General features: G+C 34.3%; 18 protein-coding genes, 1 long non-coding RNA gene, 2 other non-coding genes and 1 pseudogene across 24 annotated transcripts; 11 read left to right on the top strand and 11 right to left on the bottom strand.

Moving 5' to 3' along the window:
• The first annotated feature begins 4,747 nt into the window (after positions 1-4,747).
• On the top strand, positions 4,748-7,833 carry LOC107059945 (uncharacterized). Its single transcript, XR_001473041.1, has 2 exons — positions 4,748-5,316; positions 7,328-7,833. It is a non-coding gene; the product is annotated as an uncharacterized lncRNA (long non-coding RNA).
• Positions 7,834-13,639: 5,806 nt separating this feature from the next.
• On the top strand, positions 13,640-21,261 carry LOC102593838 (FACT complex subunit SSRP1-like). Its single transcript, XM_006338417.2, has 16 exons — positions 13,640-13,705; positions 14,696-14,881; positions 15,730-15,835; positions 16,599-16,735; positions 16,902-16,985; positions 17,104-17,198; positions 17,287-17,395; positions 17,544-17,630; positions 17,706-17,798; positions 17,965-18,162; positions 18,248-18,393; positions 18,479-18,623; positions 18,778-18,876; positions 18,964-19,137; positions 20,537-20,615; positions 20,802-21,261. Exons 1-16 carry the CDS (start codon positions 13,652-13,654, stop codon positions 20,927-20,929), a joined length of 1,920 nt encoding a protein of 639 aa, XP_006338479.1. The 5' UTR covers positions 13,640-13,651; the 3' UTR covers positions 20,930-21,261.
• Positions 21,262-22,190: 929 nt separating this feature from the next.
• On the top strand, positions 22,191-25,764 carry LOC107060311 (FACT complex subunit SSRP1-like; annotated as a pseudogene).
• A 311-nt stretch (positions 25,765-26,075) lies between these two features.
• LOC102594149 (probable pectate lyase P59) lies at positions 26,076-28,278 on the bottom strand. Its single transcript, XM_006338418.2, has 3 exons — positions 28,049-28,278; positions 27,082-27,494; positions 26,076-27,006 (listed from the first exon to the last, which is right to left on the bottom strand). The coding sequence occupies exons 1-3, from the start codon at positions 28,234-28,236 to the stop codon at positions 26,267-26,269; spliced, it is 1,341 nt and encodes a 446-aa protein (XP_006338480.1). The 5' UTR covers positions 28,237-28,278; the 3' UTR covers positions 26,076-26,266.
• Positions 28,279-32,341: 4,063 nt separating this feature from the next.
• On the top strand, positions 32,342-35,168 carry LOC102594484 (putative auxin efflux carrier component 5). Of its 2 annotated transcripts, none has more exons than XM_006338419.2 (6): positions 32,342-32,970; positions 33,746-33,926; positions 34,031-34,116; positions 34,213-34,370; positions 34,438-34,514; positions 34,612-35,168. In XM_006338419.2, exons 1-6 carry the CDS (start codon positions 32,427-32,429, stop codon positions 34,676-34,678), a joined length of 1,113 nt encoding a protein of 370 aa, XP_006338481.1. In that variant the 5' UTR covers positions 32,342-32,426; the 3' UTR covers positions 34,679-35,168. The 2 variants fall into 2 exon arrangements, with proteins under 2 accessions (XP_006338481.1, XP_015162554.1); XM_015307068.1 differs by having other exon boundaries at positions 32,342-32,934.
• Positions 35,169-35,363: 195 nt separating this feature from the next.
• LOC102594807 (uncharacterized) lies at positions 35,364-36,118 on the bottom strand. The gene has a single exon (XM_006338420.2). It carries the CDS (start codon positions 36,030-36,032, stop codon positions 35,562-35,564), a length of 471 nt encoding a protein of 156 aa, XP_006338482.1. The 5' UTR covers positions 36,033-36,118; the 3' UTR covers positions 35,364-35,561.
• Positions 36,119-40,297: 4,179 nt separating this feature from the next.
• Positions 40,298-40,370, bottom strand: TRNAA-AGC (transfer RNA alanine (anticodon AGC)). Its single transcript has one exon. It is a non-coding gene; the product is annotated as a tRNA-Ala (tRNA).
• Positions 40,371-40,454: 84 nt separating this feature from the next.
• On the top strand, positions 40,455-45,612 carry LOC102595143 (NADH dehydrogenase [ubiquinone] complex I, assembly factor 7). The gene is made up of 10 exons (XM_006338421.2): positions 40,455-40,764; positions 40,859-40,920; positions 41,345-41,488; positions 41,617-41,727; positions 41,851-42,055; positions 42,241-42,299; positions 42,738-42,790; positions 42,888-43,110; positions 44,574-44,682; positions 44,800-45,612. The coding sequence occupies exons 1-10, from the start codon at positions 40,545-40,547 to the stop codon at positions 45,060-45,062; spliced, it is 1,449 nt and encodes a 482-aa protein (XP_006338483.1). The 5' UTR covers positions 40,455-40,544; the 3' UTR covers positions 45,063-45,612.
• Positions 45,613-46,100: 488 nt separating this feature from the next.
• On the top strand, positions 46,101-47,071 carry LOC102595471 (thioredoxin H2). Its single transcript, XM_006338422.2, has 3 exons — positions 46,101-46,416; positions 46,506-46,628; positions 46,729-47,071. Exons 1-3 carry the CDS (start codon positions 46,261-46,263, stop codon positions 46,876-46,878), a joined length of 429 nt encoding a protein of 142 aa, XP_006338484.1. The 5' UTR covers positions 46,101-46,260; the 3' UTR covers positions 46,879-47,071.
• Positions 47,072-48,279: 1,208 nt separating this feature from the next.
• Positions 48,280-64,988, bottom strand: LOC102595799 (inositol hexakisphosphate and diphosphoinositol-pentakisphosphate kinase 2). 3 transcript variants are annotated; one of them, XM_006338423.2, is made up of 30 exons: positions 64,493-64,987; positions 64,302-64,361; positions 64,179-64,225; positions 63,937-64,020; positions 62,970-63,033; positions 61,917-62,070; positions 61,433-61,503; positions 59,621-59,725; positions 59,058-59,150; positions 58,521-58,595; positions 57,845-57,930; positions 57,396-57,602; positions 57,214-57,313; positions 57,059-57,129; positions 56,343-56,424; positions 54,778-54,936; positions 54,596-54,638; positions 54,202-54,284; positions 53,925-53,987; positions 53,764-53,838; positions 52,818-52,943; positions 52,288-52,529; positions 52,055-52,099; positions 51,831-51,897; positions 51,422-51,493; positions 50,494-50,744; positions 50,277-50,334; positions 49,544-49,711; positions 49,042-49,116; positions 48,280-48,897 (listed from the first exon to the last, which is right to left on the bottom strand). In XM_006338423.2, the coding sequence occupies exons 1-30, from the start codon at positions 64,676-64,678 to the stop codon at positions 48,634-48,636; spliced, it is 3,276 nt and encodes a 1,091-aa protein (XP_006338485.2). In that variant the 5' UTR covers positions 64,679-64,987; the 3' UTR covers positions 48,280-48,633. The 3 variants fall into 3 exon arrangements, with proteins under 3 accessions (XP_006338485.2, XP_006338486.2, XP_015162574.1); XM_006338424.2 differs by having other exon boundaries at positions 64,511-64,986; XM_015307088.1 differs by lacking the exon at positions 63,937-64,020 and having other exon boundaries at positions 64,493-64,988.
• Positions 64,989-68,664: 3,676 nt separating this feature from the next.
• Positions 68,665-70,743, bottom strand: LOC102596588 (putative pentatricopeptide repeat-containing protein At3g28640). Its single transcript, XM_006338426.2, has one exon. It carries the CDS (start codon positions 70,422-70,424, stop codon positions 68,886-68,888), a length of 1,539 nt encoding a protein of 512 aa, XP_006338488.1. The 5' UTR covers positions 70,425-70,743; the 3' UTR covers positions 68,665-68,885.
• Positions 70,744-70,847: 104 nt separating this feature from the next.
• LOC102596928 (DTW domain-containing protein 2) lies at positions 70,848-73,861 on the bottom strand. Its single transcript, XM_006338427.2, has 2 exons — positions 73,416-73,861; positions 70,848-72,211 (listed from the first exon to the last, which is right to left on the bottom strand). Exons 1-2 carry the CDS (start codon positions 73,780-73,782, stop codon positions 71,787-71,789), a joined length of 792 nt encoding a protein of 263 aa, XP_006338489.1. The 5' UTR covers positions 73,783-73,861; the 3' UTR covers positions 70,848-71,786.
• A 1,516-nt stretch (positions 73,862-75,377) lies between these two features.
• On the top strand, positions 75,378-76,301 carry LOC107060312 (serine/threonine-protein kinase WNK8-like). The gene has a single exon (XM_015308043.1). It carries the CDS (start codon positions 75,378-75,380, stop codon positions 76,299-76,301), a length of 924 nt encoding a protein of 307 aa, XP_015163529.1.
• A 1,025-nt stretch (positions 76,302-77,326) lies between these two features.
• On the bottom strand, positions 77,327-81,227 carry LOC102597578 (uncharacterized). Its single transcript, XM_006338428.2, has 4 exons — positions 80,541-81,227; positions 79,699-80,310; positions 77,896-78,438; positions 77,327-77,805 (listed from the first exon to the last, which is right to left on the bottom strand). Exons 1-4 carry the CDS (start codon positions 81,159-81,161, stop codon positions 77,509-77,511), a joined length of 2,073 nt encoding a protein of 690 aa, XP_006338490.1. The 5' UTR covers positions 81,162-81,227; the 3' UTR covers positions 77,327-77,508.
• A 3,246-nt stretch (positions 81,228-84,473) lies between these two features.
• Positions 84,474-84,845, top strand: LOC107060314 (LOB domain-containing protein 27). Its single transcript, XM_015308045.1, has one exon. It carries the CDS (start codon positions 84,474-84,476, stop codon positions 84,843-84,845), a length of 372 nt encoding a protein of 123 aa, XP_015163531.1.
• A 421-nt stretch (positions 84,846-85,266) lies between these two features.
• Positions 85,267-87,517, bottom strand: LOC102597895 (pentatricopeptide repeat-containing protein At5g39980, chloroplastic). Its single transcript, XM_006338429.2, has one exon. The coding sequence runs from the start codon at positions 87,463-87,465 to the stop codon at positions 85,459-85,461; it is 2,007 nt and encodes a 668-aa protein (XP_006338491.1). The 5' UTR covers positions 87,466-87,517; the 3' UTR covers positions 85,267-85,458.
• A 3,167-nt stretch (positions 87,518-90,684) lies between these two features.
• Positions 90,685-94,869, top strand: LOC102598209 (beta-glucuronosyltransferase GlcAT14B). The gene is made up of 4 exons (XM_006338430.1): positions 90,685-91,625; positions 91,744-91,819; positions 91,927-92,042; positions 93,913-94,869. The coding sequence occupies exons 1-4, from the start codon at positions 91,040-91,042 to the stop codon at positions 94,425-94,427; spliced, it is 1,293 nt and encodes a 430-aa protein (XP_006338492.1). The 5' UTR covers positions 90,685-91,039; the 3' UTR covers positions 94,428-94,869.
• A 1,333-nt stretch (positions 94,870-96,202) lies between these two features.
• On the bottom strand, positions 96,203-96,285 carry MIR3627 (microRNA MIR3627). The gene has a single exon (NR_127229.1). It is a non-coding gene; the product is annotated as a microRNA MIR3627 (primary transcript).
• Positions 96,286-101,557: 5,272 nt separating this feature from the next.
• LOC102598548 (AAA-ATPase At3g28600-like) lies at positions 101,558-103,161 on the top strand. The gene has a single exon (XM_006338431.1). It carries the CDS (start codon positions 101,584-101,586, stop codon positions 103,111-103,113), a length of 1,530 nt encoding a protein of 509 aa, XP_006338493.1. The 5' UTR covers positions 101,558-101,583; the 3' UTR covers positions 103,114-103,161.
• A 12,384-nt stretch (positions 103,162-115,545) lies between these two features.
• On the top strand, positions 115,546-117,340 carry LOC102605122 (AAA-ATPase At3g28510-like). The gene is made up of 2 exons (XM_006338720.2): positions 115,546-116,181; positions 116,262-117,340. Exons 1-2 carry the CDS (start codon positions 115,614-115,616, stop codon positions 117,155-117,157), a joined length of 1,464 nt encoding a protein of 487 aa, XP_006338782.1. The 5' UTR covers positions 115,546-115,613; the 3' UTR covers positions 117,158-117,340.
• A 350-nt stretch (positions 117,341-117,690) lies between these two features.
• Positions 117,691-119,208, bottom strand: LOC102605456 (AAA-ATPase At3g28610-like). Its single transcript, XM_006338721.1, has one exon. It carries the CDS (start codon positions 119,206-119,208, stop codon positions 117,691-117,693), a length of 1,518 nt encoding a protein of 505 aa, XP_006338783.1.
• A 972-nt stretch (positions 119,209-120,180) lies between these two features.
• LOC102605799 (thaumatin-like protein) lies at positions 120,181-121,504 on the bottom strand. The gene is made up of 3 exons (XM_006338722.2): positions 121,420-121,504; positions 120,668-121,131; positions 120,181-120,574 (listed from the first exon to the last, which is right to left on the bottom strand). Exons 1-3 carry the CDS (start codon positions 121,493-121,495, stop codon positions 120,314-120,316), a joined length of 801 nt encoding a protein of 266 aa, XP_006338784.1. The 5' UTR covers positions 121,496-121,504; the 3' UTR covers positions 120,181-120,313.
• Between the last annotated feature and the right edge of the window lie 1,261 nt (positions 121,505-122,765).

Here is a 122,765-nt window from a genome sequence, read left to right on the forward strand (position 1 = left end):
CTTCGGCTTCGGCTTCGGCTTCGGCTTCGGCTTCGGCTTCGGCTTCGGCTTCGGCTTCGGCTTCGGCTTCGGCTTCGGCTTCGGCTTCGGCTTCGGCTTCGGCTTCGGCTTCGGCTTCGGCTTCGGCTTCGGCTTCGGCTTCGGCTTCGGCTTCGGCTTCGGCTTCGGCTTCGGCTTCGGCTTCGGCTTCGGCTTCGGCTTCGGCTTCGGCTTCGGCTTCGGCTTCGGCTTCGGCTTCGGCTTCGGCTTCGGCTTCGGCTTCGGCTTCGGCTTCGGCTTCGGCTTCGGCTTCGGCTTCGGCTTCGGCTTCGGCTTCGGCTTCGGCTTCGGCTTCGGCTTCGGCTTCGGCTTCGGCTTCGGCTTCGGCTTCGGCTTCGGCTTCGGCTTCGGCTTCGGCTTCGGCTTCGGCTTCGGCTTCGGCTTCGGCTTCGGCTTCGGCTTCGGCTTCGGCTTCGGCTTCGGCTTCGGCTTCGGCTTCGGCTTCGGCTTCGGCTTCGGCTTCGGCTTCGGCTTCGGCTTCGGCTTCGGCCTCGGCTTCGGCTTCGGCTTCGGATTCGGATTCGAATTCGGATTTGGCTTCGGATTTGGATTTGGATGTGGATTTGGATGTGATTGATTGATAATATTTTTGGACAAAAATTTATTTAATCAATCTTGTTAAATCATTTCCTTTCTCTTATAAATTAATTCAGAATGTTAGTTAACTAACATAATTAATTTGGCGCTACTGAATTTATTTGAAATTCAGGTGTAACGGTAATCCTTCCGAAAAGTCGTTACTTTCCGAAAAGTCGTTACTCTTCCAAACGGTTTTCCTTTCGAAAAATCGTTACTTTTCCCAAAGGACACAATGTTCTGGAAAAAACGGGTCTGAACAGATTTTTCTGAACAGACGCGTTCCTTGTTGCAAATGGCTATAAATAAGAGGTCTTTTTCGTTTTTTCGAACACTGAAATTTTTTTCCTCTCTGCATACATTTTCTCTCATAAATAAAATTATCGATCGACTGAGTCTGTGTGTGCTCTTGTTGTTGTTCTTGCATTCGCTGAAGTTATTGAAGTTTGAGGTACCGCTACTTCTTTAACAGGTTAATCCGTTTTATCTTGGGAGAAATTAATCTGCAACCTCGGGTACAGTGAGGGGATTAAATTTCTTAAGGAAACACAGTGGTTTTTATGGACTCGGATTAAAATTCATTCTGTCTATTTCATCTTTTATTCTGTTTCTGTATTTTTGACTAACCTGAATACAGGAGATAACATCTTCGTTGTCATTTGTACAGAAGGATGCTGCTAGTAGAAATGTATTGTTGACATCGCTGAACTTCATTATTTCTAGTGCTCTTGAAGTTCTTGAATCCATTTCTGCACATGGCGGGGAGAGAGTTTCTTAAGCATAATCATTACTGAGTTCACGAAAAGGTGGAACTAGTTCAAGTACAAGCTAGACAAAGCAGTTTCAACACTCTCACACTTTGACTTTGAAATGACTTTGTATTACCTGAGAGCATCAAATCATGACATATATGCCATTCATTCTCATGCTTCTCAAGAGCTGGAAGCATCACTAGTCTGTTTCAAGGACCTACCATTTCCCTGGGCGTCAGTTTCTATGTCTGCTGGAGTTTTTATTTTCCTTTTGTATGTTTGGGAAAAGAGAGACAAGTTCTTTCCCAACAAGTGAAAACAATTTTGATATTTTCTAAAGCGTTATTTTGTAAGATTTGAGTTGATACAACACCTGTATATATGAGTAGCATGTTGGCTGCAAGCTCTGAAATTAGAATTCATTTGTTAAGAAAAGGTACTGCAGTTTCAACTTTCAACTAGCACAGAACATCTTGATCAAGCCCTTTGGATCATATATGAGCATTTTGGTCTAACTTCTTTTGGATGTTCGCTGAGGACTTTAATAGATTATAACCACATCAACTAACTTATTTTCCAACTTCTTCCCATGTATAATTTGTTTTCCGAGAAGTTTGTGAATTAGCTCTTTGCACAATGTGTTGGGAACACAAAAAATCTCTAAATTGAATCAAAGAAAGAGAAGAATTTTATGCTGGATTTTAGTGATCAGTGCTTATTTTTTTGCAGAGAAGTAGAACATGTCTAAGTTTTACTTATTGCTCTATCAAAAATCTGTAATGATGATTATTTTTATCTTTATGGAAGTGACAATTTCCAGATTCTTGGTATACTCTTTCTATGATGACAAGAGAAATTAGTGGAAAACATGAAGAATATGAGCTATGTAAGATGTAATGGCAATTGACACTACTCTCTTGGTCCTGTTTTGATACTTCTATTTTGCTTCTTGGTGATCTCTTTTACCAGCTTTTGGAGCAAGGCTGTGAGCAAAATTATTCATCAGTTGGGAATAAAAACTAGAATTTGAAATTACTGAGCTCTATCTACTACAAATACAAGTGTCTAACATTGGCATTTGTAAACCTTAAGCTTTTATGATAGAAGTCATGGAAGCAGTTATAGAAGGAACAGATGAATTGAAGAAGAGAGGAAAAAGGATTTTTATTTCTGATTGATTACAATAAAGGAGAATGTGCTCCTTATATAGATCACACATTGTGCATTCTCTAACAAACTAATACAGCTGGCAGAGTTAGTTACATAACAGAAACTTAACTAACTAACAAACTAACTACTTATTCTCAATATTCCCCCTCAAGCTTTAGTCTGAGTATATGTTGAAGACTCCAAGCTTGGACAGTAGCAAGTGGTGAGAAGCTGCTCCTAGACCCTTTTTCAATATGTCTGCTGGCTGTTGTTTGGTATTGACATAAGTAGGTTGTATAAGTCCACTTTTGATCCTTTCCCTTACAAAATGGCAGTCTATTTCAATGTGTTTAGTTCTCTCATTAAAAATAGGATTAGCTGCAATTTGTAGTGCTGCTTTACTATCACAATACAGTCTTATAGGAGTTGTAACCTGCACATTCAATTCTTTCAACACCCCAACCAGCCAAGTAATTTCTGCTACTGCACCAGCCATACTCCTGTACTCAGCCTCTGTAGAACTTTTACTCACTGTGTGCTGCTTTTTTGACTTCCAGGAAATCAGTGAATCCCCTAGTTTAACCATATAACCTGTCACAGACCTTCTTGTGTTTGGACATGCTGCCCAGTCTGAGTCGCAAAATGCTTCAAGTTCCAAGCCTTTTCATATGTAGGCTAAGCCTGAAGCTGTTGATTTGAGGACTAAGTCTATCAGATATTATGATAAGCTAATGATGCTATATTGATGTGAAACAAGAAGATAAAAATAAAATAGAAATAAAAAAAAGCTAGATAAAAGAGATAGACACAATTAAATTCAAACAACTAAGAGATGTAATGGTGAAACTAACCAAAAACACCACTTAATTGGGAAATAAAAGCACCTAATCTATTAGAATCCTCAAGAAAGTAATAATCTTATTTGCAAATTCTAGGACAAAATGTTGAAGTTCAACAAAAGGCTTCCAAACTCTCACAAGAGGCATAACATGTCCAAAACTACTTATGAAACCCTAATATCTACTATTTATACTAAAACTAAAATAGTGAAGAAAGACTCAATTGCCCTTCATTAAAATTACAAGGTAATTAAAATGGTAAGGTACTTAATATATTAAATATCTTCAAGTCTTCCATGTTAGTGTCTTCCAAAGGTTCCATCTTCATCCATAAAGCTTGCAATGCTTGAAGATCCTTAGCTTGACTCCTTGTGAAAGGTCTCCTTGAAGTAGTGTCACTTTGATCTACATCACTGACTATCCTCAGAGCTGCTTCCCAATGTGAGAGTTTAGGTATTTGCATAAATTGTGATAAAACCTGGACTGTAAAACTAATGTCAGGCCTGGTAATGGTAAGATATAGTAATCTACCAACCATCCTTTGATAAACTGTGACATCCTTGTACACAAGATCATTAGTAGTCCCAGTTAACTCATTGTTGACACCCAATTTTGTCCTCCCACAATTTAAATTAATCATCAAGCTTCTTAAATTTCAAACGATTTAAAATAATTAATTTTTATAAAATTTAAAATAATTTGCGAGTTAGTTTGAACAAAATTTGTCATTTATTATAATTTTAAGATAATATATGTTGTATACATTTTATGAATAGTAGAAAATCATCTCAAAATGATTTCTTTTTCTTTTATATTTATTAAAATAGCTTATTTTAAAAGTGATGGATATAACGTTGAATTAATTAGTTTTATTAAATCCAAAATATTTTCAAGTTATTTCTTTTATGTAATTTTTATCAATTTTATAATTTTTTTTAAAAATAACAAATATGTCTTTATATTTATATAATTAGTATATTTTATAAATATTTGAAAGCCACAAAAGATTTCACGTTTTAAAATATGGTTCAAATTTTGAGTCATTTAAAGTTTTATTAATTTTATTATTTTACTTCGTTGAGATTAAGAAGCTCGTTAGTTAATTATATTAATTCGTCTTATTTTAATTTTGGCCGATTTCAACCAAGTGCCTCAATTTGATCGAAATTGCAATTTTACGCGGTTATTTTCTTAATTCAAATCAACCACATTCTTGGTTATCTTTTGGACCCAATTCTTTCAACCCAAATTCCTTTACTTCCAATTCTCAATTCTTAGCAGCAGACCAATTCAATTTCCCAAGCCCAACTCTAATAAAAACCCATCAGGAAGCAACAACAATACAATAGCAATTCCAAAACATTCCCAGCCCACCCAAGTTATTTCCAGCAAAACCATACATACATACAATCACACAGCAATTCCAAAACAAATCCAGAAACCAAAATCCCATCAGCAGACGCCCAAACCAGACGACCCCACCACTGTCCATCACGCTCTTCTTCTTCACGGGAAGATCGAAATTCAACGAGCAAATCGCGCTGCAAACCTGAAAATCTCATCCAAACCCATACCTTAGCATCCCCAATGTCAAACCCTCACGTCCCATTTTCCCCCTTTAGCGGAAGTCACTATTTTTTCCCATCCCCCTTCACTGTTGATCTCGAATGGAGCAAAGGAAAATTCAAATTTTCTTTTGAAATTTTCCAACGGATTCACCACCCCCCCCAAAGTTGCTCCATTTTTTCCTATATATAGTTCTCTCCCTCAGTGATTAAGAAAACGGAAGAAAAAGATCGGATTTTGAGGGCAATATTTCACATACGAAAATAGCTTACAAAAGGTCACTTGGTTTCAATTTTATTTGTTTCCTTTGGTCTGCTCGAGTCTGAACTAGTGTGGTAGGAGAATCGTGGAAATCGCTCCCCTGCTCGTTGTCTCGGTTCTCTGCTTCTTAAAAGGTAAATAACTCGTATCCCTTTTGTTCACTTTGAATTAAGTGTGGAGAAATGATGTAGTATTCCGAAGATACCCGTATTTGATTTGTTTGAGTCTTAGCTCTGAAATTAGTGATGCATATTTCGTTTTCGAGATGAGCTAATATCATTCGAGTTTGTGGGGTCTTCTCGGACTCGTGGTTGTGATGTTTGCTTCAAGGTTTAGTCTATTTACTTATTAAGCGCCATGTTACTGCCTTATTCTCATTGTTGAAATAATGTTTGTTGTCATGTTATATGTTTGGAGGGCGCCAAACGAATTATGTTGTTACATCTTTAACTTTTTGTGGATACATGGTTTCCATTCTTTAAAGCATGTTCAAAATCTGTCCATATCCAGTTTAAAAAATTTCCGCTCACGTATTTCACATCATGTATTGATCATATATATATCTTGCATTTGGCAGAATCCTAAAGGATAATTTGGAATAAAATTAGCCCATGGCCATCTCTAGTTCATACCTATATGCAGCACATTGTTTTATTTTATTTTCGAAGTGTTGGTGTTCATATGACTCTCGTTGGGCTCGTTTGAATGTGCCAAGCAATGATTGTTAATGCTTCGTTCCATATGTATCTTATATATGAGTTGCTACGATTTTCACACTTGGAACAAACATGCCATTTTTACTTTATTTTTCTATTCCTTGGTTAGAGTTGCTAGTGTTAATTCACTTCATTATCCATGCTTAAAGGTCATACATTTTTTAGCATAAAATGTTTATGGTTTCTGTTGAAATTCTATCTTTCCTTGCTTTGGTGTGATGCATTAGATTTGTGGTTAATATTTGGTATTATTTGTCATGGCTAGATCTTGGATAATAGTCATCTTATTCAAATATCTAAGTAGTGTTTAAGCCTTTCCAAAATCAAATACCCATTGGTTTTCTCTTCATTCAATTCATAGGTGTTTTATTTTTCTTAAATCCGTGTCTTGATGTTTACCACCTTCGCTTCGAACGGTGCTGTCCCCATTCACGTTTTTTTTACAGCATACTTAGTTCACTGCATTTTGTATCATTTTCTTCAATTTGGCTAAAAGGAACAAATTATTGTCTGGGTATGTGCATTAAATAGTGTGCTACCCATTTTATTAAAATGGTCAGTAGTTTTGTTAATCCCTCTTGTGTTTAATTTGGTTGAAAATTATGTTCAAATCCATATTCCTTTAGCCATATGTTGCTTGCTTTGCTTTTGTTTTCTTTTGTATGAACTCACCCCTTCCGAGTCCATGGTGGACCTCTCTCTTACATCGTTGAGATGAGCCGTAAAGGCTCAATTTTACCCTTTTCTCGAGTCAACCCTTCTATATATTTGGTAGCCATTACTCGTTGAATATACACTACTTTTGGATTTTCTTGGAGATGTAAAAATTGTAGTGGCCCAAATTAACTTCTCGGCATCGCATTACATATATTTATCCGGGGCTTGCACTAGTAATATTCTCATGTAGATGCTGTAAAGTTTCAGGCACATATGTTGCTCATGATTGCCTAGGAAGGTTTAACGAGTGTTTATCAAATTTATGTAGCCTTATGTATGATGTTTATTACACCATTGCTTGGTTTAGTAGGTTTATTACACATTTGTAGCCTTAGGAAAGTTTAATGAGTGTTTGTTGTCGAAGTTTTGGTAAGTGATATAGTGAAGGCGTCTTGACGAAATTGTTACCTTACCCGAGTTATTATCTTCTCGACTATAAAATTGCACCTGTAGATCCTTGGTAATCCTGACCATAATGTTGTTTTTTTTGAACGATTTTATTTGGCACCTCAATTAACTTTAATTATAGATTTTTTTTTAGGAAGAAAACATCTAGTTACAGTAATAGTTTACTATTGTGAATTTATAATTTGTGCTTTGTCTTCATGTGGTGACATTTTATTTCATCTTTTTGTATTGGTTCGTTATGATCCATTCCTCCTTACTAATCGTTTTCTTCTTATTCTCTTTGCATAAATTCCCTCGGATCAAGTTCTTCAGACTCCTCTTTGCCTTGTATTTTGAGTTGGGGTTGAAACCCAATGCTTTCCCTATTTTTTTGAGGCAACCTCTATGCATTCGGAAGCTGTTACAGGTCCTGGAGGCCCATCATGTTTGCTGAAAATTAATTCAAAGCCCAAGAAATGAGTTGTATACATATTGTATACAGCAGTATACACTCGTTATACAGCGAATTACAGGTCAAAAATGCAAAAATACAGAGATGAGGCGAAATACAGGTGTTCGGAAGCAAGAGATACATGAAAAGAGCTAATATATACGCTCATATACACTGATATACGCTCAGTGTATACGCAAAAACGGGAATTGAAATAGTTCAAAATTTGCAGCGAAATTGACCCAAAAAGGGGCCCAATTTCCTGATATCTTTTACTCTTTTAATTGATTTGCTTATGCTTGACTAATTTTATTTAACTCTAACTATAATTTATTTTAATTAACTTAATTAGATCCCTCAAAAGATGAGTTATTTTCTTAGTGTTGGTTTGTTTTAAATATTCTTTTTGTGTTGTGGTCATTTATTTTACTAATCAAATACCAATCAATTTTTATATCTTTAATTAAGTTAAATCGTTGTTCTTAAAAAGATTTGTTATTTAACACTTTTCACTCAAATCACTTTTTTTTACTCATTTTAAAATGTTTTATGTTTAAGTGTTTTTTTTTCTCAAATAAACTTGGAAAATGTAAGTCTTTTTTTTTGTAATCAAATAAAAAATAATAATAATAACAAAATAAAAATAAAAATAAAAATATACATACTCGATCATTTTCTCAAAAAGGTTAGTCGAAATTTTGTTTCTTCAATTAATAAAAAATGGTTTTCATGCTTAAATTTACCAATTGAGTTTAATCATTATTTTTTAAAAATGAGTCAAGTAAATTTTAATTAAACTAGTTTTATCAAAATTCTAACCACTTGTATTTCGAGTCAAATGTTCCATTTTTGGATCCCTTTCTCTAAAAAATAAAATAATATAATGTGTCATTTATTTAATTATTTTTTTCAAGTTAATCACATTTTATAAAGTATTATTTTTTATGTTAAATCATTTTTCTAAAAATAGTCAAAATATATCTTAGTCAAATCGCAGGTCAACCGCATGTTAGCGGGCACTTCGAATGCTTAAACCCTTCTCGAAGTGTAAATTGAACCCTGAACCCTCTTTGGTATTTTCAAATGATTTTTTCTGTTTAAATCTTTGGAACTTATAAGTTTTCTTAATTTCTTTTTTAAAAAAATTAAGTTGGCGACTCTTTTCTAAGTATTTTTCTCAAATTGTTTTATACTTAGAACATTTCAAAAAGTGATTTTTCTAAATTTTAGTTAAATTACTACACAACACTCATCATATTCTACTGTTGTAAGTTTGACATTTGCTTCCAATGGTGTGCTCACTGGCTTGGCACCACTCAGACCAGTGTCTGATATAAGTTCAAGGGCATACTTCCTCTGATTGAGAAGCATGCCTGTTGTAGACCTCGTGACTTCAATGCCCAGAAAATACTTAAGATTACCAAGGTCTTTTCCATTTTTGAACCTATTGTGAAGTGAGTCCTTTAAACTCATGTATCATCTTACTGCTGTTACCTGTGATGAGTAAATCATCGACATATATGAGAATCACTGCTATCTCTTGTCCATCCTTTTTTGTAAAAGGGAATGATCATATGGACTCTGTGAGTAACCAACATCTAGGAGGACCTCAGTGAGCTTTAGATTCCATTGTCTTGAGGCCTGTTTTAGTCCATATAAAGACTTCAGCAACTTACACACTTTGTACTCCCCTTGCCTCTGAAAACCTTGTGGCATGTCCATATAAACATCCTCAAGAAGATCACCCTGCAAGAAGGCATTATGGACATCCATTTGGTGAAGAGGCCAGTTGTGTGATGCTGCTACACTAATAACAGTCCAGACTGTGACCATCTTAGCTACAGGTGAAAAAGTTTCATGATAGTCTAGACCCTCCCGTTGGCTGAACCCCTTGGCAACTAGTCTGGCTTTGTACCTTTCAACCTGACCATTAGCCTAAAGCTTAACTTTGTACACCCATTTAAATCCAATAGCCTTTTTGCCAAGTGGGAGATCCACTACAGACCAGGTGTGATTTTGCTCTAATGCACTGATCTCCTCTTGCATTGCAACAACCCATTCCTTGCATTTGGAGGCCTCTTTGAAACTAACAAGTTCAGATACATTTGAAAGAGCAGTTAGAAAAGTTTTATAGGGAGAACTGATTTTTGAATATGCTGCATAATCAGCAATAGGATAAAGGCATGCAGTGTGAGCTTGTCTTGAAGGATTGGGCATAATATAATCCTTATGCCAAATAGGGGGTTTAAGGGATCTATTTGGCCTTGCATGTTCAGAGATTTCAACAGCAGGTTCTGCAACTGGTACAATATGGCAATTTTCTGGAGATGCCATTGTGACCTCTTCCCGATCATTTTCATCAATTGACACTGTATCCATAGACTCAGTATGACCAGGTATGTTATCTTCTACTTCAATATCTGGCAAGTCCACAACTGGTGCTGGAGGATGCTTATCAGTGACAGGATCCAGAGAAAACTCAGACTGTGGTGACTAAGATGAATAAAACAATTCAGGAAGCTGAGGGTTGAAATCAGACTGAAAAGGGAACTGATTCTCTACAAATCTCACATCCCTGCTAACATGAAAAGAATGAGGCTCTAAATTCAATATTCTATACCCCTTTTGTGTTTCTGCATATCCCATGAAGACTCCTTTCTTTGCCCTTGGAGCAAACTTATCGATTCTGGGCAAAACTGATGTAAAACAAAGGCAACCAAACTCTCTCAAATGATCTAGGTCAGGAATAGAGCCATAGAGTAGTTCATGTGGAGATTTACCTTGTAGCATTGCTGATGGAATTCTATTTATCAAATAAACTGCTGCCTTAATACAATGCCCCCAGTATGAAATAGGAATAGCAGCCTGAAACCTCAAGGCCCTAGCAGTGTTTAGTATGTGTCTATGCTTTCTTTCAACCACCCCATTCTGTTGGGGTGTGTAAGAACAAGACGTTTGATGCACAATTCCAAGAGAAGAGAATAATTCTTTACATTTGGAATTCAGAAATTTAGTACCATTGTCAGTTCTTAACACTTTCACTTTCAAACCAAACTGAGTGTTTATCATTATTAAGAAGTTCTTTAGTACAGATTGAACTTCAACCTTAGATTGAATAAGACAGGCCCAAGTGAACCTGCTGTAGTCATCTACTATAGTAACAAAGTATTGCTTTCTATCATAAGTGGGGGTTCTATAGGGACCCCATACATCTACATGCAGAAGCTGAAAAATAGTACTAAACTTATGTAAACTAGGAAGGAAAACAGGTCTACATTGCTTGGCTTGAGGACATACATGACAACATTGTTGGTTAAGTATAAGTCCTTTAAGAGAAAAGATATGTTGCATAGCAGAAAGAGAAGGATGGCCAAGTCTCATATGCCACAAAGAAGCTAGTCTATCATTTTTTACTGCAGCATTGGCTACTGCTTGCACTATATCTTTCAACAAGTAAAGACCACCACGTTCTCTACCAATCCCAATCACCTTCCCATTGGAGAGCTCCTGCATCACACAGAAGTTAGGGAAAAAACTAACACTGCATAACAGATCTTTGGTCAGTGTGGCAACTGATAACAGGTTAAACTTGAAGTTAGGCACATGCAACACATTTTTCACTATATATCTCCCAAGAATTATTGAGTTGCCTGTGTGAGTAATGGGTGTCTTTTTTCCTGTTGGTAATTGCACAGTATTTGACCTATGATCAGCTATACTACTCATCTCAGCTAACAAGTCTTTAGAGGATGTAATGTGGTGAGTTGCACCTGAATTAATTATCCAGCTATATTCAGAATAATCAGATGTCAAGGACACATTACCTACTAGGTTTGCCTTGCATTCACCATCATTCCCAGTGTTTGTGAGATTATTGTTGTGTCTGAGATTCAGTACATGATTATACTTCTCTTCGGTGAGATTGAATCCATGCACTTGTTCTTCAGTGAAGGAAAAATTTGCATAGGATTTGAAGCCAGTAGACTCTGCAGCAGACCCTGCAGGAGCAGGATTATGAGACCTGTAACCATTTTCAACTCCTGGAGCAACACCTTGTCCCAATTTCCTCTTACTCTAGAAATCTGCAGGATAGCCTATGATTCTATAGCAATTCTTAGTGAGATGATTCTTATACCCACAGTGCTCACAAACAGTGTCAAATAATGGTCTCTTCCCCTTGAAACCTTGCCTTTTATTAACTAGCATAGTAAGAGGTTCTTTGTTAATGTCTACAACACCAAGTAATCTCTGACTTTCCTCCTGAATGACTATGACATATGCCTGATTAACAGTAGGCACAGTAGATTTAAGCAATATATCACTCCTTACATGACTATATGACTCATTCAGGCCCATAAGAAACATCAACAGCCTTTATTGACTGAGATGATCAATGTAAGGCCTAGCCTTATCACAACTACACAAAGGAGAAGAAACTAGCACATCTAATTCATCCCATAAATCCCTCAATTTCGAATAATAGACTGTGACAGAGTCTGTACCTTGCTTAAGAGAAGATACCTCTGCCCAAAGCTGATAAACTCGAGTAAGATTGGACTTGTCAAATCTTTTTTTAAAGTCATCCCACACTCTTTTCACATTTGAAGCATACACGATCGTAGTGATCAATTCCTGAGCCACAGTGCTACTAATCCATGAAAGCACCACAACGTTACACCTTTCCCATTGAGCAACTAATTCTCCTTTGTAGGAGTTTTTCAAGCAGGATCCATTAACAAATCCAAGCTTGTTTTTCACCAATAATGCAAGACGAAGTGATCTACTCCATAAGCTATAGTTTGTTGGACCAGTGAGTTTTACTGCAATCAATGCAGTACCTGGCATGTCTGATGCATGAAGATACAAAGGATGATTATGTTCGAGAGTTGTGACTGTTAACTCTGGCATTATTGAGAGTTATTTGAACGATTTTGAATCTGATTACAGAACTTGTACGCAGCTAGAAGGACAATCCCAGTGTCGCTGCTCTGATACCATGTAAGCAGTTATAGAAGGAACATATGAATTAAAGAAGAAAGGAAAGAGGATTTTTATTTCTGATTGATTACAATAAAGGAGAATGTGCTCCTTATATAGATCACACATAGATCACACATTGTGCATTCTCTAACAAACTAATACAACTGACAGAGTTAGTTACATAACATAAACTTAACTAACTAACAAACTAACTACTTATTCTCAATAACATTCGAAATATTTACATCATATGTTATAAATCTTGCCAAAGATGTTGTATGAGAGTAGTATGATTGTTGGAAGCAAAAGAGAATTACTTTTAGACACGGATTGAAAAATTTGCTTGCGTGAGGATTTTGAAACTACCTTTCTACCTCACAAAGGGGTAATATATGAGTCTCTTTTTATACCTTATTAAATTACACTAAATATATTATCGTTGTTTTATAGCTTTGACGATTTTGAGTTACTCAGATAATTATTTAACATGAAGTGCAAATATAATTGTTCTTCTGAAAGAAAAAAATGATCTTCGCATTAGACGACAAATCACATAATTTGCCTAACGCAGTTAAATGATTAACGAGATGTAGTTTAAGAGGATGTAAGTAGTAAAGAGCTTCATTTAGTCATCGTTGTTATGAGAATATAAATATACTCAACAGATTAGTGGATAATAGTATTAACTAAATAAGATTTTCTTGGGTGCAAATTTACTCGTTGCTCAAAATTCACTTGAGAGTAGGTTAATTTAAGATGATTTTTTAAAAATGGTTAATAGTAATGATAGAACTTGTGAAACCAAATTTCATTTAGTATAAATTGATAATTCATTCAAATTTTTAAATGCTACGGTTTGAACATAATAATTTTCACAAGCTAAGATTATTCATATGAACGAATTAAGAATAGAGGGTTGATTGTTACATTGTTCATTAACTAATTTGAAAAAAAGAACGTTCTCAAAAAAATAGGGACGACAAATTTACAACAACAACAATAATATAATTAATATAATCTCACAAATAAATCTTAAAAAACCTATTGTGCACATTACAAATAGTCGGTTTCGGGTCGGGTCGAAAAGTCCCAAACCGCGTAATATGTTTCGCGCGGGAGGAAGTTGATGCTTGCGGGGTCTATATATATAAGTGAAGTATACAACCAATTCCTCAGCCCTCTTCGCTTACAGCAGTGTGTGTTTTAACATACGGAGAAATGACGGACGGTCATCAGTTCAACAACATCTCTCTCGGCGGCCGTGGAGGCACCGTAAGTAGTTGTTCTTACTCTCTTCTTGATTCTTGTTTTCTTTTTGTTCTCTTCGTTTCTTGATTCCTACTTTCAAATGGCCTTCCGTGTGTGTTTTCTTCTTCTTCTTAGGTGCATGCTTAAAACCCTAAATCTTATTTATACTAAAATCGTTGTAACAGTTTCTTTTTAAACCCTAACTCTTTCCGTTTTGTTATAATCTCGTTGTTTTTGTTGTTTTAGATGGATTCTTGAAACCCTAGACCTAAAAATTGATGATTATCTTGAACGTGATTGAACCTTAGCACTATGAATTGATGAATTTCTTGAACGTGATTGAACCCCAGCAGTATGAATTGATGAATTTCTTGAACGTGATTGAACCCTAGCAGTACGAATTGATGAATTTCTTGAACGTGACTGAACCCTAGCAGTATGAATTGATGAATTTCTTGAACGTGACTGAACCCTAGCAATATGAATTGATGAATTTCTTGAATGTGATTGAACCTTAGCACTATGAATTGATGAATTTCTTGAACGTGACTGAACCCTAGCAATATGAATTGATGAATTTCTTGAATGTGATTGAACCTTAGCACTATGAATTGATGAATTTCTTGAACGTGATTGAACCCCAGCAGTATGAATTGATAAATTTCTTGAACGTGATTGAACCCTAGCAGTATGAATTAATGAATTTCTTGGATGTGATTGAACCCTAGCGTTATGAATGGATGATTTTATTGTAATGTGATTTAAGCCCAATTTTGTGCTCTGTTTGTTTAGTGCTTTTGTTAGTTTCTAACTCTAATTAAGTGTCTTTATGGGATATTTCCATCTGCTTTGGGCCTATTTGGACAAAAGAAAGGGAGAAAACAGAAGAATTTGTAAGATACACACAAAGGAGAGTGAATGTTACCTTGGTAGAAAGATTTTATTTTCAAGGTATATGTCTTGCATATATGTTAACGGTAATATTTTTCTTAATTTTTTTTTCTGAGAATGCAGAATACAGGGCAGCTCAAGGTTCAGTCTGGAGGTATATTATGGAAGAAACAAGGTGGTGGTAAGGCTGTGGAAGTTGACAAGGATGATATAGTGGGCCTTACTTGGATGAAAGTTCCTCGAAGTAATCAGCTGGGTGTGCGGATTAAGGATGGTCTTTACTACAAATTTACTGGTTTTCGTGACCAGGTTAGTCTCTATTTTGCTTTTAGCAAGTTTCAGTTTATCAGCTCCTTGAACTATTTCATTGCTGATGTAGTGGAATTGAAACAGCTCAATCAATGGAGAGAGACACAGACAGTTAGCCATAATAAGTTTGGAAATTTTGGTACTAGGTTACTCAGTACATGGTAATTAGAAACTTAAGAATAGTTTAATAAAAGGAAACCAGGGAATGGACATGGTTATCAATCTTACAGGTTGACTGATAATTTAATTGAATTTAGGTGTGACCAACAAGGGTGTGGTGGAGTGTTAAGTACTCCGTCATCTTTAACCAAAGGTCTCGGGTTCGAGTGATTACAAAGTTGCTTTTGTTAGGGAGTTCAATGTGGGACTTCTCAGCCCAAATCTGGGTGTTGTTGGGCCCCAATGCATGTACTGGACACTAGATGGGAAACCAAAAAAAAAAGAAAGAATTATGGGTGATTTGGATACCTAACATAGATCTACTTTGGAACTGGCTACTGGAAGTGCTTAGTGTCACAGTTCCACTACTGTAATTTCAGGCTGTGAGGAAAAGAGAAACAAGGGGAGAGCAATGTTCTAAGTTCATTGAAGCCAAAGATAAAGTTCCAAGTTTATTGAGGCCAAAAGGCAAAGTTTTGAGTTTAGTGAAGCCAAAGAAAAGTGATTTTCTTCATTAAGATACTGGTAGAAGCTGACCATCTCTAACTTCTTTGTACAAGTTTATACCTCTGAATCTGTGCAATGTATGTAATAGCTGGAGAACCTGTTGGATAGGGACACATTTATGCATTATTATCTTTTGTTATCAGTTTTTGATGTCCTTTGGTTGTGTATTTACTTATTCGCAGGATGTTGCGAGTTTGACCACCTATTTCCAGAGTTCTTGCGGGATATCTCCGGAGGAAAAGCAGCTATCAATTAGTGGAAAAAATTGGGGAGAAGTTGATCTAAATGGTTGGGATATGTGCTTTCTTCTTTAGTTCACTAGCTCCCCTGATTTTCTTATGCTTGACATACATGTTTTTTCTTTTTCTGTAAATGAGTTGTAATTGAAATAACCTTAATTGTTACAAACAATTGATTTTTTATGCCTTCAACTTAATTGGCTGAATGCAAGTGATTTAAATTTGAAGTTCACACTGCACATATTGCTTTTAATAGTCTTTCAATTGATCATATATGGAAGCAAGATTTAACACTGAAGAGATCTGTTGTCTTAGTATTTCTTCTGTCTACATGGGGATTTGTTGATGACATTATTGGTTTTATACAATCTTCAAAGGGCTTTTTTTTTTAAAAAAAATAACATACATGGGAAAGTTGCACAGGTTAGGAGGAAATATTGAAAATAAAGGCAAAAAGGAGAAGAGACCCCCCCCTCTCTTTCTTCAACTGCTCTGCCAGCATAGGATCCCATCCTTTCTACTTCTGGTGTTAGACTACTAGTAATCACCAACTTATTTATTCCATGAGTTATTTACCCTACTTTAAACAGGTTCTGTGTTCCATGAGTTTGGCAATCCATATGTGACATTTGATTGTGGGCACAATGATGCAATTTATTTGTTCCCACCTGTGTGCCCCGATATTTCTTTCTTTTTGTTTGATATTGTCTTTGCCTTTTCTTTTGGTATACACATGTGAACATGATCTTCTCACATCTATTTTATTTGGAATGCGCACACATACATGCTTGACTCTGCTCCACTTTCTGCAGCGAATATGCTCGCTTTTCTTGTTGGTAATAAGCAAGCATTTGAGATATCATTGGCAGATGTTTCTCAAACACAGCTTCAAGGAAAAAATGATGTCCTGTTGGAGTTCCATGTAGATGATACAACTGGGGCTAATGAGGTTACTTGCTGTCCTCAATGATTGCTGTAGATTTATTTTTTTCCATTCGACATGGACGTGTTTCTGATTTTGTTGGCATGCCCAATCATTACTTGAATGACACACTTCTTGACTAATTCTTGAAAGCCATTCTAATCTCAGTAAGCCACACTTTCATTGATTTCAGAAAGACTCACTGATGGAAATCAGCTTTCATATCCCTAATTCGAACACTCAATTTGTTGGTGATGAAAACCGACCTCCTGCTCAAGTAAGCAAAAGGCATATCAATTCAATTTCTTGATTTCATTAGAGGAGATCATTAATCCCTTCCATGACACGATAACTTCTCTTGGTAAAAACCGAGTAATGTGATTTGTACCTATTAGGTTTTTCGTGACAAAATTATGTCAATGGCTGATGTTGGTGCCGGAGGTGAGGAAGCTGTTGTCACATTTGACGGCATTGCCATACTTACTCCAAGGTTGGTTAACTGCTTTTCATGTCATATTCATTATTATTGTTATCTGTTTTTTGCTTCAGAGTGATTGACATGTGCCCATATGCTGCAGGGGTCGTTACAATGTGGAGCTTCATCTCTCATTCTTGCGCTTGCAAGGGCAAGCCAATGACTTTAAAATTCAGTACAGCAGCGTAGTCCGTATTTTTTTGTTGCCGAAGGTTATTTCTATGTTCCATCCCCCATTTAGCACCTACGTCAATGTTTTAGTTATGCCTACCCCTTTTAATTCCTTCATGCAGCTTTCTGAAATCGTTTTCATTGAACTTTTAAGCATTGTATAATTGACATGACTTCTCTGCTTTGCAGCATAACCAACCACACACTTTAGTAGTTATCACTCTTGATCCTCCGATTAGGAAGGGCCAAACTTTGTATCCGCACATTGTATTGCAGGTATTGATTGATGCATATTAGATAATGACGTACATTCTGTTTTGGTATCAACCTGCTGCTTCTTTGTCTTACCAGTTTGAGACGGACAATGTGGTAGACCTTTCGCTGGCTTTAAGCGAAGACCTTCTGAATACAAAATACAAGGAGAGGCTGCTAATGGGTTACAAAGTAATTTTTTTTTTTGCGTTTATAGTTGTTTGGATTTGCAGCAACTGTGAAAATAGAAATGCAAGTTCATTGTTTGTCTAAAAAAAAAAAATGCAAGTTCATTGTATTCACGTGTTTGGTGTTGTTTACTTTTTAGCATTTAATTATAATTTTACTTATGAACCAGGGTCTTATCCATGACATCTTTACTCAAATTTTACGCGGCTTGTCTGGTTCCAAAGTTACTAAACCAGGGAAGTTCCGTAGCAGTCAAGATGGGTATGCGGTGAAGTCCTCATTGAAGGCTGAAGATGGACTCCTCTATCCTCTTGAGAAGAGTTTCTTCTTTTTACCTAAACCTCCAACTCTTATACTGCATGAGGAGGTAAATTCAAATTTCTGTAAAGCTCAAAATCTTGTGAGATACATCTTCATTCTTGAAAAACTGACCTATTTCACTATGCAATTAGATTGATTATGTGGAATTTGAGAGGCACGCTGCGGGCACGGCCAACATGCATTACTTTGATCTTCTCATCAGACTGAAAACTGAACAAGAACATCTTTTCCGGAATATCCAGAGAAATGAGTACCACAATCTTTTTGATTTCATCAGGTTAGCTTTACTTTCAAGCCTTCTCTCTCAATTTGGGTTTAACAATTCTGCTTAGTCTTTCTGACACAATCATTGAGTAATGCAGTGGAAAGGGTCTGAAAATAATGAACCTTAATGAAGCTCGGGCTACAGAAGGTGTTCCTGTTTTACCCGATGATGACGATGATGCTGTTGATCCACATCTTGAGCGTATTAAGAATGAAGCGGGTGGGGATGACAGTGATGAAGAGGTAAACATGCATATTTGTAATTTCATCGTCTTCAACTCCATGGTCTTCTCTCTAAGTCATCCTCAGTGTGTCTTGTTGGATTCTAGTATCTTTGCTTACCCTTTGTGTTGTTGGAAATTCTTAAAATACTGTCTGACATTCATAACCTTTCCAGGACGAAGATTTTGTCCTCGATAAGGATGATGGAGGGTCTCCTACTGATGATTCTGGAGGTGATGAATCTGATGCCAGTGGTAGTGGTGGTGAGGAGGAGGTATAATTGCCCTTTCACGTTTATATATTTTCAAGTTCTTATCTACAAAATTGGAAAAATATGAGCATTCATGTATGGTGGCTTCAGAAACCTGCAAAGAAGAAACCAAAAAAGGAGGGTACTGTGTCAAAGCCATCTACAAGCAGGAAAAAGACAGATGATGATGGATCGAAGAAGAAAAAACAGAAAAAGAAGAAGGATCCAAATGCTCCGAAGAGGGCAATTAGTGCTTTCATGTACTTCTCGCAGAGTGAAAGGGAGGTAGGTATTCTGTGACATGATTTCCTTCTTAGTAAACCAATGACTTCTCCCGTGTTCTGTGGTCTGTATCCCAGTTTTTTATGTTAAGAGTTATTGAAACATATAATGTTCATTTTGAAGGAAACAAGTCTTCAGTCCCCATCAGATGAATAAAAATTGGCACCCAATGCAGCGTATCTAAGTCTAGCTTTCCTCACATGAATGTATTTGGAGTCTGGGCTACTCAAAACAACTGATCCATGCATCATCGTATTATTAACAACTAGAAAATCTAGTCCATCATCAAGCTGATAAAATGGTAATAGACTTAGAAGTGCCAGGGTCCATAATCCCATTTTTTTTTTAATGAAGGATCCCATAATTTCATATTAGGGTTCCTTTATTTATAATATAAATCCTGATATAATGGAGTTCCTTGACCCTTTGGGGTGGCCCAGTGGTTTGGGCTTTGGGCTTGGGACTTCCCTGGTGGAGGTCTCAAGTTCGAAACCCCTTGCCAGCGAAAGCAAGGGGTTTGCCTTCTGGGTCAAGTTCGTCGTACCGGGCTTGCCTAGTGTGGGTTACCTCTCCTATGTGGTTTGCGAGCTATTGCATAGGAGCCGTGGGTTTTACCCTGTGCGCACCCAAAGGGTAGCGGCTGCGGGTTTCCCTTGTCATCAAAAAAATAATTGAGTTCCTTGAACCGGTGCCTTTCATGGGCATTTCATCCTAATAGAGGCATTCTGGGTGGTAGATTCATTTCCTAAGTTGACAAATTTTTTGAGTCCTTGAGGACAATGACATGTCTAGACAGTCTTCTGTTCTACAAGTGTAAAGGGCTAATTCCTAGTGCAGGGTTGACTGAGAGAGACTTGGTGTCCTTACAGAGTAGAGTGCTCGGAGGTGGAAGAGAAAATAGGGACCACATTGCTTATTAATGAGATGGGAGGCTTCTTGTGATGGGCGTCACTTAGGCCCAAGATCTAAATTTAACTAAGTTTATTACTCCCTCCATCCAACAATAGTTGTCAACTATACTATTTTGGGACATCCAACAGTGCTTGTCCACTTTATGAAATTAATGGATAATTTTATACTTAGTTCCTAATTTACTCTTATCATTAATTGTAATCATTTCCTATTACATTTTTCAAGGCATTGTATTTATTATATTCAAAGGGTGATATAGTAAAATTACCCTTCTATTTATAGTTTCTTAAAGGGTGTGTTAAGTCAATAGTGGACAACTATTGTTGGGCAAAGGAAGTATAATTTTCTGGTTTGTTGGAAATTACACCCACATGCTGTTACCGTATTAGCCTGCTTCTTTTTTGAGTTGGTGTGTTTTCTTGCTTTGAGATACCTTTCAAGACTCATCATGGTTGTAACGTTTCATTCACTTCCCTTCCGTTTTTTGTAGAATGTGAAGAAAAGTAATCCTGGAATTGCCTTCACTGAAGTAGGGAGGGTTCTTGGAGAGAGATGGAATAAGCTGTCAGGTTGGTTGTTTTTGTGGCTTTCAGTATTTATCTTATTTGCTTCATTATTTTATATTTAAGGGTGGTTGATACAATGCTCGTCATGTTTGTTGCAGTCTGTTTTGTGTTTTTATTTTCTTTGTTATATTATATTTAAGGGCAGTTGATACATTTATTGGCTCACTTGCTGTATTTATGATTTTGCAGCTGAGGAGAAAGAACCCTTTGAGGCCATGGCCAAGGCAGATAAGAAACGCTACAGCGAACAGATCAGTGATTACAAGAACCCTCAGCCGACTGTCGTGGATTCAGGGAATGAATCTGGGAGTTCTTAAGTGCAAAATCATTTAGATAGAGTGTGGTAACTTAGAAGGTCGACATGCCTAATCAGCAATCGTGGTTCATAGTTGGAAGTCCTTGCTGCTAACGTTTATGTGAAGCTCAAGTTTTGGGAAAGTTGAGAAAATAGGTTTCGTGAGGCACTTTTAATCAACAGCATAATGAAATATAATTGTTTGTGATATTCCGGAGTATTCTAGATATTCCTCTATGATGTGTAGCATAATCTAGGAGCTACGTAAATTCTCCTTAACCTGCGTTTTCCGGATATAAAAGGTAACTTTATAATTTGATGTGCTTTTTATTAGAGATGTCTCTAGGAATTGAAGTTTATGTGTTCCTATTTAAAGTTATTATCAATTGAAATCATAGCCAATATAACACTGCAGATCTGTCCATCGCCTTTACTTGATTAACACAGCCAATAATTTGTTGCAACACCTTGTAGCCGAAGCCCGAATGTGAAATTTTGTGGAAGGCAGGAGGTTTGTAAAATGTCGTGGACTTGGACATCAATCTCTTCCCAAAATGATTAAAAGCCACAGTAATTTGCATCTTTTTATCAATTGAAGAACTGTCACTCGCACCAAAAAGCATCACTTGGTTATGTTCATAGCTATTCGAAATGGTAACATCAGTGGATCCCTCCACAGCATCAACAATCCCGTCATAACAACTCCACATTGGCACATGATCCACCAATATAGTCGATCAACCAAGTATCGAAATACCATCTCCATTGCTCTGTGTCCGTTGTCCAATGTGGTCCACCGCGTCTCTGATCATCCCACCATTGCCTACCACAATGTTGTGAATGCGCAGTCCGTGAACGATCACGTTTTTCACCATTGCCTATCACAATGTCGTGAATGCGCAGACCGTGGAAGTCACGTTATTCATGTAAGAATAATACCTGTCCAGACTTAAAATAATTTACGATTTCGCTTGGTATTAGCTGATTTAAGAAGGCTCTGTTTTTTTTTTAAAAATAAACAAATAGTTTAGATAGAAATGTTGAAATTGATATTTAGTTAATTGATAATAAGGCACTTTTCGATTAAAATGACCAAAATGTCCCTAAAACGGTTAAATTGATAATAAGGCACTTTGCATGAAAAAAAATAAATTTGCTTAGCAAATGCACGAGTAACATTAATCGGGTCGGGCATTCATCTGCTTCCTGGGCTTTCCTCCTCCACACCTCATCATCAATCCCTTCCATGACATGATAACTTCTCTTTGTGAAAATTGAGTAATATGATTGTTCGTGACAAAATCATGCCTATGGCTGGTGAGGAAGCTGTTGTCACATTTGGCGGCATTGCCATACTTACTTCAAGGTTGATTAAGCGCTTTTCATGTTGTTATCTGTTTTTTTGCTTCAGAGTGATTGACAATGTGGGCATATGCTGCAGGGGTCTTTACAATGTTGAGCTTCATCTCTCATTCTTGCGCTTGCATGGGCAAGCCAATGACTTTAAAATTCAGTACAGCAGCTTAGTCCATACTTTTTTGTTGCCAAGGTTGTTCCCCATTTAGCACCTTTATCTATGTTTTAGTTATGCCTACCCTTTTGAAAACGTCTTCATTGAACTTTTAAGCTATTTAAAATTGAAACTGACTTCTCTGCTTTTGCAGAATAATCAACCACACACTTTAGTAGTTATCATCCTTCGATTAGGAAAGGCCAAACTTTGTATCCCCGCATTGTATTTGCAGGTATTGATTGATGACGTACATTCTATTTTTGGTATTTACCTGCTGCTTTTTTGTCTTACCAGTTTGAGGACAACGTGATAGACCTTTTGCTGGCTTTAAGTGAAGGTCTTTTAACTATGAAATACAAGGAGAGCCTGTTAACGAGTTACAAGGTAATTAGTTTTTTTTTTGCATTTATAGTCATTTGGATTTACATCAACGGTGAAAAAAGAAATGCAAGCTTATTCACGTGTTCAGTGTTGTTTACTTATTAGCTTTTAATATGATTTGTGAACCAGGGTTTTATCCATGACATCTTTACTCAAATTTTACGTGGCTTGTCTGGTTCCGAAGTCACTAAACCAGGGATGTTCCGAAGCAGTCAATATGCGGTGGAGTCCTCACTGCAGGCTGAAAATGGACTCATGTATCCTGCTTATACTGCATGAGGAGGTATATTCACGTTGCTGTAAAGCTCAAAATCTTGTGAGTATCATCTTCATTCTTGAAAATCTGACCTATTTCATTATGCAATTAGATTGATTATGTGGAGTTTGAGAGGCACGCTGTGGGCACGGCCAACATGCATTACTTTGATCTTCTTGTCAGACTGAAAACTGAACAAGAACATTTTTTCCGGAGCATCCAGAGAAATGAGTGCCACAATTTTTTTATTTCATCAGGTTTGCTTTACTTTTAAGCCTTCTTCACTCTCAATTTGGGTTTAACAAGTCTGCTTAGTCTTTCTGACACAATCATTGAGTAATGCAGTGGAAAGGGTCTGAAAATAATGAAGCTTGGGCTACAGAAGGTGTTCCTGTTTTTCCCGATGATGACGATGATGCTGTTGATCCACATCTTGAGCGTATTAAGAATGAAGCAGGTGGGGATGACAGTGATGAAGAGGTAACCATGCCTATTTGTAATTTCATCGTCTTCAACTCCATGGTCGTCTTTCTCTAAGTCATCCTCTGAGTGTCTTGTTGGATTCTAGTATCTTTGCTTACCCTTTGTGTTGTCGGAAGTTCTTGAAATGCCATCTGACATTCATAACCTTTTCAGGATGAAGATTTTGTCCTCAATAAGGATGATGGAGGGTCTCCTACTGACGATTCTGGAGGGGATGAATCTGATGCCAGTGGTAGTGGTGGTTAGGAGGAGGTATAACTGCCCTTTCATGTTTATATATTTTCAAGCTCTAGTTTACAAATTGAAAAATTATGAGCTGCCAATCATGTATGGTGGCTTCAGAAATCTGCAAAGAAGAAGCCAAAAAAGGAGGCTACTGTGTCAAAGCCATCTACAAGCAGGAAAAAGGCCGATGGTGATGCATCGAAGAAGAAAAAACAGAAAAAGAAGAGGGATCCAAATCCTCCGAAGAAGGCAATTAGTGCTTTCATGTACTTCTTGCAGAGTAAAAGGGAGGTATGTATTCTGTTACATGATTTCCTTCTTAGTAAACCAATGACTTCTCCTGCGTTCTGTGGTCTGAATATAATGTTCATTTTGAAGGAAACAAAGTCTTCTTTCCTAATCAGAAGAATAAAACTAAGTAGCCAATGCAGCATATCTAAGTCTAGCTTTCCTCATATGAATGTATTTGGAGTCCGGGCTACCAAAAGTCCAAAACCACTAATCCATGCATCATCATGTTATTAACAAAAAGAAAATTTAGTCCATCATCAAGCTGATAAAATCGTACTCTTAACTTAAAAGTTCTAGAGCCCATAATCCCATTCTAGTATCCCTTTATTTATAAATCTAGAAATAATTGAGTTCCTTGAACCGGTACCTTTCATGGGCATTTCATCTAAACGAAGGCATTCTGGGTAGTAAATTTACAAAGACTGAAAGGCATGGATGGATAAGAACCAAGATAGACATAGCCTTCCGTTCTACAAGTGAAAGGGGATTGTTCCTAGTGCAGGGTTGACTGAGAGACTTAGTGGCCTTACAGAGTAGATTGCTTGGAGGTGGAAGAGAAAATAGGGACCACATAGGTGATTAATAAGATGGGTGGTCTCCTTGTGATGCTTGGGCAATCCCTCCTCCCTTTGAGCTTAGGTGTCAGTTTGGCCGAAGACCTAAATTTAACAAAGTTTATTATAATTAGTCTGGTTTGTTGGAAATTACAACCACATGCTGTTACTGTATTAACCAGCTTCTTTTTGAGTTGGTGTGTTTTTTTTGCTTTGAGTTACCTTTTGAGTCTCATCATGGTTGTGATGTTCCATTCACTTCCCTTCCCTTTATTTTTGTAGAATGTGAAGAAAAGTAATTCTGGAATCGCCTTCTATGAAGTTGGGAGGATTATTGGAGAGAGATGGAATAAGCTGTCAGTTTGGTTATTTTTGTGGCATTCTGTTATTTATCTTATTTGTTTCATTATTTTATATTTAAGGGTGGTTGGTACAATGCTCGTCATGTTTGTTACAGTTTATTACTCCCTCCGTCCACTTTTAATTGTCATGTTGCGTTTTTTTATAGTCAATTTGACTAATTTTCAAAGTTGGTACTATAAATTGCAATTTTTTGCATATCAATATTTCATCATAAAATGTTAGTCAAAGTTCTTATAGTTTGACTCTAAAAAAGGAAACCATGACAATTAAAAATGGACGGAGGTAATATGTGTTTTTTTTTCTTTAGTCATCTTATATCTAAGAGCAGTTGATACATTTATTGCCTCACTTGCTGGATTAATGATTTTGCAGCTGAGGAGAAAAAACCCTTTGAGGCCATGGCCAAGGCAGATAAGAAGCGCTACAGCGAACAGATCAGTGATTACAGGAACCTTCAGCCGACTGCCATGGATTCAGGGAGTGAATCTGGGTGTTTTTAAGTGCAAAATCATTCAGATGGAGTGTGGGAACTTAGAAGGTCCACGTGCCTAATCAGCAATTGTTGTTCGTAGCTGAAAGTCCTTGCTGCTAACGTTTATGTGAAGCTCAAGTTTTGGGGCAGATGAGAAAATAGGTTTCTTGAGGTACTTTTAGTCAACAGCATAACTAATATAATTGTTCCTGACATTCTGGAGTATTTCTAAATATCCCTCAGCATAGTCTAGGAGCTACGTAAATTCTCCTTAACCTGTGTTTTCACTTTTCAGGATATAAAAAGTTTAGTTTTATAATTTGGTGTGCTTTTTACCAGGGGTGTATCTAGGATTTGTGTTTCGGAAGAAATGGAGAGGCTAACAACAATTGTTTAACTGTTATAAGCCATATAACAATTAGTAAGCAATATACAATCTTTTTACATTTTTGTACCATTAGCAGGTTGATAATTGCGAATCAACAAAGTTATAGTTTTTTTTATCATTACTTTACAGATGAAGATAGTAATTGCTTTCAACTAGCTCTCCCTAGAATCCCTCCCCCCTTTTAAAGCAGATGCTAGTTTTAGGGAAAAACGAGTAATATCCATCCCAGATAGAAGAAAATATAAAATAACATTGACACAGTTGTATAGCTTGGTATGAATTTGCATCTTTTTGATTTCATTGTTCTTTTGTAGTCCTTAACAATTCAAAATTACAAAGAATTTTGATACAATAAATGCATACAAAGTTAGTTTAAGGATATATGATGAGAATGAGTTTGCTTTGGTGATAATATGTATAGGACAATAACTGTCTAACAAGCTTCTCCTGGCTTGCAATTTAGTGCCCCTGAAAATCTTGTAATCCAAGTGACTTGATCCCCTGAGGCTGATACAATCCCATCAAAAAGCTCAGTGTGTTTCTTGGTCCAATCTGGATCTCCAGATTCAACAAAGAATGCTCCATTCATGAATAGATCACCTTGTGATCTCCATGACCATTGTTTCCACACTGATTCTGGGGAATAGTCCCTCTTTGTTACCTCTTTCTTGAACATGTCAGGAGGAGCAATGAAACGATTACCTTGACTAATAATAGTGGGATGTTGGCTACCACCAATAGCATACATATTCCAATGTGTGTAGTCATTGTTAACCACATGAATAAAACCCCATCTGCACCTTGGCATTCTCTGTATCAATCTCTTCCCAAAATGATTATAAGCCACAGTAATTTGCATCCTTTGATCAATTGAAGAACTGTCACTTGCACCAAAAAGCATCACCTCATTATGATCAGTGAAATGGCTATTCGATATGGTAACAGCAGTGGATCCCTCCACAGCATCAACAAGCCCATCATAACAACTCCACATTGACACATGATCCACCCATATATTCGACGAACCAAATATAGAAATACCATCTCCGTCGCTCTGTGTCCGTTGTCCAATGTGGTCCATCGCGTCTCTGATCATTCCACCACTGCCCACCACAATATCGTGAATTCGGAGACCGTGGATAATCACGTTCTTCACGTACTGGAGCATGAAACCTGTCCAGACACAATATAAATATAAGATTTCACGTTTTTATTTTATAAATATTTAATTGCAAACTCAATAAATACCTGCTCCATTAGCAATGTGAACGTTAACTCCGCGGCCATCAATGGTCTTATCGCTTTGCACTATGAGTTCCTGGTGTAGCCTAATGGTCATGCTTTTAGCAAATATGATCCATAATGGCTCCTTTTGAATGACACCATAACGGAGGGTTCCCGGCTTAGGGTCGCTAGTGTCGTCGGAAGAATCCGTGACGACGTAGATCTCGCCGGCTTTTCCGCCGGTGGTCCCTTTTGCAAATCCCATTGCACAATCAGCTAATCTTTTCCGATTGTCGGCCCAATTAGGTTGGCATCTCCAGCACCTATCAATTGGGTTGGTGACTAAGCAAGGCCCATTGTATTTTTTCCCGCCTCCTTTTAACTCCCTCCTTGTTCCATTTATTGCCAGCTTCGCTTCCTTTATTTCCTTTAAGGCCCTGTTTTATAGTGTTTTAAATTAGAAAGGTCACCCATTAAAGTCAAGAAATTAAATTGTTAGCCAGTTTTAGTGAGCGTTTGATTGTGATTTTTTTGTAAAATATAGCTTTAAAGTTGAAGTTGTTCTTGAATTTTTCTTAGTAGTTTGAAGTGAAAATAGCTTTATGTTGTTTTTCAAATACTTTTTCAAGTTCAATTATCTAAAAAGTGACTGTATTCATGGCCAAACACCTTGGCGCTAATCCTAAGAAAATAATGAAAGCGTTTGAAGTGCGAGAAGCAAGCGTTCTCAATCTTTTAATATTAAATAAGATGATAAAATATAGATGAAAGAAAAAATGTTTTTACTCTCAATGGATAACTGAAGATATATTTGTAAAATTTAGGGGAAAGAAAGTTGTTGAAAAAAAAAACAGTAAAAAATTGAAGCACAGACCAAAAATATCTTTTATGTGTAAATGTCACCTAATTAAATACTATAATTGCGAGGCTTACAAGGATCAAAAACATTTAAAAAAGAGAAAATAGATTGGGAGGAAATTAATTAACGTACTGTCCAGTTTGCTTAGCAAATGCAAGGGTGACATTGATCGGGTCGGGCTTGTAAGCCTTTATGGCCCATTCATCTGCTTCCTGGGCTCTCCTCCTCCACACCTCATCAAACTCACCAATGTGACCATTTATTGCCAAAAATGTGGAAAATAGTAACAGAGACAAATATACCAGCTTAGTTCCTCTCATTTAAAGATTTATGATAATTTAACTAGTTTAAGTTTGTTTGTTTTTTTCTAAAAAAATGAAAGAAGGTCTTAATTGGGTCAAACCCTTTGGCTTTTTAGAGGTGAGACCCTCTTTGTTGTAGCCTAAAAAAGCAACAACGTAAAGAGATGTGTTTTTTGTTGATGGAAAAATGTAGTTTAAATACTAAATAAATGCTAATTGACAAATAGCGTAAAATGCGCATAGCCATTATCTTTCAAAGGCAAATAACTTATACAAGTGAATGGTTGGTTAATTAAAAACTTAAGGTCCAAAAATGCCCGAAGATTAATTCTTCCTCTAAATACATTAATTAGTTGGTTGATAGTCTTTATATACGTATAAATCATGCATTAGACGTAGATGAAAAACTATATATATATATAAGGTCTTAAAAATGAAGAAGGGGATAAGGATATAGTTAGGGCATTTCAAGAGTTGTAGAAATTTTGAGAATTTTATTGAAGGTGCATAAATATTGCGGAGGTTACATACTTACTATTCTAGACAATCATATTTGATTTGCTGACAACAACTTTGGAGAAATCAAACTTTCTGTATAAACAAAACCATCTTGAATGCTACTTGCATGTATATAATGATCACAATGAAGAGGCCATATTCGATTGTTTGATTCAAGTGATACATTATGCGTCCTATATACCATTCCATCCCAACAGAAGTAGCTAAGTAGAACTTCATCATCTGAAAACCTATATATTGGTATGATAACATAATCTCGAACAATCTTATAACTAATTGGTATTGTGAACCATTTTGTCCAAGATTCTTTGACACCATAGTCTTTCAGTACCCATATATCAAAATTTTCATGCTTATGATAAAGAGAAAGTTTTCCTCCCAACACTGATACACCCATTTCAATGAGTCTACCCACTTCAACAAGTCTAGGGGAGGACAGAATCCCTGGCAACGGTATCTCTCCATACATCTCATTTGAGATATTAAATGAAACCACGGAATCCCTTGGGAAATGACCGATCCAGTGAAATGCTCCATGTAGAAATGCCAAACATAATTCCCTATCAGGTATTTTAGTGAAACTCATCCTATCTGAGGTTTCTTCAATTTGTCTCCAGGAACCACTTTTAAGTGCTAGAATTTCATCGGGTACTTTGTCATGCGTGTGAATCCTAAGGATCTTATAGTCATCACTAGTAGCGTCATATCCCAATCCATAAACATATTCCTCTTGTGGTGGAATTTCTACATGGCTTGGAAGTATTATTGACTCTCTTGTGGAGGGGTTCCATAACAATAATATGGATGGCTCTACTTCTTCATCATTCCAATAAATCCAAAACCCGATAAAAAATAAACCATCACAACAACAATAGACTCTACCATCAATAGGTTTACGGCTTGACGGGTAATCAAGTCGGCGTATATCCTCAACAAGTTTAGACGACGACGATAAAGAAGAAGAATACAAGTTAAAACCATTACTGTACTTACCGTGCGGCACTTGGGTAATAAGCAGTTTTTGGGAATTTTGATTCTTGGCATGAGTATTGAGATGTTTCTTTATAAAGTAAGGTTCAGATATTAATGTATTCCAAGACTTTGAAACACACTTGAACCGAAGAAGAGACTTCACGGATTGCCTGCTAAGGATGCCTATAATTATTTCTTCGTGACTTCCCATAAGTACAAATTGATTTAGGGTACAGAAGAAGAAAAAAACGAAGATGGAAAAAGAAAGCGCAAATAGAGAACAATTTATAGATTTGAGAAGGCCAACAAATTAAAATGTTACATTCCTTGTAGATATAAAATTTGATTCCCAATAGGAGACTCGAATCGTAAGCAAACCTCACTTCCAACCTGAAGGTTATGAATTCGAGTCACCCAAAAAAATTCACAATAGGATTCCGCCTTCTACAAGGACTGCTCACCATAAACCCTTGTGCTGTTTATGATAGTAGTTTAATAGAAAAACAAATTTTATTTCAAGTTCATTGATTCGCCCCTACCCCAATGTTCTTAACCCTCACCACTTGATCGCTCCCCATCCACCCACGTCACATTATATTTTCTAAATTACATAACAATATTTTTTTTACTTAGTTTATCAAACACTAGAAAATAAAGTAAGAAAATCACTTATTTTTCAAAAAAACAAACAAACATATTTTCTTTAAACGCTTTTCTTTTTTCAAAAAAAGTTAGCATTTGATTATTAAGCGCTTTTCTTTTTTCAAACGAATCCACTAACTTTTATTTAATTCTTATTATTAAATTCATAAAAATATTTAATTGCGAGCCCAATAATTATGATGACTATAATAAATTCAAGGGAAATTTAAAATACATAATCTTCACAATTGGACTCCGTCTCCAACTAGGACGACTATTTGTGTTGCAATTTGTAAGGGTCTTGTACGGTAAGATGTGCAAGTCTTCTTTTTACACCATATCAAACACTTAATAATCAATTGTATACTAAGAAGGCTTGATTAAATCCATTGATTAAGAAAGCTTCTTTAACAAGCGAAAACCATTTCAAAAAGGAGTACTTTTTCAGAAAAAAGTGATCTGCATATTTTCCGGAGAGGAAAGAATGTGCTTAGCTCTAAGAATAGTTTACTTATTAAAAGCAAAACATACAATATAAACAGTCAAACAGAACAAGTGGATTGCAATAAATATCCAGAAATCATCATCAATAGTTTCAATGTTGAGCATAAATTTATGTGTAAAACTTTACTGAAATTAATCCATAATCTTAAAAATATAACAGATTTAATGATAAGAACCTTAAAGATTAAACCCGTAAAGCTTAAATAGTGGATCCACCCCACCCAACCCTGGAAAAATTTCAAATGTTAATCACATTGAGAATCAGGAAAAGTTCCATGAAGAACATTATATCAATCAATTCATTACACCTCAAATTCGAAACTAGTTGAATTCACTTCACTCTTATTTTCAGATCATTTGATTTCGATATTGCTAAATAATTTGTCTTTTCAAGACAAAAGCAAATCTCCCACCCTACAAATAGCCAGGGGCGGCTCAACAAATCTCGTGGCCTAAGGCAAAATTATATTAAGAGGTCCTTAAATTTATTTTATAAAATTTATACATTAACAAGAAAATCTATTTTCTACACAATAGATTAATCATTTAAGACAAAAAATATCAATTTTTACACACACAAAAAAAAAAAAAAAAAGGAAGGAAAAGAGATTATGGTTTTTAGTAGGTGTGTCTTGGCTAGATTCCCCATATTTCAAGTGGAGAAATTCTCAAAAAAAAAAATAATAATGAAGAGGCACCAGAACTTGGCCTGTGAAAATTGCATACCTATAAAAGCAAAACCCTGTAATACTTATTCCAAAACTTTGACCATAAATAGCAAAAATTCTTACTTCAGAAACGTTATTTAGTCATCAAGTCAGTTACTTCTATTGCAGTTTACTTCTTTATTCTCCTAGCTTACTTTTCCAGATAACCTGGCAGCTAAAGGCTATGCAATTTCATAAATGGAAATTTAAGCAGGATTAACTTAACAGATTTTCACCCCTGAATTCAAAGTTAAAACAAATAGTTCGAAATGTAAGGCATTTTGGTGCAGTAGAGATCACTGCATATAAAGTGCAGTGAAATACCTCTTCTTCCTACATGAAATCTTACAAGGAAATAAAGTGCATGTGGGGCACAAAACAGGAGACAGATTAAAGCTTGTATAGCTTACTATTTTCCGTCTATTGATATAGGCATAGGCCAACACCTAGGCCACATGAGAAATGAGCAAAAGACAAATAAGAAAAAGGGATTAACCTCATGATGAAAACTAAAACTAACTTTTTAACTAAACAAGATTAGATACCTGCCATTTGAGCATGGTAAACATCAGTAATATCAAATTTTCAGCCTAAAAAAGGTGTGTAATATGAGGGAAGACACACACACAGAAAAATCAGATTACTTTCTGCAATGTATGTGAACCTACAAAGCCATAGGTTAGTAAATACTTTCAAATATGAAAATCAACAGATGCTGGGATAAAACTCAAAAAGATTAGTCAGAAAGCTTCAGCAGAAAGATGTAGTGGTCACTTTCCTATCATATGCCAATAAAGCAAACCAAACAGCATAAAAGGGCCTGTTTACCAAGGTTTCGACATACGAAAATCTATAAGAAATACCATGATATCCCTACGTGATGTCTACCATGTTGTGGCAGCCACTATACCTTTATATGTTGTCATGATCTTAGCCTATATCTCTGTAAGGTGGGGGAAACTCTTTTCACCAGAGCAATGCTCTGGAATCAACAAGTTTGTAGCGAAATTTTCAATACCTTTATTGTCCTTCCAAGTGATATCAGGAAGCAACCTCTACAAAGTAAACCTGAAGCTTCTATTAGCAGATTTCATTCAAAAATTTCTTGCTGTCTTTCTACTGGCAATTTTTGCCAAACTGAAGCCCAAAGGAAACCTGACTTGGATCATAACAGGTCTTTCAGTTTCCACCCTTCCAAACACCTTAATCTTGGGGATCCCGCTAATTAAGGCCATTTTTGGTGATGCGGCAGCAGAACTACTAGCGCAACTAATTGCACTACAGAGTTTAGTCTGGTACAACCTCCTCCTACTCCTGTTCGAGCTCAATGCAACAAAAGAATCTTATATGATGTCACCATCAGAAGTAGCAGGTACGTACACAGATAACAGAATAATGGTTCCTAAACGTAGAAAATCTATTTGGATGGCATCCATGTAGCAGAACCTATTTAAAGCTCTCCAATTTTAACTGTTAAGAACCAAAAAGCAATATATTGTAAATGTGATAAGTGAAAAAAGAATCCTATTCTGGGCCCCACAAATTCCAGATTAGCCTGTATCATATGATCTTTAGATAAACTAATATGTGATATCATGAAGCATGACAAAACTCTATTTAAGAAATGTTCCGTTTCCATTTTCAAAACTAGTCAGAATTCAAAACTAGAGGAATGAACCACAACTTGCTTCATCTCTTAAACTACATTGGTCAATCCTAAAACTTATTAATGTAGTTTGGCAGCAAAAACTCAAGAACTAAGAGGTGAACAGTCTCCAATGAAATATAAGTTTGCTTTACCAAAATGAATTGATTCATCTACTTGTAAGAGACAAATACTTCCAACTCATCTAAATGAAACACACATGAAGTTTGCTGAGATAACCCCTTCAACAATGAAAAAAGTAGACAGTAGCCATAATTGGTCCCTAAAGTTCCGAATGAACCAAACTACTATAAGATGCAACCATCCAGCTTGATTTTTACTTCCCTTAAGCCCCCCTCCCCACACCCCACCCCTGCCCCAAGAACAAAAAGAAAGAACAAAAAGAAAAATAGAACAGCTCACTAGAAGTTAGCAATTGTAAGTTTTAAATAATGACCATTCCAACATGTCGACTATTTATGCAGACGTCATTATGCATGCTCTTTTGTCTTAATACATAAATTTCTGCCATTTAAAGTTGAGCTTGAGGTCCCTGGAGAACCAGAACTAGAAAAGGACGGTGAGGAGGAAGCAACAGACAGACCCCCAAGGAAGAAAACAATTATGGTAATTCTTCTAACAGTTGGAAGGAAACTCATAATAAATCCTAATACACATGCAACTCTAGCCGGTATTATTTGGTCAAGCATACACTTCAGGTAATGCCTTACTAAGCCTCTCTAGAAACACAAAACCTATCTTCTACAGAAACTCCGCATTAAAAATCAATGGACTTATTTTTTTTACACAAAATGAAGTGCAGGTGGGGAGTCAATCTGCCAAAAATTGTTGAACAATCAATATCAATACTTTCAGATGGTGGACTAGGAATGGCAATGTTTAGCATAGGTACACAACAGAAAATAAGCACTCATCACACGAAGTACTAGCGAATTACTGAAAAACGAAAAATGGCCAGCTACTCATATTGCATTAATTCAACAGGTGTTTTCATGGCATCCCAAGCTAGTATTATAGCATGCGGAACCAAAAAGGCAATATTAGCAATGGCACTGAAGTTTGTTCTTGGACCTGTTCTCATGGCAATCTCATCTATTGCTGTTGGACTAAGGGGACAATTGTTTAGATTGGCAATAGTACAGGTGAAACTAAATTGTTTTCTGTTGTCAATTAATGACAGATTACTCAATGCTGTACTTTCTACTGCAGGCAGCCCTTCCCCAAGGAATCGTTCCTTTTGTGTTTGCCAAGGAGTATAATATACATCCAACCATCTTAAGTACAGGGTACCAGATACAATTATCATCTCAAAACTTTTAATTCCTCCACTAAGAAAATTTTTAAGCAGATATGATTTCTGACGTGGTTTCATTCTGATCGCAGGGTAATCTTTGGCATGCTGATTGCAATACCAATTGCTTTGGCATATTATTTCCTGTTGGAAATATGAAACTCAGACATGGTCATCGCAGTTAGCAGTTATTCACAGATTCATCAGAGATACAGTTTGCTCTTCTCTAACAGCATTCAACTGTAGAGGGTTACGATAAAGAAAAGGCAAAAATCTTAGTGACAGTTCTTGTATAAAAGAATAAAGGATGAATGTGTGTCAATTTATCTTACCAACTCATTTATTATATTAAAACAAGAGCTAGCAATTAGCATGCATGAATAAAATCCAATTTCAGCAATGAATAGTCTCCGAGTTCAAACATTTCAGAGAGAGAAAATGACATGAACGGTATTGATGAGAGCGTGTCATTATCTGTTCTCTACACAAAATTACAGGAAACCTAAATACAAGCCAGATACGATATGAGTAAAAACGGGAACAACCATAGAAATGAAACAAGTTTTACTACAATTTAACTATTAAAGGATTACAACTGTTGACTTAAGAAAACAAAGAAATGAAATACTAGAGACTAACATAAAAGAGTTCCTATATTATCAAAGAGAACAACTAGGAGGTGATCCAGAGCAAGAAATTTTAAGATAGTCAGCAGTCAGCACATGTTTGAACCACAAAACTAAAGAATTCACAAGTATAGCATCATATCAATAGATACTACAACTGAAGTAAATACTCAAACTTAAACAACAGATGAAATCACATTCTGCAAATTAAAGTAGGATAAACAGCAAAGGTCCACCACAGCCGAGATAGCACTTGATTGAGCTAAAATAGTTAAAACCTTATTCCATAATTGCCCACATTAAACATCCAACTACAAAATGCATAATACATAGTAAATTTGCAAGGCACAAAATGCGCAATTAAGGTATAAGCATGAGAGAAGCAAATCCGATTAACAGTAATTAACTATATTCACTCACTCTACATCAAACCCTTTCTCTTGAAGCTCAGAAATGACCTCATTCCTCATCCTCGTCCACAGCTTGAAGGCTTCTTGGTCAACTTTCTTATCCTGCAATGCTTTCTGATAATTGTATGAATCTTTATCGGATTCAATTATTCCCTTGGGACCAATGGTAGTCCCAATCATCCCACCTTTGGCAACGAATTCTTCCATGGCCTTGTCGTCACCTGGATATGGAAATTTCCGGCGTTCGTAAAGATGTGCTAATTCTTTTTCTTCCTTTGGCCGTGGCTTTAAGGTCCACCAACCAAGCGGCGAAGTTTCATTCCACACCCACGCCACACCAAACAGAGTGTAAGTACAGAGCAAAGCCTTTCCCACTTGCTTCCAGAAGTGATAATCTTCTTTCCCTAATCCGACTCTCTTCAGATACATCTGGGCATCGAATGATTTTGCCATTGAAGCACCTGCTTTGGTACGCATCGTCAAACTATTTGGGCGAAAAGGCTTTGCTAATTGCTACTGTCCAGTTAAAAAAGCGTGGGATCGACAATCAATCCCCTAATGTATTAATTGACGCGGTGGTTTGTGGGATTCTTTCTCAATTTTACCCTGAAAAAAAAAAGAGAAAAAATAATTTAACTGTAAACTTAGTTCACCTCACATGAGAATTAGCATGTTTAAAAATAAAAATAAATTAGATTTTGAAAAAAAAAACTGGAATAGTTCAAACTCGTAAAAGTGTATGCTCCAGACATTAAATGGTTTATCGGTGATTAATTTAGATTTATTTATAAAATTACTTTTATTTATGTTTTAATAATAAAGTTGTAAAATTGAATATATATTTATGCCCGTAGATTCATGAGGCCTACACCAAATTTCGTTCAATATAAACGCTTTGTGAATCGTTTCACACTTCGCCTCTTAAAATATTGGCGGGGATCATAGATATAATGTCTATCATAATGAAACAGAAGTTTTATATAACAGTTATAAGTAATGACGAGCTACAGTGGGCTGAGGTGTCTAATTAAACACTATTCGATAGAAAAATTATGTTGTGTATATAGATAAAATATTATTTAATATGGTTATATATATTAAGTTTTGAACACCCTTGCAACAACTTGATGGGGTGGCTTAGTGGTAGAAAGACTCCATGAAGAACCAAGTGTCATGACTTGCCACTTTGTCATTCCAAATTTGCATAAAAAATAGTAAGAGGGTAGAATCTAGAGTTATAGAGAGGTTAGAGGAAGACTCTAGAATTCCCTATATCTTTTCTTAAAAGACTTTAAAATGCATTACAAATATCTTAGAAAGGGACTAGATGGTAAATAAGTAAGGACTTGTATAGTGATTTTTATTTAGACTTTAATCTCCTAGGAAGTACTATAAATAGAGGGCTCTCATTTGTAAATTCTGCAAGTAGTTATTTTTTTTTTTTTAAATAGCTTTAATTATGTAATATCTCACCAATTTATTACTTTTTATATCATTAATTAAGTTATTATAATAGTTAATAAATTTGTTATTTCTGATTAAAATAACAATTAATTAGTGACGTAAAATGTTAAAGAAATAAAGAATGAATAAATATATCAATTGCCAATTGAATTACAAATTAATGTGTCTTTAATTTGTTTGTAAATTTCATTAAAATTTAAATAAAACTTAAATGTTATTCTATAACTTTGCCAAAATCGAAAGCGAAAATGGTACATTGGTTGATTCTACTCTTTGTTCTTATATCTCCTTGTTATCGTTACTGTTGTCAAAAGTCGGTAACAACTCAAAACTCAAAAATACTGTTATCAAAAGTCGGTAACAACTCAAACTCAAAAATGATTTTTGTTAAAGAGTATACCATTATAATTGGTACTCATTATCAGTTGGATCAACTGAACACTGTGAAGATGAATGTAAACAATTTTGGCAAGGCAACTGCACTGCTCTTACGCAAGCGGCTTCCAAATTCTCTTTTCATCATTTCAAGTGAAATCGACACCAAAACTGGTTTTAACAAAGTGGCAAAGTATGGATTGACTGTTGCTCTTAAGCCACGTACTAGTAGGTTTGGAGATATGTGACGCTAGTCAAATTGTAATTATGTTTATTCTGTGGCGATTTATGTTTCGACTATAAAAATTACTAGGCGGTTGCCAAAATCTATTTCTTTTTCTAAGTTGATACATTCACTCTCTCTCTCGTGAAACTGGTTTGGTGTCATTTTTCTTGCTATTGGAAATAAGATAATTTGATTAAATGTTTTCTTCTATTTTATTTTAAGACTGGAGAAAGAAAGGTCACGTACTGGGCTAGCCAATATATCTGAAGATTTTGTGAGGAAAATGAAAACTATTTAATGTAACACCCCGTATTCAAAAACAGACCTCTAGGCAGATTTCCAGAAGTTACAGGTACAACCCACGGACCGTAAGGTGACCTACAGCTCGTGCTGGTGGTCCGCATCTGCAACCCTCTCCAGACTCTGCCCCAAAAATCTTGCTAAGTGTTGACACACGGCCGGACCCACGAACTGTGGTCCGTGTCTATGGATCAACACCCCCATTCGCGACTGACGGTTGACTAGTACGGACCGTCAGTGGATTGACGGTCCGTCGGTGACCCCGACATCAGTTAAGTTAGGGGTCTTTTGATATTTTCCTTATGTGTTGGACCTTTAAATTACGTCGTTTAAACCTTAAACTACTTGGTTTTGGTCAGTTTTAGCCTAGAAACATAACTAGAACTTACCTAAGTCAGATCATTCATCAAAACTTAGAAAAATTAAAGCATAAAAGGAGAAAGAGGTCAAGAACCCTAGTTCAAGAACGCAACAAGGTTCCATCAGTTCCAGCTACGAAATCGAAAAAACTCTCAGTGGAATTCGTCACTAGGTATGTGGAATTTCACTAGTGGGTTCCTTTCGCCCGTTAGGTCCCTAGATTTCAGTCAGAATCTTGATTCCTTTAATATTATCTAGACCCAAGGTTTCTTGAATGTTAGAAATTGTTGGGTTTTAGCTGTTAGAATGATCCAAGTCAGATTATCATGAATTCAGTATCTTTTGGTGTAGATTCTTTCATAAATTCAGAACCCTAGCTATGTAGTTCTTTTAGTTCATAAATTACACGTGCTAAGTCAGATATTTCAGATATGTACATGCATGCCTTAGTTTTTGAATGTGCATTATCAGTATATTAATGTTGCATTCTCAATTTGCATCCCAGTATTTTGAGCTATCCAATATTATAACATTTCAGTCATAGAATGTTAATTACTTAATCAATTGGTAGAAGCTTAATACCGAGTGGACTAGGGTCAGTCACCCTCAAGTCCTAGAACTACATCCCCCGTAGGTTGTAAGTCCCCCTCTGTGGGCATCATTTTAGTGATCACGCCAGCATGCCTCTATACCTCTGGCAAGGTATATTGGGTCCTCTCGATGGGGCGTATACATCAGACTCCACATTTAACTCATGTGGTTTTATGTCGGTTATTAATAGCTCCATTAGAGTTCAGTCAGATTCTATTGCATTGACCATGTTATCATGTTATAAACTTGGTCATTGCATTCAGTTAGTTCATGTTTAGTATTTCCAGTATCCTTATCATGTTCAGATTATATCATTACTTGATCAATTATGTTATTATTCAACTTTATTCTATCATGCATGCTCAATACCTTTCAAGTACTGACGCATACTTTACGTTACATCTTCTCGTGATGTAGGTTCAGGTCCTCAGCAGTCAGACCATGCATAGATCGGTTCCCGATCTTCAGTTCAGCAGTATCAGTGGTGAGTCCTCATTTTTCGAGGACTATTGACATGATTATCTTTTTGCTTTTAGCTTTAGTTTCAGTTTTGCTAGATCTAGCTGGGGCATGTCCCGACATTTCTAGTCAGTAGAGGCTTTATTTCAGACATAGTTAGTTTCAACTTTAGTGTTAGAGTTTGACTCTTCATTTGTATTCAAACTCTCAATTTCTTATATTCAGATTCAATATATGGGTATTTCCCATCATTTCAGATTCTTATATGATTTATCTTCTGTACAATGTTTATTTATTCAGTTTGCTTTAGTATGCCTATGATATGCCAGCAGGGTTAGCTTGGGGTCACTTGTGATCCTATGTCCCGTGTTTGCGCCCAGGAGCTAGCCTTGGGACATGACATTTAATGTAATATTTTAATTGTTTGACGTGTATAGGGACTAGTGAATTCAATGGAGTGACAGGTTCAGAAGTTATTAGAGAGACCCAAATCTTTTGAAAATTTTCAAGGCCCGAAGCCTCTGTAAAATTTTATGAATGAAAGCTCTTTTGTTTGTTTATCATGTCATATTCTTTTTATTTCTCCTAATATAACGGAAATTACATATGTACATTACTAGTTTAGCTTTTTGCCTTAAATCCTTAAATTGTTTTGAAATGACATATGAGCAAATTTTGGTACTTGAAAAAAGGTCTTTTTGTCTCAAATCGTTTTGAAATGACTTATGAGCAAAATTTGGTATATTAAAAAATTGTTTTGAAATGACATATGAGCAATGTACATGAAAAAAGGTCTTTTTGCCTCAAATAGTTTTGAAATGACTTATGAACAAATTTTGGTACATGAAAAAAAGTTCTAAATTTTGATACACGAAAAAATGGACGTTTTGAAATGACATATGAGCAAATTTTGGTACATGAAAAAAGAGCTTATTAGTTTTCATAGTAACTTTTTCATAAAAAATAATGGAGATGCGGGGTATCGATCCCCGTACCTCTCGCATGCTAAGCGAGCGCTCTACCATCTGAGCTACATCCCCATTGTGATTAGTTCTGGCTAATATCTATACTCCTCTCTTTTGTTCTTGTTTTCTTTTCAAACTCCAAGCCCCCTCGGAGTATACTAAATTTAGACTGCAATTTTCTGAAGTTCTCCTCCAAATATTCCATATCTTGTACCGGTTTGCAACAATCGAAGCTCGACCAAAATCGAAATGTTAAAAAGATTACTATTCCAGGCTTCAACTCAGCGTCGTTCGCTGTTTGGTGCTTCCGCACCACTATCACGGTGTCGTCAATATTCTTCTTCTCCTGCATCAACTTCCCAATCTTCTAACAGTACTTCTGTCGAACACTTGGAGGACAGAGAAGTTAGTACCACTCCCCCTTCTGCAGCAATCTCCATTGACCGATCTGGCTTATATAATCCTCCCGGTACATCTCCTTTCTATGTGCGTGGTATTTTCAACTCTTTATCCTGCTGAATTTTTATTTTTTGATGATTTGATGACTGCCTTGTAAACTGCAGAGCATTCCCATGAACCGTCATCGGGTACCGAGCTTGTTAAGCATCTTAAGAGCATCATCAAGGTTTTTAATCGCCACATTTCCCTACATGAGCATTTCTTGTGTATGCATTTGCTTTCTGTGTTTTATTCTGTCAATTTGGATTGAATTTAGCGAGTAGTTTAGCTGAAGATGTAGAATTTCTCTTTGTTTTGCTATACCTTAATCAATGATGTATCAATCAGGTTTAGCCCTAGTTTGGTATATATGAATCAAATCAATAAGTAGCTCCTCATTTCCTCACTAGTCTCATCAACATATTGGCCATATCCCTGACTGGTATGGGATAATTGCAGGTGAAACCATTTCTCAGTAGATAAAAAGTAAAAAACCGTTAAACAATTGGCCAAATATACATTGGTGAACTGGGAAAGTCTGCAGATATCTTCATCTTTTGTTTCCCCCCTTGCTCTTGAGATTCAATATCTTAAGCTGGTTATGTTTTCAGTTCAGAGGCGGGCCCATCTCAGTTGCCGAATATATGGAGGAAGTCTTGACTAACCCAAAGGCAGGATTCTATATTAATCGCGATGTGTTTGGCGCAGAAGGTGATTTTATTACCTCTCCTGAAGTAAGCCAGATGTTTGGAGAGGTAATTTAGATACAGTGGGGTTTTTCTGATTGATTTTCTTCCTTCATGATTGGTGGAGTTTTTAAAAAAAAGAAGAGCCAAATTTACCACCAGTGTTTTGTTTGATTTCCTGATTTTCTTTTTCTTAGATGGTTGGTGTTTGGGCCATGTGTCTTTGGGAGCAAATGGGGCAACCGAAAAAAATAAATCTTGTAGAGCTGGGACCAGGACGAGGAACTCTCTTAGCTGATCTTCTACGTGTACAGTCCCATTGATATACATCCTCTCCAGCTTGCATATTCTTAAGTTTTTTATGTCGATTCTTAAAGTACTGATCTTGTTCTGATATGCCTAAAATGTACTTGTTGATTTCTGAACCACAGGGTGCATCAAAATTTAGGAACTTCACAGATTCTTTGCACATACACATGGTTGAATGTAGTCCAACTCTAAAGAAACTCCAATATCAGAACTTGATGTGTATAAACAAGAATGATACAGATGGAGATGCAGAGGAACACAGTATAAGCAGGTTGACTGGGACCAGTGTATCATGGCATGCCACCCTGGAGCAAGTTCCGGCAGGAAGTAAGAAATTATTACCAGCTATTTTAGTAAATTACATGTTCTTTAAAGTGTAAACCAGTTCAAATGTTTCATGATCGTACAGACATACTATTGTTTTCTTCTATTTGATTTTGAAGCTTCAATGGAAAATTGTATTATCATCTACATATAGGTTTTCTTACATTTTCTTTTCTTTGACTTCTCAGTACCTACAATCATTATTGCCCATGAATTTTACGATGCCTTACCTGTTCATCAGTTTCAGGTTCGTTTGTATAACCTCTATTTTATCAGTTAATAAGATTTGTTAATCCATTTTTACCCAACAGTTTCCAGTTAAACATTTTACTGCAAATTATCCACTTTCATCTATTATTTAAACTACGAAACTACCAGAGAATATCCTGAAGATGGAAATACAATGAAATACTTGATCTTTGTAGTCTGATTTTGTGCCTAATGGAATTAACCCCGCACCCTCCACACACACTCACAGAAAAAAAGAAGAAAAAGGAAATTTAGATTAAAGATTGTGTCCATATAGTATTATTAGTATTATGAGCATCAGCTTGATAGGTGGTACTTTAGATTTTAGAATCTTGTTTTTGTGCCTGTGGAAGTTTAAATCTAGTATCTTTTCTACCTGGCTTGACATTTATTGTAGTATCGTGAGCATCAGATTGATTTCTTCATATACATGCAGAGAGCATCTCGAGGTTGGTGTGAGAAAATGGTTGATGTTGCTGAAAATTCAATGTAAGGTCTCAAGCTAGTCTATCATATCTATCTCTTCCTACATTAATTTCTTGTAATATTGCCCCTTTGTAACTTCCTTTTGTACTTTGTCGGGTAGGTTTCAGTTTGTTTTATCTAAACAGCCAACTCCTGCAACTCTGTATCTTCTGAAGCGTTTCAAATGGGCTGAGAATGAAGATATAGGCAAGCTTGAACAAGTTGAGGTTTGCCCCAAAGCAATAGAGTTGACTCAAGAAATTGCTAAAAGAATTGGCTCAGATGGTGGCGGGGCACTCATTATTGATTATGGTCTAAATGGAATAGTGTCAGACAGTCTTCAGGTCAGTTGCAATACTAAAAGTTCTTTTCCTACTTCCTTTGTTTTGGGTGGCCAAATCCATTTTCTTCTGCTTTGCTTCATTTTCATAGAAAATGGGAACAGTGGCTGGACCAAGAAACTGGTTGAAAACGTGTGATCTGTATTTTCTCGATGCTCAATCTCTGATTGCACTAGCATGAAGTCAACACTCAATATTGTTTTTTGTTCCTTTGGAATAGTAGGTGATCAAATATCAAAAAGTTCAATGGTGCATATTGTCTAACAAATGCGAGTATGTCAAAGATCAAATGATTTCTTAAATAGTTATTTTCAATGACCTTTTGTTGTTTCGGGCTTTCGGCTCAATGCCTCTGTCCACCTTTCTAAATTCAATGTTACGTTTCAGCTTAGGAGGCAAACAAATTGTTCTTTGTTAAGATTTGCATCTTTCATCCAAATTGAATTTCACTTCCCTTTTTGAGCTATCCCACAATACGCAATAACAACTACGTTTCAATCCCAAGCCTGTTGGGATCAGCTACATAAATCCTCACTGTCTAATTCGCTCCATCTGAGCTATCCTGCTATGCATCAAGGAAAATTTTGAACATGTTATGTGGAACACAATTATCCCCGTAAATGTTATGAATTCTGAACTCTTATGTTAGTAACCATGCAAAGTCTAATTATGACATACAACTAATTTATTCTATTTCATTACAAATCATATTTGGCTTGAAAATTGAGCAGTTAATTTGACTTGTATGTGATTTTGGTAATAGAGGAAGGACAACATTACATTGTTTCTTGAAAAGCTGGTTTGATGAAGTAAAAATGATTTAAAGTTCCCGAAAGTTTGTATATATCATGAGGAAGTTTTGTAAATTGTAACTACTTTGTAAGTGTGTCGATCATGTTGGGATGTTTCCAACTCCCAATTAGAAAGCATATATAGTTTAAGATGGAAATAACTTTTCTAAGTGCTCAAAATCTCACTAATGTGTAATCCCTCCGTTCCAACTTACGTGGCACTGTTTGACTGGACAAGGAATTAAGAAAAAATGGAAGACTTTTGAAACTTATGATCTGAAACAATCATTGGACATTTGTGTGGCAGTGTGGTTATAAATCATTTCATAAAGGGTAAAATGAGAATTTTAAAGTTACAATATCAACCTGAAAGTTTCTTAAATTGACTACACATGAGCACATTATTTGATTTGGTACGAAGGGAAGCTCGTTTTCGTGCTGGTAGTACAAACTAAAATTGCAATAGCTTTATATGCAATATCTAACTGATTAGGGGAGCTATACCTGTTCACAGTTACCATTTTAAATTTTGGCCTCCGAGTCGTTAATCATTTTTATTGCTAAAGACGAATTAAGAGGTTTCATTTAGGTTAAGAAAGTGATGAAGATTCTTGATGTTTTCATTCCTATCTATCAGTTGATGGTGATGGTTATTCTCCTATTTTTATCAAACAGGCTATCCGAAAACATGGATTTGTTAATATACTTGATGATCCTGGAACTGCTGATCTTAGTGCTTATGTTGACTTTGCTGCAATCAGGCACTCTGCAGAGGAAGCTTCAGGTACATTTTATTAGAATCTCCTTAGCTCCAATCTCTTAAAGTTTCTATATTCCAAGGTTAACTTTTACTAGAAGATATTCAATGTTGATTTAATTGTTCTAATGATCAACTTCACAGATGATGTGGCTGTGAATGGCCCAATGACTCAGTCTCAGTTTCTTGGATCACTTGGAATAAATTTCAGGGTTGAGGCATTGATGGAGAACTGCACAGATGAACAGGCTGATTCTTTAAGAACAGGTTACTGGCGTTTGGTGGGTGAAGGCGAGGCCCCATTCTGGGAGGGTCCTGAGGGGCAGGCACCTATTGGGATGGGGACCAGATATTTGGCAATGACAATTGTGAACAAGAAGCAAGGAGTACCTATTCCATTTCAATGAAACATCTGCAAATGGGCTTCCTGTTGTACTGGTAAAATGACCGTATCCCCTTAGGTTTGGGGGATTGTGGAATTTGCTTCATAACTTTTTCATCTGCCATGAATGTGTATAGCTGGATGAAAGGCTAGGAAGAGACAGGATGGTGATACTAGTTTTGTCCTGTTTCAATGCAATCAGTCTTTTCCTTTTGTTCTGAAGGAGAGAATATCTAGTCTTTTCATACGTCTTTGTTTCTTCAGTTCTCTGGTGTCTCAACTGTGGTGCAACAAGAGAATGTAGATCCTACATCAAGTTGTTAAGCTATATTGTTCCTGAAAGTTCAGCGGAAGCTAAAAGACTGAACCATTGGTCTATTTATTTAAAGCTTCCACTTGAAGAGAAACTCGAGCAAACTGTATGCAGTGGGAATAAGTTCACAAGGGATCATATTTGTGTGTTTAGCAATATAAATATAAACAATGTCTCCCTGTGGTTTTGCTAGTATACAGTCGATTTTTCTCAGGCAAAGCTTCCTGAAATAATTATATGGGAATGCTTCCTTCTTAGAATATTTTACTGTATATTGTTTTAATGCTTTGTAGAAGAAGAGTGGTTGATATCTGTTGGATGTAGCATTTGCATTTTGGGTGGGAGAGAATGTACTGTTACATAGGCTGTCAAAAGGATTAAGCTCCATCAGACAACTTTGTAGCACGAAAACTTCCCCTTTGACAATGACCTGATATTTTATTAAGAAAAAACTGCATTTTAAAAGTTCTTGTGTTATTTACTTCTACTTTTTTAAAGTAATAAAATCGAATCAAGACCACAATGTGAATCAAACTGGTGTGATACCGTTTTAGTTCTTCCGTCGTATAAGAAATGGTGCTGTAATTATTTGACAAATTAAATAATTGTTTCTTCGATTACCATTTTCTTTTTTTAAAAAAAAATTAAATATATCTTATCTTAAAAATGAGTGGTTTTAAATATTTATGTTCTTTCTGAATAAGTAAATCATACTGGAGAACAAATATATTAATGTTTGAATACATATTTTAATTATACTGCCGCAAAATGACAACCAAGCTAAAACAAAATTCCAATTTGACATTAGGAATTCGCGTAAGATAAAATAAAAGCAGCGCTATTACTACCTTCGTATTTCTTCTCTATTTTGACTACTTTGCGTAAGAAGTGAGCGAAAGAGAGAAGTCGAATGGGGTCGTATGTTTCAAGTTTTCTCGGTGGAGGTGAAGCGCAGGCAGCGACGGAAGTGTCAGGATCGCCGTCAGAGCCGTCGCGTGTGATTGCTTTTCATTCCTCCAATCGGTGGCAACTTCACTTCAACTCCTCCAAGCAATTGAATAAACTGGTATCTCAACGTTATCTATTCGCTTTTGCAAAAATTTAGGGTTTAATTTTTTGAGAGATCTGACTTTGATCAATGAATCTAATTGCCAGATAGTTGTGGATTTTGCGGCTGCATGGTGCGGGCCTTGCAAGTTCATGGAGCCGGCTATTAACGCCATGGCTTCCAAGTATACCGACGTTGACTTCGTCAAAATTGACGTCGATGAGCTCTCGGTCAGTGACGTGAAAATTTCAATTTGGAATTAGTCATAAATTTATCATTGATCGACCTGTAGTGATACTGATTGATTTTGTTTCTTTGGTTCTATAATAGGATGTAGCGAAAGAGTTCGGAGTTCAAGCTATGCCGACATTTTTGCTGCTGAAGCAAGGCAAGGAAGTAGAGAGAGTTGTTGGGGCTAAGAAAGATGAGCTCGAGAAAAAGATTCTCAAGCACAGGGAAGCCCCTAAATATGCTGCTTAGTTCTTCTAACAACCTCTTGATAATATTGGAGCTGAATTTCATATCCAATAAGTTAAAAAAGCATATTACTGCCTTATTCTGATGTGATTTGACGGACCTTCTGAAGTCTTTCATTTTTTCCCTGCTTAAGTTTCTAATTGTGTTATTGTACTCTTTGAAACTTTGAATTCATGATTTGCCTGTTACTGCTTCAGAATATGAGAAAATGGGAGTTCAGAGTGGTCTTGTTAACTCAAATAGGGCTTTCAGTCCCATCAATTATGATGATGTTAGCCTTTATTTGGGGAAAAAAGAAACGAACAAGCATTTGAGAAAATTGGGTAGAACATAGAACGAAGTCGTCAAAATCAATTCTACTAATGAAATATAAGAAAGGGTGGATATACTGTGGCATGATTGTACTTGCAATAAAGAACAGTAAGCAGATCTAACTCTGAAATCTCATGCGTACTCACTCAGTAGTCAGAACTCTATCGGCAAGCAAAAGCCTTACCCATTTGGGATTTTATTTTATGAGCCAAGTTTTTTGAATTACAGAAAGTTCATCATTATTATAGCAGTAGAGGCTGAAGTATATATGCCATGTAAAAGTAGTTTTTAACCATTGATCTCAGAAAATGTATGCTAGCTGTGTTGTATCCGTATCTATGTCAATAATCTTCAATTTAGGAATCGATTTGAACACGCCTTTCACAATCTTAGTCTGCACGGAGAAAGAGGAAATTGCATATTTCCCACACAAAAAGGAAGAATAAAAGAAAGAAATGGTTTAAGTCTGATGATATACCTTAGTTTGATTGCATGATTATCTTTTGTAATCCAAACATAACTTTCCTTTCCGTCTTGAAGTTAGAGAATCTTCTAACTTTCCTTTTCTTTTAAAAAAAAACACTTATCCACACAGATGTGCAGTAGGGGTTTCCCTATGCCTTACAGGCTACTTCTGCAAGTCCCATGTATACAAGGTCTTTTCAAATCACAGTCCCCATTTGATACAAGTACGTGGAATAATGCTACATTTTGAAATTAGTAGTCACTTTCTGGATTTCAGCTAGAGTCACATTTGCGTAAATGTTCAAAACAATCAAATTTAATACTACCAAATATATCTTTGAAAGCACGTTCCAAACAGCTCAGCTAGAACTTTGAGTAAAAAATGAGAAAATTAATGGTTATCTTGTTTTTTTTTTCCCTTCAGCTCTTATTCACATGCTTCTAACATATAGTATAATGGCACTCCTGCTTCCTATCCACTTTTACGGTTACTAATGTCATTAGAAGTACGAATTATTTTCTCAGCTTTTTCACTCCGCCTCTTGTGATTTGAAATATGCCATGACATTTCTATGAATATAGGAGCACGTCATTGGGAATTTCTTGCTTCTAATCAGACATTTCACGAATAGCAGTACTAAGTCAATATATAAGCAAGATGCAAAAGAATTAAAAGATTAAACAGCAAATAAGAATTCAAAGTAGAGCTCATTTACATTATAGGCCGACTCTATTATATATGTAGGTTTGTGAGCCCAGGCTGGCGCTAAACGTTACTGCAAAAAATTCCCTTTATCTATGTGAACGAATAATGGAAGAGAAAAGGATGTCTAAATGGACGGTAATTGACCGTGTAGCTCCTCTTCCAGAATTCTTCAGCTGTTGCTGATTCTTGATTTGAATGTAAAATACCTCCAGAGGAAACAATCTCCACAACTCAGTTTGATAGCAGAAACATCCACAACAGGGGAAAATAGTGTACTACTTCCCATTGTTGTTCACATGCTTGTGGAAGGGCCAAATCTTTGCCAGGCGCTCTAAAACCGATGCACTTTTCGAGAAATATCCAGAAAACCCTTGAGGAGTTGACGGTGGTGGGAAATCTTCAGCTGGCATGGCAAATGGACGCACCAGTTTTTCCATGTTTGCCAACGTAAGATATGACCCAACTTCTTGAAGCCTTTCAGGACCCATTATTGGCAGTGTGTGCTCTTGATGCAATGAAGCAGCTATCTCATCATTTACCTGCAAATTAACCATGGTACGAAAACAAGCTGTAGTCTCTTTCATCTTCAATGTCATAATTCAAAACAATTCTTGTACGGACTACTCATTTCTAAACACAACTTGGCATAGACAATAACAAAAAAGAGGTGACATGACTAATACCTCAAGTGGTGATAGATCGGCACCACGACTAAAAGTTAGCTCTATGCGGAACCTTTTAAGGTCTTCCAGAGCCACCTGCATCAAATTTCAATATAATATGAATCCGACAGATATCTATCAGGAGTTTCACATCAGACAAAAACATTATTACATCACATGTTGCTACAATGCTAATCAAGGGTAAATCCCAGACAGTCTTTGGCAAAGTTTAGCAGTGCGCTAAAATATTTGAAAATAACACATCTCTTTTTACTTACCAAGAAAAAATGAGGAGATCACTATATAGTTTCAGTTCTTCAAAACATTATGACATTCAAGATAGCCTCTTTGCTTGTAAAGCCTTAATAGAAAGATGCAGAGTTACCCGCAGACACCCAAGAAAAGCAGCAAATAGCTTCCATATAATAATTAAGGTACACCAAAATACTTGTTCACATGAGCAACTACTTATCCCGTCCTTTTCATTTTCTTGTTCTTCAGAAGGAAAAAAAGATGTACGAACCTCTGTGTTCTCGAACATCCTCAATACAATATAACTCATGTAATCTAGCTCCTTGGTTTTGTACAAGCGATCCAAAGCATTATCGCACACAAGGCTGTCCTCTCCTTGAAGAGACTCATCCAGGTTGCAATAACGAAGAACATTCATCAAGGAATGGATATGTGACTCCTGTCGAGTCAAACAATCAATAAACTAAAATTGGAGAAAGGAATAGGAGGGGATTAGGGGAAAATCTAAATAGAGAAAGTAACAGTAAGCAATATGTTAATAGCACTAAAGTGTCTTAACAAGAATCTAATCATATCAAACAAGCAGGGTTAATATATGTTCAAACAGAGAAATACCACATTGCATACATATTATATTGTTACATATGACAGAATTGAGTCAGCTGAAGAAAAATGAGAATTATTTTTAGGTGATGGATTATTCTCCTTCACGCATCAACTGTTTATAAACTCCAAAGTCTGAATTAATCATCCATATTTGATATTATAGAAGTTGATTTAGAGTTTGGCTCTTTGTTAATTAGTTTTTACAATAATTAAGTTATGTGAACCAACTCAACTAAAATGTCAAGCTAAAATAGGACATTTCTATTTATTTATTTATTTTGATCTTCAAGATGCTGCTCCTATGCGAGCCAAAAAAGTTCCCTTGGGCCAAAAACACGTACATCAGCTAGAAAATATAGTAGAATAACAAGAAAATTCAATTGCAAGTTTCCACTTACTGATGTGAAGTACAGGCGTGTTCGCACATGTCTTTCAGGTGTTCTGACATTTGCATACCTGAAAAAGGTAAATCACAAAATAATCAAATACAATACAACAAAGCACTTCACATTCTTATCTTAATTTACAGACACATTTCTAGATAAACACAAAAGTAGCACTACGAAATACAAGTTCACCGAACATCTAACTAAGTGAATAAAAGGGACCACATACTTTGGATCTAAGCGGTACTTAGGCTCTTTGTCGTCATCATCATCTTGATCCATGGATCTCTCACTATTGAAGCTAGTTCTTCGAGACTCTTCATTACGAGTGTGAGGCTTGGTATGATACTCTGTATCTTCCTTTGTTGTCTTATTCACTGCTAAATTGTCTTGACTACCTTTCAATTCGGCCACACTTAGAGCTTCTTCACGGGTATTCCTTAGATCAATCATAATTTTACCCAACAAGCGGCGAGCAACCTGAATGAACAACTCATAGATTATGCATTGATGTCTATATGAGCCTTCACCACCATACAAGAAGCCAAATAAATGCAAACTAATTGCACCACCCTTGTTTTATTACATTCTCGTAGGAAAAGTGAGTAACAAAATAGTGGCGGACCCAAGATAAGTTAGCTGGGGAGGAGAAGAATTATTGTTAATTATTTCCCGATTTTTGAAAACCTTAAACAGTAAAATTTAGTTCAGGAAACTTAGTGGACAGTAGGCACAGCCAAAGTAGCATGTAAAGCGGCGATAACTAGTAGTCTCAAATCCTTATTGCAGACCAGTGATAAGAGACGAGAAACTCTGAAAGCTGGTGAACCAATTGATTTAGTAGTTGTGGACATTATTATTTGACGAGATGTGGAGGGAGAACTGACAAACTACAAAAAGATACCTAATACATCTACCAGGAACTCTCAAGCAAAACACAACTTAGGCAGACTTCTTCAATGACTACACACTCCTTCATTCAGATTAAGATATGAAATATAAGGGTGCCAATAGTGAATAGGGTGGTACAAAATGATATTAGGTTACTTCCCTCTATCCAACAATAGGTAGACAAGAAAGAACACATGAAATCGGTCTACTTCAGACAAAGGAAAACACTGAGAAATGGACCTGGATCTGAATGTAAGAAGTTTTACCTTTGATCCAATCTTTAATTTCTGCTTTGGATTTATCCCATATTCATTTGGAATAACACCATCTGCAAGTAGCTGAAACTCAAAAACAATCACACTTTCTTTTAGAAGTCGGTCATAATAACTCTATAGATAACATTGCAAAACCCTCATATATTTGAAAAAATAGAATTTCAGGAATACTGGAGACAACAGACTCATAGCCTACGGAGCTGGAAAAGTAGCAATGTCATATGGAAGTGTTGCTACAGAGAAAACTAAGATAAGGTAATATGATACCAGACTAAAACCTTGTTTTGGATTCTGTTTTTTTTTTCCTTTCTTGGGGGTAGGGGTGGGGTGGGGGGTTGTGGAGGAATCCGTTCTTTTTTCATAAGAAACTACTCATATTTGTAGTTGATCATCATTGTACCTGAGCAACCTTAAAAAGTTCATTCAAGCCCCCTAGATTCAGATGTGAATTGTGCAAGAGGTCGTACCTGTAAAAAAATAATCAAAAAGTTCAAAAGAACATAAAGACGAGGACATAAGAGACAAAATAGAAGCTTGAACAAGCTCTTTCACTGCCATATTGCTATAGAAGAAGGTAAAAGTGCATTAACCAAATATGCTATGAATGTTATTGAGTTCACTTACTTGCACGAGTCATAAACATCTGGAATTTGCGTGATATCAAAACGGCTGTAATTAAATATAGAGTGTTAGGGGAAACACCAACAAGGAACCAGTTAAATCCACAATGAGCAGATCAGTGAAGACCGGAAGGAGGACAATCCCAACAAACTAGCATCTGGGCAGCAAAGGTCCAAGAAGCAACAAGCATATGTTCAAGCTCAGAATAAGTAAGGTTAAGTTAACAAAAATCTTACTCTTTCCGTTCGTTATATAAATCCCTCTCTAGTTTTCTCCATCTTGCATACATGAGTAGAAATCCCTCGCTACCACAAGGTAAACCCGCAGCAATACGATCAACATCAATATTTGTTTTACCAAGCGCTTTAGCTTGATCATAAGGTGGAATTACATCATATGGACTAGCCTCTGCAAGTTCTTCATCCTCATCCTTAGCAAGAAGCCTCACTTGCTCTGTCACCTTCTTAGTAAATTTCACCTGATTGCAAGAGACAGATTAACACAGAATGAAACTATAGAAAGATACAAAGCAACATAAAAGAAGGAAATGGTGCCAAAGAAACAAATGCAAATGCTTGCAGTATTAGTCCACTAAAATCAGTGATTCAGGACAAAGGATTCCACGGAGAAGGGAAAAAAGTACAGTAAGGGGGGTAAAAGATGAATATTCAACGAGAATCAGAAGGAATTACAAGACGAATCATGAATTTTAAACTGATTTTGGCTGGAAGATTGATCAAATGGGAGATACACATTAAGACTTTACCAATTTGGGCAGAAGTTCAGATGCATTGGGAGGGAGTCCTGCTCCATCAACCATCCAAGGTTTCTCTGCTGATCCATTTTTATGAAGTGTCCTTGTTCCAGAAGTAATTATGTCATTCAACCTTGCCTAAAGAGAACAACGGGACAGGTATTTTAACAGCAGGAAGTAAAAGCATTTCGTAAATAGAAAGATCCTGAGTTTGTAAACAAGATTATACTTCTGGTTCAATGCTAATTTCAGTATCCTTGTTTCTGTCTAAAAATATATTAAAAAACATAAGACAATATGTTGCATTGAATATTCACAAAAGTTCTACCCCTAGGCCTAACTTGCCCTGCTCAAACTATTTTCACTCCTAAGGCTAAGGCAAATGGGAGGAAACCAAAGCACTACCCCTTGTACCACAATATCGGAGACACTGTTAGGTCATGGTCATTACAGCAGCATTTGCAACATGATTTTTATCTAAATTTCCTTCCCCAGACGCAACAAGGTCAGTGAGGATTCATATAGCGGATGGGAGCGGTAATTGCTTGTATCCTGCCTCAGGCAGTAAATATGAAACATTAGGTCTTGAAAGATGATTAAATTGGCAACTTTCATCCACTTAATCCTTGATTTCTGAAAAAGAGACTTCCTTGAAAGATGATTAAATTCTTTAGGCAAATGAATTCAAGTTTCCTGAAAAAATTTGGATTCCATCCTTAGAATTTACCTTTGGCAAAGTTAAATCAGAAAAACATGGAACCAATGAAACAAACTTCTACCAAGGTAATGATCATATCACTGACACTTGCACCAATAGCATCAGATTTGAAATGGATACTTATCACTGTTTAGAATCAAACAAACACTATGGATGAAACAACCACAAAGTTGAATCACTACTAGCTAGAGATTTTCCAATGAGCTTGTAAATTTGAACGAAGTGTAAGGAAAAGAAAACCTTAGCATCTTCCATTTCGATACTGGCATTGTCAAGTCCATCAAGCATTGAAGAATCTTTGCTAACCAGCGATACCTTCAAACAAAGAAGAAAGCACATGGTTCAATCATCTGCGCTGTAGAATCCAACTCTAGAAGTATGCCCTATCACACCATACAAACCAGGATAGGTGTCAATTGTCCTTCCAAGTCAAGTAGACCTTTAGCAAATGCAGCTGCAGACATCTGCCGAAATATCATCCATCATACAAACTAAACATTAGAGGACAATGCAATTGGCCAAGGACATGAGTAAAAATTTAAGATCGTTGAACAAAACTAGAGTACTTGTATGAGAAAATTTGAAATATCAACCAGGAGAAAAAAATTAGAAAACAAACAGATAAAGCTTGATTCTTAAGACTACTAAGTATTTCTTGAGCAAAAGCAAGGAACTAACCTGCACACGGCCCTCATCAGAGCTGTATATTTTTAGGTCATGGCGATATGTACTATGGAGGCGAAGGAGGCCTGTACCTTCACCTGTGTTACAAAGCAGATGGAAATTAAGCATCAGATTGACTGAGCATACCACTAGCCCCCCAACACCCAGTTTGATCAAATAGGAAAAAGGGGATATCCATCAAAGCATTAAGTCGCGTAGCTGCAAATTTTTGATACACCATTTAAAAGATGATCCAAAATAAACTTTTTCAGTACTGTTAAATTAGAAGTGCTTCAGCTGGAAGTAGTTTATCTGAAACTTTCTTAAACCACATTTTGCAGAAGGAAGATGTAATTTTGGAGAAAATTTTGGGAAGTAAAATGAAAGATGGCAAAGGGCACCAGCCAACCTGGATACATGTTATTACGGAAGTATCTTCCAAGTTCTTCAGCCTGCAAAGCAATTTCATCAAAGCAAGAAAGGAAGGTTAAGACTATATTTTAAAAACCTTCCTATTACAAGGAAAATATTCACTTCAACAGGTCAAGCTAGTTGACAATATATAAATCAATGTTTTACGCATAAAAGAACCTGCTTTCTGCCAGCGTGAGTGAGAACACCTCCATATTTCAGAACCATAAGAGCTTCAACAGGCCGTTCTTCTTCACCTTCACCATTTGACTTGGCAACTTTAGCCCACTTTAGTGGCTTTAGCTGAACTTTTCTATAAATTCCAGAAAAATGTCCCCCCTGCCATCCATATTTAGCTTTTTTTAACAATCAATACGAACTGAGGAAATTGAAAGCATAAACGTTTTTATGCATAATGTATGTCTTTTTGGAATCTAGTTATGGAATTTTTGGGAAAATACATGCCAGCACAGAAAAACGACAGAATTAGAGAAAACAAAACAGAACAACATACTGGCTATCATTATACTTGCCGTAGCATTCACTTTCACACCCTGGTCCCATCTTCCTCATCTGTCAACCCAAAAATATTTTTGATGAACCAAAGATCAACCTGCTCTAGAGTCTTTGACTCTCACGATTTTCCCCCCTTACCCTAACAGGACACTTTTTGCACACTCTACTCCTCTAACAACTGCATGCCACCACTAGTCGCAATGTTCTACTGGTTTTACTGAGCCAATAACAGTGATCATTAAGTAAACCAGACCGTAACACAGATGATGTATAGATGTTTTGAACTAGGTTTACTACTTAGCTTGGCTAACAGTTACCAAGGAATATACTACATTGTTATCATGTTATGGAAGCAAATGTGTTCATGTTGCAGATGAAATGACTTAAAGATCTGTACTTCATGATAATAGTAAAAAAGTAAGAATTCTTCCTACAGGATCAGAACTGGTTCTAATGTCAAATTTCCTAAACATTAGTAACACAAAGAAATCTATGCAAAGAATTTTCAAACAACAATTTCATCCCCCCTCCCTAACGCCAGCAGAAAATCCTAAATCATTTTTTAAAAGACTGCAAAAATTCAGGCATTGTCTTATTGTATTGGGATTTTTTATTGTTTCTTCTTTCAACCAGACATTAATATCAGTTATACGCACAAGAGGGATCACTTATTTCCCAGTATACAAAGATATTCTCCAGTTCCAATTCCTATTCTAGAACTCCTGAGATAGGCCCAAATCTGAATTACAGGACAAGGGAAAGGAACTATAGTAATGGAAAATAATTCAAATACCTATAATCCAAAATTTAACCTTTCAAAAATATCCTAGATGGTGAAATAGAAAACATGGGATTTTAGATTATCTATCATTCATCAGTGTGATCAATGATGTTTTTCTCCTAAAAGATTGAGAATGATATGCAAGATCACGTTTTATTTTCTTTCACATATGAGTAATGCAGTTTGCTAAGGCCCCATTTTTTCTAAATTAAAGGGAAAAAAAGATATGAAAAAAGTTCAAGCCCGCAGAGTAAATTTAAATATCCCAAGACCACTATTACTCTTAAGGAGAAATGGATGCACAATCAACTGTAGACATGTATATTTTTATAACATTTTCTCCTACATCCAGACCCCACTGGAGGAATTACACTGGGTATGTTGTTGTTCTCCTGCGTGTTTACCAACTTATACTATTGCTTAGTGCCAAATGCATAGTTCAACTGACCTCCTCAAGAACAGCTTTTACTTGACGAAGTTTCTCAGCATGCTCAATGTCTTCAGCTTCACTATCACTTTCCCGACCAGGCCTACCACAAGAATGAGCAAGAAAATGTTTGCTTCAATACAAATCCCATCAGCAAATGACATTCTTCTAGCTCAAGTACATTACAACATTAACCATACGACAAAAGAAAACTAGAACTGAAACAGGAAAAAATTGAATAAATTGGATCAGTTGTTATTGTGTATGCATCATGTACCACATATATAACATAAGTTCTCAAGCTTTTGCTTTTTGTTATAATGCACCATCCAGTTTCCTTTTGTCAATGATAACTTCTTAATTCATCAAAAAAGAATCATATAGAACATATCCGACGTAGTTTCATAACATTGACTTCAAAAAGTTACGATGCACTAACAATCAGTATACGGTACAGTTTGAGCATAATCGACAACAACATACCCAATGTAGTCCCACAAGTTGGGTCTGGGGAGGGTGGTGTGTATGCAGGCCTTACCCCTACCTTGTGAAGGTAGAGAGGTTATTTCCAATAGATCCTCGGCTCAAGTTCAAACATAAAACAATACAAGAGATGCATAAAAGAACACTATCTTTGCTTCTTTTTTTTAATTCTTTTTTTTTTTTGGGTGGGGGGTGGGGGGGTGAAGAGATCAATGTGATTATGTATGCTCTCTAAGAATAAGAGTCTCACTAACCTAGAACGTGGCACTAAGGCTCTGGTGGCATCCAAAAGATCTTGCAACTGCACAGCAGTTTTGAGCTTTGTCTGTGCAAGTTTGAAATATTAATCATCTAAGACATCAGAAAAAAGATAAAGAAAAGCAGTTGTACCATGAAAGCAAAGAAGCACCTCTGATCTAGGTTTACCGCCATTGTATTTTAACATCAAATTTAAGAGTTTTTCCTCAGTAACCTTCAACTTCACTTTTTGTTTTGGAGTTCTATCACCACTGTTACAGTTGAGAATGGTTAGGTAAAGGAGACAAATGGATCTTGCCAGCAAGGCTAAGAGGCATAAGGAGTATGTCTTACTGCCGAACAATTGTAACAACACATCGTAGTTCCTCTGCTTGTCCAAATGTGCCAATCAGCCCACTTCCTTGACGTGTTAACCCCTCAGAAGGCTGAACTGGTTCACTGACTTTCCATGGTAAAATTGGTGGGATTGTCGATGAAAGATGTGGAGCTTTTGCATCTAGAAACATCTTCCTCAACACACAAGCAGCATCGTCATAGTACCTTTATTTGGCCATCGTTGCAATAACTATCTTTTAGAACAAATCATATAATGCACAAACTGAAGATAGTACCAGTCATATAGCTGCTACTATTGTAATTATGCTAACCATACAGATTAAGTGATGTCAGTAATGATATAATATGATGATACACCAACTACACTAACACCAAAAAAGTAGGAAAGATTAGATTGGAGTATATGTCTCATTTAATTGATATTTGAGGAAACTGAAGAAACTTACTTGTAAGAGTTCTTCACAAAGCTCCAGCCATTTACATCACAAACATATGAACGCCCCTCACTACGCAATAGATCGAAGCCACAAACCTGAAACGAGAAGGGTAATTTCATTGCTTAATTCTTAGGGCACACAGATAAAACAGCGATAACTTAGTCAACATTATCAAAGAAAAGAAAAAAGGGAAAATTAGCTTGCGTATATGCTCCAGATCCTTAGATCTTCATGTATCTCTAAACCCCAATACAAAAGATACTCATGTTTACTTGGCGGAGAAAGGAAGAGAAAAGCCACAAATCCAGTTGTATATAGATTACAGTATAATATCTTGTGAGTGTGGTTTGCTAGGACATCAGTGTCATATATTTTCTGCAGTTGGACTATATGCACAGACCACAAGAGATTAGAGGCAAAGAAAGGAAATGTTTAATTGACTGTGAGATAGTGGACAGTCAACCTACTCAAAACATGCAATGAAGTAGAATATGAGGACAAATCAGATAATGACATGATATGTCATAGAGAATGATGCTGCTTAACCTCTACCAAGAGGGGTTACCGAGGATGAGGATGGAACTACCTATAATAGCTGCAACAGTTTCCACCATGCTTGTTGAAGGTAAAACAACAGCATGCACCAATATATGTTGACATGAATTAGTAAATTTAGGTAACTTACTGCTTGCCTAAAGGCTATGCAAACTTCTCTGGCCATTTGCTTCTCTGCAGGGGTAAGTAGAACAGGATACCGAACCTGTAAAATGAAGCAACTATCAATATATTGCTGAATAAATTTCTCTAGCAACTTAAAGTGATTGCAACTGACTAATTTACATATTTTAATCTAAATGCTGAAAAGATAATGCTGGAACTCAGACATTTCCATATTAGAGGAATAGAAGCTCAATTCTTTGATAAGTTCTTTTGTTTTCTTTCCCATTCCCAAACCAAACTCATCCCCTCCCCAGGGCAACAGTGGTTTTAACCAAAACCACTAGCGTAATAGCTGGATGCATTCTTTTTTGAGTTTGCTTGTAAATTATCACCTCTGATAAGTGTGTCTCTCACACAGACACAGTGCAAGATAAAGATTAAATCTAAAGGGCAGAGAAGATGATACTTTGTTTTTCTGTTCTTTTCTTTGTTATGTGGCAACAGGCATCCAAATTACAGAATAGGAACAAATAGGAAGACTTATGTTGAAGAACGAACTTACTTCTTTCCCATCAGGATTTCTCATAACAACACCATCAACAACAGGAGATTTCCTTGCCTCTGCATGTGCATAATCTGGACCAACTGTATACACCTACATAAATACAAAAAGAAATCTCAAATCATGAGATAGGCTACAAATTTTAACGCAATGCAAAAACATGTGCATGGTTACTCCTATCTACAAGATGCTTGACATGTTTAGACTTATGAAACCAAGTCGGGAAGCTATGATCTGTTATGCAGGTTACTTGTTAGGATAAGTATATGAGATACATCTAAGGTATGCAACATTCCTCTTCTATTTTATTTGTTAGGCTATGAGGGTTAGACAGCACACATGTACATGCCTTTTAGCATACTATATTACAACAATGTCATTTATCATACTATATTACAACGATAACTCAACCAGTAGATCCAATTTAACCGAAAATGAGGACGACCTCAAGCAGCATAGTATTGTTCAAGTATACTTCCATGATAGACCAGAAACAAATTAATCTGCTTGCCAATTAAAGAGAAATTATTCACTCAGGGATACTGAAGTATAAACTTAGGAACCTTAACATCTGTTCCTCCAGTGGGCATGAATTCCTCATATATGTAGGATCCTTCACGTCTTACTCTTCTAACCTCTGGATGGAACTCACTTGAGCGGTTACCAACCTGAAGGAAAAGAAAGAAGTGAAAATACTTCAATTGTAATTGCATATTCAAACACACCATCAGTGTTGATGGTCATCATATATGAATCCAACAGTAAACATAAACTATTACTGAGATAAGAGATGATATGTGTGGACTTAGAAACCGAACATTTAATGCTGAAAATCAATGTTTTGCAATGATTTAACGCCTGCTAATTTAAATAAGATGCAGAATCACTTTGTAGGGTAGACAACACCTCTCATTAGGAGGCAAATTGATTCTGATTAGCAGTGTGGTGGACTAGTACAAACTTATATGATATCATTGTTTTTTGTACCTTCCAAGGTAGTTAATGCATTGGAAGGTGCATTAAGGAGAATTATGAATTCAAGCAAAGGAGGAAAGAGAAACAAACTATCTTTGTTAAATAGAGCAAATGGTGCACCAGGACACTTTTAATTTTGTGTGTGACCATCTCATCTAAAAGCTTAAATTGTTAGGGCAAAAACACTTTTATTATTTGATTATATTCTCAACACGCCCTCTCACGTGTGGGCATGATTCTTTTTCATGGCCAAGCATGTGGAAATTCTTTTTTTTTATTTGGTGGCGGTGAGATTGATCTCAGGACCTTTGTCTGCACTATACCATGTTAAATTAGGTCTTGAGCCTAACTCATACCCCAAAAACTAGCTTTTGGGGTGTAAGTTACGTCTAAGACCTAATTTAACTAGTATCAGAGCAGGGTCCATCTTACCCAATGTTGGGGCCCCCAAAAATAAGAAATTGCCCACGCACCAGATGCTAAGCATTGGACGTGAGGTGGGGTGTTAAAAAATGACAAAAGCCCCACATTGGTGGTTAATGAGATGGGTGGACTCCTTATAAGGCTTTGACAATCCTTCTCCCTTTGAGCTAGCTTTTGAGCTGTGAGTTAGGCCTAAGACCTAATTAGTTTGGGAGCATATCAGAATGTTTTGGCCTCAACTTTTCAGTAAATTAAAAGTCAACAACGTCTGTGATGGCAGATGAATAACTTTTTGGCAAGATCATGGTTATGCCATCCTTCACTTAAAGAGAAGTTACTTCACCACATACAAACGTCAGTTTACACCACCAACATATAGCAGAAAATAGACCAGAAGTAGGGTTCCAACGAGGTTATGATTGGGAGATTAAGAGAATGTCAACCATATTTAAAGGAACTATAAGATGTGCAGTCACTCTCTAACACCTGATTCTTTGATTTGGATGATCCCAAGTAATGTAATATTTACATTGGAATCAAGCTCAAAGAATTTCAGGAAGTATTGACATATCAAAGTGGCTGTGAAAAATGATATACAGACGTCAGTTTACTCCAACATATAGCAGAAAATAGACCGGAAGTACGGTTCCAACGAGGTTATAATTGGGCGATTAAAAGAATGTCAACCATTTTTAAAGGACCTAGAAGATGTGCAGCCACTCTTTTAACCCTCCTGATTCTTTGATTTGGATGATCCTAAGTAATGTAATATTTACATTGGAATCAAGCTCAAAGAATTTCAGGAAGTACTGACATATTAAAGTATCTGTGGAAAATGATTTGGCAAACTAATGTCACTTTAAAGTGGCATGTTTAGTTAGGCAGGTTGAATACAAAGAACTTTTACAAGAAGCAGTTGAAAAATCATACACAAAGGGAAGAAAGCAATTCCAATTTTCTTTTAAATAATATGTTACCTTACGGAACAATTCCTTCATTCCCCCACCAGCTGAACTAGGATAGTAAATCATTATTCTGTGGTCATCAGCTACATAAAAGCAAATTAAGAGATTGATCTTTCCCATTCTGAGTGGTATTTTCATATTATCAGAAGTGCAGCATATTCACAAGCAGGCAACATCAACAACAATTCCATAGTTCAAAAACGCTGCAGTACTAATAGTGCTCATCATATGTAAGGTAAACAAAAATTCTTTAAAATAACCAAACTGAACTTTGAAAACAGCATGTTAACAACAACCTAACAACTATGAAATCTTAACCAAGAGGCATCTTGTTTTTCTGACATTTATGATACCACCAAAGTGGTTAGTTATCAAGGAACTAAGAGAATATGAGTCCTATCTTCTCATCTAATTGGCAGCTTGCCAAACCACATACATTTACTCCTAGAGCAAAACAATATGAAAAATTGATCATCCACGAAAAAGAGAGACTGACCATTGACAGGCTTTTCCACAAAAGGTTTCCAAAAGCGATTCCCATGAACTTCAACAAAGTCATCGTCTTCAACAAAATAATCCAAATGTTGGTTAGGTACTTCTCTGTGAACGCAAGCATACCTTGGCACAGGGATTCCAAACATCTCAAGACGCTAAATTTCCCCAATCAAAACAGAAAGGAAGATATTAGCATAATTTATAGAAGGTCAATTTAAACAAATGCACCCCCACCCCACCCCACCAGGTTAGAGTTGCCGACCCAACGGACTATTTTTTATTATTACAGAAGGTCAGTATGAACAAATGCACCCCCCACCCCCCACCACCAGGGTAGAGTTGCCGACCCAATGGACTATTTATAAGCAGCTTCTTCATTTCACATGTAGGCCAAGATGGAGAGCTCAACAATTTGAAGCAAGAAAGCTTGGAATGAAAAATAGTTGGGAACATATGTCCAATTTAGTCAGATTCCTATATCATTGTGATATTGCAAGAGTTCAATGAGAAAATAAATACTATTGCAAAACAGTCAGACAGATATGATGGTATAACATTTTCTAAAAAAGAATCAACATACTCATTGACTCTTATAGAAGACAATGCACTTCTTTAGAATCTTTGTAATTTGTAGTTTTGTACATATCTAGATGAGGAAGTTTCATTTGATGACCAAGCATAAAACTGGAAACAAACTAAACACAATCGTTGTGGCTAATCCCCTACACATTCAAGTCTATAACACTTCCAACTCTAATTATTGGAAGATCTTACCACCTAATAATAAATATTCTGTTAGGGTTGGAAGTATAACTCTCAGCATTAAGAAAACAGAACGACTGCCGCAAATGGAAACTACGGCATCAGACCTCAGCCATTACAAATACCACTGAAAGAACCCAACAATTAAAACAAATAAATCAGAGTAAAGGCTGAATAACCAAAGGAGATTTTTTAAAGAGCTGCAAGAATCTTCCTTATAAAAAAATAAACAAACTCATAAGTTTTTTCGGCTTCACCAGAATGGAAAAAATAACAAAAAACTGATACATACCTCGTATACTTTCCTCCGATCATGAAGAAGGTATTGTGGTTCCAATTCATTCACAAGGAAAGGCCTGAGAAAGAGGAGATAACATAGCATCATAAGTTGTGCATTGTGATGGCAAGGTTTATGTAGTTGTGTTAGATATTTCTTTATGACATTTACAGGGAAGAACGAATTTTGTCCAAAAAAAAGTTTCTGTTAAGATGCCAAACTCCATCATTGCAAGAGATATTTATCCTTGGAGCATCATAACTCTAACAGTATCAGATCTTCTTGGTCTTGGGACCTTGTCTAGACAAAAGAAATATGACCAGACAGTTCTTTCAATATTACAAATACTAAAATTTTACCTGAGGAGGAAAGATAGCCAAACAGATCAACGATAGTTCCCGAAAAACCCGAGGACAGACTGGCGCATCATCTCGGTGGGAAAGGAAGACGGACATAATGAGGAACAAAAAAGAGCAACACAGATAAAGGGAAAAGGCTCACGCCTTTTATTTTCATTTTTTTAAATTTTTTGATGAAGTCTGTCCTGAATTATGTGCTATCCTTGGAACTCCTAATAAATGCTTCAGATCTGCCAGCCAATCATTTATAGATTGCCAGAAGAATCAATCACAAACAACAGATTTTACACTGAAGTCTGAAGCATAGTATATGTGCTATCAAATTTGAGACCCCATTAGATTAAAAAAGAGAAGGAGATTGACAATCAATTTATGACATCAAAAACCTTAAGCTTGTTGTTTATACATGTTCAGACAGACAAGTCTTGTGGTTTTATATGGCTATAGACATAGGCTGGACTTCTAATAATCAGAGAAAAATCTCAACACCGATAATGCAAGCATGCCAAAGAAAATCTATGCTTGTCAAAATAGATATTCAGAGGACACAAAATGCCATAAATTTGAAAGCGAGCATGCCTAGACATTAAAACAACATAGTGCAAAGGATGAATGAAACTTACTTTCTTAATGAAGCATATGCTTCTGCCTTCTTCAAAGGATATCCACTGGAGTAGAAGGCAATCAAGCAGTCGCATAACGGCCAGCTGCCACCATAACATAGTACACTAATACTTTAACATGACACAGAGTATATAGTGCAGAAGGAAGAACAGAAACGTTGCAAACTTATTAGCTTATTATACAATTTCTCATGGAAAGGATGCATAACAGATCATAAAATACGAAGTAGCAATGGATGTACCACTCAATTGGATCCTCAAGAATAGCTTTGTCCCCAAAGTACACAACCTACAAGTAAAGATAATATACTGTTAATCACAAATAAGAAAATACAGATTGCAAAATCAGTATAGAAGATGAATACCTCAAATTCCCCAAAACACTGCAATCTTTCAAGAATCTGTTCCATTGGCGCTGAAAATACCTAAATTTCATTAAACAAAGGGAAAAAGAATCAGTGTGGGGCACCTAATATCTGCCTGCTGGAAAGCTAATAACTAGTAGACTGGTAATGGTGCATGCTCTGTAATTGCAACACAAAACATAGAACAAAACCTCGGAGCCGCATTTCACCTTCTTTTCCATTACACAAACACCAATAGTTATCTTCTTCCCGACACTTTCCTCCTCCTTCTCCTTCTTCATCTTCATCTTCATCTTCTTTTTCTTGTCTTTCTCTTTCTTCTTCTCTGACTGACAAAAAGCTCCAAGATTTGCACTTTTCTCAACCCCACTTACCATTTTAAACAAACAAACACTAATTCAAGAAAATGGGAAAAAGGGTCCTTTTCTTTTACGGAGGAAAAAAAGAGTCTGAAAGAAGTAAAAGATACCCACAGATTCAAGAATCCTGCGTGGGATAAAATATAGGAGATAATAAAATATACTAATAAGGGAAGATCGAAAACTCCACCGTATTATACTTAAATCTTTAAGAATCTTGATAAGGCTTTACGCTACAAACACATGGAGTCACGAGTACAGGGAAAAAGGCTGCTGGGAACCGCCACCAAGAAAGAAAAAGAAATTACTATTATTGGTACCTAATGGAGTGGTTACTACGGTATATATAATATTTGTGGACCGTTCTGAATATTAACAAATCCACGAGGAGGTCGCTAATGTAGGATAATCTTGAATTCTGAAATATACATATTTTTTTATAACAATAATGTTCAGATTAATTTATACACATTTAAAATAATTTAATGATATCTACTAATTTTATTTGTCAAAATTACAACAAATAGAAAGTATAACAATAACAATAAACTCAGTGAAATCTCACTAAGTGAGTGCAAAAACTGAAAGGATATAATATAGGCAGATTTTATTACTATTCATAGAGATAGGAAGACTATTTTCAAAAAACTGTTATGTAATTCTCAATTCATTTTATTGATTACTAGTCTGCGCAATTCGATTCTGGAATATACATTAGAGAAAGTGAAAGACAAAAGGAAACTTGGAAAGGGGACGTGGAAAGGTGTTTAGGAGATGGTAATCTTAAGGATTGGTGCTGCTTTATCCCTGTCATTGTTTGTTATAAAGATCCTACTGTCTTTTTGTCTATCATCATGTTCCATGTATTTTTTCTAATAACAAAAAAAAGTATATGAGGTCCCCAACTCGAGGTTTATCATTTTGTCATTTTGTTTAGTATGCATTTTTGGGCACGTCATTCAAAGCGTGATATGTTTTTAGAGAAGAATTAACCTAATTTTTAAGCGTGATCTTCTGAACTTAGAATCTATTAGAAATAATTTTCATATTCTTATAAAGATACAAATAAAATTTGCGTATGACTTATTCTTAACTAATTTCATGGAATATAGTTCACATAAATTAATTTTTCTGTAAGACAGCGACTCATAAAGGCAATGAAGGGGCATCAGCACCCACCCACAAACAGCACCCTCATGCCAAAAGTTTAGACAAGTATATACTTATATATACTAGTACTATATGCTGCAATAAACTTTGCACTTTGCAGGTGTATTCTTTGAAAATGATACAAACTTTTTGATAGGGTCCTCCAAATATATATAAAGGACATCACCTTTAATATCATTGTTTATGTATATGTTCCTTTAGTTATATGATGATTCTTTTCATATCAAATTCATTGAATAAAATATATAAATATCTTTGTAAAATTATTTTCTCTAAATATAGATGGTTATCAAGTTACGTTAATACCTTTCGTATTCGGTACATTAGTGTTATTAATAGTGTCCATAACTATACTACAAAGGATATAATGTTTTTAAAGAAGTTTAAAAAATGTTAATAATAAAAAAGGAATAATGTGACATGGCATCCTATTAGGAGGGAGATAATGTTTTTTTTGTGTCCAGTATATTTTGAGAAAAAGAGATAAAGTTGGATGATATTGTGATCCTAAAACAAACATAAGTGATATTCTTAGGTAATTTCTCAAACATGGGTGACTGTCCAGGGAAATTACTCCGTTTAGAATGTTTCATTAGAACGTATTTATTTGAGTTTTTTTTTTTGTTCACTTTTTATTTATTTATTTTATTAAAAATGGATATTTATACATTTTTTAATTATAATTATTTTATAATATATTTTTTCAAAATATCATTAATTATGTATTTGTTTTTATTTTTACTTTTATTTTTTAAAATTCATAGCACCAAAAATACAGCGTGATGATCAAGTGGTTCAGAACCTTAGGTCTCAAATTTAAAACTCTATGAAACAAATAAATATAAAAAAAATATAAGTGGAGGGACTAATAATTAGTAGTAGTAGTAGTAGTAGTATAACGGAGTACTTGTTTATTCTATTTGTTGGTTCAAACTTCAAAGTCATCATAAGTGATAAGTGGTCAAAGGAAAATACATTTATAAGATTATTTGGGACCACAAAGGTTAATCATATCCCTAGAACATTCCCATCTTGTTCTATTTTAGATTTTGCATTTTAATATTGAAAAACATAATAGGTAGGTACAAAATATATATTTTTGGTGATTTTTTTATTTTAACTTTTCTTGTGTTTGATACATTTGACACTTGTATTGAGTATACCTTAAATTAGAGTCGTCAATATGGGTTAGGCCCGTTGGACCGGCCTGGTCTTATCCATGATTTGATAGGGTTGGACTACGATTTTTGGAGCCTATTTAAGAAAAGAGTTTTTTAGCTCGGCCTGAATAAGTCTATTGATTTGTGGGGCTTGAAAAATATGGATAGGGCTGGCCCGTGGGCCAAATAAAAATTAATTACAAAAAAAATAGAGAATTAAAAATAACAAGAGTCTAAACTCAAATTCTGTTTAAAGTTTGAAATATTACAATTAAAATACAAATTATGTTTAATAAAAATATGAAATACAATAAAAATAAAAATTCCCTAAAATCTCTAGGGATTCACTACATAGACTATAGCCTATGGAATATTGTCATAGTTTTTGTGTTTTTTATGATCATTGAAAACAATTAGGTTAATATTTCTATTTAGCTATTTATGCTTTTACTTGAAATCAAACTTAATAAATATTATAAAGATAATTTTATTTGTGTATTTGATTAACAAGTAGTAACTCTAACACCATGTAATATTGTCTTGTCGATAGTTATGATAATATTTTAAAATTATAATTTAATTTTAAAAAATTAAAAAAAATATACTTTTGAGAAAAGAGGGCTGGCTCGGCAAAGCCCGTAGCCCATGTACTTGTGGGCTGGGCCGATCATTTTCTGGCCCACACAAAAAATGGGATAGTCCGACCTGACCCGTCAAATTTCAAAGTATATATGGGTTAGCCCGGATGGAGTGGGTCAGCCTATATTGACAATTCTACCTTAAATCAATAAATATATAATTTATGTAAATTGTTATCATCTAATTTAGTTAATTTATTTATTAAACCACTTAATTATGAAACTGAAATATAATTTGATATAAGTATCCGACAATGGTAAATATTTACTAGAGTATGTCTTTGTATCCACCATCACATAATTATATAATATTATTTAATGATTATTATATTTTGGAGAGGACAAGTCAAAATGTTACTATTGATTTCACATTGACTTGAATCTTCTCAGCCTCATTATAAAGAAATATTTTATTTTTCTTAAATATATTATTGTTCACCCATAAAATGGGATGTACTAGCCAGTTTATAGTCAAAAGCAAAATAATAACTGAAAGAAGAGAAGAAAAGAAAAGATTGGTGATTGGGGTGAGCCGTGGCCAGTGAATAGGAGTCTGAGTTAACCATCACATCAAATGTATAGAGTAGAGGCCAATTCCAGCCTGTAATTTTGTGGGCACCGACCAATTAATGCAGTCTACTCATACATACACAAAGCAAAAAGGAAAATATAATTGATGTTTTTATGAGTAAAAAACTGTTTTAAGTTTAATAGTAATAAGCAAACATTTATTTGAAATAATCTTCTTGTAATGTTTCGAATTTAAAAAACAAAGTCTATGGATGATTACAAACCACTTCTAATAAAAACATATTATTATAAACTTGTAGATAAATCAAAATATACAATTTAACGCTAATATTATAACTTCTTTTTACTTTTTTTTTGGAGGTAGGAGAAGGGAATGAACCCACACCAACAAAATGAAAATTCAAGTAGCCAACCAACTAACCTAACCTACTAAGGTTTTCATGCTAATATTGTACTGAATAGTTATTTTGCAAATGAATTTGGTATATATTTAATGATGCCATTATTCATTGTTTCCAAACTATGAAAATATCCAGAATAGATCCTTGCCTTTGCTCAGATAATTTGAGAAATATTAGAGGATGGTGCTGACTGCTGAGGATACAACACATAACAAATTTAGCTTTATAGTGCAAGTCAATAGATCTCCAAATAAATGCCCCTTACAACAATATGATGCCCCATATTCATGATATCCTATATGGCACAGAAGTAAACTTGTTCATGCTATACTAGGTTGTCAATTTCGGGATCTAGATAAGTTAGATCAAGCACCTTATGAATGTCAGCTAGACATGTATGGGAAACATCTCCAGATATAAACTCATTAATCATCCCATCAATCTCAATTGCACTGTACCCAGGTGTCTTCCTGAGCCCTCGGTCACCAATTCTCCTCCTGATTCGACGTGCATCATCACATTGTCGAGCTGCTAAATATATATTTGATAGTTGAACATAAGCAGAATCTTCTTCAGCTTCATTGCCATCTTCTACCAACAAAATCTCTTTGACAGCAAGTTCTGCAAGATTCACGTTGTTGTGATTTCGGCAACCACTTAACAATGCGCCCCAAACAGAGGCCCGCGGTTTCATTGGCATCCTTCTAATAAGCTTAAGTGCATCATCCAATCGTCCTGCCCTGCATAACAAGTCCACTACACAACTAAAGTGCTCATGTTCCGGTGTAACGCCATATAAAGATTCCATCTCATCCAACAAACCTTGACCTTCTTTCTGAAGCCCTGAATGTGCACATGCTGCTAAAACTGCAAGAATGACAACACCATCAGGCTTAAGCCCATCAGCCACCTGCATCCTCTCCAAACAGCTTATTGCTAGCTCAGGACGACCATGGACAGCAAATCCTCGAATCATTGTTGCCCACGAATGCTTATTCCTCTTAGGCATGCTCTCGAATACCTCAGAAGCCATGTTAATACACCCACACTTAGCATACATATCAACAAGAGCAGAGCCGATAAAAACATCATATTCCAACCACTCACTCTTTGTAACATGCTCATGAATCCATTTTCCTTGCTCAAGAGCACCCAACTGAGCACATGCCCCAAGTGCTGTGGTCACGCAGTACTCATCTGGACCAACTCCACGCCCCAACATATCTTGAAAAATACTCAATGCCTCCTTTGCTAGTCCGCTTTGAAGGTGTCCACTCATAAGAACATTACATTGAATAACATCAATGTCAGTAATTTCATCAAACACCTTACGAGCATCATCCAATGCTTTGCAGTTCGTGTAAAACCGAATTAATGCAGTCTGTACATGTGCGTTTGACGCGGAAAAGGAATTCTTGATTACCCAACTGTGTATTTGTTTACCCTCCACTTCCAAAGGACCGTTAGCGCAAGCGATGATAAGGAAGGGAAATGTGAAGCTATCAGGAGCCGCAGCGTTACTGGTTTGTAACATGAGATTGAAGTAATTGAGGGAAAATTGGGGTTGTGAGCTGCTAGAGTATGCCCGTATAAGGGCGTTGTAGAGGAATGTATTGGGAGTTTGAACCTGGGCGAAGATCCGTGAGGCGTAGGAAAGGTCGCCGGTATTTGAAAGGGCACAAAAATCGAGGAGCTTGCTGACGGCGTAAGTGTTGCGGTGAAGACCGAGGGTAATGTAAATGGCGTGGATAGCTTTGAGTTGACCAATATTGGTGCACTTTTCTGCCATAGACATGCACCATTTCCATATTTGGAAGCTGTTGTTGGCTCTCACTAGGACACGGGCGTTGCTTAGACAGTTCATAAGCGCGCATTGTCAATGAAGAATGTGGCCGGAGGTCTAAAGAGCGGTTGAGTCCCTGCAAAGAAAAGCTTAAAACTCGAATTGGCTACCAACTGGGTCGTGTGGCGCCAAAGAAAATAACTTGTAATGGTGTGGCAAACTAATAAAGCTAGAGTGCTACCCCTACCGTTTATGCACAGAAACCTAGTAGCTCGACTAATCATGATTCATGCAGTGTAGAATTTACTAAGGGATGAAACATACTTAATTGAAGTTTCTTCATTTCTAGAGCTTTAATCCGAGTGTCCAAGACCCTCGCACTCATCTATGAGTGTTTTAGTATACCTATCAAATTTGATTTGAATAGTTCGTGATATATACAGATCAAAGTGCAGAAAACCAATGAATGAATTGAAGCTAACATGAAGCAATAATACACCACCACCACTTAAACGAATAATGTTATTCAAACTCTCAAAGTACTCTGACAACCAACTTTAAAGTTCATGTGAGGACAACTATCTCATTAATCTTTTTTACATCCTCTTTGTCCAATTTGAAGCAAATTAAGTAAAAACTTCAAAGACTTGACAGCGATTTGGTTCTACTGCTAGAACTTGTGGCATGTCTAGATTGAAGAACATCGGCCAACTACCTGAATATATGAGAAAACTACGCAGCAAGCTGTGATAGGTATGTCTTGTCAGTTCCTTAGCTGCATCCAAGTGCTTATCGAAGTAATCCAAGCCACAACTTCAGATTTCCCAAGCAGACATTACAGAATTTTGACCTCGAACAGATGCCATTGCAGTTGGAGCAAAACAGCATTAGAGCAAACTGCTGCATAATCATGTGGTACTCCCAAAGTATTTAACCCTTTCACGACCAGGCGAGGTTCCATATGTAGATATCATATACTGATCATGAAAATGTTCAAACGAATTTCCGTTGCCCAAAACATCTTATGGCAATCTTTGTAAAATTGGTGTAAATGACCGGTAATTGATTTCAGATTACTTTGAGATACAGTAAGGAGCTCAACATGTGACAATCTTGAACCTCCTTGGTTACTCTCAACCTTCACTTGCTTCAGCATAAGCAGGATACTGCCACCCAACCCCTCAAAGCCACCGCCTGACAAGGTTTTCAGCAACTGAAGAATTAAGATAATCTCATCAAAGCACCTCGTCACCATACCTATTACTCAATTGGGATATAGAATTTCACAATGAGAAGCATCAGTAATATATATGAATTGAAAGTTGAAACCTGTGAAGTTTGGATAAGTAATCACGTACAGGCTGATGGCTTGATCAGTCTGGCACGTGATAATCAAAAGAGCTTTGATGTTGCTTCAAAAACACAGAAAATGGAACAGAGCAGTTATATTTTCCCCTCTCGTCCTCCTTTTATCAACTTTGGCCTAGGCTTCATAGGCTTGAGGAAAGAAGCCTGAAATTTAACCATACTTCTTAAAACCTCTATCAAATTTGACTCTATACTGATTCCATTAGGCTCAAGAATCCGTAAGCAATGCGCTACTGCCTCCATGGTACTCATGCACCCACTAAACGGTTCCTTTCTGAGAATTAAATCAGAATTGAAGATCGTTCCACCGTCATTGTCAATATCATAGTCTAAGTGAACCTGAACAGCAAACTTGGACAGAAAAGATAAGCTTGCACGCATCATCTCTCGGGCATGCTTCCAAGTTCCATCAAAAGCAATCAAGACATAATTAGTCATCTCTACAGTATTTTTAGAGGACTTCCAATGGTTGATTTCCTGAGATGGTGAAGTATCAGCACCTGGAAAAGCCACGGTCACATGAAAATATTTCCATTAGTACAACAACCAGATAAGAAAATCTGAGCGAAATAAAGGAAAGGAAGAATATTGTTTCTCTTGGCATGTATCCTGCAGGTTTGGGAGGTGGGGGAATGAGAGTGACACACCAAGGATTGGTGTATATTGAAAATGTGCTCATCTACTAATTATTTTTATTTGACGTGATGGAATAATTATGGCATGAGGATCCAGATAAATAGTCAATTAGTTGTGTTTAAGCTTAACTATATGACCACATCCAGCATCTTCTTCTTTTTTAAGAATTTATTTTGGTATTATTGTCAAAGTGGGGGAAAGGCACTGAAATCTACAGAAGCTTAAAGAGAAAAGTGCAGTCTGAGGCATGAGCTTCAGTGAAGAAAAGCGCAAGTGAAGAGAACAGTTAAAAACATATACATGTAATGGGAGAAAACCTAACCGTAAATACAAAAAGAAGACTATATAGTTGAGAAACAAATCAAAAAGATAATTTGAATCCAAGTGAAAACCTAAAATCTACGTTTATTTTAATATATAATTAAGATATAATCAACTCCACAAAGCTCACACAAATATCATAGAGGATCATACTTCCAAGATCCCAATATTCTCTACTCACATGGACAGAACAAAAGCTTCTGTCTTCAAGATGATTATTTTCAGAAACCATCATTCTCATCTTCTAGGTACCATTAGCTTTGTACATAGAGAACCGACACACGATAATACCGGATTAAAAACAATGGATTTTCCATAAGCACGAACTTATGAATTATGACTTTCCTTTTACTTACAAAAGTAAATAATTTTTCTTGTTTTCTCTTCTAAGTGGTGAATCATCTTCCAATTGTGGGAGCATTTTCTCTTTTCTTTCTTTCAAATATCAATTCACCCTAGACACCATGGCTACCAAGAAAAAAATCAAACTTTTTGTCAACACTGCCCACACAAAAACATTCATGGAATTCAGTTAGATAACAGTAATATGCTGAGGGTATCACGAGACAGCACTATTCTCAAATAAATTATCAAGAGACAACAACAAAAACTCAAGATACTTATACAATATGAGTTTTTGAAGTCTTTAGCTTAAGTAGTAAATTATGTTCATACTTGCCCTCAAACAATTTATCAATTTAAGCACATATGGGAACTACACAAGATAATTATACAAACAGTTCATACCAGGAAAGAGATAGATAGCTCTGCTGGTGAAATTAGGGTTTCGAAGAGCATCATCATGGAGAGAATCGAGAATGTCGCAATCACCGTAGCGTAATCTCCGGCCAACAATAACATCGCAATTGTCGAGGCACTTGGATAGAACAGGAACAGTAGCGAGCTTGTGGCGCTGCTCGTGAGGGTGGTGAAGAATTACGATTCGAGTAACAGTGGTTATCGGCTCCGATGGGATTATGTTGCATAAACAAACTTTTACTGGCTTATCACAGTTCGAGCAGATTTTCCGTCTATCTTGTTGGTGGCCGTCGGCATAATCGCCGGCTAGGAAGCAGACGGCGGCACAGTTATCCAATTGGCGAGCAGAGTCCATCTGTTCCCACTAACGGTCAGCCCGGTTAACAAATAGGGATCGTAACCGGGCGAAGCGGGTTTCATTCTTTTTAATTTGTTTGAAATTTTAGCTTTTAAGAAATAAAATAAAACTTTGAATTTTATTGTCTTTTAAGTTAAAAATATATACAATATATTAAAATATTATATAATTTGTAGTTTAAACATAGTATAACACATAGAAAGTTGAGATGGGTGTGGGTAGGTATGTGAAAAAATGAACCGATCGAATCAGTGGCGTAGCTAGCCAGAAATTTTATCAAGAAGCTGGGGAGAAAGATCCAAATGCAAGCATTGAGTCAAACTGATTCGGGAGTCCAAAAATTTGATAGTTAATAAAAATAAAAAAAATTAATGAATGGGTGCACTTAAATTTCGTAAATCAAACTACTGATTAATTTTTTTAATTAAAAAATATATCAAAAAATTTAAAATCAAACTACGTAACATTAATGATTAATTTTTTTAATTAAAATATATATAAAAAAATTTAAAATCAAACTACATAATATTTAGCTTTAATGTTCACATTTATTTGATAGAAAATAAACATACAAAGGAAAAGAAAGAGAGAGAAAATCCAGTTTAGAGTGAAATCACTTTTATACTTCAAGATTTCACGAACTTCTGATGACTAACAACGATAAATGAAAAATAAAGAGTAGAATCAAACGAGTTATATTAAAATAAATTCTATATGGAGCCTTTCCACTTTTAGTAGCCTTATGCAATAAATAAATAGGATTTGCTTATTAACTTTAAATTAAATAATTACTTTTAAATTTTATTTAAATTTTTGATGAAAAGAAAAAAAAATCAAAAGTCAAAAATAACAAATTTAGAGGATTTGAACCCGCGCATATCAGGTTGCAAAGGACTTAGCTTGAGCTGAACGGCTAAAACCACTGAGCTAAGAAACTTTATTGTTTTTCAAGGGTGTCCAAAATGTATTATTTAACCATTTAAAATATCATTTTACTTATAAATACAATGTAATTTTCCGACGAAGAATCGGACACCCTAGGCAAAGGGTAGCTACGCCCCTGGATCGAACCGAACCAAAAAACAATGTTTATTGTTCTATTACTATTGGATTATTAGATTAACCATTTTTTAATGATTTTATAAAAAAAAAAAATCAAGTTATCGATTCGATTTTGATTTTTAATATGGAAAGTAATATCCTAATTGAGAAAGTAGTATCCTATTTGAGTGTTTTTTTCTTCAAAATAATAAATATGTTGCTCTCTTGATAGGCCAAAAGTAATACAAGTAAAAAAAATAATAGAAAGATTAATTAAGTTTCAAATAAATTAATCAAATTATTAATTTTTATAAAGAATTTAGAAACTTTTCCAAGTCCTAATCTCTTCCTTTTTCCCAATCCAAATCAAATAAGGATACATAATAAAGAAGCCTTTACCGCCAAACAAAAGGCTTTAGTTTTTCCTAACCAATTCTAACTAGGACTATATAACGTGTGTATATATATTGGTAACCCTTAGCATTACTTTCATCACCTCATATTTTTTAATTTCTTCAAACATGAATTTGAGTTATTGCTAGTGTTGCACAATGGATTACGAGTTGTACAGAGTTGTAGAGAAATCTCCTTGTGGTAGGTACATTAGATATGATCAGTTGTTGGGTGGAGGCGCTTCCAAAGAAGTCTACATTGGATGGGATCGTGTTCAGCAAGTTGAAATCGCGTGGAACCAAATAGTTTATTATGAAGATGATGAAAAATTGTTCGCTGAAGAAGCTACTCTGTTGAAGTCCTTAAACCATGAAAGAATTATTAAGTGTTATCATTATTGGTTTGATTCAGAGTCCAAAATTTTGAACATGATCACGGAGTTATTCCCCTCGGGCAGCTTGAAAAAGTATATTCATAATGGTGTTGGTGTTGGTGTTGATTTGGTGAGTATCAAGAATTGGGGAAGACAGATTCTTCAAGGTTTGTGTTTTCTCCATAGCCAGAGCCCTAAGATCATTCATCGAGACATCAAGTGTGACAATGTGCTCGTTGCTAGTGATGGGAAGCAAGTTACACTTGGAGATTTTGGGCTGGCTGTTCGTATTATGGATGGTGATTTTGTGAAAGAAAAAGAGGCTAAAGGTACCCCTGAATTCATGGCTCCAGAGTGCTACGATGGAGAATACAACGAGTTGGTTGATGTATATTCATTCGGGATGTGTCTTCTTGAGATGGTTACCGGTGAATATCCATTTATGGAGTGTAGCAATCAGATGCATATATTTAAGAAAGTGTACACTGGTGTAAAGCCCGTGTCTCTCGGAAAGGTGAAGGACTACAGAGTGAAAGATATTATTGAGAAGTGTATGCTTCCTATGTCTGTTAGGCCGTCTGCAGAAGAGTTGCTGAAAGATCCATTCTTTCTATACAACAGTGGATCATCAACATTCGAGGCTTGTGCTCCTGTTGACAATATTCTTACTAGTCGTGCAATGGATATTAGGCATTTATATTTGGTGTGATGATCGCAATCACACGTATTTTACTTTAGGATTACGGTGTATAATAGATTGATTTCCACACATTTGTCTCTTGGAATTTTTTTTAGAGAAGCCAGGAGCCTTTTCTTTCAAGAATTTGTTGTTGTATGTCTATTGAGAAAGTAAATGAAAGCAATTTTTCAGTTTGCTTTTTCCTTTATTGTGAATGTTGTAATAATTGACATAATGAGTGTTTTGTTGTTTATGAGTTTTTCCTAAAATTTCCCTTTCTTCAAGCTTTAAACAAAAGAAGTTGAGAATTTCAAGTTGAAAAAGAGGAAATGAATGTTGTTGAATAATAATTTGTATAACAACTAAAGTTTAAGAACAATAAAACTAGATAAAAATAAGAAGATAGAACTGGAATTAGAAAAGGAGGGAAGTAGAGTAAACATACATAAGAACAACACGCTACATGCTAAATTTGTATTCGAAGTACTTTCTCCTACTATGGTGTTTCACATTCTTAATTTGTATTCGATTCTGTACAAATGCATCATACCTCAATCCAGTAGCCAGGGCCCAGGGGTAGTGTTTCACAATCACATGGTCTTCACCACGGACTATTTGGATGCGAGTTTATCTGCAATCAGTTCTGTTCCAGGTGCACATCAGCACAAGCTACTGTCGTCAACTAGCCATAAAACGCGGCTAACACAGACAGAGAAGAAAACACTTGATTGCAAGGAGGCAGGGTGGTTCATCAGTTAGAATGATATACTTTATAGGAAACCAAATATAAAGATTATGGTTCTGGTATGAATTTCATCGATTTGGTTCATACATGCAAAATCGCCCATGGTTCTAGTCTAAACTCATTAAAATCTCGTTATCTCGAACAGAATCTGCTGTTATTATACTGAGCAGATGCAAAACTTAACCAATAGCATGTGTTAGTGCTCCAGGCATGCATCTGTAGCATCGAGGAGTGTTGCATAACCAGTAGAGACCATCTGATATTAGTACTTCCACTACAAAAAATAATTGTTTGTATGGACTTCTGCTCATGAATGAAAAAACCAAATAACATTGCAACTGCACTGTGAAAATAGCAATCAAAAAAATTGTATCTAACAATCTCGGCAAATTTACCAGCTTGGGACATGAAAAAGAAAAAGAGAAATGTACAGCTTTGTTTCTCGAGGAACTAATCAAATATGCAACTTCTTTCACACGGAGATGGTGAATTCTACTTATTTTTGGCTGATGCAGGAACTACCACAACATTCATATCCGCGTTGTTTGGAGGCAATGCTAAACGGAGTGGATATAGATTCCCATTGAACTTGTTTCGCGAACAGACAGTAATATTATCCAGCCCTGTTATTTCCTCCAACTTTTGAATCAGCTCCCCTACCCCATGCCCTTTGAATTGAAAAGATGGCCCTTCCACTGCATCATTTGCATATCCATTTTCACCAGGCACATGGTAATAGATCAACCGACCTTCAGACTTCACCGTGGAAGCATCAAAAGCATCTCTTGACTGTAAATTAAATAGTGGAGTAATAAATAACAATCTCATCTTGCAGTATGATTGAAGAACAAAGACTAGCTGTTTTTCGAGTAAACTAACCTCACTCCCAGGATATGTAGGGGATGTAAAATGAAAAGAAGAGCTGGAATTATCGTCCAATCGTGATTGTGCAACAGTTTCAGATTCAGGCAGTATTTCAACAATATCCACTTGCCATAAGATCCAATCGTGATGTCTATGAGGTATATCATGTGTAATTGAATTTCGCCAAGGGGGTAATCCACCATTTGCGCGTAAATAATTCCCATATCTGGTTTTAAGCTTCACTAGGAATCCATCCTTCATTGGTTCCCACTCAATTGAGGAATCTAACTTTCTAGGCAAACTCTGAACAACTTTGCTACCCGTGACACCAAAAAGGAATTGATCATCTGTGGCTGTTAGATATTTTCCATAGCAACTCTTCAACCTGATGACATTTTCGACTTCTTCAGGGAATTCAATTGTCCATTTTGCACTCTGGGAAGTTCCATTGCGATCTTGGTACACGGTTTCTTGATCAGGATCTGCTAATAAGAATTTGTCATGGCGGCCTTTTAGCCTAACCGATTTGGCTTTCTGGAAGAATTCCATCCCAGAATTCTGCAATGAGATTTACAAAAGAAAAATTGCAATTTCAATGATCAAACAACGCTTTATAAAACTGATTCTTGTTTTTAAAAATCTAGAAATCCACCTGTATCAGTGATTCTTTGAGTATTTAGAAAGAATGTTCCATGTGGATGGACGGGAAAAAAGATCTGGAAATTTATGAAGAAACTAACAATGGAAGCTAAAGGCGTTCACTAATGGCTATTAAAGGTGAGAGATGAAAATAGTAATCTCAAGTTTTAATTTGTTTATCTCATTTTGACTTGAACAAAATTTAATTTAAAAAAATTAAAGAATTTTTTTGAATCTTGTTGCATTAAATTAAACATATTTAGAATGTATGTGAGTTGTGAATGAACTAAAAATATAAGTAAGACAAATAAGTTGAAACAGATAAATTAATAAGTTGAAGGGAGTTTATGTTGTATATTAGCTCTTTATATATATATATATATTTGTACATTGCCTTCTAGAAAAACAAGTTCTTTAAAAATAAGAGGAAAATGACATATTTAAGAAAAGTAGAAAAATAAGTCGTATAAATGATAGAATTTCAAGTTTATTGTCTCCTTTTCATAGACCCAATCCTCCCAACCCCCACTCCTTGACTATCCCAACCCCGCCACCTTCGAACCCCACTCTCCGTCTCACCCCGCCTATAATTTGATCTTTTCCTACGCCCCACAAATATTTTCTTTTAAATACAGTTTGATCTTTGTCCCTAGGCCCCTACAAATATTTTTTAGAAAAATAATTTGATCTATGCCTCAGGCCCCCACCCCCGAGAATTAGCGGTAATTTCTCCCCTCAATTACACTCAATATCATGGTGATCACATAATTACTTAACTAGTATGTCAAACTGTATGACTACGTTCAATTGCACACCAAATTCAATTACAAATTAACTCTCCAAGGAGGCCCTAACTTTTTTTTAAATCCTGCTGTCACTTTAGACGTTAACCTTTTTAATGATTTTGATAATTGAAGATTCGATATACATATTTTCAAATTACTGCAATTGATCGACATAACAAAAGGAAATATTCCAGCCTTGCATGTTGACTTTACCAAATTAGGTTGTTGACTAGTACGTGGCCTAGTGGAAGAAAACAAGATATTTGCCATCGTTGCTAATGTAAAAAGGATTAAACATATTCACATTATTGACGCAATTTAGCCTATTATAGCATGTTATTCACGATTACACGGACGGTTTATAGAAGTTAAAATCATCGAAAAATTATAGTACCTTTTTCATGGGTGTGTTCATAGACCTCTTGGATTGGTAGTTTACGACATTTGGGGATCCAGTATCAGGAGAAGTTGTATAATCATCGAGCACAGAATTAAAACTTGACACTGGCGATAAACACCTTGATACTGATTCAGTAGTAGCTGAAATAGTAATATCCACAACTTCTACTCCCCACATAACCCAATCTAGAGTAGCTGTCCTGTTAGGAACATCATGTGTTATAGAATTTCTCCATGGTGGTGTAGCTCCATTAGCCCTCAAATATTTCCCTTCATTAGTTCTAAGCTTCACATGAAATCCTTCTTTAATTGGTTCCCATTCAATTGACCCATCCATATTCTTTGTTGAAAGAGCTTGAAGAACCTTTTTACCAGTCATTCCCAAAAGAAATGGCTGCTCAGTTGCTGTTAGGTACAGCCCATAGCAGCTTTTTAGTCGAATTAAATTGTTTTTTCCGGCAATTAATTCGACTGTCCATCGCGCCCTGTGCGATGATCCGTTTCTGCTCTGTCGAACAGTTTGTTCGTCTTCATCCGCCAGTAGGTACTTTCCGAGATGGCTCTGAAGTCTAACTGCTTCAGCTCTGTCGAAAAATTCCATGCCATTCTACATTCATAGATCAAAGGAAGCATCAGTTGAACTAGCCAAAACAAAAGTAAAATAAATTGAAGAAAATATTCGAAAGTGTGAAATCAATCAATTTCCCAATTTGTACGATTGAATTATGACACATTTGTTTACTCAATTAAACTTGAATGGGCCTATAACTCATTTATTGATTTTGACTCATTCAAATTTAATCCAACTCATCCATTTGTGACCACTAATTGTCATACCTGTCTGGAACTTGAACATGAAGAACGATCTGATGAAATTGATGGACAGCTGGGAATTTCAGAAACAGAGAGACGAATGTTTGAATAATCTGTAAAATCATCCTCTGCAAAAGAAGAGAAGCTCGATAGAGTTGAAGGATAACTCTGTAAGGATTCAGAATCCAGTACAGATATATCAATCACATCCACATCCCATAATACCCAATCTTGTGTAGCAGTTCTATGAGGTAAATCATGAGTTACAGAATTTCTCCATGGAGGTGTTGCTCCATTAGCCCTCAAGAATTTTCCTCCTCTTGTCCTTAATTTCACTTGATATCCTTCCTTTATTGGCTCCCATTCAATTAAACCATCCGTCGCGCTACCTGGTAATGCTTGGAGTACTCTTTTACCTGTCATGCCAAGGAGGAAAGCGTCCTCAGATGCCGATAGATATTTGTCATTGCAACTCCGGAGATGAATGAGGTGAGGATTGCCTTGGACCATTTCGACCATCCAACGTGCCTTTTTTGATGACCCGTTACGGCTTTGACGGACGGTTTTTTCGTCATCATCGGCGACAAGGTACTTGCCAAGATGACTTTTGAGCCGAACAACTTTAGCTCTGTTGAAGAACTCCATTATCTCTTAATTTTTGCCCTATTGTAAAAGCAATTATTTGTTTGATAGTCCCTGGTTCTTATGGTCAGTTATTTAAAGGACTCTGCTTTCCAATATTCAAATATACTATTCATTCGATTTTAATTTATTTGCCGTGTTTTGATTTGTTACTGTTCTATTAAATGTCTTTTAATCTTATTATTTTGAATATATCATGTCGTATGTAAAGATGAAATTAAAGAATTGCTAGAAACAAAAATTACATTTTCTTTAAATGGACTAAAATAAACAAATTAAAACCGAGAAATTATACTATTCAACCAGTTCAAATCGATGACTTGGGAGGGTTGACTTCAAAAATTCGACTTTTTTAGGATGCTTTGGGCACGGCACATGTTTCCCTGGCCCTCAAATATATTTGAAATTTCAACTATAGGAAACAACAATTGGGCTAGTTGTTGCGGCGTATAAATGGAAAAAAAAAAAATTATATGTCGTTTAGCTAAAAAAATTTGAAGACCTAATCAACGTTGCAAAATTATAGTGTCACAAGGTCAACAACTAGTCGTTGAATTTTAATAAAAGGATAAAAAAAACTTTGAAATTTTATCAACTCGGATGGAAAAAATTGGCATGTTACTAAATTATATGGGAAATTTCCTCATAATTCTCAATTTTTAATTGAAAATACAAGTATGAATTTAATTAGAGGTACAGATTACTTTAATTTCTTTCATTATTTCATTAATGTTCCTTAAATTTGATATGATATGGTAAATCAAAATCAATCTTTAATAAGCCTAGGTGGCTAGGTCAAGTTTTTTTGTTCAAAATGGGTACTTGTTAGTTGTTATATTATATACATATGTTTTATAAGGGTCGCTAAGGAGTTTTAATATATCATAGTCCTAGATTGGATGCTTAAATTATGTCTCATAGTATTAATGCCAAATTTTGTAATATATTTTTATTTACGTATACTACCATGTGTTCCTTTCGTGCAACTTGTCCACCGAGATGGCTCAATGCATTTAAAAATGAGGCATATGTTTTAGGCCTCAAAATCGAAAGGCCTAATTTTTTAGTAGTAATAAAATTATCTTAAGCTTTTTTTAACAAAAAAATAAATAAAGAATGTTTTAATTAGTTTTGAAACATTAAAGAATGTTTCTTTTTTATGGATCAATTTTTAAATTTAACTCCACATGATATGTTTAAGACCACAAGATTAAAAAATATTTTGGTATATGTATATATATCTTATAAAAAAGTAAAACTTTTTTTATTAAAAAGAAAGAAATAACTTGAATTTCAAATATAAAAAAATAATTAAAGTTTAGGCCTCCAACTATATTTTTTGGCTTTAGGCCACTAATTAGCTTGAGCGTCACTGCTTGTCCATGAAATTTCACTAGGTTCTCTTATTAAATTACTAACTCTACTTTGCTTCAAGCTCAATTTTCAACATGTTTGGCATTTCTTTTTTCTCAAAAATTATGTAAATAAATATTTATTTATTTCTTTTAAAAAATATATATAAGAGAGGAAGAATAAGACAAAAATCTTCCATTAATCTACGCACAAACACTAGAGTTTTGAATTTATAAGTTTTATATATAAGAAAATATAGCTTATTGAGTTTTGGATATATATATATATATTTATGTGAATCAACAAAAAAATTTATGGTTAAAAGATGAGCTTGAAACGTATAACTCAATTTTATTTTAAGATAAGTTTTCATAATAGTCTCACTATTGATACGGTAAAAAGTAACATAGTGATTTTCAAATTAAATTCACATGTTTTCCTTTCCATTTCTTGTCAAATACTTAGTCCCTTTGTTTTCACATGACAAATCAGTTCCTAATTAGCAGCAAAAACAAGCCAGAAATCTAATTTCTCTTTTTCATCAAGCAAATAAAAGTAAAATTAGAAAGTTAAAATCGTTATGTAATTCCATCATGGTAAATTTTAGAAAGTTAAATTAAATTCACACCTACTGTTTTACTTTTTATCACATTATTATTAGTATAGTCTTTTTTTTGTTTTGTGCTATTTTATCATAGGTCGTCAAAACTCAGGGCGTATCTAGAGGGGGTGTCGTGGGTTCACGTGAACCCGTGCTCCCCCTCTCTAGATCATATATAATAGTGTTATATTTTTTAAAAATATTTAAATATAGATGTGTGAACTCACGTTTAAAGTATCATATAATGATACAATGATGATTGAGTGCACCTCCCTAAGTAAGGATAAACATTTAAGTCTTATATCTATCTCGTCCTTTTGAGTAACACCTCCCCAAGTGGTTATCGATTATACTTTTGACGTTTCAACTAATTTTTTTATTTTTTTTTCCTTTAATCTTTCAAAATTTTCAAGTGCCTTACATTGGAAGTTCCTAAAAAACTTTGCACTATAAGATTTTTATATAATTAAATCAAATGTGTATATTAAAATTTAAAACTAATAGTATTACATATTTTGGACCTATAATTTTAAATTTAATGGTTCATATTAAGAACCTAAAAATCAAACTTATCAAATTTATATTAAAGATGCATTTTTTCGTAATCGTGCACCCATCTTGACGAATTTCTGGATACGCTAAAATGTGGAAAGAAATTTTTTACACGATAAATCAGTTCGTAATTAGTAGCAAAAACTAGCAAATCTAATTTATCTGTCTTTAAACAAATAAAAATATAACTACCATCACCATTTGGCAAATAGACATTAGCAGTATAACATGTACTACGTTTCACACTTGGATTTACGGTTTACTATTTTGTATTCATTTTTATTTTTTTTACCCTTATTGTTGGAGTCCGAATAAATTTGAATTTGAAGTCTCCAATGTGGATAAAACACTCTCTAACTAAGGTGACTTTGTACTCAAAGGAATTTAAATTTTATTGATAAGACACACTGGAACGTAAAATGATTAAAATGACTACCTTTAATTCCTTTAAAATTTAGTTTAAAGCGAAAATTTCATGTCAGAAAAATTTAATGAATTTATTTTTAAGATTGATCGAGTGTAGGTAAAATATTAATATTTGAGTCATTGTGGAGTAGTAAAACAAAGTTGAGTGTATTTGATATCATAATATTGACTTGGTCTTTGCTGGATAATTATGCTTAACTAATTCAAAATGTTTTTCTGTTGAGATAAAATAGTACCTGAGGTCAAATTTGAAAGTTAAAACAGTCTCCTCTCAAATATTCCAACATGAGTTATTGTTGAAGAAAAGATATATGAGAATTTGAAAAGTAAAAGTCCCTCTCTCATCTATTCTAGAAAAAAAAACTCAGTAGAAAAAAGTGGGAATGAGTCGAGTATCTTGTGCTGCATGCAAGTATCAAAGAAGAAAATGTACTTCAAAATGTGTTTTAGCTCCTTATTTTCCAGCGAATCAGCCTAAAAAGTTCCAAAATGCGCATCGTCTCTTTGGTGTACGTAACATGGTGAAAATATTGGATGAATTGAAAGACGAAGATCAAAAATCAGACGCTATGAAATCTATAATTTTCGAGTCTGATATGAGGGAGAAGTTCCCTGTTTATGGATGTGTGGAGTGTATTTCTTATCTTCGCCAACAATTACAGATTACTTTGCAAGAACTTCAGGATGTACAGTCTCAACTTGAATTCTATAGACAACAACATCCTACCGCTACATATCCTAATTTCGACCGATAGAATTATTTGTTGTTTCTTTTAGTTAATGTTTATGATATCTTCTAATTGTTAAATTATTGACTATTAACATATCAATAAACATAGATTCATTCAATATTTTTGTAATTTTTCTTTTTCTTAATTCCTATAGTATCTAGAGATAAACATTGCCGATTCTTAATGCACCATGGAATCTGGGTAAATTTAGATCAATAGAAAATGTTCTTGAACATTTTGTTGAATTGTGATATCTTGTTATTGAGAAAGATGTATAATATTACATTCCAATATATAAAAACATTAGCATAAAATTTGCTCTACTAAAAGGGTCAATGAATCATAGCATGATTAAGTTTGTGTTGCAAAGATTTAGTAATTTTTATATGCAACCAAACAAGTGAATATGGTTTATGAAACTGATTTAGATAAAAATTCTGACAGATTTGGGGAAAAAATAACTAGAAGAGACTGTACTATACATTTACATCGAATTAGAGAAATAACTGTCATGTACCTTAATTCTTCATTCATATTCTAACAAACGCAATCTATTATAAGGCACAGATTAACAAATTAGAATATGTACAGCTGAAACAACAAATATTACTTACTTTCAAGCATACAAGAGTTAAGATCACATAGCTCCTCTATAAGTCATCCGATTTACAATTCGAGATGCATCATTCACTCTGTTTGCTTTTTCATAAATGCCAGCAACAACAAGATGCAACTCTTTCTTGTTAACATTAGGATCAGAGTCCAGCATCTTATAGAGTGTCTCAACCATCTCGTAATTCCTTCTAGCGCCATAAAGACTAAGCATTTGAAAGTGAACTTCATCAGAGAAAACACATCCCTCTTCATGCATCTCTTTATATACCATGTCTGCCTTTTCAAACTCCTGCAGCTTCCCATAAGCATTAAGGACTAGAGCAATCACATTAGAGTTAGGAAAATATCCTGTTCCTCTCATCTTCTCGAATACCTCAATGAGATTGGTGTACTTCCTATTTCTGGAATATAACTCTATCATACACTCAAAAACTGCAATATCCTTCAATTCTCCAGCATCAAAAGCTTGTCTGAACACCCATGTAGCTTCCTCTATTCGTCCAGATCCAGCAAGAATCATTATTGCAGTTTCTCTAGGAATATTGTCAGGGCGCTTCAACTCATGCAACAAACGTTTGGCATGAGCAACCAAACCAGCTCTCTCATATGCTACAATCATTGTCTGGTATAGAACTTGATCAATTTCAACTCCAGAACTTCTCAGCTTCTGGAATAACATAGCAGCTCGATCTAGTTTTCCCACTTTACCCCATATAGATATTATGGTCGAGTAGGTAATAGCATTGGGCTCAATTCCTATGTTCTGCATTTCCTGAATAAGATTGTTGGCTTTCTCATGTTCCAGTGTCTTTCCATATATCTTAATCATGGTGTTGTAAGTGACAACATTTTGTTCAATACTTTTCCTCTGCATCAACCTAAACAAATGTATAGCTTCCCCGAAAAGCTCAGCTTCACCATAAACCCTCAGAAGAGTATTGTAGCTGACAACATTTGGTTCAATTCCCATTTTCCTCATACTCCAAAACAATCTATCTGCTTCCTTGGCCATATCAAGCTGTCCATAAACATCAATCATTATATTACAAGTTGTGAGATCAAGAGAGCACTTCACCTCATTCATCTCGGAGAAAACAGATAGAGCCTCCAAAAACTTTTGGTTCTCAACATACATAGTCAAGAGAGTTGAGTAACTCACTGTATCTGGCAAAACACCTACTGACCTCATCTCTTTGATCAACAATTGAGCTTCGCGAAAAAGCTTAGCTTTTCCAAAAACATTAATCATAGTATTGTAAGCAACAAGATCAGGAGTAATCCCTGATGTTTTCAGTCTAGAAAAAATCGAAATCGCCTTAGTATAATCACACAGCTTTCTTGACAATTCTATCAAATTACAGTACAGAACAAGATCACCAGACACATGATCCTGTTCCATTTTCTGAAGCCAAGATAAAGCATCATCAAACAAACCCTCTTTTCCAAAATAGGTAATGAGAGTAGAGTAAGTATACCTATCAGGTGACAAAGCTCTTTGACGCATTTCATCAAACAGTCCATATGCAAGCTGCCACTGCTTCGCCCGTAGTACATTACGCAATGCAACATTGTACGCAAACACAGAGGGAGTGTAAAGAGCTACTTCATTAATCCAATCAAGCAAAGCTAGCGAGCGCTGCCAATCAGACTCACGTGAGAGTAGCGTGACCATGAACCGCATCGAAAGATTTCTACCTTTGTAAGGCGACATTAACGCAAACAGTTCGTGCTCATTAGTGGTCTGTCCGATTGAAGACAACAAATCATCCATGTCGACGCTGTGGTCCAAGAACGAGTTTGACTGTGGATTCCGGCGGTACGGACGGTGTTGGGAAGGCGAAAACGGCGGCGTCGTCTTTCTCCAGACATCTTTTGTGGATGAAGTAGCGGAGAGAGAAAGGAGAAGGAAATGGGTTCGAAGTGGTTTACGTCTGGTGTAATGAAAGAGGATAGTGATTCGATATGGTTGAGAAAATGGAAGGCAGTAATTAGAAGAAGAAGAAGAAGAAGAGAACAAAAGAGAGGACATAGCACCGTTCAAAGGGGAACATGGGTCTAACTCCAACCATTAACCTGAATATTCATACGTTTTATCCGGCCTTAAATATCAACTATGGCACAACTTATCCCTTCCATTAGAGATTTCGAATTTGAATTGAAATTAATACTCTCTCCATTTCAAATTAATTGAATTGTTGAAATATTTTTTATTTTTAAATTAACTTAATTGTTCAATTTTCAAGACTACTTTTAGAATGTTCTTTCAATTTTACCCTTCATTAGTTAGTATTGTAATTAGTTACTTAATTAATGTTTAGTTATTTTAATCATAAATTTGACATTAATTAATAAGGGTAAAAATGGAAAGTTATGCCTAATTTATGTCTTAATCTTCTTTTCTTAAAGGGTGTGAAACACTTCAACAATTCAATTAATTTGAAACTGAGGGAGTATTACTTTTGATATAACACCTTTTATCTTAAAATGAAGTTTTTGGACTCCCATTAAATTTAATTTATTTCAAAACGGGTATCAAAATACAAATAAAAAAGAGGAATTATATAACATATGCTCTTGGGAAAAATAAAAATATGCTTACAAGTCTTTTGGAGATGAGCATGGTTACGAATTTGATGGTTTAAACCTAGAATATATTAAAAGGTATTTATGATTTCTTTGATAAAATTCATACGATAATGTGATACAAATAAGCTCATATGACTTTGATCTAATGGTGAGAACATTATATGATGTGTGAGTTAAACGCATATCATTATATTTGATTTTTTATATATAAAAATATGATATTTAAGTGGAAAAAGATGTATGAGTTAACATATTATTTATCGAGAATATGATATCTAAGTGGAAAAGAATATATGAGTCAACTTATTATTTATCGAGTTTCAAATATGTGATATTTGCCTCAATAGTTTATTAGTTAAAAAAGAATGGGACAAAAAAGACTTGGTTTTCTAATGTATGGACAATGGACCAATCTAACATGATAAAAAGAAAATAATTAATTCAGAAACAAAGTTAAATTAGAAAGTAAAATCATCATAATTTACAAGCTATTTGTGCCACTGCATTTTAAACGAGTGAGGGAAGTTTTCTTTAAGGAAATATTAAAGATTTTATTTAAAATCTTTTATATACTTGTAATGTCGACTTAAATAGATAAGAAGAAATTAACAATTTTTTTTTTATTGAAATCTCATGATTTTTCTTCCTCCTCCCACTTTATTGATCACACTAAGCTACACATTTGAGTGTGATTATTTCAAAAACATTAATAGTGGATACATTTATGTTTAATTAAAAAATAAAAAAATATTAATTTCATTTTAATCTATGTTATTTGATTCAGAATATTAAGATCACATATAAACTCAAAAAAATATATTCTATTTATTATTTTACATATTTATAAACTAGATTAAAGTAATACAAATCAAAATATTTGAAAAATTCTTGGTCAAATAAAGTTCCTTTGATTCTTCAAATACGCTATACCACAATTTCTATCGTCAAATATACTTCAAATTAGTAGTTTCTTTATTGTTTTAACCCTCGAAAAATCTCCTTTGTTTTTCCTCTCGAGCCCCTGATTATTTGAGTTGATCTAATCATATACTTGTAACTTGATGAAGTGTCTTTATTGAGATATATATTTAGTTATAACTTATAACCAATTATGTTACGATATACTGATTAATTATATTTCTTTCATTCAATTTCTTTGTCTTACTTTTTCTTTTAATATATATATATATATAATTATAAATTCTTTAATTTCAACTTTAAGATATTTTTATTTATTCTACGTAATTTTAATTTAGAACCATATTTTTCAAAAAAAAATTGTTGAAACGAAATAGCAATTTTTCCTTATCCAATTGTTGTAAGACGTAAGTTGTAACATCAAATAACTACAAAATCCAACTATACCAATTCCGCAGCATGGGCCGGCATTGGGGCCAAATATTTTTTAAAACTAAAAACAAAAATAGCTTGAAACCTTCCCCATAAATAATAATAATAATAATATGTTATGATAAATGATTGAAATTTATCTATTTTTAGTTAGAGATTTCAGATTTTGCTTTTAGAATGGGAATGTCATGTTAAGAGGATTGCCTTCAGAATAAGCCCAATAGTACACAAATCTAATTATCTAAATCTAATCGGATCGTAATACAAATATAGAATATTTAATATATATATATATATATATATATATTTAAAAGAAAAAAAAAGACTTCCAGATTACTCAAGGAAGCTAACACGTCACAAGTCATGAAATGATTCCCTTGTCACGGGTCCGTAGGCACTTCAAACACGCAAAACAAATCTAATATGATAGAGTAAAATTAATTAATTATATGCATTTCCTTATGGAATAATATTTATGTATTAGTTATTTTTAGGCAGGGCAAATTTAACCTTTATGTTATGAGTTCATAATCAGTAATTGAATCAAATTTTAAAAGTTTTATTGATAATATCTAAACAATAGATTTAAAATTTCAATTTCTAACTTATAACGAATTTCAATATCCATTTTAGTTTAGCTTTTTGCACATATTCAACTTCACCCTAATAAGCATTTATCTATAGTTAATTTTTGAAGGATACAAATTTAATAGGTAAGTTAATACTAACAAATTTAATAGTTTGACTCAAATTTTACACGTTACTGATAATACAAAAAAGAGATTTCATACTTTTGACCGATAAATTTAGATCTAAAATTTATCTCTATATTGCTTTTAATAAAAAGCCCTAATTTATTTTTATCGCTTATCCTCTTATATAAAAGTAAAGTTCAATAAATTTCGACATTGACTTTTTACATAGTCACTTAATTAATGCTGATAGTTACTAAATAGTATTTCCTTCCTTTCACAATAGTTGTTCAATATATTATTTTATAATGTTCAATAATATTTTTATTCATTTTATGAAATCAATAGATAGTTATATTTAGTTCCTAATTTATCTTTATTATTAATTATAATTATTTCACTATTATATTTTTCAAGACATTGTATTTACTATTATATTTAAAAGGTAATACAATAAAATTACCTCTTTATTTATAATTTTTTAAAATATTACTATATAGAATAATATTCTATTTATTAAAATTAAAAATATATAACTATTAATTAAATAACCATAGAAGATGTAACTTTTAATATTAGTGCTGCTGTACTCAAATCGAAGAAGGTAAAAAGAAAAAAACTATGAAGTGATAAGGAACGTAACTCCCCTGCGTTTGCCGGCCTCCATTATTTTTGCAGCAGTCAAGTACAACTTCCATTTTTCATTTTTCCACCTAACTACACTCCACCACTGTTAACAACCATAAATATATAGCATACACACAAATATTATTAGTAATTTTCTGTAGTTGTATACAGTTAATCTTGAATTTTCTTGTTCTAATTACGCAATTATTGTAATTGTGTTTGATTTAGAACAATGACATCTTCACAATTTCTCCGCCGCTACACCGCATTTGTTGTTTAGAGATCAGCTTGAAAAACCCCATTTCAATCTTTTTATTCTTCTGTTTGTTTGTTGATGAAAAGATTGAAATGAAGAAGTTGAAAACCTATTATCTGCACCTTAGACACCCAACAACAATCGAGAGGAAGTGGATCTTTCCACTTGCTATAGGTTCCATTGTTTCCCTTTTTCTCTTGTTTCTAACAACCCTAACCTCACCAGATGGAACTCCTCTTTTGCCCCTTTACCGTTACTATTCATCCTATTCCGCAGCTAATGTATTTGTTGAATCAAAGCTTAAACCTTTACCTATCTCCACTGTTCCTCCACCCCCTCGCTTTGCCTACCTGGTTTCAGGTTCTGCCGGCGATGGCAACATGCTGAAGCGAACCCTTCAAGCTCTTTATCACCCAAACAATCAGTATGTAGTGCATCTCGATGCTGAATCTTCACCTGAGGAGCGTCTCGATCTGCATAACTTTGTTACCAATCACCCAATTTTTATCCAATTCAAGAATGTTCGGATGATTACTAAAGCTAATCTGGTGACCTACCGGGGTCCTACTATGGTTGCTAATACCCTTCACGCCGCTGCTATTTTGCTCAAGGAAGCTGGGGAATGGGATTGGTTCATTAATCTCAGCGCCTCTGATTACCCACTTGTTACTCAAGATGGTAAAGCCATTTTCTTGTAGATTAGTTTAATTTTGATTTCACCTGGTATAGCTACTGCACCTTTGATTAAATGGGGTTTATTGAGGATGTTGATTTGTTTTTTTTCTTGTTTGATTAGATCTGCTTCATACATTTTCGTATTTTCCCCGGGATCTTAACTTCATTGATCATACAAGCAAAATTGGATGGAAAGAGTAAGTTATTCTATCTGCACCACAAAAGAAATGCTTTCGTAATTCTAATTTTGGTTCAGAATTAAGGGTTTAATTATGTGAGTTAAACTTGACTCCTGATTTTGAAGGTTCCAAAGGGCAAAGCCAATTATCGTTGATCCGGGATTGTATGCGACTAAAAAGGCAGATGTTTTCTGGATTACACAGAGAAGAAGTGTGCCAACAGCTTTTAAGCTTTTTACTGGTGAGGTTTGGCATCATTTATGCTTGGGCTCAAGGATTTGAACTTTTCCTTTTAGCACATGTTATATGCTTTATATGTGATAGTGTGTTAATCATTGCCCTATCACAAATCTGAATTGATCCAAAATGTTTGGTTGGTCACATAAAAAGTTCAATAATGTGAAGAATAAATGCCGGAGAACATAAAGTACTTTCCCTGTCCTCATGTATCTCGATTGCCTATCATATACCAGATGGGGGCTTGACTTTGGTGCCATCCACCTTGTAACCTGAATTAGAACTTGCAGGAATGGTTGTTATATCACCTATTGGCGAAGACCAGGGACAAAAAATTCTGTATAAGATGCTTAAGATTTACTAATTCATGATAAATTGACACTTTCTTTTTAAGGGAATTTCGACTTTGGCTTTTTCTTTTCCAAACGGATTGTGTGTGCTTTACTGGAACTTGAAAAGTAGCTTGCACTATGCTTTAGTACAACATAATTTGGTTAATTGAATTGGAAGAGGTCATACATCACAAGTACAGACTAATTTTTTGTACAGTTTAAAGAGGATTTCTCATTTATATAACTAATAAAGCTCAAGATAGGAAAATAAAATGTAGGAGGAAGAAATCTTTGCATAGTGAAAATACTTTATAACATTATGCATGTTCCTATGCCAATTGACAACATATCAACACAGGGTAATAATTGGGATTTTAGTATATGGAAGCACTGGCTATCAGAGCAATTCACCTGGTGTATTAACTTAGATGGTCCATTGTACTGAGCAGTCGTTGAAGTATTTGAGCTGTGTGATAGTTGACACTGATAAAAGGAATCCATAACAGACCCATTGGAGGATTGGGGTATCCTGTTCCAAATTCTCATGAATTATGATACAGGTTTCATGAAGGAAGTGGTGTTTGATTTTTGTAGCAACTGCACTTGTCATTGGGGTGGATGGTAAAGGTTCCCCAATCAGTGTGGATTCAGAATTTGTTAACTACCTTGTAGAAAGTATTTACATGGCTGAAGATTTTAAGAGTTCCCAAAAATCATGGATTCAGGATTCCTCGACTACATTGTTGAAAGTTTAGCTTGCCTGAGCTTCAGATATCCCCGAACTTGAGTAGTATGTTTGTTTTCGGACATATCTAATGGAGACCTTTACCAACAATCACCTTCATGTGGATGAAATGGAGGTGAAGTTTGATGTCGTTCTGCCTACATTGTTCTGTTTGCTAGTAGGAATCATGTTCTGTTCGTACAGCTTGATGGACTGTTTCAATCAAGAAATTGTGTTTACTAGGACAAATGTTTTTGCCGAGAGAGACTGTCTAGGATCATATTTTCATGATTTTAAACTCATTATTGAAAGCTATTTCTGTATTGAATACTAATTCATTTTAATGAAGCCGACAGAGGGGAAAATAAAGGGTACGGATCGGTACATAGGGTGGGTATGGCTAATGAATTCGCTTAAAGGGTATAGATACACTGTCCATTTTCTCTCTTGCTGCAGTCGATGAATATAATTTAGATCTCATGGTTTAAAGATCATGAGACTTTTAAATCTCGTTCTTTATTGCCAGTATAAAATAGAAGCAGCTCGCGTTTCAGTTTATCATGACTTTCTGAAAGCTACTTTAGGGAAGGTTAAGGAAATATATCCTTTTCGACTTCCTGAAGAAGCAGTATTCAAGGGCAACATTTTAACATGGGGAAATATTGCTTCATTTATTCCCCATCTAGTTTAAATAGTTTTGTAAAAAAGAAAGCTTAAACAAATTTGTGTATCAACTTTTATTAATAGTAATATAACTGTTGCTGATTGAAATTCCACATACTAGATATGAAACATTGTTCTTGTTGCTCTCTTTACAGGGTCTGCTTGGATGGTCCTTTCTCGCTCTTTCATTGACTTCTGCATATGGGGATGGGACAACTTGCCCAGGACTGTTCTTATGTACTACGCAAATTTCATCTCCTCTCCAGAAGGCTATTTCCATACTGTCATCTGTAACGCTCAGGAGTTCCGCAATACCACAGTAAACAGTGATCTTCACTACATATCATGGGATAACCCTCCAAAGCAGCACCCTCATTACCTTACAGTTGAAGACATGCAAAAGATGGTCGACAGTAATGCTCCTTTTGCTAGAAAGTTCCATAGGGAGGATCCCGTGCTAGACAAAATTGACTCTGACCTCCTATTTCGAGGTAAAGACAGGCTTGTTCCTGGTGGGTGGTGCATTGGAAGTCGGAAGAATGGGACAGATCCTTGCTCTGTCGCAGGTAATATCACTGCCCTCAAACCCACTTCAGGGGCAAAGAGGTTGGAGAAGTTGATAGGATCTCTTTTGTCAAATGATAACTTCCGACCCAAACAGTGCATATAGCAAAAAAACATGCCTTAGAAAGTTGTTTTTCTTAAATTTATAGTCTTCAGAGGAAAGCAAGGAACATCTGAATGTATCCAACCTGCATTAATGTTGTTTTCTGCAGAAAAGAAAAAAATATAGAGTATGCTCCAGTTGCACAAGGGCATGTGTATCTGTTCTTTGTTTCCTCACTCTATGAATCAGGTTGCCCTGCATTAACGAAGGGTGCGATGCCCTCATTCTGAACTTGTCACTTATTAGGATGGAGCATTTTGACAACATGAGACCCTCGGAGGAGAGAAATGTATCAGGTTTCGTTTCCGCTTCACATGTGAAACTACTGTGTAGTGTGATATTTTCCTTTTGTTATAGGTTGTAGAACAAGATTAATTGGAGTCTCTTTTATGAGGTTTGCACATGATTTAATCCGGTAAAAAATTATCATCTATTTTATACTTGAGCTGCAGAGTCATCTTCATTATTGTCATTTTATACTATTCCGGTTGTTGTGTCGTGTAGAGATTCTGTCATTGCCTGCATGCCAAAAATGTCTTAGCTTCTTCATTAGGACCAACAAGTTGTGTCATTGTGGAGAACTTAGTTACTTTGATGGAGCCAATGGGCGATCAAGAAGACCCATGGCCCAGTCTGGTTACCTTTTTTGCAATTTGGGTGAGTGTCCACCTAAGGGGTCCCAAATGGTCTAGCTTACATCATAATTTGTGGGAATGAGGGCTGTCACAAATATTGGCAAGAAACCCAGTAAAGGCAATATGGCTAGTGGTATCGATGTGTGTGTTAATTTCTCACCGTCTCCTTTTTCTCCCTTTACCTTTCATCTTGTGTAGTAGAATGAAAAAAAAAAAACTTTAAAAAGTTAATGTGGTTATCCCCATAGAATCCATAAATGTTTATTTATGTATTGTAGTTGGAGACTTTCCACAAGTATAGAGTAGATATAGTTTTATTAACTTTTAAGGCAACCATACTTGATTAATAAACGTAAACCAACTGGATGGTCGATGAAAGAAGTTGACAGAGTGTGGGAGCTAACAAAAAAGTCCAGCACATATATAGTCACCAAATTGTTTATTAAAATGTTGGGTGGACCAACAGGATCTTTATATAGATATATTAGGATTTGGTATATTGAGCTAACTATTTAGGTGAGTTGTCTATATTAACAAACAAGCATGTGGACCAGATCTCTCCTATTTTTATAAAATATAATGTGCACAATCAACGTCTGATTGGCAGATTAACGAACAACCATAAAGAAACTAAGGACTTAAAACTAATAATCGAGCTACAAGTAATTCTTAAATGAATTCATTAGTCATACCAACCCTATGTACCAATCCGTACCCTTTATTTTTCTCTCTGCCGTCTTCACTAAAATAGATTAGTATTGATCAATACAGAAATTGCTGTCAATAATCATCTTAAAATCATGAAAAGATCACATCTCATGCATGCCATAAGTAAAAATATTTAAAAAGACTATATAATTAAAGAAAATATACTTTGACTAATCAAATAATAACTAAAGACAATAAAGTGAAACAGAGAAAGTAAGTTCTTTTTAGTTATTAAAGAAAAAATTTAAGTTAGAATACAAATTCATGACAATATAAAACGAGAACTACAAATGCACTTACATAATGAAGAGTTACAGAACTACAGATAATGAAGGGGCTAGAAAGAACTGAATGAATCCTGACCTAAATGATGATGTTCTTCTCGTATATTGAGTAGATGATTGATGTATGATGCAATAGAAATTGTGGGCATCGTGTCGAAAGACAGAGGCACTTAATTGGTTCCATTTAGGCATTTTACCAATTAAAAGGAATGCTAAGTGCCATCTCTCCTGCGACAAGATCCCCTCAATCTCTCCTATTTGAGTAAATAATGAATTATGATAGAATACACAAAGCCTTTCATTTCCAAGGTTATTTATAGAACCAAATTAAGTACATTATACAAATAACTTAGGTTGTGTGAGAAAAGCAATAACCAAGTCAATGCCACAAGGTTGAATGAGTAGTGATTGAAGCATGTGAGAAGAGAGTCAAATAGTCTTTAGTCTATGCATGTGTCATGTGGACACATTTGAATAGTTCTACCAATTTTCTTACTTAAGACCAAAAGACTTTGACTTCATCATCATTCCTCCTTTAATCTCATCTTAATTTCTTCATGTCTTTTCTTGGATTGTGACTTATACTGGGGGGAAGTCCAACATATATATAGTAGTTAGAATAGAAACTATTGACAAACGCTAATATTTTCAACTAGTGAATAACTATTGTTGGACAAAGGAAGTCAGCCGTACTAAATTGATTGTAATATTTTATTTTCCAAAAGTCAATTAGTTAAATTTTGAAACTAAATTAAATATGATCAACACAATATTTAAAAATTAAAATTAATATATTTAAACACTATATAAAATATACTAATACAAGTTATATTTTTTTCATGTCAATATGATAATAAACTATATTCTAAAATAATGGTCAAAGTCAATAAAATTTGACTGGCAAAAGTATATTATATAACAATTAGTTTGAGACAGTATTCAATATTCATAGAAAATAATAATTTCAGAGCACGGCCAATCTTTAAAAGAAAAAAAAGCCAAAATAAGTAGGCAATGTTGTTGGGCGAAATTACATTTCACTAATGATCTAATATTCTAATTTCGCTTTAGAGAATTTTTCCCTTTTCGGTATAAATTGTGTAATTTCTAATTCACAATATATAAGTTTAGAAAAATTCTATTTTATCTAATAAGTTTTTTGTAGGAATAATTTTGTGGGTTTTAAAACTGAACTTATGCCTAATAATATCTGAGTTATAAGTTTCTTCAACCATAATGTTCTGAAAATCAGGCATAATTTGGGTGTTCACAAATTTTGTCTTGTGATTTTTTTTTGTTTGGTAAGACATAACTTGTATCTTGTAAATTTTGCTCTTTTTTTCTTTTTAATGTTAGAGCGAGGTATTTTTAGTCATTTTCTTATTACTTAAAATGCTAAAAAAAAATTAAAAAATTAAAAAATAAAAACCACGACAAATATTAAGGACCACCCTAGTATTTAACACTACTTATATAATGCAGCTAGTTCTTATTTAATGGTATTTAACGCTACTTAATCCCACTTAATGTTGTTTAATGTTGCTTATCGCTTTCTATTACTTAACACTAGTAATTTATTTCTACTTAATGATACTCAACACCTCTTCAACCTAACCCTGCATAGTCCTCATTAACGTTACTTAATATTCTTTGTAGTCTATATTAAGTAAATTGTTGATATTTGTTTCATACTTCAAAATAATTGAATTATTCAAAATTCAAGAATTGTTAGAACTTTCTTTCATATCTATCCTTTATTTAATGAAGTTCTTAACTACTTTACATTTTCTTGGAGACTTAATTTGGGTTCTATTAAAAGGATATTAGTGGAAAGTAGTCTTTGATTCACTTAATATGGACTAGAAGGGGTAATATTAATCTTGTATTTATTGTAATGTTCATGCAAATTAATTTTGCTCATGAAAGAAGGGAAAATGGGGAATCTGAGATCTCGGACTCGAGTCTCCCTGGTACCAGGGGCGGCTCTAATAAATCGGTGACCTTAAGCCAAATCCGAATGGAGGCCTTAAATTCAAATATATATTTTTTATGAAGTTTATTATAGCTAATTATTTAATTTTTCTTGAGACATAGTATTCATAATTTGTCGAACTTCTATTACTTCTTTGCTCTTTTATGAAAAGATTTTATTTTCTATAAATAATACTCTATATTTAAAAATAAAATAAAAAATACTTATAACCTTTTTTTATTATTTTAAATGAGGCCCCTCAAATTTTGAGGCCTAAGGCAATTGCTTTTTTTTTCAAAGTTGTTGAGCCGTCTCTGCCTGGTACAAAGTCACCTTTGTTAGGGAGGGGTAAACCCATCAATGTGGAACTTCCCGGTGCAATATGAATTTATTCAGGCTCCAACATTAATACCGAACGCAGGATGAAAAAAAAAAAAAAAAAACTTAAATGCCCCCGAGTAAATTCGTCCGTACTCCTTGTTCCATGCCCTGCTTGGGATTGCAGTGCAGAGATCGATGGCTTACCGAAGGCCCATCAGAGAAGACAAACTAGGCCTTCTCTTCTTGCTTTCCACCCAAGGCCCAATCCTAAGCCCAATGCTTCTCCCTTTTAATTACAGGCCTGCTCTCCACCCAAGGCCCAATCATAAGCCCAATGCTTCTCCCTTTTAAACACAGGCCTGCTCTCCACCCAAGGTCCAATCCTAAGCCCAGTGCCATTATCATCCAAAAGGAACAACACATGTCATAAACTTCAGGGAAAATTACGTTGAATAGCAAACATTTAGCTTATCGGAGGTATACTATAACTATATTTTAAAAAAAATTGTAATTTGCGATTATAGTTTTTTTTGCTATTCACCTAATTTACATAATTCGTTTGATTTATATAATTCGGTTCTTGATTGTATAAATCTAAAATTTTGTAAAGGTTTACCTAGCTATTTGTATACAATTTATGAAAAATTCATAATATATTATCATGTTTGTATATTGACAAGTGAAATATACGTATACATATATATCTTATCAGTTTGGACTTTGGAGGCGAAAGATGTGGCTGATAAGTCAACATATGAAAATATTTTTTTTAATTCATCAGTCATCTAGAAATGAAAAAAAAAGAAGAAAAGTGAAGGTTCTTTTCACACTTTCTTTTAACTACTTTGCAATTATATATCCAAACAAAAGCAAATATATAAAATATACATATAGGATGTTCGAAGAAGTTCACTGGTGATTTTCTTAGGAATAAATCCTCAATAGTCTTGCAAATTATTTGTATCGTTGATTTATCTAAATGTCTTTTGGTCAATTAAAGTCTATGAACCAAAATGGTTTGGCATGTTACAGTTTGAAAGCTACCGCAGGTGGCGATGATGATGATGATGGCGACAGTGGTGGTGATGGTTAGATTTTTCATGGAATTTAAAAAGAAAAAAGAAGAATAGACATTCGAAATTTATAATTTTTAAATTTGTCATAACATTTGCATGGCTATAGAAACTTTTTGTTAAGAGTAAAATGTGACTTTTATAGTTATATACATCCAAATATAAAAATGTTTCATTATTCCTAAAATAAACTACTAAAAAATTAGTATCACATAAATTGAAACACACTAAATAATAATATTAGTAATTGTTTTTGAGTAGACATATAATGAATTAGTCGGTCCCAACTAGATTTCTGCCAGCGAAGCAAAATTCATCAAGTTGTTCTTTTTCTTCTTTTAAAAAATGTTCTGGTTGAAGGTGTAGGGAAAAATTATTCCAATATGAAATTTCGAATAAGATAATTAGGGTTCAGTCGGCCATGTCCAATAAAGAAATCGCTTCATAATATTGTCGTATTTGGTGACAACATACTAAGTAGGGGCGTGCATTATTTGGATTAAATTAAAAAACCAAATCAAATCAAATTGAATTTTAATTTTAATTTTTTTTTGTTTTTTGGTTTGATTTTGAATTAATAATTTATTCTGTTTGGTTTTTTTGTTGGGTTTCAGATTTAGAAAAAAAAATAAAAAAAATCAAATAAATTGATTTTTTTTAATATATAAATTAAATTGGAGTTAACCACTTTTATCCCTTTTTTGTTATTTTCTTTCATTATGATTCAGTTTATATTTTATGTTTGGACATGTATAATTGATATACTTTTAAGTATTGTGTTTTACGTTTTTACTTGTGATTTATATTAGAAAGTATATTTAAGAGATTCAATATTATTACTCCTCCTTGTATGTATGTATTATATTTTTTCAAATTGCAAATATAACTTTGATTATGTTTCTTATTATTGATAAAATCGAATAATCAAACCGAAAAAAATCAAACCAAATTTATTTTGATTTGGATTGAGTTACACTTCTTCAAAATAAAAAACTGAAAAACCCAAATCAAATAGTACAAAATCAAACCGAAAACCAAATGCATACCCCTAATACTAAATGAACTTGCATGCGTTAATTATACGAAAATTTATAGTATTATTTTACATAGGGAAAACTCTTTTAGAACAACAAACATTTAAATTATACTAAATGTTATAGCTACGGTTTAGGGAAGTTCTAATTCGCAACTATAGTTTCACCAATCTTGCTATTCGCCTGATTTGTATAATTCGTATGATTTGTATAAATTCAAAATTAGTATAATTTGGTCCCTGATTGTATAAATCTAGAATTTTGAATATGCTTACTCTAGCTTTTGTATACAATTTATGAAATATTCATAATAAATTATCTTATTAGTATATCAGCAAGCGAAATATACAAATGAAAATTTAAAAGTAATAAGTTGACAAATTTTAAATAAAATATACTTTTTATCATAAAAAATCAATTTTGTCCAATAAAAAAAAATAGTAACACGCAATTTGTTGTAGATAAGTTTTGGAGACCTAAGTCATATGCTTTACTTGCTTTGGCATAGAGTCGGCCCTGACCGACGCCCACTTGAATTTACAATTGAACAAAAGGCGGTAGCTTATGAAGTTTCCAGTCTAGTGCGTTTTGGCTCATATAGCTATTTCTACACGAGTCTCTAGAAACTGACTAGCAATTCTACTTTGTTTCATACCTGAACATTTGGACTATCTTTTGTGGCCTTTCTAGTAAGAGTTGCTTTGTAAAATAATTTTTTTTTTTTTTTTATGATACATAACTATGTCTTTTAATTTAACGTTAATCGATGGTATTTATATTTGTCAATTTTTTCAATTATATATAAGTTTAACTGTCTATTTATATCAGTCTAAAATTGAAGAATATAAACACAAGATGAGACCAAGTTAAAAGATAAATTTATATATTATACTTGTAAGTTTTCTGGATGATACAGTTTGATGACGCAATTCGCAATACAAATATATCATCGTCATTTAGCACTTCACTGTTGCCACGTTGAACCGGTCAATATCCTTGCGTTACACGCTGCAGACACTGCTTCAAGTATAACTTTAGCCATATATATAGTTGAACTTATACACTTCTCAAATCATGATAAAATTACTCAGCTCTCATTCATAATCTTCACCTAAAAAAAGAAAAAAACACCATGACAGCATCATTGACTGAATTAGGGTCCAAGTTTGCTGGACTGATGTTCATTTGGGCCACAATTCAGCAATCATTTCCCTATGCACTCAGCAAGCGCTTCGATTACTTATGGCGCAGAGTAGAAAATTACTTCTACCCTTACGTACAAATTACCATTGATGAATTTTCAAATGGTAAACGAAACGAAATCTACAGTCATATCAACTCTTATTTGGGTACTAAGTCCATCAAAAAGGATGCTAAGTTGCTCAAAGTTGAAAAGTCTAAGAACAGCAAGTCTTTTGCTGTTAGCTTGGATGAAGGAGAAGAAATTACTGATGAATTTCAAGGTGCTAAATTCAGTTGGCGCAATTACTCTGTAAAATTGTCCGATGATTCTTCAGGTCATCGGTCTAGCCGGTCTAATTCCGTTCCAATGGAAAAGAAAAGTTACAAATTAACTTTCAATCAACGAGACAGAGAAATTGTTACCGGAAAATACTTGAACCATATCACGGAAGAAGGCAAGGCGATTCAGTTCCAGAACAGGAAACAGAAGATTTACTCAAACAATTGTAGTGATGATTGGTATTGGTATGGTAAAGGTATGTGGAGAGACATCAATTTTGAGCACCCTGCAACATTTGATACTCTGGCTATGGACCCTAAGAAGAAAGCGGAAATAATCAACGATCTCATTGCGTTCAGCAACGGGAAGGATTATTATTCCAAGGTTGGAAAGGCGTGGAAGCGCGGGTATCTTCTTTATGGTCCACCAGGAACTGGAAAATCAACTATGATTGCAGCTATTGCGAATTACTTGAATTATGATATTTATGATCTTGAGCTCACCTCTGTTAAGGATAACTCAGGGCTTAAGAAATTGCTCATGGAAACAACGAGCAAGTCCATCATTGTCATTGAAGATATTGATTGTTCTATCGATCTCACCGGCAAGAGAAAGAAGAAAAAGAAAAAGGAAAAGGAAACAACCAGTGAAGATCAGGAAGAAGATTCGGACTCCTCTACAGAAAAAGAAAAAGAAAGTACAGAAAACAAGGAATCAGGCAAACTCACACTTTCCGGGCTGTTGAATTTCATCGACGGAATATGGTCAGCTTGTGGTCAAGAAAGGATTATTATATTTACGACGAATCACAAGGACAAACTTGATCCAGCTCTAATACGACGAGGACGTATGGATATGCACATTGAGATGTCTTATTGCAAATATGAAGCATTCAAAGTGTTGGCTAAGAATTACTTGAATTTGGAAACACACACTCTGTTTCAACAGATTCAAGGTTTACTCGAGGAAGTAGATATGAGTCCTTGTGATGTGGCTGAGCACTTGATGCTTAAGAATGCTTCTGGAGGGCCTCAAATTTGCTTGGATAACTTAATTCAAGCTTTGAAAGACGCCAAGAAGAAGGCAAATAAAGATTCAAAAGAATCCAAGGAAAAAGCCAAGCAGAATTCCATGAAAATTAAGAAGTTCTCAGCAAAATTTCTCACAAGTTTTGGCAACCTACAAAAGTTGCTCAAATGATAACTTTTAACTTCAATTTCCCCATCATTTTTTCTATTTTTGGTGGCCTGGGGGTTGGGGATTCTCCATGTATATAGTATTGTATTGTTGTAACCTGAAGTAAGAATAAGATGATGTTTGATCTGTGAGGCATTAGCAATTGCAAGGAATTAGGATGTCAAAATTTTACATCTTCTTAGGTATTAGTGTACTACTGATGTTGTTACAATATGGTTCTTTATAAATAGTAGCTATATCAACATAATAATCCATTATTCACTAAACTTTACCAGTTGGTTTATTTCAAAATACTTGCAATTCAACCTCAACAACTGCTTTGCAACCCTTAATTGAAATATGTAGCATCATACTCAATTCGACTTTGTATTAAATTCATTGATTTATCTAAATGTGTTTTAGTCAATTAAACAACTCTACAATATATCTTGTTTGTGACAGAGTATCAAACCGGCGCTCAACCTGTACATGTTATACAATCTTTTGTTCAACTTATAATTTTTTCCCAAAACTTACATAAAATATTTTGGAGACTTGGCAAATTTAATTAAATTGGATTTTTGGTTGAAGGTATCGGGAAAATGCAGAAGATAATAAAGTGTTAAATGAACCTGCATATGTACTTGTTTTCGTTTTATTTTGCCCAACGCTTGTTGACTTTGATATTGTAATTCCGACATAACTAATATGTGAACCAATCAGGTACATACTTGTATTTACAATTGAAAAAGGGTAGAAAAGCTTACCTACGAAGTTTCCACTCATATGGATAAAAATATATGAAAACACGTAGGCATGTTAGTTTTACACGAGTGATTCGATAGTGACGGATTTTAGTGATACATCTTTGTTCAATAGCTGGAATTTTGACTCTTTGGACTGTCTTTTTTGACAATGTGGCACTCCCTTTCTGTGAGGGTTGTTGAGAAAAAAAATCTAACGTCACAAATAATTTATGTACCAACGTGACCCTACAAAAGAATTACTGTAGTATATTATTCTTATTTGTTTTAATTGTTAACCTAGCAAGGCTACGTAACCCAAAACCAACATGGCTCATCCCATATGATTTTTGCCTTTCTAGTGACTTGTAACTCTAATAATTACAAGAAAGATTCTACTACTAGACCAATCTTCAAACATTTTACATTATTAGTTAAAATCAACCAGCTTAATATAATGTAAAGATGTTTAGGAACTGTAAGCCCACAAAGCTTAAATTCGACAAACATTACTCTAATCCCTTCTTTTTCTATTTTGAAACATGTCAAAGTAATAATAATGGATATACTTGGCACTTTTCTTTTATTAATTTCTTCAACATCGTGACCAATTAGACATTGTCAAAAAAAAATGGAGCGACAAATGGGATTTATTTTAGTGTTTAAAGAATGCTTTGCTTGAACCGTCTGTAAAATATGTTAATTTCTTCAACATCGTAATCAATTAACAGTTGATTTATGTCAAAATACTTGCAATCAACATCAACAACTACTTCACAACACGTATAATTGAAATATGTAGGCATCATACTCAATTCAACTTTGTAAGAAATTCATTGTAGTTAGGCATTTCACGAGTCTGGAGCCAAAAGGACAAAAAAAATTGTCAATTATTTCAAAAGGGCATATCAATTTTTTTTAAATCAAAAGTGCAAAATCGCTCCTAACGAAGCGATTTTCCTCTGACACAATATTGACGTGGTTATTCCGCTAAAAATAAAAATCGTTGACACAACAACAATTATTTAAGTCCAATTTTTTTTCTCTAACTAAAATCGTTGATATGACAACGTTTTTAAAAAAAATCATGAAAATTGCTACCTCTGCAGCTTTTTCATTAATATATTTTTTTAAAATTTGCGTTGGCAGCATTTTTATTTTTATTTTTATTTTAAAAAAATAATCAAAGACAACGTTTTATTAAAAAAATTCACTTCCTTGGCAGTGTTTTTATTAATTTTTTTTAAATTGCTGCTTTGGCAGTGATTTTATTAAAAAACAATTTTTTAAAAAAAAATTCCTGTTTTGTCAGTGATTTTAATTGGAGAAAAAAAATTGGACTTAAATAATCGATGTTGTGCCAGCTATTTTAGTGAAAAAAAGAAAAAAAAAAATCTGGCAACAATTTTTATTTTTAACGGAGTAACAACGTCAATATTGTGTCAGAGGGAAATCGCTTCGTTAGCAGCGATTTTGCCTTTTTGTTTTTTAAAAATTTGACCTGCACTTTTGAAATTGTTGGCAATTTTTTTTTTTTTGCCTTTTTGGTTCCGGATTTGGCATTTCATGAGGTTATTCTCTCTAGTGCTTTTAAGTTAATTATAGTGTAGTTTCAAAATTGTTAAATCTCTCAAATTTTGAATTAATCATCTCTTTTGGTGGTGAATGTAGGTCTAATGACCGAATCAAGTAAAATATTTGTGTCTCTTTCTCTTATTAACGATCTCAATTATCAGTTGCCTTCAATTTGAAATTTGATTTGTTTTTGTCTTTTTGAAATGCAAGCAAACTTGCTGACGAGTAAATTTCTTGTTTATTTGAGATGTTCTAATAACTTATCTACGAGTGGTAATTTTCTTAAGCATAATTAGTGCTGTCAAAATGGGTTTGGCCAACTAGGCCGGTCCAACTCAATCCTTGAATTAAATGAGGTTGAGATCAATTTTTTCAACCCATTTAGGAACGAGGCTTTTTAGCCCTGCCTCATTTGACCTGCTAGCCTCGTAGGCCCAACCCGCAAGCCTCATAGGCCAACCCGCGGGCTCTGAAATATTAATTATATATATTTTAAGTAGTATTTTACTTGTTAAGATTTTGTTAATAAATATTTTTAAAATATCTATATAAAATAAAGACTATATTTTTTACATATCTTTTACATTTTAGGGTCATTAGTCCCCTTAAATTTCTTATTAGCCCAAATCCATTACTCCATTATAACTATGAATATTTGACCGCTTTTACTTTTATTTTTATGCCTAATTTTTCCTTTATTGTCTTGTTTATGAAAATAGTGATCATGTAATATTTTTTGCTCGGATGAATCTTATGAATGTTGTATCTTGACTATTATATATTTGTTTTCTAAATATTCATCGAAGTATGTGTAATTCATGAATGAATTTATGTATGTATTGATGTCGTGTTCATCGAACATCAACGTTCGTATTCTTTCTAAGAAGAAAATGTTGTCCGTTTTTTAGTTGAAGGGCCAACTCGTTCCAACCCGTGGCCCGCTTGGGGCTGGGTTGGACTGTTATTTTATAGGCCCTTTAATTAAAAGAAATAGCCCGTTCCAACCAATTTAACTTTTTCGCCTGTTAGAGTTGGATCAGATTGGGCTGGACCAGTCCATTTTGACAACTCTAAGCACAATGCTCTTAATTACTACTTATATTACAATTAGATCGTCATGATTTACCTCATTTGTAAGTATAAGATAAATAACTCATTCAACTGAACATAGCAAAATCGTACACGAGGTTTCCAAAATGAACATTACCCAGTTGAGATGTCTAAGTGAAACTTAGTGCCAGGGGCTACTGATGGGTCTTACCAAATTTAAATAAAATTATGAGATACATTTTGTTCATTTTTTCTCTTTTAACCACTTAACCTATCTTTTAAATGTATATAAACGAGAAGATGACATAAATCGTCTCTTAACTATATGAGTAGGTCTTAAATGGTCCATTAACTATACACTTACCGATTTTAGTCCATTAACTAAAAACTTACCGATTTTAGTCCTTTAAGTTTTCAAAAACTTACCAGGTTTGGTCTTATTTGACAGTATTGTATTATGCTTAAAACGTTACCGGGATAACGTTTCTTTATTTAACACCGTCAGGCCATATATTTTACACGTCAAATTTTTTTAATAAAATATAACCTAAAACGTTACTCAAGAATATGTTTAACCAGTTTTGTAAATTTTCAAAAAAAACATACTCCTTCCATCCCATTTTATGTGGCACTTTTCGGATTTCAAGACTCAAACAAGTCTATCTTTGATCGTAAAATTTTCATAGATCTTTTAAACATTTTGAATGATCAATTATTGTGACTTATAGTACTTTTTACGTAGTTTATAAATATATAAATTTATTTCAAAGCTTACTCGCCTGTCTTTTTCGTTTTCTAATTTATCTCTTTTGTTTGTGTTGTTTATTCAACAGAAATGGATGAAAGAGCTCTATGTGCGTTTTGTCGCAGCGATGGTAGCCACATATGTGTGGAGAATTGTCAATGGAGGGAACTCTTCCCCCTCTCCCAAATCGAAAAGTTTCGACGTCTCGTACACAATTACGGGAAGGCGACGTTGAATTGGGAATATAGAGATACTCCTCCGCCAGGTAGGGCATTTCGTTTCGAGATGAATCACAAAGATGCAGTCGTTCAAGAAGCTTACAGCTACTGCGAAGAAATTGCCGCACGTCTACAAGAATTAGAGAATGACATACAATAAAAAGACCAGCAAATCGCTCATCTTCAGGGGTACAATGAATTTCCTTATTCTTGAATGATTTTTACGTTTCTTTGGTCTCTTTGCGTCTGAATGACTATATTTTGTTACATTTCAGTCAATATAATGTACCCTTTGCTCCTGCAGCAGCTGAAATTCCACACCAAAAAGATATTTTTGTAAATTTTCCTTACCATTTGCTTTTGGTATGAATTTTGATTTGTAAATTAATATAAGTTAAATCCTAAATATTTGTCGGGAGTTACTTGATAATTTTAAAACTACACATCATCTCCACTACTCACCATGATGGAAAATGAGAATAATGTTAAAAAACACTCTTATTTAAATGAGTCTCTCTCTGCAATAAAGATATAGTCTTATACATCAAAGTTATTCATAATTTGTAAAGCAAGAGAGAGAAACAACTTTTGAAGAACAAAAAAAAAAGACTTCCGCTTAATTCAATTCAAGATTCTTGAAAAACACTATGATTGATTCGGGTATGTATTCTTGATTGAATTGTTATAGTAATAGATTTATGTGAAAATCATATAGTTCCGATCCTGAATAACTGATAAGATTTATGAATGTTTAGATTGTTTGTGTTTTCACAATTCATTAAAATCTTTACATGTGGTATCAGAGCCTGATTTAAGAGCTAATGGTTTTTCATTGAATTAATGTTTTCTTTATTTAAAAAAAGTAATAGGTATTGACTTAATTGTATGGCTGATCCGGATTCAGATTATTATATTTTGAGGAGTTGAGTTTCATTCACTGAAAACTTGAATTTGTATTAGAACATTTGTTCTTTTCATTAAAATTAAAGAAATAAATTTTAGTAATGACCTTCGAAGTCATGTGAATTAAATTGTGAAGTGTTGATCCATAATTTGTTTTGCTTTATAACATCACTGTATATATAATGATTCATTTATGCATAATGTCATTATCCCTTATTATTGTACTAATTTTGCCATATAAAGGTGTTAGTATTAAGGAAATTATTATTCACTGTTATGATGTATTTTATTTTGAAATTATGTATATGAGATTAGTTAATCACCAAAGTGGTTTAATCTTTGAAGAATTAATTCAAAATAATAATGATTAAATGTATATCCAATTATCCATTATTTTGATGCTTGTAACCGATATAACACTTATGGATATATTGAAGTTTTTGGTTATAAGATATTTACGGATCACCCAAAGGTTGATTATTTATCTTTATAACCATTTAACATTAAGGAGACAATTTAGATGTGTCGTTAATTTTATTTATTTATCCAAAGATAATAAATATTATTGATTGAGACATTAAAAATTATTGAATTACGTTAAAGACATTTACGCATCATTATGTCTAGAGTTGTATTTTGATGTTTCGCCCAAAGAAGAACATCAATATACATTTAAGAATTTATAAACCATTTCTAAATTTGATAGTATGTTTGAAATTCAATACTCAAAGTATTAACAAATAAGAATGTTCCATTTGTAGCAAATAATTTTGAGTAAAAATAATTTGAAAATATTAATGATAATTAATTGAAGACATAAAAATAGGAGATCCATAACAAAATAGAATATTTGTTTTCCTTTTTTAGCTCAAAACAATTATTTCAAACAGATTTCTTTTCAAAAACAAAATTCTCTCTCTTCTCAATTTGCTCAAACAGATTTATCAGTCGTCACTCTATTCTAATTCAAATTTATTTTTATACAATAATCCTCATTCTCTTGTAATTGACAGTTTCTTATCAGTATTAATAAAGTATGGTGACAGATGAAATCTTTCAAGTTAGTGTTTTTTCAAAACAATTGTGTAATTTATTGCAAAAAAAAATGGAATTTTTTAAATGTATATTGTTGTTAGTTTTTGGTATGAATTATTTTTCATTTTTTGGTATGTTTCTGATTTTAAAATTACATAAAATTTATTTGAAATTAGTATACTAGATAGGGGTGTTGACGGGTCAGTTTGGATCGGTTATTGGTCGAAATAAAAATCAAATCAACTTAATCGGTTTTAAAATTATCAAAACCAAACCAAACCAAACCAAATATAATATACATTTACCGATTTGGTGGTTATCGGTTTCGATTTGGTTTGGTTCGGTTATTCGGTTATTAACCATACACAAAAATAAAAGAAACAATTCATTCAAAATGTGAAAAAAGTGACAACAATCCATTCAAAAGAAAAAATAATTAGAATGACTTAAATTACTGAACTTTCGATCACTAAATTTACTATCAATAAAGCTTAAAAATCACTATATTGGTCTAGAAGGAAGAGACAATAACATTTTCAGTCTCACAAAGAATTGTCACAGACACTCATATACATGAAATCAATAAGATAAATGTTTTATCTTGGGCATTTTTGCCTTCAACAAGTAAATTATAAAGAAATTTTAATGACAATATGTATAAGATCTTTAAAATTGTTTATAAAAACAATATATTAAGTAGGTATATTGATATAATATATCTATATAATTCATCGATTCGGTTATTTCTTCGATTTTTTCGAATAAAATCATAACCAAACCAAATACTATGGGTTTTCAAAAATCTAAAATCAAACCAAACCAAACCCAAATAAAACCGATTTTATTTTATCGGTTTGGTTCGATTTTTCGGTTTGAATCGGTTTTTATCCAAATCGTGAACACTCCTAATACTAGATATATCGGACATGTATAAAAATTTATAATGTTTTTGGTATGATTGAACTCTATTTTTTTGGCATTATATTGGAATGAATTTGGGAATGATAATGGAATGAATTTGGTGTACTGTTTATTTAATAAATGACAATTACTAGTTAGAAATTGTATAATTTTTGTTATCTTTTGGCAAGAATCTGGTATGAATCAGTGATGACTTTTGGCATGAAATATTTATAGAAAGTGTCCATAAAAATGGTATGAAATTTGTGCATAAAATGGTATACTAGAAAATATTCATAAAATGGTATACTAGTTATATCGACATGTTTGAAAATTGATAATATTTTTGATACGATTCTAGTATAATTGAACTTTATTTTTTTGGCATTATATTGTAATGGATTTTACCATGATAATGGAATGAATTTGGTAGACTGTTAATTTAATAAATGACAATTACTAGTTAGAAATGATATTTTTTTAATATTACTAGTACATTTTATTTGTGTATAAAAAATGGTTCATAGTGTGATCTTGTATATGATAATTTTTGTATGAACCATGGTTGCAAAAGAATGACTATATATTATTTTGTTATATTTTGTATGAATTGTGGATTTAAATGGGTCTATATAATTGATATAATCAGTATAAATCGATATATAATTGATATAAAATTGGTATGAACCATTTTTTTACATTGATTAATTCAAAACAAAATTCACACCAAAACAATCAATATATAAATGTTATAAAATTGGTATGAACTATTTTTTACAATGATTAATACAAAATCAAAATTCATAGTAAAATCATACGATAGGTTAAAATTCATACCAAAATCATAGAGTAGGTCCATTTATTTTTAAAACCATATATATATATATATATAATCAATATAAAAGCGGATAAAATTAAATCGAATAATCAATATGAACCATTCTTTGTAATGATCAATTACAAATCAAAATTCATACCAAAAGCAAATGGTAAGTTCATTTATTTTGATATCAATTATACAAAAATCATACAGTAGATTCATTTATTTTTAAAATCATAATTCATACCAAATTCATACAATTTAGCAGATATATAATTTTGGAAAATAGAAAACATATAATTTAAATCATTATTCATACAATTCAAATTATTTATTAATGGTATGAAACCAAAAATAGCAATCTAAAGAAAGAAAAAAAATGAAGATAAAGGAGGAATAGAAGGAAAAACATAGGAAATAAATAAATGTAAATAAAGATAGATAGATATATATATAAAATAGTGAACACCTTATTTAAATTCAATATTAGAAAAAAATAGTATTTATCAAGAGTACGAAGAGTTATTAAGTAATAATAGTAGTACTGAAAATAATAGTAAAATAAGAAAAACAAGGATTAAGAGCAAACGTTGTTGGGGGATGGAACCTTTTAAATATTTCTATCAATTTAAATATATAGCTTATAAAAAGATATTATTGTATTTAAAATCAAGGATAAGGAAGAATAATAAAAAGATTATATATTTAAATAAATTTCACATGATAAATTAAATTAATTTTTATTTATTTAATTATAAACCCACAAATAAACAAAATTATTTTAGAATCTATTTATTTTTATGCAATATAATCATAAATCCATAAGTAAACAAAATTATATATTTTTTCTATTTTTATATCGTGTATGTTTTTTTCTCCTTTTTTGTAAAACATGTAAATGCGTTTTTCCTTGATTTATGACAGAAGGTCAAAGTTTCTTTCATATCAATACCATTTGAAACACTTGTAGCCAACATTGGAAATGAAACTAAAGAGAAATAGATGTGATATAATCAATGCTGGTATAGTAATTCTAATATCAGATAAGCAAATTAACATAAATAAACATAAGACTATTTTTAAATAATATACTTATTACATACTAGGCTGTTTATGAACACAATTGTTAGCCAACAAAGAAAAGAAGACAACAAATATTGTGTCATAATTTGTGTCCGACAATTCCAATACTTTGCTATGATTTATAGTCTTCTTCTTCTTCTGATTCTGAACTTCAAATAAAATACTCCTCCATAACTTTTCTTTTGAAGAATCTGCCTCTCTTAGAAGTAAAGAAAAAAATAGAAGAAGCAATAAAATAGATTCTAAAATTTTATTCATTTGTGGGTTCATAATTAAATAGCAGAATTGTAGTTAAATAATTTTTGAAGATAAAAGTCTTAAGTTGAATGATTTTATTGATACAAAATAAAATTTCAAAATTATTGCTCTCTCTGCAATTTTGAATTACTCATCTCTTCCGGTGGTGGATGTAGGTCTAATGACCGCACCACATAAAATATTTGTGCCTATTTCTCTTATTAACGTTCTAAATTATCGGTTGACTTCAATTTGAAATTTGATCTGTTTTTCTCTTTTTGAAATGCTAGCAAATTTACTGCAGCGAGTAAATTTCTTGTTAATTTGAAGTGTTCCGATAACTTATATACGAGTGGTAATTTTCTCAAGTATAATGCTCTTTATTACTACTTATATTACAAAATTAGATTGTCATGATTTACCTCCTTTGTAAGTATAAGATAAGTAACTGATTCAACAGAAAATGATTAAAAATATCTTTAAATTATATGAAATTGAACGAATATAACCAATTAATATTTTGGTCTAAAAATATTATATTCTTATTATTATTTGTAGATAAAAATATCAGTTTTTTTTGGGAATAAAGATATTGTTTTTTTTAAAACACGTTATTTTTCTATAAAATACCATTTTTAGAGAACCTATTCCTTTTTTTCTTCTTCTATTAACATTCATTTTACTAGTATAAAAGTCGAAAATAATCTATTTTCTTCATGATCTTCTTTTATCAATTAAAATATAATTACCTCATATACTTTTTAAATTGATAATATATGTCACAACTATTACATAATTGATTTTCATTTTGATAATGATTTTAAAAATCTAGTAAATAGAAAATATTTTTATTTTATCAATATTTTTTGAATTGAGGTAAGATACACATTTGCTAATAAATTTCTTGATTTTAAATTAGTAATATGTAAAGAGGGTAAAAAATAATTCTATCGATGTATTAAAGATATGCTGTAATTTGAAAGTTTCATATTTTCATGACATTATCGATATTTTAAAGATATGCTGAAATTTGATGCAATGAAAATAAAGTTTCATATTTTTATGACATTATTATGTTTGTATCTTAACTTTAAAACATATCCTTCAAAAATTCGAAAAAAAATATTTATTATTATTTTTTTTTTTTTTTTTATGATTATCAAAATGATAATTATTATGATCTTATATATATATATATAATAACGTGATTACAATATTTTTACTGGAAAATAACATGTTTTGAAATAACATTTTTTACCCAAAAGTATATTAAAAAGATACTTTTAGATCAAACTGTGACACACACATACCCTTTCTTTCCTCGAAAGTCGAAACTGTAGAAAGATTCTTTCCACATTTTGATTTTTAACGAAAGGTTCTTTTGACCTTATTTCTTTAATTATTTTTTCACTTAAAATGTTATCCAAAGGCAATGCTTTTAGAAGGTTCCAACTTCCAAGAAGCAATGATACGTACTGTTCATAATACTATGAGAGACGAGAAACTCATTGATTATTTTCAAGAGTCATGTTCTATCATTCGATCGGGGCACCTTAGTCCTTTTATGGGCCTTGCCATAGGTGCGTTACCCAACAATTTCACTTTCAATATCTGTCTCAATAACATACATGTTAGCTCTTGAAAATCAAATTCATAACCTGGAATCTAATAGATTGATACCATGAAAAAAATACTACAATTGAGCCTAATGACAACCCGAAAGTTAGCTCGGTGGGATATGATTTAATGAAAAACAAAGTAATAGTGTATAATTGCTACAATTAAGAATGTGTCATTGTGGTAATTAAAGTAAGCCAAAGAAAATTTCTTCCAGAATTTACGTTCAATACGATTATGTCACTTAGTAAATACTAATTACTTCCTCCATCTCGATTTAGGTAAAATAATTTGACTTGACATGAAATTTAAATTTTTTAATTTAAACTTGTTGTGCAACTATAAATCATTTAATTAGAATAAAAAAGTTTTAATTATTACTAAATATAAAAATGTGTCTTGTTTTTTTAAGCTGGACTAAAAAGAAAAAATGTGTCAAATACATTAGGATAGAGAAAATACGTGTAAATAGTTACCCCCTCTATCCCTAATTACTTGTCCACTTTTGAATTGCTACACCTATTAAGAAAACAATTATTGACATAGTGAGTTTACTATTTTACCCCTATTAATTATGAAGTGGATGAATTAAAAACTTTAGATTCTCGCGAAGTTCTACCTTTTTCAAAGTAATTAATTGAGGGTATAATAGATTAAAAAAAAATTGTCCTTTTTTTATTTGTTAAAATGAACAAGTAATTAGGGATATCTATAAAAAGAAAAATGGACAAGTAATTAGGGACAAAATAAACACCCATTTCATTAATAGTGTAACGAAAATGATAAAGCAATCTGCTATAAAATACTAAAATTCAATAATAGCGTAACGAAAATGTGTACATAGTTAATTAGTGTATATAGCTTTTAACTCTTTCCATGAAATGCTTCGTGGCCAAGGTAGTACTCCGTCGTATAACATATAGTATTTTACATTAAATGGTTGAGTATTGGAACGTGTAGAATGCCCAATTTTATAATGAAGATCGAAGCCACTTTTACATAAGAAATTTGTATTGAATGAAAAAGCAAAAGTGATGGGAGTAGTTTATAGCTCGTTGGACCATCTTTTCAGTTTTTTGTCCATTTCCCCCCAAAAAGTTGTGGAAATTAAGTCGGAAACGAACATATTGATTTTATATTTCATTTTCAATTTACTTGAGTCCCAAGGAATAGCCATGTTCTTAGGAAATAATATTCAATTGTAGTATCGTAAAGATGATTGAGTTGGTGCAGTAGGTGATATTTCGTAAGGAAGGTTCAAGAATGATTCCATCTACGTAGAGTTCATCCCATCAAATTTATCTAGTGTGACTTACACTATGGTTTTTGAGCTATTGCACATGAGTGAGTTTACCTGATGCGCGAAAAGTTCCATAAAAATACACAATTGTAGTGAAGTTCCCTTAAAGCGGACCGCGTTCAACTGGGAACCGGCCAACTTTTTTTGTATTAGTGCCGCACGAAGTGCCTTTGTTCCCCTGCTATATATAGTTGTATGTATAGTTTTACTAAGCCCCATCATTAACTTCATACTAATACACTTCTTGTCTTCATCCAAAATCTTGCACACAAATATAGCTAAAATTAAAAAGGACAACATGGTAGATACATTGACTGAATTATGCTCCAAGCTTGCTGGACTGATGTTCATTTTGGGCACAATTCAGCAACTTGTCCCCCGTTCTTTCTACAAACGCATCAAAGCATTGTGGCATCGAATCGAAAATTATTTCTACCCTTATGTCCAAATTACCATCGATGAATACTCCAACAATAAAAGAAATGAAGTCTACTCTCTTATCAAAGTTTATTTAGGTACTAAGTCCACTAACGATGCAAAGTATCTTAAAGCTGAAATGTTCAAGAAGAGCAAGTCTTTAGCTGTTAGTTTGGACGAAGGAGAAGAGGTAATTGATGAATTCCATGGTGTCAAGCTTAAATGGAACTCTTACAAGGAAACATTCCCTGATAATTCTCCAGGGGGACGTTCTCAACTTCCGATTGAAAAGAAATGTTATACGCTAACTTTCGATAAGAAAAATCAAGATATGGTCACTGGACAATATTTGAGACATGTGATGGAAGAAGGCAAGGCCATTGAGTTCAAGAACAAGAAGCAGAAGATCTACTCTAACGAAGAGGGGGAGTGGCATTGGTATGGTAAAGGTAAGTACATAGATCATGTGGTATAATAAAATAACTTGGATGAATTACTAAAAGATTTGTTATTTTTGTACCATTTATAGGTATGTGGAGGCACATCAATTTCGAGCACCCTGCAACATTTGATACTCTCGCTATGGATCCTACGAAGAAGGAAGAAATAATCAATGATCTCGTTGCTTTCAGCAAGGGGAAGGACTACTATTCCAAGGTTGGAAAGGCGTGGAAGCGCGGCTACCTTCTTTATGGTCCACCAGGAACTGGAAAATCAACTATGATTGCAGCTATTGCGAATTTCTTGAACTATGATATTTATGATCTTGAGCTAACCACTGTTAAGGATAACTTAGAACTTAAGAAGTTGCTCATGGAAACAACAAGCAAGTCCATCATTGTCATTGAAGATGTCGATTGTTCTATCGATCTCACAGGCAAGAGAAAGAAGAAAAAGAAAAAGGAAACGACGAATGAGGAGGAGGAAGAAGATTCAGACTCGACTACAGAGAAAAAGAGCGACAAGAATGAATCAGGCAAACTTACTCTTTCGGGGCTGCTGAATTTTATAGATGGAATATGGTCAGCTTGTGGTCAAGAGAGAATTATTATATTTACGACTAATCATGTTGACAAACTTGATCCAGCTCTGATACGTAGAGGACGGATGGATATGCACATTGAGATGTCGTATTGCAAATATGAAGCATTCAAAGTGTTGGCTAAGAATTACTTGGGAATTGAAACACATCCTCTGTTTCAAGAGATTCAACGTTTATTACAGGAAGTAGACGTGAGTCCTTGTGATGTGGCTGAGAACTTGATGCCCAAAAATGCTTCAGGAAAGCCTGAGATTTGCTTGGAAAACTTAATCAAAGTTTTGAAAAAGGCCAAGAGAAAGGCAAGCTTGAATTCCCAGAAGAACAAAAAATCCTCCACAAAATTAGTAAAAACTTATGGCCGTTTCAAAAAGCTGTTTGAATGATGATTTACAACAACAATAACAACATACCTAGTATGGGTTTCGAGGAGGGTGGAATGTATGGAGACCTTATCCCTACCTTCGTAGGGTAGAGAGGTTGTTCCCGAATATCAGTTCTAGTTCTAGAAAAAATAAGATGCTGTTGTACTCTTTCCTTTTTTATTTTTCATATTAGTGTTTGTCTAACCAAACATACGCTTAAGTTGTTTCCTAAAGCTTTCTCTGTTGATCATATTTGTCATGTAGAATCATTAGTTGTCACAGTGTAATGAACAGAGAAGTTATATTTGGATCATGAACTTATCGTTCAGAAGGCGAAAAAATAATAATAAAGTAACCACTGAAAATCGAGGAAAAATAATCCAGGATTCAAAAATTTACTGTACTGAGTTGCAAGTAAGAAAACAATAAAACTACTAGTACCTATAAACAACAATGAATATAAAGACATAATAAACAAAATTGAGTATACTCCTACATAACAATATAATAAAACTACTAGTACCTATACCTAAAGAAGATAAAATATGAAAACATCATCTGAAAAGCTTTTTAAAACGGCCATAAAATTTTGTTGACAACTTTTTATTTTTCTTGGGATTTTCTTCCTTGACTCGTTCCGAATCTTGTTTTTCCTTCTCCCTGGCTTCTTCTATTGCCTTTTCCTTGGCCTCTTTCAAAGCCAGAATCAAGTTATTCAAGCAAATCTCAATCCCTCCAGAAGTATTCTTGCGTATCAAGCTCTCCGCGACATCACAAGGACTCATGTTTACTTCCTCTAGTAAAGGTTCAATCTCTTGAAACAGAGGATGTGTATCAATGCCCAAGTAATTCTTAGCCAACACTTTGAATGCTTCGTATCTGCAATACGACATCTCAATGTGCATATCCATTCGTCCTCTACGTATCAAAGCTGGATCAAGTTTGTCAACATGATTAGTCGTAAATATAATAATTCTCTCTTCACCACAAGCTGACCAAATGCCATCAATGAAATTCAACAACCCTGAAAGTGTAAGTTTTTTTTTGCCTTCAGAGTCTGAATCCGAATCTGAGTTGGAATCAGAGTCCGAATCTGAGTCGGAATCTGAGTCGTCCTTCTTCTTATTCTTTTTTGCCTTGTTTCTCTTGCCAGTGAGATCAACGGAACAATCAATGTCTTCAATGACAATAATAGACTTGCTTGTTGTTTCCATGAGCAACTTCTTAAGTTCTAAGTTATCCTTAACAGTGGTTAGCTCAAGATCATAAATATCATAGTTCAAGTAATTTGAAATTGCTGCAATCATAGTTGATTTTCCAGTTCCTGGTGGACCATAAAGAAGATAACCACGCTTCCACGCCTTTCCAACTTTGGAATAATAATCCTTCCCCTTGCTGAAAGCAATGAGATCGTTGATTATTTCCGCTTTCTTCTTAGGATCCATAGCCAGAGTATCAAAAGTTGCAGGGTGCTCAAAATTGATGTGCTTCCACATTGAGTTTAAACGCAACCACCAAGTAGGCATACTGTCGTTACAATAAATCCTCTGTTTCTTATTCTTGAACTCAATTGCCCTGCCTTCTTCAATCACATGTTTCAAGTATTTTCCCGTGACAATCTCTCGATGTTGCTTATTGAATGTAATTGTGTAACTTTTCTTTTCAGTAGGCTGGGTTTTTTTACTCCCCTGAGAATTATCATCGAACGTTTCATTGTGAGAGCGCCAGCAGAATATAGCGCCTTCGAATTCATCAATGATTTCTTCTCCTTCGTCCAAGATAACAGCGAAAGACTTGCTGTTTTCGGATTTTTCAGCTTTGAGATACTTAGCACTAGTGTCGACAGACTTAGTACCCAAATAACTGTCAACATGTCTGTAAATTTCGTTACTTTTTCCATTGGTGAGTTCATTAATCGTAATTTGAACATAAGGATAGAAGTAATATTCGAGTCGAGTCCAGAAGGATTCGATTCGTTTGCAGAGTATTTGAGGGAAAAGTTGTTGAATTGTGCCCCATATGAACATTAGTCCAGCAAGCTTGGACCCTAATTCAGTCAATGATGCTCCCATTGTCTTTTCCCTACCTTAAATTACATTAATTTTTTCACCTTGAAGGTGTGTATATATAGTGCCCATTGCATTGGCCAAGTTAATGTAGAACAAGGAAATTCATTAGTTTCACAAGTCGTATTGTAGTAGGATTTGAATTATATACCTGAAAATTGTAACCGTTTACATTATTAATATAGTTCAAACTATTATAATTGGTAAATTTCTATTTTTATTGTATTCTGTTTTTAAATTATAACATCAAAGAAATTGTCTTCTATTCCTACTATAAATATAAATAAAAGAGGAAAACCTTTTCAAGAAGGAAAGAAATTGTCTTCAAGTCCTAAAATTAGTACCTATTCAATTAGGAATCAATTTCTATTTTCAAGAAGGGTCGGGTCGGGTTGAGCTCAGAACCGATTAGGCCCAGTTACATAAAATTTGGGCTTTCAATTATTAGGCCCAGTTACCAGAGTTTTATGAGATCTTAACATTTTTAGCCAGCCGACTTAAGAAATTTTCACCCCCTTAGCAGAAATAATTTGAAGTTGTCAGTTGGTGTATCCTCAATCTATAATAAATATTAATGTACATATTATTTATATACAGATCATACATGGTAATAATATCCATGGAACCGATTTGGGGCACCTATGAACCAAGCATTATATCATATGAGGAATTAATTATTTGAAGTTAATTTGTTATAAATATAATTCGACGCTTAACCAAAATTTTGATGTATCATAGATTGATTACAACTTTATACAAAATTCTCTTTAAACAAACATAAAAGTAAAACTTTGTATAGAAATAATTATTGTTGGATATATAACCATTCTCATTTTCAAAACAATTAAGCCAAATTTGTTTTTGGTCATTTTTAATAATGTCATGCAACGGTTTTGAACTCTAACCTCAACGAAGTTGCATATCAATTTTACTAGTTCCACCAACAATTGGTTACCTAAAAGTGATCTGATCATGATACAACACATATAACTTAAACTCTTTAATATGAATATAGAATCAAAGATTATTTTGTGTACATATGACAATATTGCAGCTAACTAAAGATAATAAAATACTTGCTGATTGTATAAACTAGAGAGTAATTAATTTATCAAACAGATACATGTTCAGTGCCCCATTTATCTGGACAGAAAGTTATAACAGATTGATCGGATGAACAGCTGACTACAGGCGAAGGCGTGTCGAAAGCATAACTAACGTAAGAGGGACAAGCTTTCTTGAACAAACTTGAGTACACACTCGGCTTGCATTTTTCAGGACTCCCATATTTGTTCCTACAACAAAACGAGTCAAGATTGAAAGCCAAACAAGCACTTTTACACGCCACCACTTGTCCTTCATCATTTACAACCTATTAAAAGAATCATAATCAAGTAAATAAAAATATACATCTTTTTTATAGTATATATGAGATGGTCATGCAATTATATTCAACATAACATACCTGAAGCTCAGTTGGACACGTGTCTTTCATGTTTTGGGTGCACCCTCTAATAAGACATTTTGATGATGAAGGCTTATTTGTTACCGAAACAGGGAGGTTATATCCATCAACTAAGCTTACATCGTAGAAACTTGGCTGCTTTTTATCATATTGTATTGTCATTTCTACTAGTGTAGCTGGAGGAAGGCCTATAGTTCCTTCACATTCAAGTTTTCCGTCACAATCGCCTGTTTCACAGGCCGGTTTGTGATTGGTGGACACGTCGAAATTGCAGCCAGTTCGAGCCCAAATGCGTCCACTCCAGTCCCCTGGGGCACCAATTCGGCGAACTCCGCCGGATGGAAGGTAGAAACCACCGTCCGCTAAAACTGGATGGCCCGTATTTGGGGCAGTTGCTGGCCATATAGGGAAGGGGCATTTGTTACTAATGTAAATACTGCATCCCTCCACCTCTCTTAGTTTACCTGCACAAAAATTGTTCCATAATAAATACTATATGGTACTGCATAAATTATGTATAACTATGGGGGTGTTTGGTACGAAGGAATATGTTTTTCTGAAAAAACAAGTGAATTTCAAATATGGTGTAACACAACACAATAACATAAAAATGAGTAATTCATTAATCGATTTGATTTAATAATTTTGAAATTTTGTAAATATTCACAAGCAAGGGAATCAAAACTGCATATTTTAATTAATTAAAGACAAAATGTGCTTAATTAGATGAGATGTCGCAAAGACTTAAATACCTGATGTAATGAAGTGGCATATAAAGAAGAGTTGGAGAGCAAAAGATATCCGTGAAAAAATCATCGTAATTTCCATTTCTTTTTGTTTGACAAATACAAGGAGCTAAAGAATGCATATTTATAATAGTTTGGATATATATATGTTAATTAATTAATAGAAAGTGGTCCAAATCCTTCTTTGATTTTACTTCAAGTTTAACAGCCTTTATGAAGAAGAAATAACCTTTGACGATATTAGATGTGTTACTGCAACGAAAATAACTTTTAGCGTTAGTAAATAGATACATTAATAAGGAGTGGTAAAGTTTTTTATCGACATTAGTTAAGTGTCATTAGATTCAATGTCGCTAAAGATTTTAGGAATTAATACAAAAAGTGTTAATTACCGCTAAAAATACATATTTAGCGACAATTAAACTATTGCCGTTAATTAATTGGGAAGATGTTTTTTTATGTAAGGTGTACTTGCCTCTCCACTTAAAGTAGTACTATTATTTTTCTTCCGGTTAACATAAAATGAGGTGGCAGCTGTAGAATTTACTTAATTAGGTATAATGAAGCACTCAAGTGCTTTTACGAAATAATAATACTTCCAAGTAAAAGGAGAAGAAAGAATATTTTACTAGAAATTATATTGAGTAGCTTTTAAACTACAAATAGAATGTCAAATAAGTTAAGTTGTTTAATTCATCCAGATCTTCTTCCACTTTCCTCGTGGTATGTCAAGAATCAAGAAAAGATTATAGTACACGGTGAAAAGGATCCCAAGGTAAGCTGAACGAAAATAATCTCTCTGAACAAGTTTTGGTTGATAATATTTCTATCAAGCAAATTAAGGATAAAGTTTAAAGGGAAAAGGGACGGATTTACCCCCGAACTTTAATAAATGGTACGTATATGCCCTCCGTTATACTTAGCGTCAACATAAGTCCCTGCCGTCCAATTATAGGTACACATATACCTCTCTCACTAACGGACCCCTAATTTCTTACACGTGTCTTAATCCTATTGAACTACCCGTTTGACCCTTTTTTTAACCCATAATCCAACTATCTGCCCCATAACCCAATACCCACCCAATTTCCTCTAAAATGAATCCTAATTAAAACACCCAAATTAACACACCAAAATCCGTCCCTTATCTGTCCGCGAAGGAACTGGAGGACCTGTACATTTCATCAAGACTTGCATTGTGGACTTCTTGAACAAGAAAGGAAATGAATGAACTCTTGATCAGTTATACCATTTACTTACAGAAAAAATTGCTGTCAAATTGCAGGGACTACATGATGTATGTCAAGCTAAAAAGAGACCTACTTTACAAAACTTAATCAGTGTACCTCTCA

Source organism: Solanum tuberosum, unplaced genomic scaffold, assembly GCF_000226075.1.
Source record: "Solanum tuberosum cultivar DM 1-3 516 R44 unplaced genomic scaffold, SolTub_3.0 scf00004, whole genome shotgun sequence".
NCBI classification, from domain to species: Eukaryota; Viridiplantae; Streptophyta; class Magnoliopsida; order Solanales; family Solanaceae; genus Solanum; species Solanum tuberosum.

Bases quoted from the DNA above. Each gene is read 5' to 3' on its own strand.
- LOC102593838 (XM_006338417.2), top strand. From the start codon at position 13,652: ATGACGGACGGTCATCAGTTCAACAACATCTCTCTCGGCGGCCGTGGA. The intron at 14,882-15,729 runs GTTAGTCTCTAT...ACTTATTCGCAG, and splicing joins TTACTGGTTTTCGTGACCAG to GATGTTGCGAGTTTGACCAC. The intron at 18,394-18,478 runs GTTAGCTTTACT...TGAGTAATGCAG, and splicing joins AATCTTTTTGATTTCATCAG to TGGAAAGGGTCTGAAAATAA.
- LOC102594149 (XM_006338418.2), bottom strand. From the start codon at position 28,236: ATGAGAGGAACTAAGCTGGTATATTTGTCTCTGTTACTATTTTCCACA. The intron at 27,495-28,048 runs GTACGTTAATTA...ACTATAAAACAG, and splicing joins TTTGCTAAGCAAACTGGACA to GGCCTTAAAGGAAATAAAGG. The intron at 27,007-27,081 runs GTATTTATTGAG...GTGTCTGGACAG, and splicing joins TCACATTGCTAATGGAGCAG to GTTTCATGCTCCAGTACGTG.
- LOC102594484 (XM_006338419.2), top strand. From the start codon at position 32,427: ATGATATCCCTACGTGATGTCTACCATGTTGTGGCAGCCACTATACCT. The intron at 34,117-34,212 runs GTACACAACAGA...TTAATTCAACAG, and splicing joins AATGGCAATGTTTAGCATAG to GTGTTTTCATGGCATCCCAA. The intron at 34,371-34,437 runs GTGAAACTAAAT...TTTCTACTGCAG, and splicing joins TTAGATTGGCAATAGTACAG to GCAGCCCTTCCCCAAGGAAT.
- LOC102594807 (XM_006338420.2), bottom strand. From the start codon at position 36,032: ATGCGTACCAAAGCAGGTGCTTCAATGGCAAAATCATTCGATGCCCAG.
- LOC102595143 (XM_006338421.2), top strand. From the start codon at position 40,545: ATGTTAAAAAGATTACTATTCCAGGCTTCAACTCAGCGTCGTTCGCTG. The intron at 41,489-41,616 runs GTAATTTAGATA...TCTTTTTCTTAG, and splicing joins TAAGCCAGATGTTTGGAGAG to ATGGTTGGTGTTTGGGCCAT. The intron at 44,683-44,799 runs GTACATTTTATT...TCAACTTCACAG, and splicing joins CTCTGCAGAGGAAGCTTCAG to ATGATGTGGCTGTGAATGGC.
- LOC102595471 (XM_006338422.2), top strand. From the start codon at position 46,261: ATGGGGTCGTATGTTTCAAGTTTTCTCGGTGGAGGTGAAGCGCAGGCA. The intron at 46,417-46,505 runs GTATCTCAACGT...TCTAATTGCCAG, and splicing joins CCAAGCAATTGAATAAACTG to ATAGTTGTGGATTTTGCGGC. The intron at 46,629-46,728 runs GTCAGTGACGTG...GTTCTATAATAG, and splicing joins TTGACGTCGATGAGCTCTCG to GATGTAGCGAAAGAGTTCGG.
- LOC102595799 (XM_006338423.2), bottom strand. From the start codon at position 64,678: ATGGTAAGTGGGGTTGAGAAAAGTGCAAATCTTGGAGCTTTTTGTCAG. The intron at 59,726-61,432 runs GTAACATATTAT...CTTTTCCTTCAG, and splicing joins TGAAGGAATTGTTCCGTAAG to GTTGGTAACCGCTCAAGTGA. The intron at 48,898-49,041 runs GTATTAGTCATG...GTTAATTTGCAG, and splicing joins CCGATCTATCACCACTTGAG to GTAAATGATGAGATAGCTGC.
- LOC102596588 (XM_006338426.2), bottom strand. From the start codon at position 70,424: ATGAACTGTCTAAGCAACGCCCGTGTCCTAGTGAGAGCCAACAACAGC.
- LOC102596928 (XM_006338427.2), bottom strand. From the start codon at position 73,782: ATGGACTCTGCTCGCCAATTGGATAACTGTGCCGCCGTCTGCTTCCTA. The intron at 72,212-73,415 runs GTATGAACTGTT...TGGCTTTTCCAG, and splicing joins AGCTATCTATCTCTTTCCTG to GTGCTGATACTTCACCATCT.
- LOC107060312 (XM_015308043.1), top strand. From the start codon at position 75,378: ATGGATTACGAGTTGTACAGAGTTGTAGAGAAATCTCCTTGTGGTAGG.
- LOC102597578 (XM_006338428.2), bottom strand. From the start codon at position 81,161: ATGGAGTTCTTCAACAGAGCTAAAGTTGTTCGGCTCAAAAGTCATCTT. The intron at 80,311-80,540 runs GTATGACAATTA...CTATGAATGTAG, and splicing joins CATGTTCAAGTTCCAGACAG to AATGGCATGGAATTTTTCGA. The intron at 78,439-79,698 runs GTACTATAATTT...ATCTCATTGCAG, and splicing joins TGAACACACCCATGAAAAAG to AATTCTGGGATGGAATTCTT.
- LOC107060314 (XM_015308045.1), top strand. From the start codon at position 84,474: ATGAGTCGAGTATCTTGTGCTGCATGCAAGTATCAAAGAAGAAAATGT.
- LOC102597895 (XM_006338429.2), bottom strand. From the start codon at position 87,465: ATGTCCTCTCTTTTGTTCTCTTCTTCTTCTTCTTCTTCTAATTACTGC.
- LOC102598209 (XM_006338430.1), top strand. From the start codon at position 91,040: ATGAAGAAGTTGAAAACCTATTATCTGCACCTTAGACACCCAACAACA. The intron at 91,626-91,743 runs GTAAAGCCATTT...TTGTTTGATTAG, and splicing joins CCCACTTGTTACTCAAGATG to ATCTGCTTCATACATTTTCG. The intron at 91,820-91,926 runs GTAAGTTATTCT...CTGATTTTGAAG, and splicing joins AGCAAAATTGGATGGAAAGA to GTTCCAAAGGGCAAAGCCAA.
- LOC102598548 (XM_006338431.1), top strand. From the start codon at position 101,584: ATGACAGCATCATTGACTGAATTAGGGTCCAAGTTTGCTGGACTGATG.
- LOC102605122 (XM_006338720.2), top strand. From the start codon at position 115,614: ATGGTAGATACATTGACTGAATTATGCTCCAAGCTTGCTGGACTGATG. The intron at 116,182-116,261 runs GTAAGTACATAG...TACCATTTATAG, and splicing joins GTGGCATTGGTATGGTAAAG to GTATGTGGAGGCACATCAAT.
- LOC102605456 (XM_006338721.1), bottom strand. From the start codon at position 119,208: ATGGGAGCATCATTGACTGAATTAGGGTCCAAGCTTGCTGGACTAATG.
- LOC102605799 (XM_006338722.2), bottom strand. From the start codon at position 121,495: ATGGAAATTACGATGATTTTTTCACGGATATCTTTTGCTCTCCAACTC. The intron at 121,132-121,419 runs GTATTTAAGTCT...ATTTTTGTGCAG, and splicing joins ATGCCACTTCATTACATCAG to GTAAACTAAGAGAGGTGGAG. The intron at 120,575-120,667 runs GTATGTTATGTT...TTCTTTTAATAG, and splicing joins CGTGTCCAACTGAGCTTCAG to GTTGTAAATGATGAAGGACA.